This window comes from Poecile atricapillus, chromosome 21 (genome assembly GCF_030490865.1).
Source record: "Poecile atricapillus isolate bPoeAtr1 chromosome 21, bPoeAtr1.hap1, whole genome shotgun sequence".
Lineage (NCBI taxonomy): Eukaryota > Metazoa > Chordata > Aves > Passeriformes > Paridae > Poecile > Poecile atricapillus.
In genome coordinates, this window is record NC_081269.1 from 10,132,809 (window position 1) to 10,274,059 (window position 141,251).

General features: G+C 54.3%; 2 protein-coding genes and 1 long non-coding RNA gene across 6 annotated transcripts in view; all 3 read right to left on the minus strand.

Annotated features, from left to right (window-relative positions):
* Positions 1–2,642: 2,642 nt before the first annotated feature.
* CALN1 (calneuron 1) lies at positions 2,643–91,459 on the minus strand. The gene is made up of 7 exons (XM_058854682.1): positions 91,304–91,459; positions 80,678–80,872; positions 61,672–61,796; positions 40,774–40,917; positions 31,029–31,141; positions 7,744–7,897; positions 2,643–4,641 (listed from the first exon to the last, which is right to left on the minus strand). The coding sequence occupies exons 2-7, from the start codon at positions 80,797–80,799 to the stop codon at positions 4,514–4,516; spliced, it is 786 nt and encodes a 261-aa protein (XP_058710665.1). The 5' UTR covers positions 80,800–80,872; positions 91,304–91,459; the 3' UTR covers positions 2,643–4,513.
* Positions 44,341–44,673, minus strand: LOC131587139 (uncharacterized). The gene is made up of 3 exons (XR_009279307.1): positions 44,650–44,673; positions 44,507–44,531; positions 44,341–44,432 (listed from the first exon to the last, which is right to left on the minus strand). It is a non-coding gene; the product is annotated as an uncharacterized LOC131587139 (long non-coding RNA).
* Positions 91,460–102,908: 11,449 nt separating the features above from the next.
* Positions 102,909–141,251, minus strand: part of LOC131587134 (S-adenosyl-L-methionine-dependent tRNA 4-demethylwyosine synthase TYW1-like) — a 52,294-nt gene continuing 13,951 nt past the window's right edge. For all 4 annotated transcript variants that reach the window (XM_058854678.1, XM_058854677.1, XM_058854676.1 and 1 more), the window contains 9 exons: positions 138,003–138,055; positions 135,036–135,154; positions 132,966–133,075; positions 129,845–130,022; positions 126,444–126,579; positions 112,428–112,538; positions 108,384–108,551; positions 104,281–105,159; positions 102,909–103,099 (listed from right to left, as the gene is read on the minus strand). In XM_058854678.1, the coding sequence (XP_058710661.1) occupies positions 104,938–105,159; positions 108,384–108,551; positions 112,428–112,538; positions 126,444–126,579; positions 129,845–130,022; positions 132,966–133,075; positions 135,036–135,154; positions 138,003–138,055 (1,097 nt within the window). In that variant the 3' untranslated portion in view covers positions 102,909–103,099; positions 104,281–104,937. The remainder of the gene's footprint in view (positions 103,100–104,280; positions 105,160–108,383; positions 108,552–112,427; positions 112,539–126,443; positions 126,580–129,844; positions 130,023–132,965; positions 133,076–135,035; positions 135,155–138,002; positions 138,056–141,251) is intronic.

A 141,251-nucleotide genomic window follows, 5' to 3' on the forward strand; every position in this document is an offset into this window, starting at 1 on the left:
TTTAAGCCACCCAGAGTGGCAGCCTTGGGAATGTTTTCTACCTCAGCTTGCTTTGCTTGCTTCCTACCCTAGTTCTGGATTTAAAACCCCTCTTTACTTGGCCCAGCTTAAAGAGTATCCAAGATGCTGGAATTAAAGCAGCCAACATCCAGCCCTCCCAGTGCACATGTCCAGCAGGTGAAACCTCTGGATAACCAGGATGGAATCTCTCAAATGAACTGGATTACACCCAGATATTCAGCTTAGGCTCACGGGGGAGCAGGGACAGGAGCTGGGGATCCTCCTCCCTCCCACCCTCCTGCTCACCCTGGACCTGGGCTCTGTGATCACTGTCCCAGGTGCTGACAGTGACTGGGGGAGAGGGGGGTGCCCATCGAGCAGGAAGAATTATTCTGTGAACTCTCTTTAATTCTCTATCATCTCCCACAGCGTGAGGATCACAGTCCTAACAAAGCCAAGCTTTCCTAATTCTCAGTTATGTTGCCACTGCTTCTGATCAGAAACTCCTCCTCAGTGGTGCACCCATGGGTGGCCCTGGAGGTGCCAGCCCTGGAGGAGCCCAACCCCTGGCTGTGAGCAGGGTCTGGCTCTCCAGGGCAAGCAGCAGCACCATCACGGGATATCCTGAGCTGGAAAGGAGCCACAAGGAGCTGTGTCCATCTCCTGGCTGTGAACAGGACAAAGGCAGTGCCCCTGTCCTGCCTGGACACTCCTCAGCTGCGGTTTCCTCACGGCTGCCCCGAGGGAACGGCCCTGGCTCTGCCACACTGCAATGACAGAAGTGATTCCTGTCACCCTGACAGGTGAGCAGTGTTCCTTCCTTAGCAGCTTTTGTTGGAATTCACCTCCCCACGGCCTCCACGCTCTCTCAGCATTGCTGAGTGTTGTGGTTTTAACTAACCCATGACACTGAGGCTGCTGTTGCTTCTGCTGCCTCCTCCAGGAGCAGGAATCCCAGCGCTGCTAAAGCCAGGCTTGAAGCCAAGGTGATCAGGGGTGCAGCCTTGCAGGAGCAGGAACCCAAATCCTTCCCAGCAGAGCTCGAGCCCCACCTGGAGAACCTTCCCAAAGTGACCTCAGCAAGCCCAGGACAGAAAGTGCCCAGGCTGAGTGGATCTCAGTCCCTCCTGAACGGAACCAAAGCCTCTCTCGGGCTGAAATCATCACGTCCCTCTCGAAGCCTTCCCTGCACCTCAATCCCTTCATTGCACACGGTTTTCTGTGGCCAAGCCAACAGAGCTGCTCACGAATTCCTAATAATTTCCTAATGCATGAAAAGCCCCTGTCCCACTGCTGGGAGCTGTTTGCCCATCCCTGGAAGTCTGGGATGGCGTGTGCTCTGTCACGGTGGCACCCATGTCACGAACAGCCGGGGTTGCCATGGCAATCTCCTGTTCCTCCAGAACTGCAGGGCTGAAAAGACACTTCAATCCTCCTGGAACTGGCAAGAGCAGAAGTTTAGAGCTTTTTCTGACAGCTCTGCTGCAGTCTGGGTATTTTTTAAAGTATGTTAATTAGCACTTAAATAGGGTTTTTTTTTCCTTAAAGTATGGGATGTGGGGTTTTTATTTTTATGTCTTTGATTCTTCTGCTTTCTCCCCCCTCAGCTTTTGCCATCAGGTTCCAATCAGAATTTTACTGCTCTATTTTTACCTCCTGTCTGTAAAAGCAGCAAAAAGCCCTATTTTTCCCCTCTTGTGTCGAAGAGAAAAAAAAAAGGAGATAAATGGTTATTACATAAATGGAGCCAGGGAGGGAGGTAGGAGACATCCAATGCTGCTGGATGGGAAGGTTGTGGGGAAGGAAAGGATGGAATAACTTGGCCTCATCCATCCTGCATTGCCAGAAGTCACTGACTAAAGATGCCTGGAGATGGAGGAAGGGAAAGGAGACCTCTGGCAAGACATGACCCTGATTCGTGATGGAAAAGTGAGGTTCCCTACAGAAAAATCACACCCCAAAGCCCCCAAAATCCTGTACCCAGTAAAATCAGTGGGGAGTTGTGCAATGAACTCTACTGACACCAGGCTATGGCTTTTACCAATATATTCATTATAGGTTTGGTCTTACAAATGGAGCTGCAAAGGGAAGGGTTGGGCTGGAGAACGGCTGTATTTACAAGGGTTGATGGAGCATGCAGAAAGGAACTCTGGAACCTTCCAGAAAGCTCCAGGGAATGCAGACAATCATTGTCCATGAGGTGCTTCTGGGCCTGCAGTCTGCTGGGGGTTTTTGGGTGAGGAGATGTGGGGAAATGCCTGGTTTGGGGTTGTGGGTTTGGCTCAGTGCAGGCACAACTCTTCCCTCTTCTCCCCCCATCCCTCCCCTCCACCTGCCCATGCTCACTCCAGCATCATCCCAGGGACAAAATGAGTATTCCTCTGTGGCAAGGAACATTCCCACAGCTGCCACCTTTCCACAGACCCCTGAGACCTAAAAATGGGGATGAGTTTCCTTAAAATGATCTCCAAGCTCATTATCTGTAATGCCCAGCACAGAAAACGTGTCTGGGCTCTCCAGCACCGAGAATCCCACACCAGAATATCCCACAGATATTCTGCTGCTGCCCTGGAGCAAATGGAAATCTCTCCATCTTCTGGGAGACAAAATCTTTTTTTTTTTTTTATGAAAAAAAAGCAGTTCACCTCTATTGGTCACAGTAGAACAGAAATGCAGGAGTTGTGTGTTTGGGAAAGGCAGAACAAACCAACTCAGCTGTTGAGGAAAAGGTGTTGTCTTTGGGATGGAGGGGACACCAGGAAAACGGCAGGACAAGGGAGACTGAGACACCTAAAAGTGACTTGAGTTTAAAGGCGTGGTGGGAGACAGGACAAAGAGCAGCAGACTTTTAAATAAGGCTGCCAAAAACGCAGGTAAATGTCGATACTCAGGTGGAAAAGCAAGAGCTGGGATGGTGCTGGGGATGGATCCAGTGGAAGCCAATGGCTGCAGTGTGGGACTGTGCAGCCCCCAGGGGAGCCACCCTGTGCTCTGTGGCACAGGGGACAGTCACCTCCACTGCCAGGAGCGACACCTCAGGGCTCCTGGGTGTGCCTGGAGCTCTCCCAGCACAGCCACCCCACTCCAACACCCGAGTGCCTCCGTGGAACTCCCTTGGAGCACTCCATGATCACCAGCTGGGAGAGCCCTCCCAGGAGGGCAGGAGATCACCTCTGTCCTGGTGTGGCACCCAGGGGCACAGTTCATCCAAAGGGAAATGCATGGATTTGTATCAAGTTTTAAAGGAAAATCACATTCCCAAGCAATCCCGGCTCCTCGCACTTCCCGTGTGGTGTCCCTGCTCTGCATCATTCCATCTTCTCCTTGCTGCTCCTTGAGAGGTATTCCAGGAAAAGCACCCAGCGCTCCCGGATCTGGAAGTCTGACACACTTCAAACACACGGGAGTGGGCTCAGCTCTGGTTCCTTCTCCTGCTGCACTCGGCTTTTCCCCCTTTGGAGCCTGCCCATGGGATGGGGGTGGTGGGATGGATCCTGGGAGGGAACGGAGAACTTGTCTGGTCAAATCCACGCTTTACCACGCGGGTGAAAATAAAACCTCCCCCACAGGATGATGTCTGCCATGGAGGTTTCACTGCAGATCATGAGCAGGCCACACGAAATGGAATCAATTAAATTTGTGCAAGCAAGGAGAGGGGAGGAAAGCTCGAGAAGAGCCTCCCTCAGGATTTTCACCTGGGAAAAAATTCTTGAAGACCAATGAAGAAGAAGGGTAAAAGTGCTGGAGAGGAAATGTTGAATATGCAGAAAAGCCCGAGGAGAGGGAAGTTTAGCTGGCGCTGGTGGTGGCAGAGTCCCTTGGAAGACTTTGCACAAGTTCAGCAATGCCCAGGTGGTGCTCCTCAAGCCCTGATTCACAGTCAGAAAAAAATGGCCAACAGACTCCTGCTACCCCACAGTCTCATGTCAAAGGTGGACTTGATGAAGCAAAAAATAGACATTTTGTATGGTGCTGGCAAATTCTCCCCTTTTTCATCAGAAAATACTGTACAAGGATGCTCTAGCTCCCCTCTAATGCCGTAAATTCCATGGCATGGTCATAAGGGAAAAGGAAAGTGAAGCTGGAACACGTGGAACAAAAGGAACTCGCTTGTGGCAATGCTACGATCACTTCCTGCGAGCGTGGGAGCTCCGGGGGACAGTCAGGGGGCCCTGGGGAAAGGACGAGCCCCGAGGCTGGGCCTCCTTCAACCCGCAGAGCGCCGGAGCCCGGCCTCCTCCGCGCTGCCATTGCTGCTTCGAAGCAATAATACGGGACTCCTGGATATGGGATTATTGCATTAGGAAACAAAACCTTTAAAGCATTAGAACAGCCCTTTGATGTCCCTGCCAAAAGGATGTGGTTGGTTCACAGGACACGCTGCTGGCTCAGGCTCCTGCCGCAGGCGCCGGCGGTGCCCGCGTGTCGGTGCCGTGGGATCGGGGCGGGAGCTCTCCCGGGTGCGCATGCATGGCTGCCATCCCGTGCCAGGACCACTCCAGCCGTGCCAGCACTACTCCATGCCGCTGCGCAGGATCTGGTTGGCCGCGATCAGCATCACGCTGATGATGAAGGCCATGGCGAAGGCGCAGATGAGGCTCTTGCGCACGCACGTCTGGCGGTTCTGCTTCTGGGCGTGCACTGCGGGACAAGAGGGGCGGTCAGACGGGGCACGGGCTCTGTTCCCTCTGTTCCCTCCTGCAGCAGCTCAGGAATGCTCCTGGGCTCTCTTCAGAACCCTCCTGTGCTCGCTGTCACCGCTCCCTGCTGGGACATTCCCAAGCACCACACCCACCCAACCTTCCAGGACTCCCAGCCCAGCCCATCCCATCCCAGTCCCTCCGAACCCTTCAGGAGCTCCCCTCCCTCATCATGGCTTTTAATCCCTTTACATGTTCACAGGGATATTCGGGATTAGCTTTGTATTTCTTTTAAGCTCTTTGTGAAGATGGAATCATAGGAAGGTTGGGTTGGGTTGGAAGTGACCTGGGACACTGCCAGGGATCCAGGGGCAGCCCCAGCTGCTCTGGGCACCTGGGACAGGGCCTCCCCCTCCTCACAGGGAACATTTTCTTATCCTCTCTGACCTAAACTCCCCCTCTTTCAGTTTGAACCAAGTCATCTCTAAAGTTCTTTAAGAACAATTATTGACCTTGTGTGAATTCCTCCAACTGGGAAGGAGTGGAAAATCAAGAAGTGCTCCCTGATGACACTCAGGCCCCACTGTGACAATTCCCAGGAATATCCACGGTACATGAGTCACTTTTCCAAACTTTTTTAAGTTTTCTGTGCTTGACCAAAATCAGATTTATTAAGAACCTTTCCAAGTGAATGCTTGCAGAATAATTGACAAAAGAGGTGAGAGCAGCAATTAAAAAGCAGATAGAGTTGGGATTTTTAGCACTTCTTTTCTTTAATTTTACTTTTTACTAAGCTTGCCAGTGGGAATTTGTGCTGTGACTTCATAAAGCCAGTTCATGGCTCTTCCCTCTCCTCCTGTCCCTGTTCCCTGGCAGCAGAGCCCGATCCCCCAGCTGTCCCCTCCTGGCAGGGAGTTGTGCAGAGCCAGAATTTCCCCCTGATGCCCCTTTTCTCCAGGCTGCCTCAGTGGCACAGAGCACTGTCCCCAGAGCTCCTCCAGCAGGAGCTGGGGTTAATGGGGCCGGGCTGTTTCCAGGTCACCATGCCCAGGGTGGCTTTGGGATGTGCTCCCAGCACTGGGAGCTTTCTCCCCTGCAGGAAGGCAGTTCCTCACAAGGACAGCAGCAGTGTATTTATTTATAGTGGCCGTGTCCCAGCCCTGCCACAGGTGAGTGATGGTGGCTGGCTCTGGCTGGCTCAGTTATTTTGGGTTCTACAGCTCTGTTTGTCATTCCCAGCCGGGCTGGGGGGACAGGGAGGAGCTGCTGGCTGCATCCCATGGGTTTGAGGCTCAGGGCTGGGGATTGAAGCCCCTGGCAGGCAGCAGCAGCCCTGTAGCCACCGGCACTGCTGTGCCACAGCTCCGTGTCCTGAGTGCTGGACCAAGGGAACTGCCAGGAGAAGGATCCTGGACTGTAAATCTTTGGGAGCACAGTGCTGCTGCAAACTGTCCTTTCCCTGTGTCCCATGAAATCACACAGCATTCACTGTCCTACCCTGAGCCCTGATAAAAACAGAGATAAAGCTGAGGACAGAACTGTGCCTCTGCCCTGGGCGTGTCCTTCCCCTGGATGTGACATCCTGCAAATGACTTCAATGTTCAGAGGGAGCTGAGGAGAGCCTGGGCTTGGCCCTGACTGCAATACAGACATTTGAATTGGGATAAACTGTGAGGTGAGAGGTACAAGGTCTGTCATCCACATTGATACTGAAGATTTCATCGTCATAAAGAGTTCATTATCACATAATGGCATAATTGTATGACAGAAATCTCTTCAGGACCTGAGCCAGCTCACCTGTAGAGAAGGGGGATGTCTCTGCCCACGGGAGGAGAAAAGGTTTGGGGCTGGGATCCAAGAACACACCCAGAGGTGACACTGAGTGGAGATCCCCCTTTCCCCAAGGTGCTCCTGTCTCCCCCAGGAGATCCCCAGATCTCAGTGAGAACCACCGGGGCTCATCCTGGCTTCATTCCTGCCCAGAATTAAAGGCCTTTCAGTGGGATGGATGATACATTAAATATAGATGGGAGCTGAAAGAAATATTTGAATTGTATTTGAGGAGTTGAACTAAGAAAGGAAGCTCTTCTAGGGTGCAATTCACCTCATCCCAAGGTAACACCTAAATTAAACTCAAGGAATTCTCCCCAAAAGGCATTTCCTTCAGTGCACTAATTGGAAGTGAGTGACCCCCAGGGAGATCCTCCAGGACAGCTTAGAGCTGTCCCTTAGTGCCACATCCCATGCCATGTAATTCCTGCTGCTGAGTCCTGGAGGGATCCTGGTGGTTGAGGACTGGGAACTCTGGAGGCACTGGTGGGTCATTCCTGGCAGCCTGGAGAGCTGCAGGGACACAGCCCGTTCTTTCCTGGCAGAAATTCTCCTGTCAGACACCAGAACTGTCCCCTGCCACTGGCACCTGGAGCAAAACTTTGTCCCATTGCTGACAGTTCGGCTGATCTTTATTCCCTGCTGGATTTGTGTGTGTTCCCAACATTTAAAAAAGATGTTTTGCTTCTAGGTTCTGCCTGGCACCAGCAATGCCAAAACATCCCACGAGAAAAGCTGTTCCTGCTGCACTTTTGGAAACTGGAGCTTCCAAAAGGAGATGCTGAGGATTTGGGACTGGGTTTTTTTCTGGGATGGTTCAGCCAAGCTCCCAGAACCCTGCAGCAGTGACAGCTGGTTCCTGTCCCCAGGGATCAGCAGGTCAGCGGGCACCAACAGCTCCAGGCAAGGAAGAAGCAGCTCTTCCTCCCTGCTGCTCTCCAGGAGGAACACAAAATTTGTTGCTTGGTGTGATTCAGAGAGTGTTGCTGCTGCCTCCTCCTGCAGGTTTTTTTAAATTCAGCTGTGCTCCTCTAGCTCCTCTGCAGTGTTTAACAGAGGTGAGGGTGAGGATGGAGCTGCTGCATCCCATTCATTAGCCAGGCCAAGGACTGGGCTATCTTCATCCTCTGCCTTGTGCCTCTGCCTGCTGCCCTTTCAGAGGTGTCAGGGAAATTCAGCCTGGCTTAGACACTCACCCTTGTCCCGGATCACAGAGTTTTACAGACACAGGAAGAGGAGAACTGAACAGAAACCCAGGGACTTTCCCTCTCACCTTCAAACTCCGTTTGGCAGTTCCCAGAGTTCTCATTCAAGCTCTCCTCCTCGTTGATGATGATGTTCTCGATGTCCTTCATGGTGAGGTGGTCGCGGAAGGCGTGGTACAGGATGTGCTTCAGCTCCTCCAGCGTTATCCTCTGCATGTCAAACTGTGGGAGAGAGCCCAGTTACACCCAGGGCAATGCCACAATCCCCACCTTGTGTTTCATCAGCCTCATTTCAACAGCTCAGTGTGGGTTTTTGCCCTTTGGGGCTGGTTTCACTCTAACAGTGGGTGCTGTAAATGGCTCTTGGCCCTGTCAGCTCCTGTTTCGTGCTGGTCACGGGCTGGAGACCACGCAGGACAGGACAAGGGGGGATGGCTCCCCACTGCCAGAGTTTAGATGGGATATTGGGCAGGAATTGCTCTCTGGGAGGGTGGTGAGCCCTGGCACAGGTGCCCAGAGCAGCTGGGGCTGCCCCTGGATCCCTGGCAGTGCCCAAGGCCAGGCTGGATGGGCTGGGAGCTCCTGGGACAGTGAAAGGTGTCCCTGCCATGGCTGGGGTGGCACTGGGTGGGCTTTGAGGTTGCTCCTACCCCAAGCCTTTCTGTGACTCTGATTCCCTGGAGGCAGAAAAACCAAACCCACAAACTACAGCAGACCCCAGATTGGTATTGGCCTTGGGAAATTGTCCTTGAGCCAGGAACTGGAAGAGAATTCCAGCAGAGGTGGAACATCAGCCCCATGGGGTGCAGTGGGGTCACCACACGCTGAGGGGCTGCTCCTGCAGGCAGGAGGTGACCACGGGGATGGGATTATGGATTTGCTGGATGGGTGGAGCCAGGAAGGGGCTGAATTTCAGGCTGGAGTTTCCTGGGATGATGACTCCAAAGGAATGCAGGATGGGGTGTTGGGTGAGAAATCCTTGGATTTACCCCCATGCAGTCAGCGCTGCAGGAAGCTGCCCAGGAGGGCTGGGAACCCCTCACTGCCCCTTGCAAACCTCCAACCACAGCCCCAGCACTGCTGCAAGGCAAGCAGAGGAATTATCCCAAATTTCCACACCTTCAGTTGCCAGGAGAAACGCTTTTTGTCATGGAACAGGATGTGAAGAGCACAGCTGCTCCCTTTTCAACAATAAAGACAGCAGAGCAGGGCTGGTGAGATTTGTTCATGCACAACAAAGCAGGATGGAAATTGGTGATTAAATCCCAGGGGGATTTGCAGCCCAGCTTTGAACTGGGCACCAAGGAGCCACTGGTGACAATGAGCGCTCACTATTTTTAGCTGAATCCCTGAGGAACAAGGACAGCAGAAACACCAAACCCATCATCCCTGCTGCTCACAGAAATGGTTTTCATCTGGACTGAGCTGGGAACTTGGTCTCTGGTCCCTGCTGCCCACCTCCCTGCACATTTCCTGCAGCAGGGCTGGGATCTGTGCAGGAAATAAGTGAATTGGAGGAATTGGTGTTTCTGTGTGTGCTGGATAAAACCAGATGGATGTGTGCAAAGCTGCCTGCACACACAGGGATATATGGGAACACTGAAACAAAGTGTGCTTAGGCTCCTTCATTAACCCCTTGGAAGAGGATTTATTCTGTACCTCTGCAATGAGCAGTGATCAGGGGAGAAAAGCTCAGGCTGAGCAGCTCAGGAGTGATGAGAATCCCAGGATGGGTTGGGTTGGAAGGACCTTAAAGCCCATCCAGAGCCACCCCTGCCATGGCAGGGACACCTCCCAATGTCCAGCCTGGCCTTGGGCACTGCCAGGGATCCAGGGGCTGCTCTGGGCACCTGTGCCAGGGCCTGCCCACCCTGCCAGGAACAATTCCTGCCCAAAATCCCATCCAGCCCTGCCCTCTGGCACTGGGAGCCATTCCCTGGCTCCTGTCACTCCAGTTCCTGGTGCAGGGTCCCTCTCTGCCTTCCCCGTGTCCCCTGCAGACCCTGGGAGGTGCTGGAAGGTCTCTGCACAGCCTCCTCTTCCTCAGGCTGAGCAGCCCCAGCTCTCTCAGCCTCTCAGTCTTTGCTGCTCTCCCTCTCTCCCAGCTCTGCAACCAAAAAGCTCTTGCAGAGTCTTCTGTCCTGCTTCTGCTCCAGGCTGGAGCACAAACACAACTCTGGGGATCAGCTCATCCTCAAATTGTGCCAGCAGTAATGACTTGAGGGGTTTGGGGTCTTCCTGTACCAGATAAAATCTGTCTGGAGGGAAGGAATTGTTCTCTTGACAAATGCTCAGCTGCTTCTGCATCTCAAATGTTATGCTAATAGAGAGAGAAATTATCTTTTTTATTGTTTTGTTGTCATTTGTATCTTTTAGGAAGTGGAACAATCTCAGATGGGATTCAAAATCACCCTCATTGGCTCAGAGGAGTTGGACTCGATGATCTTTGGGGGTCCCTTCCAACTCAAAGCATTCTGTCACTCTGTGAATTTATGCTGTGAGTTTTGTTCTCTCGGCAGGAGCGTGGTCCTTGCTCCTGTTTCACTCCATGCAGGACATCCATGGTCCCTGAGCTCTGTGTCAGCCTGGCAGAGTGTCCAGGGTGGCTCCAGCTCGGGGCAGGCAGGGACAAGCTCTGCTTGGGCTCCCAAGTAATTCCAATTATCCCTGCTCTCCAAGCCAGCAATCTCCCTGATTCACTTTTCAATTACTCTGGGTTTTATTGTGGTAATGACAGGAACCCGGGAGCAACTCTTAACTTTTATTGACTCCAAGGGGAGGAAAATGGGGACTGTGGCAAGCTGGAAACTTTCTATAGGATTTATAATTAGGGGAAATCAATGGAGCAGCTTGTGAGCCTTGGGATAATTTGCTGTGAGCAGTGGAACACAAACTGTGCTGAGGTGCTGCTGGGAGTGGGAGCTACAGACACCACCAGGAACTGGGCAGTGCAGCTCCTGAGGGACTCCTGAAGCTGGACCATGGATATTTGGAAAGGAAAGAGGATCTGATCCAGTGCAGCCTGTAGTTCCCTTCTTGACTTAAGATTCCTGCAGGGAATGAATCCCTACCTCAGTTCCTTGAGTCTCCCTCACTGAAATTTCCCAGATTTGTGTCTGCCTTGCCTGCAGAGCCCCATTCCCTCAGTGTCCAACCTGGCCCAGGCTCTTCTGCTCTGAGCAGGAACAGCCCAACGGGAAGAGCTTGTTCCTTGAGAGAATTAAATGCTGGAATAACACTTCTGATAATTTCCTATCAGCTCAGCTTTAAAACAACACAGTGGGAGGCTCCTGTCTGGGACCCCAGCGTGGCCTGCAGGGGGATGAGGCCAGGGACACACCTGGGACAGGGGCTGGAACCCCCAGGAGCCAGAGCCAGGGACACACCTGGGACAGGGGCTGGGACCCCCAGAGCCAGGGACACACCTGGGACACACCTGGGACAGGGACTGGAACCCCCAGGAGCCAGAGACACACCTGGGACAGGGGCTGGAACCCCCAGGAGCCAGGGACACACCTGGGACAGGGGCTGGAACCCCCAGGAGCCAGAGCCACACCTGGGACAGGAGCTGGAACCCCCAGGAGCCAGAGCCACACCTGGGACACACCTGGGACAGGGGCTGGAACCCCCAGGAGCCAGAGCCAGGGACACACCTGGGACAGGGGCTGGAACCCCCAGGGACACACCTGGGACAGGGGCTGGAACCCCCAGAGCCAGGGACACACCTGGGACACACCTGGGACAGGGGCTGGAACCCCCAGGAGCCAGGGACACACCTGGGACAGGGGCTGGAACCCCCAGGAGCCAGAGCCAGAGCCAGGGACACACCTGGGACAGGGGCTGGGACCCCCAGGAGCCAGAACCAGGAATCCCCAGGGACACACCTGGGACACACCTGGGACAGGGGCTGGAACCCCCAGAGCCAGAGCCAGGGACACACCTGGGACACACCTGGGACAGGGGCTGGAACCCCCAGGAGCCAGAGCCAGGAATCCCAGGGACACACTCGGCTCTGGGGATGGGAAGTGCTGGGGCTGGGCTGCAAAGGAACCATTTCCATCCCAGAACAAAGCTGGAGATGAAATTCCCTCTGCTGGGCTCAGCCCCTGGTGAGGCTGGCCCCAGCCTTTACTAGACCCAGACGAATTTTGGGGCAATGATTTAAGCAGGGGAGCTGGTTTTTGCCTGTTCCTCTCCATTCCCAGCTGGGTTCTAATGGTTCTTAAACCGGGCTAAGAGGAATAGGCCCCCTGACAGGCACCACCTCCACAGCAAACACAGCAGGAATGTTAATCCAGGCCCCATTCAATTCACTTGAAATAGTTTAGTAAAGCACAGAGAAGTGGTGGTTTGGTGTTTTCCTTTAATTAGAGAATGCTCTGTGGCTGCAGCACAAAGTGCCAGGCCCCAGCAGTTCCTGTGCTGTGGCTTCAGGCCTCTCCCCAGGCTGCTGCTAATTAAGGGAATCCCTAATGAGGGCAGCACCTTCCTGCCCTTCCATGGCAGCCCTGGGGGAGCCTCTGGCAAACCAAAAACATCTTATGGGGGCTAAAAGTGGGAATTCCCATTTGGCACCGACCATGCTCCCCCCAGATCCCCTGGCTCAGGGAGGGCACAGCAAAGGGATCTGGGGCAGAGCACTGCCAGGGCTGGGCCAAAACTCCAAATATTCCAAGGGGAAAGAATCCTGCGGTCTGTGCCCCAGCAAACGCTCCTCCATCGGGGAGAGCAGGGGGCTGCACCCCAGGGACCCTCAGGGACACCTCTGCTGGGACTGGGAATGCTGGAATGAATCCTGCTGGGACTGGGAGTGCTGGAATGAATCCTGCTGGGACTGGGAATGCTGGAATCCTGCTGGGACTGGGAATGCTGGAATGAATCCTGCTGGGACTGGGAATACTGGAATGAATCCTGCTGGGACTGGGAATGCTGGAATGAATCCTGCTGGGACTGGGAATGCTGGAATGAATCCTGCTGGGACTGGGAATGCTGGAATGAATCCTGCTGGGACTGGGAATGCTGGAATGAATCCTGCTGGGACTGGGAATGCTGGAATGAATCCTGCTGGGACTGGGAATATTGGAATTCTGCTGGTTCTGGGAATGCTGGAATGAATCCTGCTGGGACTGGGAATGCTGGAATTCTGTTATGTCTGGGAATGCTGGAATTCTGCTGGGTCTGGGAATGCTGGAATGAATCCTGCTGGGACTGGGAATGCTGGAATGAATTCTGCTGGGACTGGGAATGCTGGAATGAATCCTGCTGGGACTGGGAATGCTGGAATGAATCCTGCTGGGACTGGGAATGCTGGAATTCAGTTTTGTCTGGGAATGCTGGAATCCTGCTGGGACTGGGAATGCTGGAATTCTGCTGGGTCTGGGAATGCTGGAATGAATCCTGCTGGGACTGGGAATGCTGGAATCCTGCTGGGACTGGGAATGCTGGAATTCCCAATACAGGCAGCAGCAAGGCCTGACCTCTGCTGGGTGCCAGGTGACACCTGCACAAGGTGCCAGGTGACATCTACTGCAAGGACAGCAGCCTGTGGCAGCAATGACAAACCTGATAAACCTGATAAACCTGATAAACCTGATAAACCTGATAAACACAGGGGGATTGTGGAGTGAGGGGAAGCCAAGGCAATAATAACCTCCCCTCTCTGTTTCACCAAGCAGATTGAGGCCGACCCTCGGCCTTTTCCCCATTTTTCTCAGGCTGCTGCAGATCCCTGCCTGGAGAAATGATCTTTAATCTGCTCCTGAATGGGATGAGGCAGCAGAAAGCTGAGTGAGGTGAATTAATGGGCCCTGCTGCTGCTGTCTCCTGAAAACCCTCAGCCAAAGGAAACCAATTTTTTTACTTAACAGTACAAATGTTTTGAGAATGCTGGGAGAAGTGGATTAGAAGGTGAGACTTGTTCCTGGACTGCATAAAGGACATAATAATTAATAAAGGCTTTGTAAGGCAGACCCAGAACTGCTGTGGGGGACTTGAGGCATCCTTGGCACTGCTGACAGTGGTTAACAAAAAATAATAACAATGAGGCAGAAAAGAGAGCTTCTAATCCTGCTGTGCAGCACCAGCCAGAGCCAGGATAGAATCCAGAATTGGTTGGGTTGGGAGGGAACTCAAAGTTCACCCCTGCCATGGGACACCTCCCACGATTCCAGGTCGCTCCAAACCCCATCCAGCCTGGCCTTGGGCACTGCCAGGGACCCAGGGGCTGCTCTGGGCACCTGTGCCAGGGCCTCCCCACCCTCTAAAGCAAAAGGGCAAAGAGAAAAAACCCAAAGTCTTTCTTCTCTACTTCCATCAGCAAGTGATGTTCAGCCACTTCCCAGGAAGGACTCCAGCCCCTGGACTGGTTCCCCAAAGGCAAACATTGTAAATAATGAATTCCCCCCTTCCTCCCCCTTTTCTTAGCATTTATACCTGAGCTGACATCACATGCTCTGGCATATCCCAGGACCTCAGGACTGGCACCTTCTCATTTGCAAGACATGAAATATTGAAAAGACTTTTTTTTTTCCACAGTGAGAAATTCACCTAAAGCAGGAGAAATTCATCTGTGCAGGGAAAAGTCATGATTTGTCAAAGTGGCACTTCCTGAGGAGAAGGAAGAAATAACAAATTCGAAATGCCAGGCATTCCTGATGGTCGCTGACAGAGAGGAGATGGAAGTGCCACCACCAGAGTGTCCCCGTGGCTCCTGCCCAGTGCCCAGCCCCAGCAGCTGCTCAGCCAAGGCACACCAACACCGCAGTTTGGGGATGTTTTTCCAACTTCCCCCCAAGCTTTGGAACCTGGGGTTTCTCCAAAGCCCACCCCATCAGCCTCCCAGAGCCCCTGGCTCCCACGATCACACATTGGTGACACTGAGCTCCCGTGGTGCCTGTCATGGATCTCTCCTGACACATCAAGAGCCCCGAGGGCAGTGAGTGAATCTCAAATTCAGCTGGAGACAGAAACACAGTGCAAAAATCCCCCCCAGCTGCAGCTCAGTTCAGCAATTCCAGAGCAGAGGATGTGAAAAATTGATGCTGGTGCACCAAGGCTCAGAGGATGGGAAGGAAGGACAGAAATGATTTGAATATTTTGAATTTGTTTCTCTCTGTCACCTTGTGCTGGGATGTGGATTTGCCTTTCCTTACATTTGCATGTTGTAATTATTTTTATGTCACCTTTTGCTCTCCATTTAGCAACTATTGTTTGAAACTGAGATTAATTCAGCTGAAAACCATGACATCAAAACTAAAGCCTGGAGTATCTGCTCAGTTACTCCAGTGCTGAGAGCCCATAATTTTTTTCCTTGCCATGCTACAAACAAGGTGATCACTTCTGAAGTCCCCTCCAGCAATTCACTTGGCATTTGTGAGCTCCTGGCAGCCACCAATAACAGAGAGAGAGCAGAAAATACAGATCGGCTGTCAGTGCTGAAAAATAAACTTCAGCAAAGTGATTTTAATGGCTGAGTCAGTCTGCACCAAGGAGGGAGCACTGGCACCTCCACACGGGGATAAATGAGCAGCTTTTCCTGCAGGGAAGCTCAGGAGGCACAGGGAAAGCAGGAGCAGAGCTGGGCCCAGCACAGAGCAGGTGAAATGTGGGAAGAGCTGGGAAACGCCTCTTGGGACGAGCAGAGGTGGAGCAGATTGGGAACTCATTTAGGAGCTGCACATGTTTGTGTGGATCCCACTGGGAATGCAGTGGGATCCTCCCAGCACCAGCCTTCCCTTCCCATCATCTACACCATGAATTCAAGAGGTTCCTCAGAACACAGCAGATGGAGCAGGTCCAGTGAATTTTCCTTCCCTGTCCTGTCTGAACTGCCCAGTTATCAGATTTTGCTGTGCTATATCGCAATAAATAAATGCCTTTGGATTATCTTTTATTGTTTATTACAGGGTTTGGATTATCTTTTATCTTGGGGTATCCTTTATGGCAGATCTGACCATGAGTCTCTGGGGAGCTGAATGTAGAATCCCAGAATATCCTGACTGGAAGGGACCCCCAGGGATCATCAACCAAGCCCCTGGCCCTGCAGACACCCCAACAATCCCACCCTGAGCATCCTGAGAGCTCCTGGAGCTCCTGCAGCCTCTGGGACCATTCCCTGGGCAGTGCCAGCACCTCTGGGGGAAGAACCTTCCCTGATCTCCAGCCTGAGCCTCCCTGGCAGCTGGGGACTGTCCCCAAGGCAGAAGAGTTCAGCCCCTTGCAGCCCTGAGCTCCCACCTCGGAACAGCCACATCACAGGAGACAGCTCTGACCTGGGCTGTGACATCAGGCTGCTAATTGCTCTTCAGTTCTGCATGAATTAGAGAAATATTCAGCTCAGTGACACTTAAGGGCTCTTGTCCCACTAAAATAAACTGAGTAAATTGTCACATGGCAGCTCATTTCCCCCACTCTGCATTGTTGAAGGGGGGCTAGAGGAGCCCAGAGACAGCACCTGGGGGCAAATCAAAGCTGGGCTTCCAAGCAGGACCCAAAAAATCAAAGCTGGGCTTCCAAGCAGGACCCAAAAAATCAAAGCTGGGCTTCCAAGCAGGACCCAATAAATCAAAGCTGGGCTTCCAAGCAGGACCCAACAAATCAAAGCTGGGCTTCCAAGCAGGACCCAACAAATCAAAGCTGGGCTTCCAAGCAGGACCCAACACGCTGGGGATGGAGCAGCTCTGCTGGGAGGAGAGGCTGGGACAGCTGGGATTGTTCACCTGGGGAGGAGAAGCTCCAGGGTGAGCTCAGGGTGGCCTTGCTGTGCCTGAAGGATCTGACAGAAAAGATGGGGAGAGACTTTGGACAAGGGATGGAGGGACAGGAGCCAGGGAATGGCTCCCAGTGCCAGAGGGCAGGGCTGGATGGGATTTTGGGCAGGAATTGTTCCCTGGCAGGGTGGGCAGGAGCTGGGATGGAATTCCCAGAGCAGCTGGGGCTGTCCCTGGATCCCTGGAATGCCCAAGGCCAGGCTGGATTTGTCCCAGCCTGGGAAGGACAGTGTTCCCTGACCTGGGAACATCTCCAGAGCTTTTGCAGAGGACAGAGCGCCTGCTGAAGCCCAAATGGGATTGTGATCCCTGGGTGTTTGGGATCACATCCATCGTGCTGTGTGAGGGGAGGGGTTGAGCTTGATTTATCTTGAACTTTGCTCATTTGTCTGAACAAATGCAAATCCTGCTGCCTTCCTGCCCTGCACAGTGACCCTGTGGGTTGGGGTCAGGCCTGATGGGTCCCCCCAGCTCTCAGGGGTGACACCCCTCAATGTCTGGCTGCAGAAGAGCCCTTTGGAAAGGTCCTGCTCCTTTCCTTGCCTGGGGTCAGGCTCCAGCACCAGATCCAGAAAGCCCTTTTCCCTTTTCCTTGGTGGCACATGTCAATTTTCCTGTTTTCCCCTCACAAGAAGCTGCCTCTCCCTGCAGGAAATCTGTGCTCCCTGGGCAGCTGTTCCAGCTCATCAGCTCCTGTCACTTCTGACACTTCTCCTGGAGCGCTTCATCCCACTTTGAAATCCCTCAGGAGAGAGAAATCCACATCTGCTCAGGGCTTTGAGCTGCTCTTTTCCTGCCCCTTTTCTGTCCTGTTTGGCACAGCCACACTGAGGGGAAGCTGCGCCCTCGGAGTGTCCCCCCCACCTGCTTTGGCATTTCTTGGGCTCCCCCAGCCTTTGCTGCCCTGAGAATCATTTCACAACAGCAAAGCAAGAGGAAAGGCACGAGCTGAAATGGCCCGAGAGCTGCTGCTCTTTGGTAACTCAGAATCTCTGAATCCCAGAAGGGTTTGGCTTGGAAGGAGCGTGGAATGGGCAGAGCCACCTTCACTAGAGCAGCTGCTCCAAGGCTGATGTTTCACCATCTCTGTAACATTCCTGTTTGCTGTGGATTCATTCTGCTGTCAGTGCTGCAGCCAGCCTGAAATATCTGCTCTCTACCTGAGTGTGTCAGGTGCACCTGGATTTTATCAGAAATAAGGTGAGCAGACTCTGTCAGGTCTGCCTGGAGCTCAGGCATCAAAACAGGTCCATTTTTCACTGATTTTTTTTCCCAGTAAAGGGAAATGTGGATTTTTCAGGATTTTGTTTTGGTTTTGATGGGTTTTCTTTAAAAATTCCATTGTGTTTTTTTCTTTTTTGGCATCAAATAAAATGGAATAAAATTTACATTTAGGCAACAGAAGTTCACAACAGACTCTGCCACCTTTCCTCCCCTCTGCACGCTCTGGTTGGAGAAGTTTGGTGGTTTTGATTCTCCAAGGGAAAAGCTGGAAAGAGCTGCAGGGAATGGAGTCCCTGAGCCCCCAGAACTGCTCTGGCTGTGTGTGCACATCCATCTCCATCAGAACTGATGTAATTAAAAGGAAAGCATTGCAAATACCATTTGGAGAAGTTTGCAGCATTCATGCATCATTTTCAAATTACTTGGGAAGAGAGAAGTTGTCAGAGTTGACAAGGCATTATTATATGCAGTGAGAAGGAATAAACCTTAGTTTTATTATATTTTATAATATAATAAATATATTGTTTATAACATTTATATTATATATATTTATGTATATTTTTATATAGACATTTATATATGTTTATGTTTATATTTAAACATATTTTATGTATGTTTATAATGTTTATATATGCTGTCAATTAATAAAGGAATCGATATAAATGAGGTGCTCAGGATCTGGGAGAACAAAGGGGAATCTGCTTCTCTCAGAGTTCAAAGAGCCAAAGCAACACATGCAAGATAAGATGGGAAAAACATCCTGGGAACAGGTGTTACTGTTAGCTGCTCTTCAGAGGTGCTAATGAAAACTCCCAAAAATGAACAGGATCACAGGGAATCCTGAGGATCTGATAAATTCCCGGGATTTGGCTGTGTGAATTTGACATGCCTCCATCAAGGAAATGTTCTCACTCTTCCTCAGCCCTGCAAACAGCTCCGGTGCATTTCCCTCAGCTAATTGCTCTTTAATAGTTTGTTGTGCGAGCACTCGCTAATTACAAGTCAGGCAGCTTTGTGAAAACACATCTGAAATATTCCTACAGGTGAGAAATGGGTTTGGGGAAGAAAGGAACTTTTGACAGAGTGTGGTTTGTGAGACTTGGGTGATCTGAAGTTCTGCTTCAAACACCAGCACTGAGTCAGAGCATTGTTGTCATCAGACATAAATAATTCATCAGGTGAGGACATGCAGGTAGCTCTGGCCTTTCTCTGGGTGCTGCATTTTAAATCAAAAATAACTCTTTATGCTGTTGTTTGTTTCTTAATTCTTGCAGTTTTCCCTCAGACTCCACCATTTGTGCCCAGCACAGGACAGAGGTTGTGATCCCAGACTGGAGCATTCCCACGGAGATGGGGAACGAGAGGAGCTGCAGGATGGGGCTGGGAGGGTGCAGGGATGTGTGACACTGCTGAGACCCCCTCAAACCATGGGGACAGTCCAGGGACCCCCAGGGATGTGTGACACTGCTGAGAGCCCTCAAACCATGGGGACAGTCCAGGGACCCCCAGGGATGTGTGACACTGCTGAGACCCCTCAAACCATGGGGACAGTCCAGGGACCCCCAGGGCAAGGCAGACCCCGAGGGGCTGGAGCGTGTCCAGGGCAGGAACAGAGCTGGGAAGGGGCTGGAGAATCCCTGAGGGAGCTGGGAAGGGGCTGGAGAATTCCTGAGGGAGCTGGGAAGGGGCTGGAGAATTCCTGAGGAGCTGGGAAGGGGCTCAGGCTGGAGAAAAGGAGCTCAGGGGGAATTTCTGGCTCTGCACAAGTCCCTGGCAGGAGGGGACAGCCGGGGGAGAATTTGGGATTTTATCCCAGGGAACAGGGACAGGAGGAGAGGGAACGGCCTCAGGCTGGGCCAGGGGAGCTCAGGGGGGACAGAGCAGGAATTTCCCCATGGAAAGGGAGCTCAGGAACTGGAAGTGCCCAGGGAAGGTTGGGATCCCATCCCTGGAGGTGGCACTGAGTGCTCTGGGCTGGGGACACGGTGGGGATGGGGACACGGTGGGGATGGGGACACGGTGGGGATCAGGGACAGGGTGGGGATCAGGGACAGGGTGGGGATGGGGACACGGTGGGGATGGGGACACGGTGGGGATCAGGGACAGGGTGGGGATGGGGACACGGTGGGGATGGGGACAGGGTGGTGATCAGGGACAGGGTGGGGATGGGGACAGGGTGGGGATGGGGACAGGGTGGGGATGGGGACACGGTGGGGATGGGGACACGGTGGGGATGGGGACACGGTGGGGATCAGGGACACGGTGGGGATGGGGACAGGGTGGGTTCCATGATCCTGGAGGGATTTTCCAGCCCCAGTGATCCTGGGATTCTGTGTGGTCCAAGTGCAGCAGTGCCAGGGCTGGTGCTGAGGTTCCTTAGGAGACACAAGAGCAATCCCAGCAAAGCCAAAGGGCAGGAAATCCCTCCCACCCTTATATCACATTCCTGCTGCTAACTTCAGCACTTCCAGATCAATGGAATGGGAAAAGTTCCTGGGAAGATGCAGACCTTGCTAACTACAGAACAAAAGGCAAGGCAGAAGGAAGCCCCAGACATCATTAGTCCTGACTGTAACTTATGCAAGAAAAATAAAAAGTGATGGCTTAAATTGGAATTTTCTGTTGCCTCTGCGAGGATCAATTGGAGTTTTTATCCCACATTTAGATACTAATGATGCAATCCATCACTCCAGGGCATTCTGGGGCAGTGGTGAGGTTTAGAGTGCCATGAGAAGCAAATTCCTGCTGAAGTATTGAATGCTGGAAGAGGAAATATTGAATGCTGGAAGATGAAGGAGGGAGAGTGCTGGCTTTCAGAGCACATCAGAGCTCATTTCCTCCACTGCTGGTGCTGGAACTGTGGGGTCTGCACTGCTCAGGTTCAAGATCAGGGCCTATCACAGCTGCTACTTGCTTATCTCATGGAAAGGAAAAAGAGCATAAAGGTCACTTTTAGTACCCCCTAAACTCCATCTCTTTCTTTGGGAAGAAGTTTTCCTCCTGCTGGATGTGATAACCCATGCAAGGACACGTGCTTGGGCAGGTTCAGAGTGGGTATCAGTAGAAGAATCCCACCTTCACTGCAGAAGGGAAGCAGGACACCTCGAGTGAATAATTTGCCAAGTTATTTTGGGAAGTTCTGTGCACTTCCAGCACATCCAACTTGTACTGTCAGGAAATTTCACACCTTGCAGGAGAAATCCTCTCTTTGGGCTTGCTCTGAAACTGTCTCCTGTTTCACTTCTACCCTCCCCAGCTCCAGTCATCACCTTCCCAAATTCTGACATAGCAAAGATAACCCAGTTATCTTTTTCTCCACCTAAGTTTCTTCTTTTTAGCCACCAAAATTTCCTCTTGAGAAGCACCACCTGGAATTCACAAAGTTTTCCTCCTCAGTAACTTCTCCCATCCCACCACGTCCCTTCCAAGACACGGTGGAGCAGATCTCAGTGACATCCAACAAGTGAACACACACCACAAACTGGTTTTTTCCCTATTCCTTTCTCAACCATTCCCAGTTTTCTGTTTGACTGCTGAGGGCTGAGCTGACATTCCCATGGGCCTGATAAAAATAACTTCAGGATCTCATTCCCAAGGAGAAATTCCCAAAACTCCGTGCTGGCCCTGGGGGAGGCAAGGCTGCTTCTCAAGGAGCCCATCTCAGTTTGCAGCTGTTTCACATGGGCTGGAACAAGGGCAGTTTTGAGGTCTCTTCCAGCCCAAACCATTCCAGGATTCCATGATTTCATGATTCTGGGATTCCATGGTTCTATGATGTAATGATGCCCTGGTTCTATGATTTCATTATTCCATAATTCTATGACTTCATTATTCCATGATTCTGTGATTCCAATGTTCTATGATTCTATAATTCCAGAGTTCTGTGATTCCATGATTTCATGACTCTGATTTTATGATTCCATGATTTAATGAGCTACATTTTATATTTCTCTTGGATCCAGGAACTGCTGGGCCAAGTGGCTTTTTACATTTTGGAGAATTGTGCCATTTTCCTATATTTTAAGGGTTGGTGGGAATTACACTGGCAACAACGAGGAAAACCTGACACTACCTGAGTTTTTTGTCTCTACCTGAGTTTTTTTATCCTTATCCATGGAATTTTGGCTCATTCTGATGGATAACACAGCTCATTGATGTGAACTCCTCCCCTTGTCACACTGTGTTATTTTATACAAACCCCTGAACCACCCCTTTGCTCCCAAAGCCTCAAAGGGATTCCAGGCCAATCCCCCTTTCCAAATGTGCAGTTCAATACTTTGGACTGGGTATCCAATTTCCCATTGGAAATAACAGGGAAAAGCAGTTTGTTTATCAAAGTTTCACTGTGGTGGAGCGTTATCTTCAACTGCTCCACACCAGCTCCAGTTTCTGCCTCAAATTCAGCGTGGGAGGGCTGAGATCCCCCAGGTCCCCCAGCAGGATGGGCACAGCTGCAGCTGAGCTCCAGATGTGCTCCTGCTGACTCAGACTGCCTGCAAACAGAGGAGAACAAAGAGGGCGGGATTGGGAAGGGATTTTTTTTGTTGGGTGTTATGAAAGTGGAAAATGGATATTATGGGTATAAAAGGCAAACATAAAATCATGGAATCAGGAGTGAATGCTGAGTTAATAAGTCGAGTTTGCATTTGCAGTGTGTGAGCAAGGAAGTAATGGATTGGGTTTAGGAGGGGGGGTGTTTTTATGCCTTTTATTACTGAGGCTGCTTCCCTGCCTGGAAATCCTTCTGAGAGCTCCTGACTCCATCCCCAGCTCCACAGGCACATGAAAACAAAGGAAAGATGGAGGAAATGTCAGCCAAGCAGTAGGAAAAGGCACCCAAATAGCAAAACAAAGCTGAGAGCTTTCCAGGGAGGATGGAGCAGGTCCTCCCATGTGGGAGGCCATGGCCAAGGCTCAGGGAGGAATTAAACACAAATCCAGGTGTCTGCATTGTCTGGGTTATCTGGAATTGTTGGACTCACGTCCCAGCAATGCACTGGACTCCAAAGCCTGGCTTTAAGCAGAATCCAAGGCACAATGGACACCCCCAAGGGCAAAAGGAGAAGGGCACTTCATCAAATCTGAGAACAAAACTTTTCCCACAACAACCAATGTTTCCTGGTGAAGTGACAGACTGGAAAAAGGAATAAATGCTCCACTGGGAGCCAGGCAAGGTGGCAAATCCATGCTCTGGTTTCCTGGGGTGGATCTCAGAGAAAGGTTCTTCCCCAGAGGTGCTGGCACTGCCCAGGCTCCCCAAGGAACCAGCACAGCCCCGAGGCTGCCGGAGCTGCAGGAGAGTTGGGACAGGGAGGGATTGTTGGGGTGTCTGTGCAGGGCCAGGAGCTCTCCAGGACTCCCCTGGGAGATGGAAGGTGCTGGATTGGTGCCTCAGGTCAGGCAGAGCTCTGGCCCAGGATCCAGCAGAGCAGGGAGGCAGCAGAAGCTGCTGCCTTTGGTGCCAGCACTGCCCAGCAGCTGCTCCTTTGCACTCCTGATGGCTTCCAGCATCTCCTGCTGCTCCCAGCCCTGCTGGAAAGCACAGCCAGGAGCTTTCTAGACAGAGACAAACTCACTTTTCAACAAGATCCAACCTCTATTCCCAGCGTAAGGAAGCTTTGAAGCTCTGCTGGATGAAGTTATTAATAAAAGAAATGTAAACACACACAATATTTGCAATAATTCTCCATTACCCACTCCACAGGCAGCTTGGAACAATGCACGTGGAGCAGGTGCCCCGTTGCTCTCTGTTCCTACCAGGACTGATTTTATGAGGATGAGATTTTGCTCTGAAATGTTGCAGAAGCAACGGAGAAACAGATGGGGAAGGAAGATGGGGTTGGCAGCAATAACCCCACATCCCTCAGCATCACAAAGCTCAGCTCTTGTGGGGTTTGTTTCCAAGGAACACTGAAAACTGCAGCATCCATTAAACCTGGGAATCGTTGTCATTTAATTAAAATTTTATCTCGTTGATCCCATCATACCTTAGAAGCAACCAAAGCTCTGCCTGTGTGATCAGATCAGTTCCTGGGATTTCAGGAGTCCTGCTCCCCTGACAGCTCATCACACACCGAGACAGGGATGTGAAATTCCTGCTTCCTGCATAAAAATGGAACATGCAGCACTTGGATTTATTCCCCAGGGAGCCAGAGGAGAAACAGGAGGAAGCAGAGCAGTTGCAGTGGATGTGCCCAGGTACAGGCTCTGCCACAGACAGGAGAGGCTGCTTCAAACAGAGCCCCAGGTGTGTTTTGCTTGGAAAAAAGAGGGATTTGTGTGTGGCACATCCAAGGGACAGCTTGAATCCCGCTGCCATGGGGGCTGCAAACCCCAGCGTGGGCAAATCTGTGCCTGTGCTTAGGGGAAGACATGCAAATATTGCTAATTAAAGCCATTAACTGATTGACTTCTCCCCTGAGCTGAGTGGAAATGAGTTCCCAAAGGCTCCTGCAGTTGCAGCAGGGAGGGAGATGAGGGTCAGCAGATCCCTCTCCTGCCAGCTGAGTTCATTCCTCAGGCAGCAGCTGCCCCTGGGACTCTGTTCCGTGCTGGGTGTCTGGAGATGCTGCTGGAGGGATTCACCCCCTGAGCAGCCTTTGGGCACCTGCCAGGTGTCCCTGGGGGGCTCTGCCTGCACAGCTGGGACCCTTCACCTCTTCAGCCCTCAAACAGGGGCTGCTCTCCATCCCCACAGACTGAAATCTGAGTTTCTGGGAAATATTTCCATCTTAGGTACCTTCCCCTGCTCTAAAGAGAACAGAGACTTATGAATCACTGGGTTCATCACGTTGAAAGAATGTGACTTTTTATTGTCAGTGATATTTGAAGTATTTAAAGTTTGAACATGTCTTGTTCATGCTAAAAGGGAACGGGGCTTCATCATCCCCCACCCACGGTGACCTGCACTCTGAGAGGGAATATTGCTGCCTCCTCAAAGTCACTGCTCCTGTCACTGTGCCCCAGAGATTCTCCAGTTTGGTAAAACTGGCTAAAAACAATTGGCTAAAAGCACCCTGACACTGCCCACCCTCGTACTGTGCGACTGGGGAGGGTTTTCAATCAATGTCTAAATCAAAGCTGCATTTACTGTTCTGATGCAGCAATTCAGGAGCTCCTGAGATCCCATTCCACATCTCCAGAGCCCAGGCTCTCCTCTTCAGATTGTCATTTCAGTGCTAGGTTCAAATGGATGCATCTATTTATTTATTTTTCTGTTCTTCCCTATTTCCTCTATCTCCTTCCTGCCCTTTATTTTGGCTTTAGGTTGGACTTGATGATCTCAAAGGTCTTTCCCAACCTTAATGATTTTCTAATTATGAACAAGAAATGTTTCCATCCCTGCAGTGAGCTGAGACTTTGACCTCTGCCGCATTTCAATGCAACACCAGCGATCAAAACCCTCGTAATCAGGGATTTTATTCATTCCCAGCTACAGAAAAGCCTTCTCAATGGAATTCCAGATCTCATTTTCTGTGCAATTCATTATTTGGGACGTGGTGGCTGCACCTGCTTGGGGTTTGTGTTTAAAGAGAGGGGCAGGCTGTCTGAAATCAGCTCTCTGCATTTCCAGTGTGCTCACAGTGGGAGCTGCTGGTTCTCCAGAGCTGTGTCCTGCTTCCTGGAGGCAGGGAATCATGGAAAACAGTCACAGAATCATGGAATTTGGACATCCCAGTGAAGCTGGGCTGCCCCTGGATCCCTGGCAGTGCCCAAGGCCAGGCTGGACAGGGCTGGGAGCAGCTGGGACAGAGGAAGAGGATGGAACAAGGTGGGATTTAAGGTGCCTTCCACCCCAAAGCATTCCCTGATCTGGGATCTCCTCCTGCCCCCTCTTTCAGGAATGAAGATGAGGAAACCTCCAGGACTGAGCTGATGGAGCTGCAGCAGTGCCTGGTCCATCATCAGCACCGCTGTGCCACCAGGAGTGATGAGCACGAGGTGCAGGGCCATGATGGGGACAGGGGACAGCCAGGACAGGACTGTCCCCACCCCCTGTGTGACCAGAGGAGCCCTGGCCATGGCAGGGAGGGGACAGAGGGACAGGGGACAGAGGGTGAGGGGACAGAGGGACAGGGGACACACACAGGGGACAGGGGACACTCACACAAGGACAGGGGACACTCACAGGGACACACACAGGGACACACACAGGGACACACACAGGGACAGGGGACACTCACACAAGGACAGGGGACACTCACAGGGACAGGGGACACACACAGGGGACAGGGGACACTCATACAAGGACAGGGGACACTCACACAAGGACAGGGGACACACACACACAGGGACAGGGGACACTCACACAAGGACAGGGGACACTCACAGGGGACAGGGGACACACAGGGACACACACAGGAACAGGGGACACTCACACAAGGACAGGGGACACTCACAGGGGACAGGGGACACTCACAGGCTGAGGGGACACTGCAGTCCCCCCCAGGTGTGACCCAGAGCCACAGAAAGGCTCCGAGGCCAGGATTGAATTGTGCAGGTGTTAAATGAACTGATGGCTTTAATTGCAGAGCAATTTCCACTCCATCCACTGGCCCAGCCCCGCAGGCTCTGAACACAGCCACAAGCAGGGGGATAATGTGAATTATCCTGGGCAGGGCTCTAAACAAGGTCTGTGCTGACCTTGCTAAGGACTGGGATGTTTCTGATGTTGTGGAAAAGACACTTCCAGGGGAAGGAAGTTCAGAGCTTTTCCAGTTTCACATTCAGAAAGCAAGAATAAATATGATAAAGCTATCATAAATATAATAAAGTTACCACATTCCCCACAAATTTCTGAGCCTTAACGAACTCCCCACCACAAAAGTTATCAACTCCTGTTGCAATTGAATTTTTAGCATCATTCATATTTCTCCTGTGTGCCTGGATACAGGAGAGCCACAGAACACTTCCAGGGTGTTGCTCCCTGAAGATTCCAGGCCTTATCTTCTATAAATCCAATTATTCTTGTGTTGTTTTCCCCTCTGCAGTGGGGCAGGGGCAGCAGCCCCGTGCCCCTGTGGCAGGGTGAGAGCTGAAGGCAGCTCTGATTATCCACACCCGGAAAAGAGCCGGGCTGCGAGAGGAGAGAGGATGAGAATCGTTCCTGGTGAATTTTAATGGCCTTTAATCAGCCACTCCACGCTGATTGCCACGAGCTCAGGAGCCTGTTTCCTCCGAGTGTGCATGGCTGGGGTGGATTCGGTCTTTAACTGCCCTAATTTAATTCCTGCTCAGCAATCAGCGCTCAGCTGGCTCCAGAGCCATCCAGGTGGGAGAGGAGAGGATTCCTCAGGGCTGGGGGCTCTTCCATTCCTCTGTCTGCTCCTTCTCCCATTGCTCCTGCCCTGCCCTGTCCTGGCAGAGCCCTGCTGGAGCAAAATCCTTCCCTGGCAGGGTGGGCAGTGCCTGGCACAGCTGGGGCTGTCCCTGGATCCCTGGCAGTGCCCAAGGCCAGGCTGGATGAGGTTTGGAGCTCCTGGGACAGTGGGAGATGGCCCTGGGGACAGTGGGAGGTGTCCCTGCCATGGCAGGGGTGGCACTGGAGGGGTTCTGAGGTCCCTCCAACCCAACCCATCCTGGGATTCTGTGAATAATGAACACTCTCAGAGAGGCAGGGGTGGTTGGCAAAGCAGATCCAGGCTGCCAGAGGAGTGATCACCCTTCAGGACGTGGATCATGATCATCTTTAACCCAGGGAGATCTGGGGGAAGTTTGGAGAGAGAATAAGTCACCATTGCCAGAGAAGAAAAGCACTCAGAAAGTGCTAGAATGAGCCCCAGGATCGTGGAATGGGTTGGGTGGGAAGGACCTGAAAGCCCTTCCAGTGCCACCCCAGCCATGGCAGGGACACCTCCCACTGTCCCCAATGTCCAGCCTGGCCTTGGGCACTGCCAGGGGTCCAGGGACAGCCCCAGCTGCTCTGGGCACCTGGGACAGGGCCTCAGCATCCTCTGAATAAAGAATTCCTTCCCAATCTCCCAGCTCTTTTCCCCCCAGCAGTCAATTTGAGAAGGTTCTTGGAAAAGCTGACACAGCAGCTCCTGAAATCCAGGAATTGAGACTTTTGCAGCAGAGCAGCTCAGCACCAGCGAAAAAATTCTGCTGCAAGATGTAAAATGCCCCATCCTGTGGTTTTACAACATCCTGCACCTGCCCAGAGGGGCTGCACTCAGCAGGAGGAGGAGGAGGAGGAGGAGGAAGGGCTGACTCCAGAGGGGCTCCTGGATCTGCTCCCACATCAAATTGGACACAGACAATTCCTCTGCAGCAAGGCTCATTTGCCATCATCAGATTAACTCCTCTGCAGGGACAGGAGGAGAAACACACAGGAACCAACTGCAGCAGGTTTATCTCTCAAGCCCATCAAGAAAAATCCCTCTCCAGGCAAAATTGTCTTTGGGAACAGCCCCAGCACAGCCGCTCATTCCCTGCTCCCTCACTCCCTCCACGCCCTGCCCTGTGCAGCCTCCACTCCCACACATTTTCCCCTTCATTTCCCTCTATTAAGGCACTAATTAATTGACCAGATCAGGAGAGCCCAGATCTGTCCCCTGGGACTCTCCTGCACTCCCAGCAATGACTGCACATGGGCTCAGGGATGGGCAGAGCTGAACCTCAGGGGATGGGATGGGATCCATGGGATGGGATGGGATGGGATGGGATCCATGGGATGATGGGATGGGATGGGATGGGATGGGATGGGATCCATGGGATGATGGGATGGGATGGGATGGGATCCATGGGATGGGATGGGATCCATGGGATGGGATGGGATGGGATGGGATGGGATGGGATGGGATGGGATCCATGGGATGGGATGGGATGGGATGGGATGGGATGGGATGATGGGATGGGATGGGATGGGATGGGATCCATGGGATGGGATGGGATGGGATCCATGGGATGGGATGGGATGGGATGGGATGGGATGGGATGGGATCCATGGGATGGGATGGGATGGGATGGGATGGGAGGGATGGGATCCATGGGATGGGATGGGATGGGATGGGATGGGATGGGATGGGATGGGATGGGATGGGATGGGATGGGATGGGATGGGATGGGATGGGATCCATGGGATCCATGGGATCCATGGGATCCATGGGATCCATGGGATCCATGGGATGGGATGGGATGGGATGGGATGGGATGGGATGGGATGGGATGGGATGGGATGGGATGGGATCCATGGGATGGGATCCATGGGATGGGATGGGATGGGATGGGATGGGATCCATGGGATGGGATGGGATGGGATCCATGGGATGGGATGGGATGGGATCCATGGGATGGGATCCATGGGATGGGATGGGATGGGATGGGATGGGATGGGATGGGATGGGATGGGATGGGATGGGATGGGATGGGATGGGATGGGATGGGATCCATGGGATGGGATGGGATGGGAAATCTCCTCTGTCCCATCCCTGTCCCCTCCCTCTGCTCTCCCGTGTTCCCAGCCAGCTCTGAGCCCCCTCCTCTCACTCAGTTCCCCCCAGGCAGCCCCAAATGCAGCCCCAGAGCCGGACCAGTCCCTGCTCCACCTTCCAGGGAGCAAAGTGTCCCTGGGTGCCTGAGGGTGCAGCTCAGAGCTCAGGGGTCCCTGCTGTCCCGCCCCACACAGGGAAAAAGCTGCCAGTTGTGCTCTGACCGCAGAGGAAAAGCTGCCAGAGCTCTTCAAGGGCAGAAATCCAGGCAAGTGCAGAGTGAGGAGGGGGTGAAGCCCACGGCTGCTGTTTTCCAAGGCCATGGAGCGCCTGTGGAATTCAGTCAGAGCTGCCTGAAGGGGCCCCCAGGGCTGTCCCTGCCCATCCAGGGCTCCCACCCGGAGCCTCTGCCCCCTTTTCCCTGTCCCACCACGGCCCAGGAGGCAGCAGGGCCATGTTCCTGTGGAAGCTGATCCCAGGAACTCAGCTGCTCTAAATCCAGGCACAATCCCATCTCCCAGCCTCATTCCAGCCATTTGGGGTGGGGGCACTAAAAGCAGTGGGTTAAACTGTGAGTGGAATTTTCAGGAAGGCTCCAGACTTCTCTGCTCCCCATCCAAGAGCTCAGCTCACAAACTTGATTTTCTCACCAGGATTTTTACACTTCTTGAGCAGCTCCTGAGGGGCTGGAATTCTGGAAGGCACCAATGGCTCAGTGGGATGGGATGGGGCTCCCAAGGATTAGTGGAGGCAATAAAACATCCCTGGCTCCCAGTCCTGCCCCTCCTGGTGCCATTTACTCCCCCCAGCTACATCACAAACCATGGGGCCTTCACCAGCACCAAACTCCTGCTTTGACAACCAAATCCTGGAATCCACAGCAGAATCTTCAGGGTTACTCCTGTCCCTTGCCAGGAGGCCAGGAACAAGTTTTTAAAAGCCTTTTAAAATACTCTTCCAAAGCTCCACCCAATTCAGTCTGGACGGGGCTGGAGGGTTGTAAAAGAAGGCAGAAATTCTCATTTCCAGGTTTGGCTCTTTTGCTTCATTAAACCTGGGAACAGCCAAAGTTTCTTAGCAGGCAGAGGTTGTGGGATGGTCAGTGAAAGGAGCTGCAGTCCCACAGGAAGCCACACATTTGATCCATTGGCAGCAAACGTGCAGCTCTCTGTTTCTGGGGATTTTTGATCCTGCCATAACAGCCTGGACTGCTTTTTCTGGAAGCTCCAGTGCTGTTTAACGTCTCAAAAAGCAGCTCCCAGTGCTGGATGTGTCTCTTCCCAGTGCCTGGGACCAGCAGGACCAAACCCCCCCAGGGCAGCACCTGGGGCAAAACTTCCTCTGGCACAACACAGGTTTATCCTGATTCCATCCCTGGAGTCAGCAGAAATGCCCCTGAGTTCATCCCTGGATTCAGCAGAAATGCCCCTGAATTCATCCCTGGATTCAGCAGAAATGCCAGTGGGAGCTGCCCTGCCCAGCACTTTCCCTGTGTGCAGAACAGCCCTGATTCCATCCCTGGATTCAGCAGAAATGCCAGTGGGAGCTGCCCTGCCCAGCACTTTCCCTGTGTGCAGAGCAGCCCTGCCACAGCCACGGGACCCTGACACACTTCTGGGAGCAGCTTCAAGGTTCCCAACTCCAAAGATTCCTGGAGAAAAGTGCTTTTCTCTGCCAAAAGTGAATTCCAGACTCCCAAAGGTGTTGCAGGAGTCTCGGGGTGCTTTGCTGTGTCCAGCTGCATCCATCCACAGGAGCACAGGACACAATTCCCTCCAGCAGCGTGGGGTGTTCTTACACAGCCCCCAGCATGATGGACCTCAGCACCCTTCCCAGAATCATTCCCACTCGGGAAAACATCCTGTGCTCCTCAACAAACCCACTCTGGACACTGCTGAGGCTGAAGTTGCAATTAAAGCAATGCTCACTTACCTGCCAGAATATGCTGTCTATTGTGTTCCCCAGGAAGCCGTCCCTGCCCTCTGATGACACCAGCTTAGGTCCCAGAATCGTCATAAATTCATCAAAATCCACCTGGCCATCCCCTGGAATGAGAGGAAAAGATCAGAGTCAGAAATCAGAGAGAAGGTTGGGTTGGAAGGAGCTTTTAGAGGTTCTATAGAACAACACCCTGATGTGAACAGGGGCACCTTCCCGAGCAGCCCCCAGGGGGAATCTCCATCTCCGGGCAGCAGATCTGGGATTGCTGGAGGGAATAGCCTGGGGTGGGGCTCTGAAAGGCAGGGATCCATCTGCAGGGATCCATCTGCAGGGATCCACAGGGATCCGCAGGGATCGGCAGGGATCGGCAGGGATCCGCAGGGATTGGCAGGGATCGGCAGGGATCCACAGGGATCTGCAGGGATCTCAGGGATCTGCAGGGATCTGCAGGGATCCACAGGGATCCACAGGGATCCACAGGGATCCACAGGGATCGGCAGGGATCTGCAGGGATCCACAGGGATCTCAGGGATCCACAGGGATCTCAGGGATCCGCAGGGATCCTGTAAAAGCCGCTGCTCCGGGGCTCTGTTCATCACTGGGGCAGCTCGCTGGGGTAAGGGCTGGGCCCCGCATCCCTTGGAGAGCCATTCATTAAATTCCTGAACATTTATGGGCTCTGGAAAGCTCCTGCTGCCGTCGGGGTCGGGAGGATCGGGAGGATCGGGAAGGTCGGGAGGATCGGGAGGATCGGGAAGGTCGGGAGGATCGGGAAGGTCGGGAGGGTCGGGAGGATCGGGAGGGTCGAGAGGATCGGGAGGATCGGGAGGATAGGGAAGGTCGGGAGGATCGGGAGGATCGGGAGGATCGGGAGGATCGGGAGGATCGGGAGGATCGGGAGGATCGGGAGGGTCGGGAGGATCGGGAAGGTCGGGAGGATCGGGAGGATCGGGAGGGTCGGGAGGATCGGGAGGATCGGGAGGATCGGGAGGATCGGGAGGGTCGGGAGGATCGGGAGGATCGGGAGGATCGGGAGGATCGGGAGGATGGGGAGGATCGGGAGGATCGGGAATATCGGGAGGATCGGGAAGGTCGGGAGGATCGGGAGGATCGGGAGGGTCGGGAGGATCGGGAGGATCGGGAGGATCGGGAGGGTCGGGAGGGTCGGGAGGATCGGGAGGATCGGGAGGATCGGGAAGGTCGGGAAGGTCGGGAGGATCGGGAGGGTCGGGAGGATCGGGAGGGTCGGGAGGATCGGGAAGGTCGGGAAGGTCGGGAGGATCGGGAGGGTCGGGAGGATCGGGAGGATCGGGAGGATCGGGAGGGTCGGGAGGATCGGGAGGATCGGGAGGATCGGGAGGATCGGGAAGGTCGGGAGGATCGGGAAGATCGGGAGGATCGGGAAGATCGGGAGGATCGGGAGGGTCGGGAGGATCGGGAAGGTCGGGAGGATCGGGAGGATCGGGAGGGTCGGGAGGATCGGGAGGATCGGGAAGGTCGGGAGGATCGGGAGGATCGGGAGGGTCGGGAGGATCGGGAGGATCGGGAGGGTCGGGAGGATCGGGAAGGTCGGGAGGATCGGGAAGGTCGGGAGGGTCGGGAGGATCGGGAGGATCGGGAAGGTCGGGAGGATCGGGAAGATCGGGAGGATCGGGAAGATCGGGAGGATCGGGAGGGTCGGGAGGATCGGGAGGGTCGGGAGGATCGGGAGGATCGGGAGGGTCGGGAGGATCGGGAAGGTCGGGAGGATCGGGAAGGTCGGGAGGGTCGGGAGGATCGGGAGGATCGGGAAGGTCGGGAGGATCGGGAAGGTCGGGAGGGTCGGGAGGATCGGGAGGATGGGGAGGATGGGGAGGATCGGGAGGATCGGGAGGATCGGGAGGATCGGGAAGGTCGGGTGGATCGGGAGGATCGGGAAGGTCGGGAGGATCGGGAGGATCGGGAGGATCGGGAAGGTCGGGAGGGTCGGGAGGATCGGGAGGATGGGGAGGATGGGGAGGATCGGGAGGATCGGGAGGATCGGGAGGATCGGGAGGATCGGGAGGATCGGGAGGGTCGCGAGGGTCGGGAGGATCGGGAAGGTCGGGAGGATCGGGAGGATCGGGAGGATCGGGAAGGTCGGGAGGATCGGGAGGATCGGGAAGATCGGGAGGGTCGGGAGGATCGGGAAGGTGATGCCAGGTGCCAGCGGCTCCGGGGGATGCACACCGGGATGCTTCAGGATGCTGATTTATTCAAATCAGCCAGATTAGCAAGAAAACAATTTGCATGTTAAAGAGATGCTGGTGCCTGCCCCCTTTGGCCTGTGTGACCCCGAGTTCTTCACTTCGGGTCCTTCCCGATGTCGCTCTGCCCTCGGGGCCGGGCAGGGCTCGGTCCCCAGGTGAGGAAAGGGTGCCAGGAGTGCTGGGATCTGATTTTGTACCGCACTCGGGCAGCCCCGCTGCTCGTGACTTCCTGCAGGGATCATCACTAACTTCACACGCTTTAATTAGCAGCTTAATGAGAGCATTTTCCACAACCTCCGAAGAAAGATGCCATTGAAAAATGCATTATCCCCTTATTGACTGCTTTTTCAATTAAAACTCTTAGCTAGCAAGGCAGCTAGACCCCTCTTTTGCCTGGTAGAAATATCCCTTTAACATTCCCGTGAAGCTGCAGAAAACAAAGCTTCCCTGCCATCAGCACCTCAGGAGACTGCAGCATCATTCCATCAACACACAGAAATCACGGCTTTGGCTGAACATTCCTTTTGACAGCCACCAGAGAAATGTTATAAAAACCAGCACCAAAACCTGCACAGCACATCAGCAAAGGCCAGGTCTCACATCCCATCCCATCCCGGAGCAGAGTGTGGAGTTTGGGTTTGGCACAGACCCTGCTCTCCCTCCTGCTCCTCCCCACGGGCTCGGAGCGCTGGGGGATCCGCTCGGGATCCAGCCCTGCAGCCAAATCCAACCCCCCATCCCCAGGTACGGATGTGCTGCTCTCCACAAGGTCCTCAGGATTCCACATCATGTGTGGATTATCCACAAATCATCTCCGAGCTGGTTTAAGGATTTCACAGCTCTTTCCCAGCTTAATGGTTCCATGATTCCAAGGCACTCACACATTCCCAGAGCTTATTTACAAACTGGGAGGGCAGGGAAACCTGGGGGAACGGTGGGGTGGGATGTGCTGGGACTGGGAAACCTTGGGAATGGTGCTGAGGGGTCTGTTGGGATATGGAAACCTTGGGAATGGTGCTGAGGGGTCTGTTGGGACAGGGAAACCTTGGGAATGGTGCTGAGGGCTCTGTTGGGACAGGGAAACCTTGGGAATGGTGCTGAGGGCTCTGCTGGGACTGGGAAACCTTGGGAATGGTGCTGAGGGCTCTGTTGGGACAGGGAATGGTGCTGAGGGCTCTGTTGGGACAGGGAATGGTGCTGAGGGCTCTGTTGGGACAGGGAAACCTTGGGAATGGTGCTGAGGGCTCTGTTGGGACAGGGAATGGTGCTGAGGGCTCTGTTGGGACAGGGAATGGTGCTGAGGGCTCTGTTGGGACAGGGAATGGTGCTGAGGGCTCTGTTGGGACAGGACAGCCTGGCAGTGGCACAGGGGGTGAGGACAGAGGGGCTCCAGGCAGGATCCCACCCCTGAGCTGCTCTCACCAGCCAAGGGATGGGTCAGTGCCTGTGTGGGAGATCTCAGCAGAGCAGCAGAGCTGAGCTCAAGCGCTGGTTTAAACCCACCTAAAGCACTCCTTGATCTCCTCGCAGCCGTGCCCTCCCCCGTGAAGCTCGGTGTTAATCCTGGCATTAATGTCACCGAGTCACCCGGGGGCACCAACGCTGTGCCTGAGCCTCATGACTCAAACAATGACTCAGAACCTTTCTGGCCACCCCAGCAGAGCCCAAACACATCAGCTCATCATCCCCAGGCTGGCTGAGAGGAGCCTCCAGCACCCACAGGGGTTTGCTCCCTGCAGGACTCTGAGTCCTGGCAGAAAGCTGGGGACTGTGGCAATCAGAAGGAATGGCAGCCATGGGAGCCTGATCAGCATTCGCCCTCCTCCTGCCTGACCTCCAGCGAGCCCGAGGTGAGATATTTAAAGTTAATGAGCTGGGTTTGCAGCTCGGGGCACACAGCTCCTGTTTATTTTTATTCTCCAGCAGCTCCCTGCAGTGCCCAGGCTGGCACAGGTATGCCCTGGGATGGGGCACGGGACATTTCCCAGACGAGGCTTTCGGTTCCACACATTTGGAGGTCAGAGCCTCCTCAGTCTGACCCCTTGCCCAGCACGAGGCAGAGAATTTTCCCTAATTACAGCCTCAGTCCAGAACAGGGACTCAATGTCCCCTCAATGGGAACAGGGCAGGTCTGGCACCAAACTTTGGCCTTGGAAAACAGTTTTAATTATAGATGGCTCCAGTGACTTCTGGGAGAGGAAGAACCACCCCAGCACGGGAAGGACGTGGATCTGTGGGAAAGAGTCCAGAGGAGACCACGGAGCTGCTCCCAGGGCTGGAGCCAGGCTGGGAGAGCTGGGGGGCCTCACCTGGAGAAGCTCCAGGGACACCTCAGAGACCCTGGCAGAGCCTAAAGGGGCTCCAGGGACACCTCAGAGACCCTGGCAGAGCCTAAAGGGGCTCCAGGGACACCTCAGAGACCCTGGCAGAGCCTAAAGGGGCTCCAGGAGAGCTGGAGAGGGACAGGGGACAAGGGATGGAGGGACAGGAGCCAGGGAATGGCTCCCAGTGCCAGAGGGCAGGGCTGGATGGGATTTGGGGCAGGAATTGTTCCCTGGCAGGGTGGGCAGGGGCTGGGATGGAATTCCCAGAGCAGCCCCTGGATCCCTGGCAGTGCCCAAGGCCAGGCTGGACACTGGGGCTGGAGCTCCTGGGACAGTGGGAGGTGTCCCTGCCATGGAATGAGAAGAGCTCTAAGATCCCTTCCCACCCAAACCACTCTGGGGTTCCATGGAAAGCTTCACTGGATCTGAGTGAAAAGAAAGGATCAAACATCTCCACTGGAGCCCCTCTGTCTCTCAAGTGCCTCCACTCCCGCAGATTTCAGAGCAGTTGTGTGGATCTGGCTGCTCTGGCTCCATGACAACCACACAGAACAGATCCATGGATTGTAGGACACATCCCTGGAGGAGGGGATTTCTGTGGGGCTGGCAGAGCCCAGAAGGGAGGAGCAGGGGGGGTTTGTCCATCCAGGAGCTGCAGAGTTCCTCCCTCTGGTACACCTTGGCTTGTCCTGCAGGGAGCAGCTCCTCGGGAACAGCTTGCTTCCCATTAAAAATAAATCTGTGAACTGCCAGAGTCTGAGCAGGAGACAGACTGGGGAGGACAGGGAATCTGCTGGGACCTGTCCCTGCTCCAGCACGAGCACTCAAACAAGGAGGAGCAGTGCAAGGCAAACAGGGAGTGCAATAAATGCCCATCAGACACCTGCCAGCTGCAGCCGGGCCCCAGGGAGCTGCAGGGTGCCAAGGAGCCAGCCCTGGCACCACATGTCCCCAGGGATGTGCCAGCAGCCCCCCGTGGGTGAGCTCCCTGTGCCCCCAGCCCTCTCTGAAATCCCCTCCCTCCCTGGGGATCTCTGCAGCTCCGTGAGCTGCTGAACCCTCTGTCCCACGGATCAGGAGCAGCGGGATCACCCCCAGACCCCCAGGACCCCCATCCTCTGCCCCCTGCCCTGGGGAGGGTCTGACACCCTGGGGAGCAGCAGCAGCTGATGGAACAGGGCTCTGGGGGCACACACACAGCCTGGGGAGCAGCAGCAGCTGATGGAACAGGGCTCTGGGTGTTTCTGGGGGCACACACACACCCTGGGGAGCAGCAGCAGCTGATGGAACAGGGCTCTGGGGGCACACACACACAGCCTGGGGAGCAGCAGCAGCTCATGGAACAGAGCTCTGGGGGCACACACACCCTGGGGAGCAGCAGCAGCTCATGGAACAGAGCTCTGGGTGTTTCTGGGGGCACACACACACAGCCTGGGGAGCAGCAGCAGCTCATGGAACAGAGCTCTGGGGGCACACACAGCCTGGGGAGCAGCAGCAGCTCATGGAACAGAGCTCTGGGGGCACACACAGCCTGGGGAGCAGCAGCAGCTCATGGAACAGAGCTCTGGGTGTTTCTGGGGGCACACACAGCCTGGGGAGCAGCAGCAGCAGCTCATGGAACAGAGCTCTGGGTGTTTCTGGGGGCACACACACACCCTGGGGAGCAGCAGCAGCAGCTCATGGAACAGAGCTCTGGGTGCTCCTGGGGGCACACACACCCTGGGGAGCAGCAGCAGCTCATGGAACAGAGCTCTGGGTGCTCCTGGGGGTATTTCTCAGGAGGAAATAAAACACAGCAAGGATCCAACCAGAGCACAGGGCACGAGGTGCAGCTCAGCCCAGGGGCTCCAGAGCAGGGACTGCACTTCAGAGCTTCCTTTTGTGCTGTCCCTTCAGCAGGGCTGCACTTCAGCAGAGGCAGGGTTGGGTAGCATTTGGTATCATTTGATATAATTTGGCATAATTTGATGAACTCCCGAGCTGCAGATCTGACAGGCTGCAGGAGCAGCTGTAATTACTCCTCACTTCTGCAGTGAGAACACAGAATGGGATAAAATGTGATAATCCTCATTGTCCAAATGAGAGCAGACATGGAGACAGTGGCCCCTGTAAATCCAGACAGGTCTCATCAAGTCCAGCCCGCTGCCCGAAATTCCCAGCTCAGCAACACATTTTAAAGGACAGCCAGGCTGGAATGTGGCTGGAGCATTTCTCACACTGAAAAAATCACTTTGAGATCAAAGGACAAACCCAAACTCCATCCTAACCCATCTGTCCCATCCCTGGAAGTGCCTGAGGCCAGGTTGGACGGGGCTTGGAGCAGCCTGGGACAGTGGAAGGTCCCTGTGCCACTCCTGGCTCGGTGGCAGGAGGTGACAGCCAGGTGTGAAATGCTCCTGTCAGGTCACTTCAGATGCTCCTCTGAGATCCCCGTGTCCAGCCTGGCAATCCTGCTCCCTTCATCCCCATCCCTGCAGAAAACAGGGAACACCAGCCCAGCTCAGCCCAGCTCAGCCCAGCCCAGCTCAGCTCAGCCCAGCTCAGCTCAGCCCAGCCCAGCCCAGCTCATCTCAGCTCAGCTCAGCTCAGCTCAGCCCAGCTCAGCCCAGCTCAGCCCAGCCCAGCCCAGCTCAGCCCAGCCGGGTTTAACCCAGCCCAGCTCAGCCCAGCCCAGCCCAGCCCGGTTCTTTCCTCAGTGAAATCGGCCGTGGCAGACACGGGCTCTCTGCCACGCTGGAATTTGCTGATGAAAACTGGATCTTGGGGCTGCTCAGGCTGGCTCAGGTTAAACCCCAGGCCCTGCCAATTTTCTTACCTCATTTTCAGGCCCTGGCAGCAGTTTGGATGGGAAGGAAGGAATGGATGTCTGGCTGCTCCACCTGCCAGCACATCATAACTCACGGCACGGGCCAGAGATGTGCAGAGGATTTCACCTCCCCCCTGGCTCTCCTGACCACTGGGGACTCCTCCCTGAGCCTGACCTTTCATCCATCCAGGCTTCCAACCCATCTAATGCCAAGCAAAGACCTGGAAAAACCCAGCAATTCTCCCCAGGAATACATGGGAAGGTGCTCAGGCTGCTCCTGGGAGCCCTGGGCACAAGCAGCATTCCTGCCCTGCTCCTGAAGGATGCCCTTTCCCACTGGGAGAGGAAGGAGGAGGCTTTTGCTGGTTCTCACTCCACAGTTCAAGTTAAATCCCAGGAAAAGTGAAGAATCCATTGGAGGAAAAGTAGCCATAGTAATATAAATTCAAGCTGTACAGCACTAATTCAATTTGCAGGCAAGGGAAATCTTTCACAGAACATTCCCCTCTTTGCTCAGTGCCTCAGGAATTTCCCATTCCCTGACTTTTTTAAATCCACGTCCCCCTTGGCCCTTCCCCTGGCACAGCCTCCCCCAGACGCCTGCTCCAACCCTGCACCAGTACAACCAGTTTGGAGCTGGGGGACCAGCTGCCATCCCTGCAGGAAGCACAGAGAGCTCCCTGGAATCAGGAATTTAGCACCTCCACGGTTCCAGGTTTAACCCCCCAGCTCAGCTCCCTCCACAGCAGCAGTCTGCACAGAACGGAGCCAAAGGCTGCCAGAGTCAGGGAAGGACTGGAGACAAATCTGGACTGGGAGCCAAGTCCCAGCACTCTTTTTCCAACAAAGCTCAGAATTTCGGGAAAAGACCCCAGGAGCTGGCAGCACACTAAGCCTGGCTTTGCCAGCCCTGAGCCCCTCTCTGCCAGGAAAGGCCAGCACAGCAGGGCAAGGGGCAAACAACAATTTTTGGACAAAACCCTCTTTAAAGCAATGGTTTCCTTTTTCCCCCTTTTCTTTCCGGAATGAGACCATTCCCAAGGGGATCTCCTCTCCCTGCCAGCTTCTCTCTGCTGGCACCCTCGGGGGCTGTCACCCTCCCTGCCCTGGTGACAATTGTCCCGTGCAGTCCCCCTGGGGCAGGAGGCTCTCGCTGCCCCCTCTCCCCCAGCTCTGCTCTCCCGAGGGTTCCAGCATCTCCCTGCATCCCTGCATCCTCCTGCTGGGGCAGGATTTCCGTGTTCCCACCCTGCCACAGCCCCAGGACCAGGCTGCACCTCCTCCCCAGCCTCTCCACGAGCTGCTGGCAGCAGGGACATCTCCTCTCCTGCCCGGCCAAGGACATCTTAAAGGAATTGCTGGTTGTGCTCAGCTCTCGGTGAGCTCTGCAGCAGCTGAAATTCCTCCCTGGCTCCAGCATCCTGATCCCGCCTTTCCCTCTCCCCTCTAATGGCAGTTCTGTTGCTTTTATTCCCTCGGTAATTGTTTGACGAGCTCTCCCAGCAGGAATTGGCTCGGAATGATTCCACCCCTCAGAACTTCTCTTTGCAGAGCAATCAACACCTCCCTTATTGGAGCAGCGAGGGACTGGGCAGCTCGGCTGGGTGGGAATCCTGCTCCTCTCCTGGGAAGTGTCAGGGGCCAGGGATGCCCAGCAGGGCAGGGGGAAGAGCCTGGCAAGGTTTATCTGTGCAGGGTGGGATTGTTGAGGTGTCTGGCTGGTCCAGGAGCTGGACTGGATGATCCCGGGGTTCCCTTCCAATTCAGGATATTCCATGATGGTGATGGCACCAAAGGAATTGCTTCCATCACCTGCAGCCTGGCGCAGCTTCTGCCATCTGGCTTTGGTTTGTTTTTCTCCTGGGGAATGTCCCCTCTAGGCTGGGACAGCCCCTCTCCACTCGTGTGGGGACACCCAGCTCCTGTCTCTGCCCTGTGGGACAGGGACAGACCCAGGGGAAGGCTGGAGCTGTGTCAGGGAGGTTTGGGTTGGATTTTGTAAAGGTTCTTCCCCCAGAGGTGCTGGCACTGCCCAGGCTCCCCAGGGAATGGTCCCAGAGGCTGCCAGAGCTGCAGGAGCTGCCAGGGATGCCCAGGGTGGGATTGTTGGGGTTTGTGAACTTGTGAGAGCTGCTCTGTCTCCACCCAGGTGAATCCCACGAGGGATGGCCTGTCCCCCTTCCATGGACTGCCTGATCCCCAGGATTACCCACAGCAGCTTCACCTCTCACCCTGCCCTTTCCTTTTGGGTGGGGAAAGCAGAGCTCCCCAGCTCCCTCTCCCACCAGGAATTGTTGGATCCGGATCCAAGGGCTGCCGAGAGCCGGGAAAGCCGCTGGGAACGCCCCAGGAGGGAGCAGACCCCGCTGAGGACTCACCATCCATGTCCAGGCGCTGCATGATGATGGCCAGCTCCACCTCGCTGGGCATGTAGCCCAGGGAGCGCATGGCCATGCCCAGCTCCTGCTTGGAGATGAAGCCATTCCCGTCCCGGTCCAGCACTCGGAAAGCCTCTCGGATCTCTGTGGAGGCAAGGGGGAAAGGAGGAGCTGTTATGGTGGATGCTGAGCACAGAGGCAGCAGCTGTTGCTTTTTCCAGCGTTAATTGTGAATATTTGATGGTCCTGGGGCAGGAGGATCAGGATATGTTCGTGCACACCCATAAACCTCCCCCAGCCCCACGGCTCCTGTGCACACGGGATTTCCTGGGGACACAGAGGGAATTCATTCCAGGGAATATTGGGCCACATCTCCCATCTCCACGCTCTGGGCTCGGCTTTGCACCAGCTGTGACTTCCCAAAGCTGAATTCCCTCTGTCTCCCTGCCAGCCCTGGGAGGGAAAGGTGGGGAGGCTGCTCAAAGCTTCAGCTCGTAATTCCAGGAGACTTTGGAGTGGGAATGAATCCCTGAATCCCATCAGACTCCACCAGCTGCAGGGAAATCTCCTTTCATCTGTGGTCCTGAGAGCTCAGTGCAGTAAATATTACACCCAAATCAATTAATGGGAAAACAAACTCGTGACAGCTGAAGGCAGAAGAATGAGGTTCATTGCAGGGAGCCAGGGGAGGATTTTAGGAAGTAAAATGTGAATCTGGAAAAGTTTCCAGGCGAGTGAGACTGATCCAAATGCCAGGGGTAAATGCCAGGGATAAAGGAGACTTGTGGAATATCCACAGAGCAGCCCCAGCTGAGAGCCCTCTCCAGGCACTCCCATCCCAAAAGTGCATTAACAGCACTCAGCCTTTGAGCCTTGGGCAGAGCAGAACCCTCCTCACATTTGGGGCTTTCTGCTCCTCTCAAAGACCTGAACTTTTGACCAAGCCTGGCACATCCTTCCCAAATCCACTCCCACCACCAAACAGAGCCTTTTCCCCTCCCCAGTCTATAAATACCACTGGTGCCGAGGTAGATGTGAGCTATTTATAGGCTGAACACACTGTACAGGAGCAGTGTGACCTCAGGCAGTGCCTCTTCTTTATCTCACCATGGAACAGCTCCTCCTCATCCCCTTCTCTTCCCAGGAGTCATTCCCAAGCTCCTGCAGGTGCTGCCCATCCTGAGCACCCTCCCTGCACCCAGCCCTGCTCCCAAACCCTGCTCCAGGCTCCCGTGGGCCCCGGCTGCCCCTCACCTTCCTCTCCAGCTGTTACATTTCATTACCCAAAGCTAAAAATACAGCAGCACTTTCCCCAGATGACTTTCCCCACCAAGTCACCATGGCAACAGATGCTCCCGGCTCAGAGCTGCGAGGGGATGTGGTCCATGGAGCCAGGCTCTCCACAGACAGTGCTGGGGCTTGGGAGAACCTTTGGGATCTTTCCCACTGCAGCATCTCCACAGGAATGCTTTACCCTGAGCTCTGTCCTTCAAGGATCACAGGGGGAACGTGTGGAGGTGCTGCTGCCCTCTCCCCCTGCCCAGCCTGGAAAATCAGGCAGGTGGATTTCCCCTCCCTGGGGGGTCAGAAATCCCAATATTCCTCTTTCCCTAAGCAGTGTCTCCATTTACTCCCAAATGTGGGCAGCTGACACAGATCCGTATTAGAGGATAAAAGGGGGGAAAGATCCCAGGAACAATCAGAGAACTGGAAGTTCATCCTGCCCCACGGAATCACAGAGTCCTGCAGTGATTTGGGCTGGAAGGGACCAAGGCTCACCTTGTTCCACTATTCCAGGTTTCTCCAAGCCCCATCCAGCCCTGGCCACCCATTCATGCTGATGAACACCTTTGTTAATGGCCTCAAAGGGGCAGCAGCTACAACGTGAATGAAATTCCCAAATGATCTAAGGCTGGGAAGAACTGGAAGGGTGAAAGTCCAGCGGGGAGGAGGGAACAAATCAGGCTTTGGGAGCAGAGGGGGCTGAGGCAGCAGGAGCAGAGGAAAAGGTTTCCCAGGAAAGTTTAGCCTGAGGTTTGTCCCTGGGTGTGAAGATTCCTGTTCCACAGGAGCCCAGGGCACAGCACTCCCTTCCCAGAGTGATTTGAGCATTCCAGAGCTGTGCAGGGAAAGGAGGGGGGAGATGTGTTTGCTTTTAATTCATTCCCTCTCTCTCCTCCCATTGAACAGCTGCACTTTGCAGCTTCCCGATTACAGAGCACATGTCCAATCAATCCCCCTCCTCCGGGAGCGGGAGGGGAGAGCCAGGGAAAAGGAGGAATCTTCATCACCTTTCTGAAGGGCACAAACAGCTCTGCCAGAGCCCGGCCCCGACACCTCACCCAGCAAGTGCTCAACTCCCCCAGATCCATCCTCATCCTCATCCTCCTCCTGCTGCAGCCCTTCCCTCCCCGAGCCTCCCCCTGCTCCTGCCCGACCTTCCCGCTCATCCCAGCTCCCTGCTCGGGTTTATTCCCAGGGATTTCCCTGGGCAAGCATCGCGATTCTGCTGTGTCTCCTGGAGGAGGAGGAGGAATAAGGATTCCCTGGAGAATTAATTCCATCGCATCCCCTGGCCGCCCTCGGCTGCCCTGGGGTGTAAATCCCAGCGGAAAAGCGCGATCAGCGCTCAGCCAGTGCCACAGGATCCCGGCATTGGTGAGACAAGAGTGGGGATAACAGCACCCCAAAGCTCCCCACCCATGGATCCCAGCCCTGAGCTGCACCTTTGGGCCCCGAGCACGCAGGGAACGATCTGAAACTGCAACCAGCTCGTCCTCGAGTGAACCGGGGAGGGAGGCTTGGAACTACTACAGCTAAAAAAATGGAAATTTCCAGCCCTCCATCTGCTATTCTCACTCTCCGTTTTTTGGGTGGGTTTTTTGGGTTTTTTTTTCTCCCTGCCACAAATTGCAACGAAGTGTCAAAATAACCCCGTTTTTATCTAATGGCAGCGTCCCCCCGGCGTATTCCAGCGGGAAGTGTCAAAACATTTCCCTCGGTTATTGGGATGGCAGCGGAGCCCTTCAGCATCCCCAGCTGGAGCTCTCACCCTGCCCTGGGCTGTCCCAGAGCTGCTGCAGCCTCTGCTCCTCTTCAGCACCCCAGAGCAGGCAGGAGCAGGGCTGCAGGGATGGGGAATATCCAGGAGCATTCCAGGTGCTCCAGCAGCTCCAGGAGAGCAGGGATGGCACAGGGACAAAACCCAGTGAACCTCCAAACCCTCCCAAACCCCCCCAAACCCTCCCAAACCCCCCCAAACTCTCCCAACCCGGGGCTGGCTCTGCTTTGTTCCCAGAGGGGCTGTTCCATGGAACAATTCCAATCACATTGGTGAACTCTAAAGCAATTTGGAAAAGCTTTTCCCAAAGCATCACTGGAGTGTTTCCTTAAGGGAGCCCCAAAAAGCCCCACAGCAACACTTGAGCCCCTCAGGAAAACTGACACAGCTCCAGCAGCTTCACCAGCAATTCCCAAGTATTTCCCTGTACAGAGAGCAGCAAACTCATTGCAAATGGGTTTCTTCTTCCTCTGTTTACCTTTTGCAGAAAACAGGAAAAACTGTTGTACTAAACCTTGAATCCTCCAAATGTTCCAGGAGAGTGATTGAAATATTTGCATTTCTCTGCTGTTTGGTTGTTTGAATGAAGCTGCAGTTTCTGCACATCAAAGGCCCATAAGAATAAAGCCTTCCTGAGAATAAATCCCTGTTCTGTCTCTGTGTGCTGTGTACCTGAAAGCAGTCCTTGAGAATTCCACTGGAAAAACGTGTTGGAGGCAAGCACAGACAATCCAGCTTGAAAGGGATTGCTTTCCTTGCAAGCCTTAATGGCATTTTAAATAACACTGAAGAACTCATTTCTTTTCATTTCCTACCTTTTGGAAACATCTTTTTCTTTTTTTCCCCCTTTTTTTTTTGTTTTGTTTTGTCCTGTCCTCCTTCCAGCACCTGGAAACCAGACTGGCTCAGCCCAGTAAAGCCAGAGGTGGATCCCAGTTCATCTCCCATTTCCCATCTCCCATTTCCCATCTCCCATTTCCCATCTCCCATTTCCCATTTCCCATTTCCCATCTCCCATCTCCCATTTCCCATCTCCCATCTCCCATTTCCCATTTCCCATCTCCCATTTCCCATCTCTCAGTTCCCATTTCCCATTTCCCATCTCCCATTTCCCATCTCCAGTTCCCATCTCCCATTTCCCATTTCCCATCTCCCATCTCCCATTTCCCATCTCCCATCTCCCATTTCCCATCTCCCATCTCCCATCTCCCATCTCCCATTTCCCATTTCCCATTTCCCATTTCCCATCTCCCAGTTCCCATCTCCCATCTCCCATTTCCCATTTCCCATTTCCCATTTCCCATCTCCCATCTCCCATTTCCCATTTCCCATCTCCCATTTCCCATTTCCCATTTCCCATCTCCCAGTTCCCATTTCCCATTTCCCATCTCCCATTTCCCATCTCCCATTTCCCATTTCCCATCTCCCATCTCCCATTTCCCATCTCCCATCTCCCATCTCCCATTTCCCATCTCCCATCTCCCATTTCCCATTTCCCATCTCCCATTTCCCATTTCCCATTTCCCCACAGATGGATGCACTGAACAGCAGCGCTGCCTTCAGAGCCTGTTTGGTGCTTGGGAAGGAGGCAGCAGAGCTGCCAGCACAGACAGGCTCTTCAGAGGGCTGCTTTAATTAACTGCTGTGATATCAAAGCTGAAGGACTCCTGACACACAATTACAGGGCATTGTCTGAGCTGGAAAAAGCCGTGTAACCCTTGCCTTTATCATCATCTCACTCCTGCTCACTCCATACCTCCAAAACACATCCCATGTCACATTTCAGTGGCCACTTCTGTATCTGCTGAACAAATGAACATTTCTAAAAGTACCAGGAAATCTCAGAACCTGAGCACACAGCCAAGCACAGAGGCTGCAATTGCATCTCAGAGCTGGCATTAGAACTGCAGTGAGCTGCTCTGAACTCTGCAGAAGTCCACCTTAAGCTCTGCTTTGGAGGAGATAATTTATGCTGGGCCATCCATCTCTGTCTGGGAGGCAGAGCCACACCTGAGCTGGGGACAGCCTCTCCCGGGGTGCTGAGGGGACAGAGGAGCCACCACTTATCTGTGTGACCTCAGGTGCTGGCCCATGGAAAACCCCTGGGAAAGGATACAGGTGATGGCTGGGAAATCCCAGCAGGTGTTTGAGCCTCTTCCAGCTCATCCTCCCAACAGATGCACTCCTTTTCTCTGTGGGGTCCATCATTCCCTCCCCTCCTGCCCCAGCCCGCAGTGAGAGCCTCATCCCCAGGGACCTGGGGCCATCTCCTCCCACGCCCCAGCTTTGAGTCATTCCTGATTTATTCCCTTTCTCTGATTTATTCCCTTTCTCTCACACCAGCCTCGTGCTGCCGGTTCCATCCCCTGCTCCAGTTCCTGCATTCCCTCTCTGCTGCATCTCATGCACAGCCCCAGACCCTGCCTGATTCCAAACACAAGGATCTTGGCATGATTCCCAAATCCCTGCCTGATTCCCAAATCCCTGCCTGATTCCCAAATCCCTGCCTGATTCCTGAATCCCTGCCTGATTCCTGAATCCCTGCCTGATTCCCAAACCCTGCCTGATTCCCAAATCCCTGCCTGATTCCTGGCCCTGTCCCTGATTCCCAAATCCCTGCCTGATTCCCAGCCCAATCCCTGCTTGATTCCCAAATCCCTGCCTGATTCCCAAATCCCTGCCTGATTCCCAAATCCCTGCCTGATTCCAGAATCCCTGCCTGATTCCCAAATCCCTGCCTGATTCCCAGCCCTATCCCTGCCTGATTCCCAAATCCCTGCCTGATTCCTGGCCTTGTCCCTGATTCCCAAATCCCTGCCTGATTCCCGAATCCCTGATTCCCAAATCCCTGCCTGATTCCCAGCCCAATCCCTGCTTGATTCCCAAATCCCTGCCTGATTCCCAAATCCCTGCCTGATTCCCAAATCCCTGCTTGATTCCCAAATCCCTGCCTGATTCCCAAATCCCTGCCTGATTCCCAAATCCCTGCCTGATTCCCAGCCCTATCCCTGCCTGATTCCCAAATCCCTGCCTGATTCCCAAATCCCTGATTCCCGAATCCCTGCCTGATTCCCAAATCCCTGATTCCCAAATCCCTGCCTGATTCCCAGCCCCATCCCTGCCTGATTCCCAAATCCCTGCCTGATTCCAGAATCCCTGCCTGATTCCCAAATCCCTGCCTGATTCCCAGCTGCATCCAGAGCCTTCTGTGCCATTCCAGAGGCTCCTCCAGAGCTGAAGGCAGCAGGGGTGGTGAGGGCTGGTAAAGCCCAGGCACTCCTGCCCCTCTCCCCACAGTTCCAGGTGGGAATCCAGCCGAGGATCCAGCCTGATTCCAGGAGGGGATGAATCCCTGAGGGGATGAGGAGCTGATTTTCGGGAGGGTGAAGCAGGGACTGTCCCCTGGGTCTCTGGGCACAGGAGCTGCTCCTGGGGCACAGGTCCTGGTGCTGGAAGCACAGAGCTCCTGGCTCTGCCACAAACCCATGAATATCCCAGAGAGAAAGGGGCTGTGGATGAAGCAGCCCCGAGCAGCACAGCCCCGTGCTGGGTGCAGAGAGATTTCTACACAAAGCAAAGCAGATCAGGCTCACGTTGCTGGAAAAGGACACCAGATGCCTTTGACGTCACCTAAATTATCTCTATTTTTAAAAGTTACTCTTTCCCATTTGCTGCCAACTCAGAAAGTCCAATTTGCCAAGATAATCTATGGAGTGGGGATGAAGATTTCCAAAGTTGAGGTGTCGGTCTCTTAGCAACCGTAGTACTCTTTGTATTAAACCCAGCCCAGGCGTCTCCTGGAGCCTTTTCTGCACCTAATCAGCAAATTCCCATTAAAGACACAATATTGGAGAAACGTCACCCAGGATCCAGGATACATCTAAACACATGGAGTCTGTGTTCTCTCTGCTCACAGGGATATTTATAGCAGGGAGGCAGAGCAGGGAGGGATGTGGCATCTCTTATTCATGCGAGGGACTGGATAAGAAATGAGAATGTAGGGGAAAAAAAGATGCAGCGAGAGCTGATAAGAAAAACAACATAAAATCATGGCAAGAACTTCTTCCAGCTGGGTCTGGTTCAAGTGGTGGCCTTTGGCTGGTGGGAAGGGGTGAGAGAAAAGCAAAGCTCCCTCTCCTTGGCTGCTCTGCTTCCAGCCCAGCGTTTGGAGCCGTTTGACACCTCCCTTTCCCCAAGCCTACCAGAGTTCTGGAAAAAGGGCTTTTGCCTCCCACATCCACATCTGCTTCTCCCAGCCCAGCAGCAAGCTCTGACTGCTGGGAAGCTTCCCCTGGGTGACACCTCCGGGTGCAGAAAGCTGCTGGGGAAGGGGTGACACGGAGCCACCTCCCTGTGCTGTCCCTGTGGAGCTCCTGTGCTCCCTGCACAGCAATTCTGGCCTTTTCTTTCTCTTACAAACATAACAAAAACCTCAGGAAAACAAGGCAGCGTGGCTCTGAGCCACAGTTTCAGTACAGCCAGCCCAAAGAGGGTTCCTGATCCCCCTGCATCCCTGCAGGCTGGGTGAGGAATTCCCTGTCCCCTGTGCCCAGGATCAGCCTGGGCTGTCCCCACCTCCCAGGGCCACGCTCTGCAGCTGAGGATGAGGAGGATCCCAGCAGCATTTTGGGATTTCAGGCACCATCCCCTGCCCAGGATCCCCGTGGATCCTCCCACATGGATCCTGCTGGCTGCTGCTGGCCAAGAGCAAGCTCTGCTGATTCCTGGGGCACATCCAGCACCAGGGCAGCAGCACAAAGTGCCACACTCCCCACACTTCATTGGGACGCTTTATGAATTAATTGGAGTACAAAGTCAGGTCTAATTGATGTTTGTATTGATTGAACTGCTCCAAGTCTTAATTTTGGTTGTAAAACTTCCTTTAAAACAGAGCCATTTATAATTAAGACAGGATCTGTAATTAATGGAGTTTTATACTCATAAAACTGCCTCTCTCATCAGTCTAAATTAAACTCCACATGAAAGTTGGAGCAAATTAAATACAGTAGATGCCAAAACTACTTTCTCTGAACTCTTTGCTATTCTTATTAATGTGGAAACAGAAGAGATGTGGAAGTGTGGAAGATGTTGGAAATGCTTTTTAGAGAGGAGACAGCATGGTCTGAGTCCATCCCCTGCAGGGTGAGCACAGAGACATCCCCATCCCCTTCCACACGAGGCACTTCCCACATTCCAGCTGCAAAATTGACATTTTCATATTAAAAAATTCACATCTTGCCCCTCTTGCACCGTTCTGACAAACACAAAACTGCTTGGAAAAGTGTTTCATTCCATCAGAGTCCCACAAGAGACCCAAGGGGGGATTGGCAGAGGTTCCCTTCACGTGCCAGGGGTAATTTAAAACAAAGATTAATTAAAACAAAGGTTAATTAAAACAAGGGTGAGGATGGGCCTGGCCATGCCCCCAAATCTCCATTAATGAAACTCCCCAGCTCTGGTAGCTGTGGGTGACCAAATGGCTCTTTCCAGCCTGATCCACTGGAAATCTTCACAGCCACAATATTTACACAGCCCAGACAATTCTGAGCCCGTGGCAAGAAAATAAATCACCGTGGACATATGTACAGAGCTAAAAGTTCCCCAATAAATCTGTTTGCCATGTCTGCCCCATCCACATCTAGGTAATTAGCAATCCCCTGCTTTAAATGCTCCCATTTAATTGGGGTTGCTGTTTTGAGTGGAATATCATTTCCTCTTCCCAAAAGGGCCATTGCTATTTTCGTATCATGGGGTTTTTTTCTGGCTGCCACATTCTGCTCTCCCCACTCAAAAGAGTCACTGCAGCCCTCACCAAGTATTTCTGGCTGGAAGATTCCTACACACATCCCTGAGCTGACGTGCAGGGAGGCTCTCCCAGCTGCCCAGAGTTATCCAGGGCTATCCCCCAGGAGCCCAGGAGCTGCTGCCAGGAGCTGCTCAGGCGCTGCCTGCTGCCATCCTTGGCTGTCCCCATGGGCAGGGGACACCCCAGAGCCTGGGTGAGGAGCTCTGGCCATTGCCACCAGAGGGTCTGTCCCCTCCCTGGGGGTGAGGATTATTCCAGCTGCTCCCGAGCAGCCAAAGCAGAGCTGGGGCTGGGGGAGGTGCAGGAGGTGCCTCCCCAAATGTGGGAGGGAAATGCCCGAGCAGCACCAAACCCCTTTGTTTGATCTGTTGTAGGGCAAAAGCAGAGGGGTCTGTGGCTCTGCTGCCTCCCTGCCCAGGCCACTCTCTGAATCTGTGCTGCTCTCATTCCACCAAAGCCCCAGGAGCAGGAACAGGAACAGGAGCAGGGACAGGAGCAGGGACAGGAGCAGGGACAGGAGCAGGAGCAGGAGCAGGGACAGGAGCAGGAGCAGGGACAGGAGTAGGGACAGGAGCAGGAGCAGGAGCAGGGACAGGAGCAGGAGCAGGGACAGGAGCAGGGACAGGAGCAGGAGCAGGAGCAGGAGCAGGGACAGGAGCAGGAGCAGGGACAGGAGCAGGAGCAGGAGCAGGAACAGGAACAGGAGCAGGAGCAGGAACAGGAGCAGGGACAGGAGCAGGAGCAGGAGCAGCAGCAGGGACAGGAGCAGGAACAGGAGCAGGGACAGGAGCAGGGACAGGAACAGGGACAGGAGCAGGAGCAGGGACAGGAACAGGAGCAGGGACAGGAGCAGGAGCAGGGACAGGAGCAGGAGCAGGGACAGGAGCAGGAGCAGGGACAGGAGCAGGAGCAGGAGCAGGGACAGGAGCAGGGACAGGAGCAGGAGCAGGAGCAGGAGCAGGAACAGGAGCAGGAGCAGGAGCAGGGACAGGAACAGGAGCAGGGACAGGAACAGGAGCAGGGACAGGAGCAGGAGCAGGGACAGGAACAGGAGCAGGAGCAGGGCTGGAGCAGGAGCAGGAGCAGGAGCAGGGACAGGAACAGGAGCAGGGACAGGAGCAGGAGCAGGAGCAGGGACAGGAGCAGGAACAGGGACAGGAGCAGGAGCAGGAGCAGGAGCAGGAGCAGGAGCAGGAGCAGGAGCAGGAGCAGGAGCAGGAGTAAGGGAATGCAGAGCGTTGATTATTAATGAAGCACATCAATTACCACGCTGGTAATTACCCAAAGGAGCGAGGTTCAAAAGAGCCTCTCTCTGTTCCCCCAGCAATTCCCAGCCCAGACACCCAGCCCAGACTGGAGCACTCCATGCATGACAAACTGGGATGGGACTGGGATGGGACTGGGATGGGACTGGGACTGGGATTGGGTGTCACCCAGCCAAGAGCCCTGGCCTGCTGATCTCCTACAGGGGAAATAAACTGAACCCTTCAATCTCCTCCAAACCCCTCTGCAAAGCCCCACGAGCTGCTGAGCTGAGCTCCTGAGCTGCTGTCTGACCCCATCTCCTCCTGCCACGCCTGAAGGGAGCCTCAGCCCTTCTCTCATTGATGGGAGCTGCAGAAATCAAAGCAGAAATCAAATCTCCTTCTCCAAGGAGGAAAAAAAGCAGATTGGAATTGCCAGAGCCAGTGCAGGACAGCAGAGAAGCTGAGGAGGAGCCAGACTCCCCCTCCAGAGCCCTGGATTTAACCAGACTCGGGATTTGCTTTGCTGCCATTTCCTCAGCTCATACATTCCAGCCTTCCTGATGAAAAGTGAGAGCCAGACAAAAGGGAGGATGGGGAATCCAGCAAAGGAAAGCTGTGCATGAAGGAGCCTGGAAGGCAGCTGGAGTGAGCCCTGAAGAAGCCATCAGCTCCCTAAACCCATTCCCAGAGCGGGTGGGAAGTGTCCCTCGTGCATCCCAGCCAAGGCAAAGCCTGGATGTTGTCAGGGCTGGGCTGGAGTGGCCTGGGCCCTGCCAGGACCTGCCCTTGGCTCCCTGGGCTCTGCCAGGACCTGCCCTTGGCTCCCTGGGCTCTGCCAGGACCTGCCCTTGGCTCCCTGGAGCTGCTCAGGGGAGCACTGGAAGCCCTTGGGAGCCCCAGGGGTGTCTCAGGTGTCACCCCACACCTGGGGCTCCTCTGCCAGCCTGGGGGGGTCCCTGCACGTCCCTGCCCCAGTCCTGCTCCCTTGGATGGAAAGGAACCATCCCCAGGCACTGTGTGTCCTTCCCCCAGGGCAGAGCCAGCCTCCCCCTGCCCCCTCCCCAGCTCCAGCCTGCAAGGAAATGCTTGGATTTCATCTTCCTGTGGAAGCTGGGACCTGGCCAGCCAAAATCTGCACGTTTGCCACACCTTCAGGGCAGAGCTGAGTGAAAAAGCTCAGACCCAAAATGAAACACTTCGCTATGGAACAGATGAGAATTCTTTTTCCCTCCATAGCTTCCGATTCATGGGAGAAAAATGCAAAAATTCAAACGTGCAGTTTTGCCTCAGATTCAAAGAAAAAGTAGAAAAAAGTAGGGGCATCCATTTATGTTTTAAACTGCAGTAAACTGAACAATCCTGTATTGGCAGTGCCTGTCCTGGGGCTGGTAACTCTCCCTGAGGAGCAGATCTGCACAGTCAGGGATGTTTTACTCCTCAGCCCATCTCACTTCCACTGCCCCCAGAGCAAAGCAGGACAGAGCACCCAAATTCCTCTGTGTTCTCATTTTGCCTCCTGCAGCACTGAGATCACATTTCCAGGGCAGTGAGGAGCTGCACTGTGCTGGGCACCCCAGACACGCTGGCACACACAGCTCCTATTCCAGAGCAGGAATTGCTGGGTCCCCACAGCACAAATCCCCTCAATCCTGAGCCACTGCTGAGCACAGAACTGCTCCAGGCCTTTTGGACCCCTGGGAAGCAGCAGAAATTCCAGTGGGTTCCAGATCCCCGTCCCTGCCCCTCCCAGCGCTGTTCACACAGTCCCAGGCCCTGGATTAGATTTTGTTGAAAGGAAAGTAATGAGATTTGTGTTTCCTTGCAAATTAAAAATAAAATGCTCAAAAGAATAATCCTAAAATACAAAATATTGCCTCATCTCAGATGTTTCTAATAGGCTTGTGTTCTAATGGCTTATTTAGAGAGACTTTTCCTAAATGACATCTTAATGATGCGGATTCAGGACCATGAGACACAAATATAATTCACTACCAAAGCTTGGGGGTTTTCTTTCTTTGGTTGTTGTTGGTTTTGGTTTCTCTCCCCAGAATTGTTATCAAAATAAAGGAGACATTTTCAGAATGCCTTTGTGCTGTTCTGCACTGCTAGAGACTGAAAATTCCAAATGTCAACATTTCTGGGAGTTCTGTTCCCTGCTCTTCCTTGGCTCGTGCTGCCTGTGGCCCCTCAGCTCCGGGCAGGGCTGGGACTGAGCAGCTCCCTGATCTTCCATCCCCTCCCAGTCCCATCCCAATCCCATCCCAGTCCCAATCCCAATCCCAATCCCAATCCCAATCCCAATCCCAATCCCATCCCAATCCCATCCCAATCCCATCCCAATCCCACCCCAATCCCAATCCCATCCCAATCCCATCCCAATCCCAATCCCAATCCCAATCCCAATCCCAATCCCAATCCCATCCCAATCCCATCCCAGTCCCAATCCCAATCCCAATCCCATCCCAATCCCATCCCAATCCCATCCCAATCCCATCCCAGTCCCAATCCCATCCCAATCCCATCCCAATCCCAATCCCATCCCAATCCCATCCCAATCCCAATCCCAATCCCAATCCCAATCCCAATCCCAATCCCATCCCAATCCCAATCCCATCCCATCCCAATTCCATGCCAATCCCATCCCAATCCCATCCCCAATCCCATCCCAGTCCCAATCCCATCCCCAATCCCAATCCCAATCCCATCCCCAATCCCCTCCCAGTCCCATCCCAATCCCATCCCAATCCCAATCCCATCCCAATCCCATCCCAATCCCATCCCAATCCCAATCCCATCCCATCCCAATCCCATCCCAATCCCAACCCCAATCCCATCCCAATCCCATCCCAACCCCAATCCCATCCCAATCCCATCCCAATCCCATCCCAATCCCAACCCCAATCCCATCCCAATCCCATCCCAATCCCAATCCCAGCTGCTGGAGGGTGCCAGGACCCTGCAGCTCTGGGCACTGAGCTCCACAGTCTCCTGTCCTGTCACTCTGGGTGGTTCCTGTGATGCTCCCGTGGCTGCTGCTGCTGTCCCAGCACTGTCCCTGTCCCTCCCTGGTGTCCCTCTGGGCTGGTCCAGGCCACAGGAGCCCTTTGGAGCGGGGATGGACAGGAACAGCCAGGGAATGTCCAGGGAATGTCCAGGGAATGTCCAGGGAATGTCCAGGGAATGTCCAGGGAATGTCCAGGGAACACCCCGGGAATGTCCAGGGAATGTCCAGGGAATGTCCAGGGAATGTCCAGGGAATGTCCAGGGAATGTCCAGGGAACCTCCAGGGAGTGTCCAGGGAACACCCAGGGAATGTCCAGGGAATGTCCAGGGAGTGTCCAGGGAATGTCCAGGGAATGTCCAGGGAGTGTCCAGGGAATGTCCAGGGAATGTCCAGGGAATGTCAGGGAATGTCCAGGGAATGTCCAGGGAATGTCCAGGGAATGTCCAGGGAATGTCCAGGGAATGTCAGGGAACATCCAGGGAATGTCCAGGGAATGTCCAGGGAACCTCCAGGGAATGTCCAGAGAACACCCAGGGAACACCCAGGGAACACCCAGGGAATGTCCAGGGAACCTCCAGGGAATGTCCAGGGAATATCCAGGGAATGTCCAGGGAACACCCAGGGAATGTCCAGGGAACCTCCAGGGAATGTCCAGGGAACACCCAGGGAATGTCAGGGAACCTCCAGGGAATGTCCCAGCTCTGGGCTGCAGGAACCCTGTCCCAGGCAGTACCACAGTGCCTCAGCAGAGCAAAAAGGCAGCAGGTGAGGATGAGACCCCTGGATGCTTCCAGGAACATTTCCTGGGATAGCAGGGACTTGTTAAACCCAGGTTTAACACCAGGGATTGAAGAACTTCTAAAATTAATGATCCAGCCCGGGAGCTCACATCAAAAATTAAAAATCCCTATTAAAAATGGGGTAAACGTGTCACAGGCAGATTGAAATGCCTTTCATGGCAGGTTTAGTGTGGATTTGCTCCATTCCCGTGGCCAGAGGGGACACAGGCAGTGAATTCCCAGCCAGGGAGCCTGGCAGGATCCACAGCAGACCCGAGGGGAGCTGCACCAAGGCACAGTTTGGATCCCTCTCCCCAAATCCATCTTTGTCCAGCTCAAACAGCTCCACCTCCACTACAACAATCCAGGAATCCTGCAGCCCTGCCCAGGCAAATCTGAACATCCCCCCCAGTGACTCCCTGTCTCTCCAGCCCGTTCCCAAACTGTGTCAGCAGAGCTGGAGCTCAAACCCTCCCTTTAATTGTTGTCCAGATGGTGTCCCTGTCATTTTCATTTGTTGGCAGCCAATCCCATTTTATTTGTACTCTCTTGCTGCAAGGACTCTCTCCTTGGAGCTGCTGCTGGTGCCTGCTCCTGGATTTTGGGGCAGGGGTCCAGGTGACACATTCCCCTTGGGAAGGGCTGTGGGGCAGGGGGAGCAGAGCCCCTGGAGCCTTTCCCAAGGCTGCCTTTGTTCCCCTGGAAAATCAACCTGCTGGAGCCCAGGCTCCCTGTGCAGGGCTGGGGGTGTGAGGGAGGATGGAAATGCTGGGCAGGGGTCTCCCCTCAGCCAGTGCTCCCAGGAATGGTCCTGCACTCCTGCCACAGCTCAGGGAACGACACCCACACACAAACCTCTGCCCTGGGGAGCCCTGCAGCCTCCTCAGGGCTGAGCTGCCCCAGCCCCAGGGACAGGGAACCATCCCTGCCCCATCCTGGAGCTGGCTGGAGCAAATGGGAGCCTGCAACCCAAGGATTCCTGCAGAATTCCCTGTGCCAGAATTCCCTGGCACAGCTGGGGCTGCCCCTGGATCCCTGGCAGTGCCCAAGGTCAGGCTGGACAGGGGAAGGTGTCCCTGGATCAGCTTTAAGGTCCCTTCCACCCCAAACCTTTCTGGTTTGATCCTCAGAACATTTACACTGCACCAGATTTTATCATTTCTTTAGGGAGGCTGTTCCATACCCGGAACTCCCAAGTCCCAAGGAAATCCACACTGGAATTCCAAGCTGTAGTTGGAAAATTGGCAGAAGGAGCTTGGCAGAAGGGAGGGACAGAGCTGCTCCTGTCCCCAGCAGCCTGGACATGGTGCTGGCACACTTTGATACTCAGGGACATGAAACCCCATCCCAGCTCAATAGCAGACAGAAATAATTCCATTTCCAGCCATGGCCACTCACAACAGCGACCCTGGGGATGAACCTCCCTTGGAAAAGAGCTCTGGGAAACAGCAAATGTGCTTTATACAGTCCCAGCCACTTCATTAATGCTTGCAGGGCTTGCACTGAGCGTGGGGAGCTGTGCAGGGATCCATCTTCCTTCCCTCATTCCCCTTTTCCAGGTGTTTTTCCCTGTCCCTGGAGCCCAGCAGGCTCAGCCTGTTGCTGCTCCATGACTCAGCCCACTGACGAATGCCTGTGTCCCCTGGCTCTCCCTCCTGGAGCACCCTGCTGCTCCTGATGCCACCTGCAGCACCGAAGATGAGCAGTGCCCAGCTGGGGAGGCTGCAGGGACTGTCCCTGTCCTCTCCCCTCTGTGCCCACCTGCAGGATTCCGGTGCCAGGGAGAGCTCAGCCCCTGGAGAGGGACAGGAGCCAGGGAATCTTCCCAAAAGCAGCAGAGAGAAGCAGCTCTGCAGCAGCCACAGTCCCAGGGATTTGTTAAACAACACCCCCAGAGGAGCCTGGCTGGTGTCACAGCCCTGCAGGACCCGGTCCCCTCCCTTCCAGCAGCCAGGGATTGTCACCAGGCGTGCAGAGCAGCGTGAGCAGCCCCAGCTGCATGGGCAGAGGCAGGGTCAGGATGGCAGGGCTGTGTTTATCATGTTGGGACATGTAACCCGTGCTGGGTGACCCCAGAGTGTCCCCAGAGTGTCACAGAGTGTCCCCAGAGTGTCACAGAGTGTCCCCAGTGTCCCAAGAGCGTTCTCAGAGTGTCCCCAGTGTCCCCAGAGCGTCCCCAGAGTGTCCCCAGAGCATCCCCAGTGTCCCCAGAGTGTCCCTGCCCCAGGACTGCCACCCTGCCCAGCTCCAGGTGCTGCAGCCCCCAGCCCCTTGCTCAGGGTGCCGTGCTGGCCAGCGGGGGACAGAGGCTGATCCCAAACCCAGGGGACAGAGGCTGATCCCAAAGCCAGGGGAGCAGCAGGGGACAGAGGCTGATCCCAGCTCCAGGGGACAGAGGCTGATCCCAGCTCCAGGAGAGCAGCAGGGGACAGAGGCTGATCCCAAAGCCAGGGGAGCAGCAGGGGACAGAGGCTGATCCCAAACCCAGGAGAGCAGCAGGGGACAGAGGCTGATCCCAAACCCAGGAGAGCAGCAGGGGACAGAGGCTGATCCCAAACCCAGGAGAGCAGCAGGGGACAGAGGCTGATCCCAAACCCAGGGGACAGAGGCTGATCTCAGCTCCAGGAGAGCAGCAGGGGACAGAGGCTGATCCCAAAGCCAGGGGACAGAGGCTGATCCCAAAGCCAGGGGAGCAGCAGGGGACAGAGGCTGATCCCAAAGCCAGGGGACAGAGGCTGATCCCAAAGCCAGGGGAGCAGCAGGGGACAGAGGCTGATCCCAAACCCAGGAGAGCAGCAGGGGACAGAGGCTGATCCCAAACCCAGGGGACAGAGGCTGATCCCAGCTCCAGGGGACAGAGGCTGATCCCAAACCCAGGGGACAGAGGCTGATCCCAAACCCAGGGGACAGAGGCTGATCCCAGCTCCAGGGGACAGAGGCTGATCCCAAACCCAGGAGAGCAGCAGGAGCCTCAAACCCCCTCAGTGCTCTCTGCAGCTGCCCAGGGATCTCTTCCACACCCAGGGAAGAGGGATCCAGGTGGGAGCTGGTGCCAGGGGAGGTGCTGGGAAGAAGCAGCAGAAATCAGGCACCTGCTGTGGTTAATATTCCCTAATGATGGGAAAAGCTCCTGGAGAGGGATGTCCCCACACTCCTGCTCCTGTTCCCCTGCAGCCCCTTTGCTGGGCTGCTCTGCTCACACCTCCAGCTCAACCAGGCAAAACCCTGCCATTGCCACCCTGAAGCTCCACATTAGGGACTGCAACAATCCCAAAAATCTCTCCCAGTCCAGAAAATTCCCTGCAGACCCCTCAGCCCCCTGCTCGGTGAGGCACCAGATGCCAACACTGCCCTGCAGCAACATTTCCTCCTGCTGGTTCCCAGGGAAGCTGCCTCAGGGAAGGATTTCCTGGGATGTTTACCTGGATAAATGTTGCTGCCATGGTTCACCTTTGGGTTCCTCTGCAAGGCCCTGCTTGCCTCTCCCCCCAGCCTGCTTCTCCTGCACCTCCCTTCAGGTGAGATTTGTCATATTCCCACTCTGGCAATGTTTTTCCCTCCTGACAATACCCTTTAGATAGTGCCTGTGGAGGTGGATGACTCAAGCTTGACATGATTATTTCCATCCAGCATTTTTTATTAAAAATACTCCTGATGGTTCAGAACGTGAGGACAGGAGCTGCCTTGGAAGGGATGTGGAAAGCTCAGAGTCTGCACAAACTCTGCCATGGTTTTATGTCAAACAACAGAAAATCTGTGTGGAACAGCCCCTCCCAGCCTGAATTCACCACTCCATGCACAGAAAGCTCCAAGCACATGGCACTTCCATCCCCCTGAGACCCCTCCATGCTTCCAGTCCCTCAGAGCCAGGTCATGGACGAGCTGCCACTTCCAGCTCTGATATTTACCTGGAGTTACAGAGCTCAGCATCTCCTGATTCAGCTCTGGGCAAGCAAATTCCCTTTGTGACAGCTCCCAAACACCCTCACACCGCTGCAGACCCACAAATAGCAAACACCCCTGAGCAGAGTGACCTCTCCTCTGCAGCCTCCCCCTGCTGCCAGCAGCGTGCTCAGAGGCAGCAGCACGGAAAAACCAGAGTGGAGCTGGGGATGGCAGATGGGTGCTGCAAATCAGGAAAGTTTTGCAGGGAAAATCTCCCTGTGCTCTCCTGAGGCCTCACCTGGGAAACCAAACACAGTTCTGGTGTCCCCAGCGTGGGGAGGATGTGGAATTATTGGAATTATTGGAATTACTGGAATTAATTATTGGAATTATTTGAATTATTTGAATTATTGGAATTATTGGAATTATTGGAATTATTGGAATTATTGGAATTACTGGAATTATTGGAATTACTGGAATTATTGGAATTATTGGAATTATTGGAATTATTGGAATTATTGGAGCAAGGCCACAGGTGGCCCTGAAGTTGATAAAGGGACTGGAGCACCTCCCCTATGGAGACAGACTGAGGAATTTGGGATTGTTCACATGGAGAAGGCTCCAGGGAGAGCTCAGGGCCTAAAGGGGCTCCAGGAGAGCTGGAGAGGGACAGGGGACAAGGGATGGAGGGACAGGACACAGGGAATGGCTCCCAGTGGCAGAGGGCAGGGCTGGATGGGATTTTGGGCAGGAATTGTTCCTGGCAGGGTGGGCAGGGGCTGGGATGGAATTCCCAGAGCAGCCCCTGGATCCCTGGCAGTGCCCAAGGCCAGGCTGGATGGGTTGGGAGCAGCCTGGGACAGTGGGAGGTGTCCCTGCCATGGCTGGGGTGGCACTGGATGGGCTTTGAGGTCCCTCCCAACCCAAACCCTCCTGGGATTCTGTGATTCTGAATATTCTACTGGAAAATCTTTCAGAGCAGAGGCAGAGCAGCACTCGGAGCGTTCACCCCAAGCCCTGGGCTCCTTCCCCATTACATCACTCAGAATCAGAGCCCTTTCCCATTTCCTGCTCTCCCTGTTCTCCTCCAGCCCCCACCTGCAGCTGGAACAGGGAGAATTCCCAGTTATTCCCTGTGGGATGGGCTGGGAGCGGGCTCAGGCTGCAGCTCCGTCCCCTGCAGCATCCCAGGAACCCTTCCCAAGTGAACAGTGCTGACACACACAGCGCCAGACACAGGGAAAAAAGAAATCTGCTGGCAAGAACCCAACGGATCAGGCACTTGTTGGAGCCTTGAGCGCAGAGGAACGTTATAGAAAATTCCTAGTAACTCCTCCAGCTCCAAACCTATCATAATTTAATCTGTGTGACTGGAATTTCTCAATAGGCTGGAACTCCCTCAGGACCAAAATCTCATTGAAAAAGAAACCAAGGAGAATTTTGGCATCTCTTCCCCAGCCTGGAAGATGAAATGCAAATCTGTTATTGGCATCGAGCTCTCACAGCTTGATCCATCCAAAGAGCTCCAATAGCCTGACATTAACTTCTCAAGGAAGAACATTTTGTTACTCATCCTCAGACAGTTTATGCTTGAAGGCAGAAAGACTAATTCTGTTTGGGGTTTGGGCAGTGAACCTTCCCCAATTACCAGCACAGTCAGGCACTGATCTGGTATTAGAGACACAACACGGGGAGATGGAGGCTGCTGACTTCATTTCAAATATGAATCCCAGAGGCTGAACAGCTCCAGCCTCTCCTCTGCCCTGCCCGGGTGCGATGGGTGAGCTCGGGGCCAGCAGGGAGGAAGAGGAGCTGAGCTGGAGCTCCCCGAGCTGGGGACGGGCACAGAGCTCAGGAAAGGAGCGGATCTCGATCCGAGCAGGAGCTGTGAACACAACGGGTCACAGCCGAGAAGAGAGCCGGGCACCCCCGGGGAACGGGGAGGGGAGAGGGGACAGAGGGGACAGAGGGGACAGAGGGGACAGAGGGGCAGAGGGGACAGAGGGGACAGAGGGGACAGAGGTCCCCCCGCAATGTGGGGACACACGGCCACTGCCCTGCGGCTCCAGTGAGCAGCTCTCGGTTCTCCTGCTCCAATTTCCCTCATTAGCCGCTAATTAGCGGCTCCGGAGCGCCGGGTCCCCCGGGCCAGGCGGGGCTGGGCTCTCCCGGCTGGGGATGGGGACACCGGGACAGGAGGAACCGAGCCTGGATTCCCTTCCCCAGCCCGCACAGCCCGGGGCCAGGAGAACCTCAGGGAAGGTGGAAGTGAGGATGGATTTCCAGTTCCATCAGGGAAGTGAGGATGGATTTCCAGTTCCATCAGGGAAGTGAGGATGGATTTCCAGTTCCATCAGGGAAGTGAGGATGGATTTCCAGTTCCATCAGGGAAGGGAAGTGAGGATGGATTTCCAGTTCCATCAGGGAAGTGAGGATGGATTTCCAGTTCTATCAGGGAAGTGAGGATGGATTTCCAGTTCCATCAGGGAAGTGAGGATGGATTTCCAGTTCCATCAGGGAAGTGAGGATGGATTTCCAGTTCCATCAGGGAAGGGAAGTGAGGATGGATTTCCATTCCTCACCTCCTGGGCCAGGGCAGAGGGGATCACCAACAGCTCCAGGGGGAAAGGATGGACCTTGCAGGCAGCACACGTGGACAGCCTTCCTGAGGGACCGTGCCAGACCAGGGCTGCTCTCTGCTCCCTACCACTGATCGGGAAAATGGGATTTTAGAGCTCTTCCCATCTTCTTTAGCCACAAGCTGCCTCCGTGCATCCTCTGACACTGACACATGGAGAGGAGCCGCCCTTTGAGAAGGCCTCAAAGCAAGTGAGACTTGGTGGGAAGAGCAGACTCAGCTCTGCAGGGTCCCAGGGAAGGCTAAAGACATCTTTGGGACAGTTTGAGCCTAAATGTTCTCATTTCACCCATAAAACACAGGCTTAACATTTCCAAAAGCTGCAGAAGGACAAAAGCCGAGACTAAAGCCACAGCACAGCTCCCAAGACAGCTTTGGTCAGGGATGTGTCCCTGACCCACTGAGCCATCCCCCAGGCATGGACAGCACGGGGAAGGTGCAGAGGAGCCTCCCCCAGCCCAGGCAGGGCAGCACTCACCATCGAGCTCCTCCACGGAGATGTTGGCCAGCTGCTCGCTGTCGCTGCCGGCCGAGAGCGAGCGGTTCAGGTAATTGCCCTTGTACAACAAGCCAGCTGTCACATGGTGGAATGGCATCTTCTCCCTGCCAGGGAAACGGGAAAAGAGAGGGGGATTGGTGTTATCTGCCCCTGTCCCGTGGGAATGGAGCCTGGAGGAGGGGCTGGAGCACAGAGGGGTGAGCCAGGCAGGAGCTGAGTGAACAAACAGCAAAGCAGCTGCTGCCCCTGGGTGCTGCAGAGGACTGAGGGGAGCACTGGAGCCTTATGGAAACAGGATTTCCCAGCAGCCAGACTGCAGATTTCAGCCTTGGTAATAATTACAGAGAGCAGTGGGGTCTGCACTGCCCTGCAGGTAGAAGGTTACAGTGGAATGCTTTGGGTTGAAAGGACCTCAAAGCCCATCTGAACCACCCCAGCCATGGCAGGGACACCTTTCCCTGTCCCAGGAGCTCCAAACCCCATCCAGCCTGGCCCTGGGCACTGCCAGGGATCCAGGGGCAGCCCCAGAGCACAACTCCCAAAGGCATGGAAGGGTCTGGACACCCTGAGAGCCCTCAGAGGGCTCAGCCAAGCTCCCTGAGCGAGGTGTTTGTCACTGCAGGGCCCCAGCTCCAGCCCCAATGACAGGAGAACATCCACACTTGAGCCCCACAGAGAACGTTCCCATCTCCCAGAGGTGGGAGCTGAGGAAAAACCCCTCTCCAGGGGAGGCTGGAGCAGGGAGTGTTTGCAAAGCCCACAGGTCCCCAGGGAAGGGCAGGCTCTGCCCAGCCAGGAGTGGGAATTGCTGTCAGCAGCTCTCACCCTGTGATTTAGGAGACACGAGGAGGGGGCGAGTTTGCCAAAGTCAATTGAAATATTAAGAGGAAGATTTGTCATGCCCAGGGCTGGATTCAATCAGCACAAACCCATCCCGGGCCTATTGTACTGCTCATTTCCAGCAGAAATAAATCAGCAGAGTCCCCAGAGCCACCCAAGGGGCTGGAGGTGGCCAGGCCAGGCTGGGAGTGGCTCTGGGAGCCAGGGCAGGCTGTCCCACCCCAGGGACACCCAGGGACACCCAGGGACACCCAGGGACACCCAGGTGCTGTGCCCCAGGAGGGAGGTGCCACCTCTGGAGTGCTGCCCCAGCCAGCACCACCATCACCAGCAGCATCTGCCCAGCCTCAGCCAGTAACCCAGATGGATGGACAATACACACAAATCCATCTGGGAACAAACCCTTCCTGCCTCCCCGGGCTGGGAACAGCCCTGACAGACCCCCAGGAGCAGAGCAACCTGGAGCCACGGGCAAGCACAGAGGGAGAGCCACGAGGCTCCTCTTGCACTGCTCAGCACGTTCCAGGAATTTCCCTGGCAGTAATTATGTAAATAAATCCTAATCGTAACTTTAAGTATTTTTATTTGGGAGCCAGTTCGCTCCAGCAGCACATTAGAAACGTAAACAAGGGGTTCTGTTTCATTAAGCACATCTGGAATTTCCCAACCCCTGCCAGTTCATGGCTTTCACTCTGAGACGTTGCTCCCTCTGACACCTGCTGGGCACTGAAGCAGGAGCTGATCCTGGCCAAGGGACACTCCAGCACAATTCCAGCTCTGGGATCCCTGGAGAGACACTGCAGCCCTTGGCACCACCTTCATTTGTATCCAGCCCACCACAAACCATCCAGGCAGCAGCAATTCCTGTTTTCTCTGGATCATCACCCCCCAGGGTAATCCCAGGGCTGGAAGGGACCCACAGGGGTCATCGAGTCCAGCTCCTGGACAAGGTTCCCCAGGATCCTTCTCCAAGATGGAACTGGGATCAGTTTCCATGTGCAGCCTGGGAATCCATCCTGGGGAGTCCATCCTGGTTTTCCAGGCTCAGGCATGGAACACACAACACCCACGGATGGATCCTGTGTCTGCCCTCCCCACGGAGCTGGAATTGTGTGGATCCCAGGGGTGGGAGCACCCTGGCAGGATCCCCAGCTGGATATCAACCCCTGTGGTGTCAAACAGAGCAGGCAGGACGGGGGTGAGGAGAAAATGGAGATTTCCAGCTCTGCCACAGGCTGGGATGAGCCAGTCTGAGCTGCAGGAATGGAGAGCAAACCTCCATGGATGCCACACAGGAGTGGAGCCCCAGCACAAGCTTTGTTCTCCCAGCCCTTTCCCAGGGCTGCATTGGAAATCCAGGAAGCAGCCAGATGGTTGGGAAACTGGAAGTGGGGCTGGGGAGTCCCTGAGGTCACTTTAAAAACCTTTAAAAATCCATCAGATGAAGTGACGGTGTTAAAGATGCTCCTCCCTGGGCACAGCAGTATTTGAACACCTAAAGCAGAGCAGGGCAGGAGGAGATGATCCCACTTTCCCCAGTGAGGCACTGCCATTGTCCTCAGAGGGAGGCTGAGTGATCTCCAAAGGGACAGCAGAGCAAACAGAGCCCTGGGAAACTCCTGGACTGTCTGATCCCCCATGAGGCACCAGCCAGGGGACACCACCAGCCTCCCCAAGAGGCTCCACTGCCATTCCTGGTCCCTTTCCACACCTCTGTCCCTGCTGGGGGGCCATGGTTAGGCCTGGCTTAACCTCTGGCATGGGAAAGGCTGAGCTGGACTAAATCCCCAGAGCTGCTTTGAAGCCAGCACAGTTCAGGGAAGACAAAATCCTTGTGCTGGGAAGAGTCACTTTGTCCCTTGTCACCTGCACTCCCCTGCTGCTAACAATAGCCTTAAAGATTTTTTCTTTTTTAATTTACTTTGTGCACAAACTTGGCACGTGGAGCGCAGTCTGAGCTGAGCTGCCGCCTGCAGGGCTCCCAGGGCTGCTGGGGGGAGCTGGGAGGATGCAGAGCTCGCCAAGGTGTGAAGGTTGAAGCTGCAGATATGAAGTGCCCGGCTCTGGTTTAATCAAGCTCAGCTTAAGGGTGTGAAGAGAGCCAGGGCTGAGCAGGCTCGGGCTCGTTCTGCAGTGCAAACCAAGAGAAGAGGCCTTGGGATGGCTTCAAATGATTCCTTTAAAAGAAGGTCCCAAAACAGAGCAGGGAGGGCAGTCCTGCAGGAAATCCGTGTTTCCTCACTGCTGATCCCAACCTTTATTGATCCCAGAGCCCCAAACCCCCAGGAAGGCACATTTGGGACATTTATAAACAGGAGAGAGAGCAGAGGCTCCTGCTGAGCTGCCCTGGACACTCTGGGCAGGTTGGGAGAGCCAGATCTGCAGTGAGCCCTGAAATTCCCTCTGAGCTTCACACAGGAGGGCTCCCACCTCCCTGGCTGGTTCTCAGAAGTTAGACCCGGCTTTTCCACACACATCTTCAGCAAATTAATCCATCCAGACAGATCCCAGAAACCTTTCACAAGGATTTATGGGCTGCAAACACGAGATCTGAACCCACACACGTCAGCTTCACTGGACATCTGCTGGTAAAATCCAGGTAAAATCCAAATTGACCTCCAGGGACCATTCCCAGTCCTGACCCACCACGTCCCCACGTGCCCTCTGCACACCTGCCTGGCCCTGGAGCTCCAGCTGAACATTTACTGCCACCAGCCTAAGGAAATTCCTCTGAATGGGGCAGGAAATGCAGGTCTGGCACACACTGGGGAGGGACAGCAGCAATAAAACTCCTCACGGTGATCACTGGGCAGAAAACCTCCACAAACAGATCATTCTCAGCATTCAAGGATGTAACTGGGAAGAAAGAAAACTCCTCTGCAAGGCAGAAAACAAGATCTGAGTGACAGCCTCATGTAATGTGCGGCACCTCAGGAGCCACAAACCTCCACGCTGGAGAGCTACAAAGCGCCCAGAGCTTCAGAAGCTTTGTGCTGGGGCTGTTTCCCACCTTCCACAGCAAATTCAAAATGAAAAAGGAGAAGGGCACTTGAAAAGACATCTCCAAACAACTGCTGCTGCTTTGAATTGCACAGAAAGGGAGCGCTGGGGGTGCCGGGTCAGGTATAAAATCCAACATTTCTGTCTGGGAGCTGCACATGTGAGCACACAGGGGAACAGGGAAATCGCTGTTTGTTATTTTTGAAGCGTGGCTGGGGCTGATCCTCAGCTCAAAGAGCCGGGAGGAGAGGGCTGCGAGGAGCCGATAACTCCGAATCTGTCCCCAGGGCAAGAGCAGCGCTCCCAAGGGGATAAAGACCCTTTCCACCCCAAACAGGCTTAAAGTGCCCGAGTAATGAACCGGCACCGCTGACTCACCGCAATTCCCTCTCAGCCAAGCCCCTCTCAGCTCCCAAACTCATCCTCACCTTCTGCAGACAGAAATCCCCAGATTTCTGCTGCCCCTGGCCGTGTTTAACCAAGATTAGTAAAAAATTTCCATCCTCCAGGTTTGGGAAGCCTCCGAGTTGATGTTAGAAAGTGAAAAAAGAAAACCAGCAACTCAACAGAAATCTTTAATCTCTTCTCTCCTCTAATAATTCTCCTGAAAACATGAAAAAAAATCAGTTTGGGAATGAAAGTTTGAGGGTTTTATGGCAAAGGAGATCAAACAAACCTCCCTGAGGGACAGGTCCAGCCTGGCCCCAGGGATGTGCTGCTGGAGCTCAAGGGTGGAAGCTCAGGGTGCTGATGGATTGTTTCCCACGCTGGAGGCTTTGAGCTCCTCCTGGGCTGAGGATGCTGAAGCTTCCAGCACTTGCAGCCCACCTGCTGCCCATTTTCCCTGCCCAGCCCGTCCTGTCTGTGCTGAAGGGGAGCCAGGAGCACCCCGAGCCCAGCAGGGACCCCCCCAGCAGGGATGGGGGCTCCTCCTGGCCCCTGCCCAGGAATCATCAGCTCCTCCAGGACGGACAAAGCAGGGAGCAGGTTCAGCTGAGCAGCCAGAGCAGCTCAGGGCTGCCAGAGAGGCTTTGGGGCATCAGCCAGCCCTGCCCAGCCCCTCACAGCAGCTCCACCCTGCAGCCCTGGCTGCCCACACACAAAACCATCCCAATTCTCTCTCTCTGGAATGCTCAGCTCGGTTTTTTCCCTGGGTACAACATGAGATCGCTCAGGACTAAATGATGGGAACGAGGAGGTCCTCGTTGACAGCAAGAAAAACAAAATATCCCAGAGCTTTGAGCTGAGGAGCTCAGCAAAGCAGGGGGGAAATGTCACTCGTGCACCCCCACCCCCCAAAGCCATCCCGAACACCTTTCCCTGCTCTCCTGAGCCCTTTTCTCCCCCACTCACAGCTGCTGAGTGTTTGCCTGGCTGCAGGGCACTGTTCTGAGCTTCTGTTCATTCCCTCCTGTCCGGTTCCCTCCCCTGGGCAGGAATAAATCAGCCCTGGAGACACGAACAGCAGCGACTGCTGGCACCCCCAGCACCCTGCTCCACAAAACAATACACAATGGATTATTCACAGCACACCCTGCGTCACACACCAGTAATTATAAACATGAAATCTATCAAATAATGACAATTAACAGCGGATTTGACAGAATAACACACTCCAAATAGCCTGGTGGTTGATTACGTCTTATTAATGAAATGCCAAAACATTGAGGGCTCTTAGCAGGACAGTTAATTGCTCCCAATAAATCTGACTTGTGCCAGACCTCGTCTTTAAAGGAGGCTTTGGGACATCTGGGGAGGGTTATTTCTTAAAGCCATGGCTGATGGTTCCTACAGAGAATTCCCTGGGAGCTGGGAGGGCTGGAGCCACCAACACACAGGAATGAGCAGAGGGGAGTGAGAGACAAGGGCAGCCCGAGACTGGAATCACTTTCTATAAACTGGGGTGCACTGGGGTGCAAGATCCCAACCCAGATCCACCCCCAGCACTCCCCTGCAAACACCAGAGCCAGCAGATCCCTTGGAAAAGCATCCCCAGACACAGCAGCCCAGATCCCAGGGATCCAGAGAGGATCCAGAGAGGATTCCAGGGGATCCAGAGAGGATTCCAGGGGATCCAGAGAGGATCCAGAGAGGATTCCAGGGATCCAGAGAGGATCCAGAGATGATTCCAGGGGATCCAGAGAGGATTCCAGGGGATCCAGAGAGGATTCCAGGGGATCCTGAGAGGATCCAGAGAGGATTCCAGGGATCCAGAGAGGATTCCAGGGGATCCAGAGAGGATCCAAGGAGGATTCCAGGGATCCAGAGAGGATTCCAGGGATCCAGAGAGGATTCCAGGGGATCCAAGGAGGGTTCCAAGGGATCCAGAGAGGATCCCAGGGGATCCAGAGGGGATTCCAGGGGATCCAAGGAGGATGCCAGGCTGCTGGGAGAGGGTGACCTGTCCCAGCCAGGGGTGCCCAGGCTGGCTGGCACTAACCCGGGGTGGGCTGTGCTCACAGAGGGTGCAGGGATTGTTGTGCCAGAGGTTCCATTCCTGCAGGAACCAGGAGTGCCCTGGACACGTGGGATGTGCAGCCCTGCTGCCCACGGTGCTCTGTGTGTCTGTCTGTCTGTCCAGACATCCCCTGGGACCAAACCCCGGCGCTGGGAGGCTGCAAAGCTCTGGAGCACCTCATCATCCTTAATTCCCAGATCCTACCAGGGACACCAGCCTGTGCTGCTTTCCCTGCAAGCTCCTGCTCCTTGGAAGATCCCAGTGAAGCTGTTCCAGGAGCCCCAGTGATCATTTCCTGCTGGAGCAGTGTGGAGCTCTTGGGGTGGCACAATTTACAGCATCCTTATTTTTATTTCAGCGTTTATTTGAAGGGAACATGAAGAGAAATCTGATGCTGGCTGGGCCCAGAACCCACAAGCACTCTGTAAACAAGCTCGACCCTGAGAGATTTCCATGTTTCTTCCTGAAACACCAGGAGAACCAGCGGCTCTGGATAATTGGAAACAGTTACAGAGACTTCATTTTCTTGTTTTTTCTGGGATTTGCTCTCGGGCTGGCTCTTCCCAACCTTGATACCCGGCAGGGTTGATCAACTCTTTGGAATCTCATTGGCATGAGGGATGATTTGCCAAGAGCTCTCGTGCAGAAATCACTGCCCTGGAGAGGTCAGGGGTGTTCAGGGGGAAAAGGAGAGAGGCCATTTCTCCTCCAGTGCTGCTTTTGAAAGGGCTCAGAGCAGAGTCCCTGAATGAACAAACAGCACCCGAGGAACAGCTCACTGTGACATCCTGGGAGCCTCTGGACACAGCCCCAAGCCCTTGGGGACATTTGTTCATTTGTTAATTAGCAGCACAAACAGTGCCCAAGGGACACTTCCCGGGGTGACAGCAGCACCTGCAGCTCCCAGCCCCAGCAGGGCTCACCTGGGCCAGGTTCTCCTCCTGTTTGCCCCAGGAGGTGCCTGCACCCCGTGAACCCCGGAGCCTCTGCCCTCCTCAGGGCTCCGGGCAGGAGCAGAGCACAGACCCCAGGAACTGAGGCTGGGCAGGGATGAAACCAAACTGGATTTGTGCAGGACCTGTGAGCAAACAAATGCCAGCTCCTCGCTCTGGTTTGACATTCCAGCAGCGGGAGAAGGAGATCCCAAGGAAATGAGATGCACACGGGCGCTGTCCCTGCTGTCCCCTGTGCCAGCCACCCCCTGAGCACAGGCACAGGCCCTGGGCCTGTTCAAAAGCAAAGCAGCCCCATTTTAACCCTCCTGAGTGTCCAAGCCCCTGCTGCAGGGAAAGGCTTCAGGAAAAAGCACGGGAACACAGGAGGGTGAGGAAAAGGGACGGAGCAGAGAGCCCCGATCTCCACCGAGCTCCCCAGGCATCCCTCAGCGCTGGAGTCCAGACATGAACCCCATCATCAAACCTGTCACCCCCCTGGGCAGTGTCCCCACCCTGGGGACAGCCACCAAACCTGCAGAGATGTCAGCACAAGAGGGAACAGCTCCAGGCATGGAGCAGCACGGACCCAACCCCTCCAGCCGGGTGGAATGGCTGGAAATGGAAAGGGAGATCCAGGAAAAGTCCAGGGGAAAAAAGGGAGCCCCAGCCAGGGCAGAGCCCAGGGCAGCAGAGCAGGTGTGTGAGGGACAGAGATGGGGACAGAACCCAGAGATGTGTGAGGGACAGAGATGGGGACAGAACCCAGAGATGTGTGAGGGACAGAGATGGGGACAGAACCCAGAGGAGATGTGTGAGGGACAGAGATGGGGACAGAACCCAGAGATGTGTGAGGGACAGAGCTGGGGACAGAACCCAGAGGAGATGTGTGAGGGACAGAACTCAGGACAGAATTCAGAGATGTGTGAGGGACAGAGCTGAGGACAGAACCCAGAGGAGATGTGTGAGGGACAGAGCTGGGGACAGAACCCAGAGGAGATGTGTGAGGGACAGAGATGGGGACAGAACCCAGAGGAGATGTGTGAGGGACAGAGCTGAGGACAGAATCCAGAGGAGATGTGTGAGGGACAGAGATGGGGACAGAACCCAGAGATGTGTGAGGGACAGAGCTCAGGACAGAATCCAGTGCAGATGTGTGAGGGACAGAGATGGGGACAGAATTCAGAGATGGGTGAGGGACAGAGCTCAGGACAGAACCCAGAGATGTGTGAGGGACAGAGCTGAGGACAGAATTCAGAGCAGATGTGTGAGGGACAGAGCTCAGGACAGAACCCAGAGGAGATGTGTGAGGGACAGAACTCAGGACAGAACCCAGAGGAGATGTGTGAGGGACAGAGATGGGGACAGAACCCAGAGATGTGTGAGGGACAGAGCTGGGGACAGAATCCAGAGATGTGTGAGGGACAGAGCTCAGGACAGAACCCAGAGGAGATGTGTGAGGGACAGAGATGGGGACAGAATTCAGAGATGGGTGAGGGACAGAGCTCAGGACAGAATTCAGAGGAGATGTGTGAGGGACAGAGCTCAGGACAGAACCCAGAGATGTGTGAGGGACAGAGCTGGGGACAGAACCCAGAGGAGATGTGTGAGGGACAGAGATGGGGACAGAACCCAGAGGAGATGTGTGAGGGACAGAGATGGGGACAGAACCCAGAGGAGATGTGTGAGGGACAGAGATGGGGACAGAATTCAGAGCAGATATTTCAGGTTTGCTTTCCTCCTGCTGTAAAAATGCAAATGTGCAAGGATGCCCAGCAAGCCTCCACAAGCTGATGTTAAGTTCAAGGAATGAGAGGGCACTTTTAGAACCACCCACTGAATTTCTTTACATTTTCCAGGTCCTGCCAGGTTCAACAGACCAAATTCAGACTGTGCCTTTTATTACCACTGCTTAATGTCTTTATTCTGAGAACCATTTTCACATGTTAGTGCTTCTATCGAAGGAGGCTGCAGTTAATTAAAAGCAGATCTATAAACCAGTTTGTTTCTATTGCCCTCTTTTCATGATAGCCCAAGAACTATTGCATAATACCCAGGATTTACTGGAGTTTCTGCCTCACACTTTTAACACTAACCACACTCACAGGTTAAAAACACAATGAAAGCCTCCCCAGCCCTGCAAAGCTCCTCCATACCATCAGTTCCCAGAACATCATTAGCTGGGGACTGTGTGAACTGAATAAAACTGACTTGGTCTTTTTACACAACGTTAAAAAACCGTCTCAGTTCACCTCAAGAAGGCACCTGGCTGCAATGAATGATTTCAGACCCTTCTGGCATTCCCAGCATTTTCTGAAAAGGCTCTGCCTGTTTGAATTTGCATCTCTTCATGGACTGCCTGCCATATTTCATCCCAAATCAATAAAAGCTCTATGAGCACAAATCTAAAACGATGGTGGAGGGTATTTCTAGTCCAAGGAGTTCCTCAATGCGCATTTTGCTCAGTTTCCCACAACTCTGGAAGACAAAGCATGCACAGCACCGCCATTGCACGGGTCAAGCCATGATTTTGGTAGGCAATGAGGACATTTCAAAAGAAATAGGAAGGAGAAAGTTGCATTGCTGTGAACTTACAGGGGCAGCGTTCCTGGAGGAGGGGGAGCAGCCATGGCAATGGGCTGGGGCAGGAAAGCCCCGGTGCTGGTGCCAAGCAGCCCCAAAATGCTGCTCCTAAAGCCATCCATAGGCACAGAGCTGGCAGGGAAGGGATCGGCTGCACCAGGAGAAGCCTCCAGCACGGATTGGACAGAACCTGGCTGGAAATGGAACCGGGGAGGGGAGTGGGGAACAGGGAGGCTCAGCCCCGCTCCCCACACGGCTGAGGCAGGCAAGGAAAGAGATTTGGCTTAAATCAACCTCTGTGCCTTTTGCTGCGGTTTTGGTTTGGGTTTTTTTTTTTTCTCTCTTTGCAAGCCGGGTCCTGCCCTGGGGCTGGATGGCAGAGAGCTGCTCGAGAAGTGCTTTTGTTCCCTGCCGAAACCCTGCTGTTCGCAGGACCGAGCCCCACCGGGAACTCGGGGCGCTGTGAGCCGAGCTCTGCACACCCCAGAACCGAGAACCAGCACACGGCTCCCGCAGGAGCCTCCCCACGGGAGCCCCGACACCCCCGGCAGCTTTACCCGGACAGGAGCCGCCTGTGCCCCTCTCATGGCCAGCCCCGATGTGCCCCGAGCCCAGCAGACCCCTCTGGGCACAGCCCTCAGCCACAGGTGCAGTGCAGAGAGGATTTGGCTCCGGCTCCAGCGCATCCTCCGAGCAAACAGCCGAGCATCCCCCGACACTCCCCAAACTGAGAGGGGGAAGCCTCCCCGTGCGAGCCTCCCCGGGAATGGGGTCCCACACATGCACTGGGGGGAAAGGGAACGTGCAGAGACCCGCGGGGAGGCAGCTGGAAAATTCCCTGCTCAGGAAATGGCATCGGGAGCTCTTACCTGCTCGGATTTGTATTCCCAGCTAGCAGCACACCTACAGCCCCAGGCTCTCAGGGGGCATCGCGGGGGTGCAGATTTCTGCAGGTCATGGGTGTGTACAGCCAGAAGCAAAAAAAGCCCGACCCAAAACAACCCCCCCAAAATCCCCCAAAAGCCACAACATGACCCAAATGAGATCCCTGCAACGGCTGTCTCGTTACAAGCAAGATGAGATGAAGGAGGGGTTTTTACTTGCTCTGAGGCATCATATGGAGCTTAATCACAGCAGTTACGTATTGGGTTCTTTTGGCCTTCAATCAAGTGTGTCATTTCGGTGGCAGCTGCCTACGTGATGCCAGCACCCCGGGCGCTCCAGTCCTGTGCCAGTGCCGGCCTTGTGCGGCTACCCTACGGCTCCACAGCGGGCAAATTCCACTGCCCAGGCTGCGGGGAGCTCCTCCTGTAGTCCAGCGAGCCCTCGGAGCCGGGCAGGATCACACAGCTCTCCTCGGGAGCCCGGGGAGCCGCTCCCGGCTCCGCGCCCGTCCCGCTCCCATCTCAGCCCATCCCGAGCGCTCCGGGAGCCGCCGGGAGGGGACGCGGGACGGAGCGGGGGGGAGGCAGCTGCTCCACGGAAAACAGCCAAACTTGGTGGGTGGGAAAGGGCTGGGGAGCTGCCGGCCAGGAGCCGGCCCGGCCCGGCCCACTGCAGCCCCGGGGTGGGAGCAGGAGGCGAGCGCTGTGAATCAGGTGCTGATGGAGGCGGCTGCTGTGGAATCGGCAGAAATCAGGGTTCAGCCTCATCGGGGCTCCGGGCGGGCAGCGGGGCACGGCAGCGGCTCTGCTCGGGAGCCTTTGGGCTGCCCACAGCGGCACCGGGAGGTGTCTGGGGCCCAATTCCTCCGCCAAGCGCATTTGTTGGGTTTGACAGATTCATTGGGACCCATCCATTCAAACAGATGGCGGCTGCTCCCGGTGCTCCGGGATCTCCATCCGAGCGCGGCTCCCCGGGAGCAGGACACCGCATAGAGCCGGGCTCTCATTACATCACCGCCAGGGCGGCCGGGGGTGCCACGGGGGGCACGAAACCCACGGAAAAGGTTCTCAGGGCAGCCCGGGTGCTCCTGTGCCGCTCCATGGCAACTCCACAAACACGCGTGTGAGCGCCCACGGCCGCACGGCGAGGGGCACGGCCGCGGATCCGGCACCGGGGGAGGGATCAGCATCCCCAGCATCCCCAGCATCACCCCCGGGTCCCCCCGCGGGGATCGCTCGCCTGCCGGCCCGCCTGGAGCCCCAACAGGTTCCCTGTGGAGCCGGGGAGGGGAGGGCGCTGCCGGCTCCCTCCGAGCCCTCCCCTCCGTCCCCGCCCGGCCGGGGGGCAGCCCGAGCTCCCCATCCTCCGGCAGCTCCTGACTCACCTCTCCACCAGCCGGCTCCTCCGCCACAGGTTCGCTCGGCTCCACAGCCCCCCGCCCCCCGCCCCCCGCCCCTCCAGATCGCTCCAGACGAGTTATTCCAAGCAGGATGGAGGGAGGAGGAGATCTGGGCGGTGGGGATGGCGGAGAGAGAGGAAAAAAATAATGTAAAAAAAACCCACAAGCGAAGGGATGAAATCAAATCAAACAAGCGAAGAGCTGGACTGCAAGAGGCGATGCTGGAGGAGGAGGAGGAAGAGGAGGAGGAGGAGGAAGAGGAGGGCGGCGCGGCAGCCCCGGCTCAGCTCCCCATGGCCCCCGAGCGCAGCCCGAGCCCCGCCGCGCTCCCCCGGCCCGGCCAGGGACCACCCTCCTCCGCCAGCCCCGCTAACCCCTTCCTCGCCGGGCCGCCCCCTCCTCCCCATCCTGCAGCCCCCCGGGACGGGCACGGCCCCCAGAATCCAGCGGCGGGAGGGAGCCGCTGCCCTGGGGCCGAGCCCCGCACGGAGTTGTGTCTCCGGGTCTCCCTTGGCACGGACGGAGGTTAGAAAAGCCGGTTCCTTTTCCACAAGCACAGAATCCTTGGTTGGAAAAGACCTCCAGGATCAAGTCCAGCCACTGCCCAGCCCACCACTGCCAGTGTCCCCAGGTGCCACGGCCATCCCTCCAGGGACTCCCCCACCACCTCCCTGGGCAGCTCCTTCCAGCTCCTGACCACCCTTTCCATGGAGAAATTTCCCCAATATCCACCAAACCTCCCCTGCCCAGCCTGAGGCCGCTCCCTCTCCTCCTGTCCCTGTTCCCTGGCAGCAGAGCCCGACCCCCCCGGCTGTCCCCTCCTGCCAGGGACTTGTGCAGAGCCAGAAATTCCCCCTGAGCCTCCTTTGCTCCAGGCTGAGCCCCTTCCCAGCTCCCTCAGCCCCTCCTGGGGCTCCAGCCCCTTCCCAGCTCTGTTCCCTGCCCTGGACACGCTCCAGCCCCTCGGGGTCTGCCTTGTGAGAGCCCCAGAATTGCCCCAGGGCTGGAGGTGTCCCAGCAGTGCCAGCACAGGGGACGGGCACTGTCCCCACTGCCCTGCTCCTGCTGGCCACACCACAGCTGATACTGGCCACAGTGGTCTCGGACCCCTTGGCCAGCAGCAGCAGAGGAGAACAATCCCCACCTGCAGGTGTGTCCTGTGTGCACAAACTGCTTCTCCCTGCACCCAGGGCCCCAGTGTGCCTGAGCCACCGGGAGCTGGGGGCAGGAGAGCAGGAGGATCCAGAGCACTGAGCCAGGGGGCCCGGATTTCTGTGCTGGGAAGGAGGAAGAGGCTGCAGGAGTGCCTTCTCCTGCCCAAACCTCCCCCCTTTCCCTGCTGCAGTCACCTTCAGCTGTAGCAGCACTCGCTGGAGCTCGCTTGGCTCCCCAGCTCCTTGTTGGAATGCTCCTGAGGCACACAGCCCTTGGATCAGTGCCTGGCACCAGCACAGCCCCTGACCCCTCAGGGACAGCTGGGCCAGGACGCTTCCAGCAGGGGAGGTTTGGCTGAAACCAATTTGGGCTGAAAGCAGCAGGGATGTTGTGCTGGTGACAGCAGCTGACTGCAGGAGAGGCTCTGGTGGGAGCCCAGCACAGCTCCAAGTGCCTCCACTGGATGGAGAGACACCTGTCACCTCCAGCAGCACTCCCTCCCACAGCCGGGTGTGCATCAAACAAAGCCTGCAGAGCCCCGAGTTTAGGGCTCAAAGGTGTTTCATTCACATCTTGTCTCCCTTGTACTTCCCTGATGTAAAATCCTTCCTGTCTCCTTCCCTTCAGCCTTGTGGGTCACCGTGCTCCCCACGCTGGGATTTTCCTGGGATCAGAAGGAACATGATCAGGACCTGGGGGCAGAGGGATTTTGGCTCTCTCTGCTCCCTGTGCAGATAAACCCCATAGAAACCCCATCTACACTGACATTTAATTCTCCTTGTTCCACCAGCTCAGCCATCCTGCCCCAGGGGGGATTTCTGCATCCCTCTCCCACTGCCTGCACAGGGATTTAGGAATTTAGCCATGCTCTAAGTCCCTTATGAACCATCAGGGCTGGGCTGCATCCCACACTTTCAGCATTTTATGAAGTTTTTGGTAATTGAGGAGATAATCCCTGCTCCAGGAGCAAGGCCCTCAGCACCAGTGGTGGAAGGTGAGTGATGGCACCAAACGTTGTTCCATCAGAATGAGAAGCAGAATCTCCTCACCCTTTTACTTTTCATTTCCATTTTTTTCCCCTTGATCCATGAGAAAACTTTCACCTGCAGCTCCCTCGTCTCCATCTGGACTGCCTATGTGAGTAAATGGGGGCAAACCTGGAATTTGGGAAAGTTATTCCCTGCCTTTAGCTAATTTCCTTTCCTTCAGCTTGGAAAACATTAACCAAAAAGGTTCCAGCCTTCATGGCTGAAAACAGTAGCTGGAAAATTCATTAGGCCTATATATTTATTATTAAAAATCGTGAAAGGACTGAGTCCTCATTAATCCCTAAATAGCTCCAGAATATCTCCAGACTGTGGAGAATCTCATCAAGAAGAGCAGACCGTGGCTCTTTTCCCTTTTTCCTTTGTTGAAGTTCAGACTGATCACTCCAGAGCCTGAAGAGCCTCTGCAATGAAAACCCCAGGAAATGGGGAAGGCCCTTGGAGGGGGAGGTTTGCAATCCTTCACTCCCCACTCCAGTTTGGGATGTCCTGGGCAGCACCCACTGTCCCTCTCGGGGAGGTTCAGGAGCCTTTCCCAGCCTCATGGCTCCCAAGAGTGGGAGAGCTTTTCCAACTCACATCCCACATTTTCGCTGTTGCTTCATTCCACCCCATTATTTCTGATGAAACATTTGGTGCAACGAGCACAATTGCTCTCTAGCCTGGATTTCCATCTTTTAATGGTGTTTAATTATTCCAGGAGAAACTTTTATTTTTCCTTTTCCTCCACCTCGCTTCTGCACTGGATGCTTTCTCCTGGAGTTCAATTAGCACATTTCAGAAGGGAATATTGAGATTAAATCACTGCTGGGCGAGCTCTGCTCCAGGATTGATGATCCTTGGGCACAGCTTTTATTGGAGCTGCCAGCTCAGGCTATGGATTTATGGATCCAAGGGTTCTTTGGGCCGGGAGCGAGGCAGCGGTGCCGCAGCGGGCAGGGGACACGGGCCAGGCTGCCCTTGTCCCCTCCTGCAGCCACAGAGAGGAGGATGAGGGTGCTGGGGGTGATGTGAGGGTGGGCAGTGCCTGGCACAGCTGGGGCTGCCCCTGGATCCCTGGAATGCCCAAGGCCAGGCTGGACACTGGGAGCAGCTGGGACAGTGGGAGGAGTCCCCAGGGCAGGGGTGGCACTGGATGGGCTTTAATGTCCCTTTAACCCAACCCATCCTGGGATTCCTCCTGGGCAGAAAGGAACACCCCACACCCCCAGCAGCAGGGCTGGCACCTCCAGCCCCTCCTGGATCTCTGGATCCAAGGGCTCATCCCAGCCTCTCCCAGAGCCTGGGCTGGCTGCACACATCAGCTGTGGGCACAGCTCTGGCACCAGCCCAGCCCCCTTCAACACCTGCACTTTGATCCAAGCTCTTCTGCAAATGTTAAAAACCCTGCAGCTTTTCAACAGAGTCCACCCAGTCCATCCTTCAGCTGGCTGGAGGAGACCTGGAGGGAGGGGAAAATCCCCCGTTAATTGTGATATCTCACCCAGCTAAAGGCAGGGACAGGGTGACACCCACCGAGACTTTTCCCAGCTGAGATTCCCAGCACCTGGGGCACCCCTGGGGCCTCTGTGCACAGGAGTTTTTGCTCACACCCCGTGCAGGAAGGTATCTCATCCTGAGAGCTGGTGAGAGGGGCTATCCCAAAGAGCTCCCAGATTTTGGGAGAGGCGCTCTGGGCACTGTGCTCTGCTCTGGCTTTGCTCTCCTCACTGCCAGCAGCTCTGGCACACAGGGCAGGAGAGCTGGACAAGGTCTCACCCTCCAGGAGCAAAGGGCAGAGAGCCCCAGGCCAGCCCCAAAGCCCCAGAGAATTCCAGAGCCCGGGCCTGGGGGGGCTCTGTGCGTTTTGTTTTGCTCTTCGAAAGATAGCCCTGTAATTTAGTGACTCATCCATTCTCCAGCCTTTGTTGCTTTTCATTTTCAACATCTTTAAGCTGTTTGTGGAGAATGTGCTTTATTTTTAGACTTCCCATCGGGGAGAGGCATCTGAGCTGGTTCTGAGGGAAGAGCTCCATTGAGACTTTGGTGTCTGGGGTGTTAATGGGAAATTTCCTGCTGGGATCAAACCCCCTTCCCTTTCCTCACTGACCTGGGAGCGGGCAGGGATATTCAGGCTGTGCCTCAGGGGAGCTCTGAGCTCCTGGGGCGAGGAGGAGGAGGAGGATGGATGGATGAAGGGAAAATCAACACATTGAGGAACAAATGGGAGCCCCAGGATCTCATCAAACCTGCAAATCCCCATCCATGGCCCAGAAATTCTCTGTCCCGTGGCACAGGCTGGCAGCAGGAAAGGCAAAGGGGGAGAGCAGCCAAGAGCCAACCCCCATTTCTCTCCACTGCAGCAAACCACGAGGAGTATTCCTGCTTAATTCTGTTATTTAAGAAAACAAAAACAAAAAAACAATGATTTTATGTGAAAAAAAAAAAAAAAGTTAATTTTTTCCCCAGAAAATTGACAAAACAGAAGATGATTTTGAGTCAATGAATAGGTTTGGGGCTGGGTTGGTTTGTGGAGTCTGACACCTCCTCATTTCGGTTTGCAGCTCCAAATTCTTGTGGGGAGCTTTAAAATGAAAGGATATTTCAAAATGAAAATTGGCTCCGTAGCACTCCGAGCCAGGCATCTGATCAGAAAAAAAAGGGGGGGAAAGCACCCAATCCTGCCTGCTTCTTTTCTCTTGGTTTTTCTTTTTTTTAAATTTAATTAAGTCAATGGAGAACGGAAAGGCCTCAAATGAAAACCACACTGGCCCCAAACGTCTCCAAGGCTCCAGATGTGAATTACTGCACCTTCCTCAGGCACAGCCCCTGCTCAGGAACAGAGCCAGGGATGTCCTGGAAAAGGGCAGGATCCAGAGCACCCCTGGGATGTGGCATCATCCAAAGCTGAGCTGAGCCCTCGGGGCACATCCTGGGGACCCTGCTTTGCCCCACAGAGGAATTTGGGGTTTGCCACCCCCAGGGCTCCTTGGGCAGCTCCAGGGAGCCTTTCCAAGCCAGTCTGGAGCTCACTAAGGGAGGCTGGAAGAGCTCCAGGAGTCACCAGCAGGGCAAGGCTCTCCTGCTCTGCCCTCCCCTGGGGGCTCCTGGCCGTGTTTCTCCTCCTGACACCGACCCAAAGCTGCCCAGCCACGAGCCTGGAGCTCTCTGCTCTGCCATCTCCACCCCACGCTGTGGCACAAAGGCCTTGGCATCCCCTGGAGGAGCTGCCACCCCCTCCCCACCCCTGCACCCTCCCTTTCCATTTCCTTAAACCATGGAATCGGAGAATCCCAGGATGGGTTGGGCTGGGAGGACCTCAGAGCCCACCCAGAGCCACCCCAGCATGGCAGGGACACCTTCCCTGTCCCAGTGTCCAGCCTGGCCTTGGGCACTGCCAGGGATCCAGGGGCTGCTCTGGGCACCTGTGCCAGGCACTGCCCACCCTGCCAGGAACAATTCCTGCCCAAAATCCCATCCAGCCCTGCCCTCTGGCACTGAAAACCACTGCCCCTTGTCTTGGCTCTCCATGCTAAACTCAGATATGGTTTTTCTGTTGCATTTAAACTCTCCATGAACCACGGGGAGAACTCCAGGGGGGTTTGGGGTGAAGCCCAGAGGGGCAGCCCAGGCCCTGGGGGTGTTGGGCAGGCGGGGACAGAGCTGGGCTGAGGCTCCTGGGTGCCCTGGAGGGGCCCTGCCCTGTGCAGGAGCTGCTCAGGAGCACAGGAGGGTGGCTGTGCCCAGCCTGGGGGGTACAGGGACAGCAGGATGGGTTTGTTCTGCCATTTAGCACATCCCCAGCTCTCCAGCAGCACCTCAGGAGAACATCAGCCTGTCCCAGGAGGGAGGAATCTGTGAATTTAGCACATCCCCAGCTCTCCAGCAGCACCTCAGGAGAACATCAGCCTGTCCCAGGAGGGAGGAACCTGAGCAGGAGGGCTGCAGAAAACCCGGCTGGGTTCATCACAGAGTGCTTGGGCCCAGAAACGGCTGGAGAGAAAATCTCACCGTGTTTTTTTAAATGAAAACATTTCTGCAACAGATTCAACCCAGACAAAGCCTCAGTCCGTGCATTGCAGTGCAGGTATGAGCCAAATACATGGTGAAAAGGAGATAAACACCGTGTCCTCCTGCACGGCCACAGGAGACAAATTCCCCGTTTAGAAAGCAAATGAAAACGTATTTCTTTGAGAACAACTGCATTCACAGCACATTGTTTCTCTGAGAAAAATATGTTAGTGACTTTGAACTCCTCCAATGCCATCCAGAACATATTTTTTTTCCCCAAAGTGTCTCAAAAGTAGCAAAAAATACGAAAGAATTAATGACTGTTAACAGCTGAAACAGATGGTCTGCTGCGAGTCCCCACAGCCCCATGCAACTCTGAGTCAAGCCATTTTTCAAAATGGTGAAGAAAGAAAAGTAATGAAAAAAAAAATAATAAAAATCAATTTCCAAGGCTACCAGGGCTTCCAAAATTCCTCTCGGAGTTCCCAGGCAGGAGGCAGAGGGAAAGGAGGGGCTGGCTCGCTTTGGAGCCACCTTTGGCTCCCGCCCAGGGTCCCTTTGCCCTCCCGGGGGATGCTCGGGGTTTGTCCGCGTTCAGCAGCGCTCCCGGGGCTGGGAGCGGGGATCCTCCATCCCCCCGAGCCCTGCCCAGCCCTCCCTCCCTCGGGAAGGGATCGGGGAGGAGAAAATCACTTGCCAGGAGGGGATCTCGGCTTGCCGGCTCCGCTGCGGCGGCTCCTCCTCCTCTCCGGGAGCTTCATCCCCGCGGCCGCTCTCATGCTCGGGCTGTCCCTGTGCCGGCTCCTGGATCAGCCCCATCGGGCACTCGAGTCCGGGGGCTCCGGGCGCTGGGCGAGCTCATCATGGGGCCGGGCGAGCCCGGAGCGCGACCCTGCGGGCGAGGAACACGGAGCTGAGAGCGCGCACGGCCCTGGAACCCCGGATCCCGAAATCCCTGCCCGGCAGCGGGACAGCAACGCGGCACCGAGCGGCCACAGCTGGAACACATCTGCAGCTGCCGGGAAAAGCGGGGCTGGCAGGGAACACACGGGAATGACACGGGAGTGACACGGGAGTGACACGGGAATGACACGGGAATGACACGGGAGTGACACGGGAGTGACACGGGAGTGACACGGGAATGCCATGGGAATGACACGAGAATGACACGGGAGTGACACGAGAATGACACGGGAATGACACGGGAGTGACACGGGAATGCCATAGGAATGCCACGGGAATGCCATGGGAATGCCGTGCTCTGGGACACCGGCCATGAGCTCCCGTGCTGGCACCGAGCACAGGGAAGGGAAGGGCTGGGGCTGGGAGAGCTCGGACCAGCAGCTTCCAGAGCATTCCTTGGGAAGGAGGCTGGAAAGGCTCCCCCCCACATCCACACAGGATGAGCCCCCGGCAGCAGAGCCAGCCCGGAGCGCCTCGCTCGGGGTCCCTGCCCCGTCCCCTTCCTTTTGGGGCATCACCCGCGGGCAGGGAGCGTTTGACGATGCTCACAGACACGTGGGGTGCTTTGGGTGATGCTCACAGACACGTGGGGTGCTTTGGACGATGCTCACAGACACTTGGGGTGCTTTGGGTGATGCTCACAGACACGTGGGGTGCTTTGGATGATGCTCACAGACACGTGGGGTGCTTTGGGTGATGCTCACAGACACGTGGGGTGCTTTGGATGATGCTCACAGACACGTGGGGTGTTTTAGGGACTGCCCTGAACACGGCCACGAGCTCAGCTTCCACGATCCCTGCGGATTCTCACCGCTCAGCAGATTCCGTGGATCTCTGGCCCTTCAGGCCCTCGCTCTCCCCTCACAGACCCTTCACTCCTCGTCCTTTGCTGCCCCCGGTGCCCCACACATGCCCCTGGTTATCCTTCCTGACCCGGCTTTGTGCCAGCCTCGCTCCGCCCGGGCCCCGGGCCGGCTGTCCCCTGCCTGCTGTCCCCTCTGTCCCCTCCCCGCTGTCCCCTCCCCGCTGTCCCCTCCCCGCTGTCCCCTCTGTCCCCTCCCTGCTGTCCCCTCTGTCCCCTGCCTGCTGTCCCCTCTGTCCCCTGCCTGCTGTCCCCTCTGTCCCCTCCCTGCTGTCCCCACTGTCCCCTGCCTGCTGTCCCCTCTGTCCCCTGCCTGCTGTCCCCTCCCTGCTGTCCCATCCCTGCTGTCCCCTCTGTCCCCTCCCCGCTGTCCCCTCCCTGCTGTCCCCTCCCCGCTGTCCCCTCCCCGCTGTCCCCTCTGTCCCATCCCCGCTGTCCCCTGTCCCTGCTGTCCCCTCCCCGCTGTCCCCACTGTCCCCTCCCTGCTGTCCCCTCCCCTCTATCCCCTCCCCGCTGTCCCCTCTGTCCCCTCCCCGCTGTCCCCTGTCCATCTGTCACTTGCCAGCTGGCCCCGCTCTCTCTTTTCGTGCCAGGCGAGTTGGAAGCAGCGATTTCTTTACCTGCAATTGCACAATACCTCAAGCACCTGAGCTCTGACCCAGACCGCCAAGGTGTATTATTATTAATTATTATTATTATTATTATTACTACCAGCACTGTTATCCCAGCCCTCTGAGGGCTTGATGCACCTTTTTTATCTGTGTGATTTGATCTCTGTGATATCCTGCACCTCCTCTGACATCTGAGCTCCACTTTTGGAGAGGAGATAACACAAACTCGGAAATACAGACTGGGAGATAACACACAATCGGAAATACTGGGAGATACACACAATCGGAAATACACACAGACTGGGAGATATACACAATCGGAAATACACACAAACTCCGAGATAACACAATCGGAAATACACACAATCGGAGATACACACAATCGGAAATACACACAATCGGAGATACACACAATCGGAAATACACACAATCGGAGATACACACAATCGGAAATACAGACTGGGAGATACACAAAATCGGAGATACACACAATCGGAAATACACACAGACTGGGAGATACACACAGTCGGAGATACACACAATCGGAAATACACACAGACTCCGAGATAACACACAAACTTGGATATACACACAAACTTGGATACACACACAAACTTTCAGTGCAAATCTTCTTCCTGCAAAGACCTTTTCCTCTTGCTCCTCTTCCTAAATGTGAACTTTGCACTTTTCCCCACCAGCCGAGCGCTTCATGCCAGTAAGAAATGGACTTTCCTTTTCCCTGGATAATGACTGCTCTTGCAGATTGGATAATGAAATAAGTAAAGCCATTAGCAGCCCATTAATCAGCGGCGAGCAGTGAATGGCTGTCAACTGCTCCTGAAGGACAAGGGAAGGGGAACTCCCAGAAATGGGGGAGCCACCCAAAATCCAGTCCCCTGCTCCCCACATGTTTCTTTTTAACTTCGGGATGGCCAACAATGAGTTCTTTGCCTGGGGATCCAGCCTTGTGACAGCCCGTTTAGATCAGGTATCTGTGCTCGGGAGATTCATCCTAAATCCTGCTGAATTCCCTTAGCAAGAAATAATTTCCTTCATTTCTGTCCCTGCCTCGTGCAGGATGTGAAAAAAGAGGGAGGAATCCAGGAGGGTCCTTCCCTGCAGCGTCATTAACGGTGGAGGAGCACGGGAGCAGGACCTGTCCCTGTGCCCAGGACCTGCCACCACTTACAGGACCTGTCCCCATCCCCAGGACCTGTCCCCATCCACAGGACCTGTCCCTGTGCCCAGGACCTGCCACCACTTACAGGACCTGTCCCCATCCCCAGGACCTGTCCCCAGGACCTGTCCCCATCCCCAGGACCTGTCCCCAGGACCTGTCCCCATCCCCAGGACCTGTCAAACACAGGCACAGGGCAAAGGCGGGGCTGGCCCCAAACCAAAGCTTTCTCTTCTCTGCACTGGCAGATCACCAGCTCTGCTCATAAGAGGAGAAAGCAGCTCCGAGGAAAAAGAAAGGTCCTCACATCACTTCTTCCATCAGGCTGACACCTCCTCATCCCGGGGAATTTAACATCTGCCGTATAATTCAGGGAACATGTGGTTATTTTCCAGGTTTATTATTAGCCCAAAGGCCACAGCTGAAATGAAAGGGAGCAGCTGCTCCAGACTTCACCTCTGGAGAAGGGGCTGGAGCAGCACGGGGCTGCCTGAATATCCCTGGGACAGAGCACAGAGCTCACACAGCTCATCCCACACGGAAAAACAGGCAGCAAAGGGAGGTTTCCTCCACGTCCAGGGAATAATTCACCCAGGGCAAGGCAGCAGCAGGAGAACACGAGGGAAAGCCCCAAAGACAAGCGGGAGCTGGGAGGTGACTGCACTGCCAGGGAGAACCTTGGCTCAATCCTTCCTTCCCAGGGGAGCAGGCAGCACATCCCAGCTCCTGCCGGATCCTCACCCTGAGGGGTTTAACCCAGGGGCAGGGCTGGGGATCAACACAACCTCTGGATGTGAAAACATCGAGCAGAAAACAAACTCTGGCTCTGGGACAGCCAGGAGCAATCCAGGGTGTGAGAATCGCTCCTCTGACTGCAGATACAGATACACCACCCAGAGATATGGACACACCTGACTGTGTCTGTATGTGTACTGTGCTAAATACATACATTCAATATTAATAAAAGGTATAAATGTACAAACACCCAATATACCGATTGTTATATAACTTAAAAAAATTATATAACGCATTAAAAATTGAGAAGCTGCTTGAATAGAAATAAAAAAGAAGTTACAAGATTAAAATAACTGCTTTAAACTCTCTGTTGCAAACCTGGAATAATCACAGACTGCCAAACCAACCAGAGGGAAAAGGAAGAAAGGTTGTGCCACAACCCAGCGGAGCAGGGGAGTTAAGAGGCACCACCAGGAGTATCCAGGGAGGAAAGAGATCCCTGGATGTGACAAACTGCTCAACAGGAGCAGTGGGGTGGGCAAAAAGGGGCTGAAAAACATCTCACTGGAAAGGTGACACCAAAACCTCGTCAGAAGCACGAGGGGAAGGAATGGGGATGGGAAGGAATCGGGATGGGAGGGGAAGGAATCGGGATGGGAGGGGAAGGACTCGGGATGGGAGGGGAAGGAATCGGGATGGGAGGGGAAGGAATCGGGATGGGAGGGGAAGGAATCGGGATGGGAGGGGAAGGAATCGGGATGGGAGGGGAAGGAATCGGGATGGGAGGGGAAGGAATCGGGCAGGGAGGGGAAGGAATCGGGATGGGAGGGGAAGGAACTGTGACAGGGAGGGGAAGGAATCGGGCAGGGGCTGTGGATGATGGGTGAGACCCAGCACAGCTCAGGAGAGACAGCCGGGCTGAAAGGGTGAGGGAATTGTTTGAGTTCCTGCTCATTCTGGAGGGGATGGCAAAAGGAGGCAGAAACAAAGATAAGCAGTCGGTTTCCATAATGGAAACAACTTCCCACTGCAGCCCCAGAGAGCCCTGTAAAATAGACCCAACTCAGTTATTGGGAAATCATCTGGGGACTGGAGGTGTGTGAGTGCAGTGCCAAGTTTTGTTAATGCCAGAGTCAGGCAGGATGAGCAAACCCTGAACTGCTGCAACAGCTGCACAAAAATCCTACAGAACCCAGTGCCTGAACTTCAGTGCCAAACCCTGCTCAGGAGAAAAGACCCCAGGAAGGAATCAGGGGGGTGTGGAGGCTGCTTTGGAAAGAGCCAGAGGAAAATCCAGTGTGGGAGATTTCTGCCAGAGAAACAGAACAAACTGGAGCTGTGCTGCTGTCTGGCTCTGTTGTGCACCTGCAGGATGAATAAATCCCTGCTCCAGCACTCGGGAAGGGAGAGAGGAGGGAAAGGAGCTTGGACAGAGACAGAGGGTGAATTCTGCACAGAAATAGATCCAGGGCCCTTCAGGCTGGCAAAGAGATGCTTGAAAGGGATGTAGGAGACATTAAACCAGAGTTTCATCACATCTTCAACATCACAGAGCAAAGGCAATAGAGAACAAACATTTGCTGTTTTTCACAGCACCAGACCCAAGAGATATCCGAGGAAATTACCAAGAAATCGTTTCAAAAAAAGCAAAAGGCAGAGGAAGTGTTTTTGCAAATAGTGCCCAATTATGTTGTTGATTTTTTCCTGGAAGACATCAAGTGCTCAAAAGAGGAGGGAAATAATGCCTTGAGAGTGACAGACAGCCTTCAGCTCAGGAAGTTTCCAGCAGGGGTTGGGAGGAGCTGGGAAGTTGGAGGAGGATTGGGCTGCACTTGCCCTTGGCCAGGATGTGAGGAGAGAGGGGAATTTGTCCTCACTAAAGAGTCCCAAGGATGGAGCTCTGAGTCTCCGTGGCTTTTTTCCTCCTGCCAGAGAAGAAAATATTTCCTCCTGGAGCTGCTGGACACTGAGAGCAGCAGTTTTATGTGGATCACAGTTTGGACATAAAGTGTTTAACTAATGGTCAAGAAAAGCCCGTTGAATCATCAAGGGTGACCCTGTGCTTTGCACAGAGCAGGTTCTCTTCATAATTCACACTCTGAAACTCAGCTAACTGTTCTTTCAAACCCTTTAGGGTCAATCTCAGGCGTGGCATCACCAAAAATAAATTATCAGCAAAAATAAATAGCTCTAAGGGACTTTTCATGGGCTTGCCTTGGGTGGTGGCAGTGAGGGAGGAGGGAAGGCAGCCTGGGGTTTCTCCAGGCCCAGAGGAGCCCCTGTGCCCAGCCCTGGACCCTGCCCCTGTGCCCAGCCCTGGACCCTGTCCCTGTGCCCAGCCCTGGACCCTGCCCCTGTGCCCAGCCCTGGAGGCTGCTCTGGAGTGCTGTGTCCAGCCCTGGAGGCTGCTCTGGAGTGCTGTGTCCAGCTCTGGAGGCAGATCTGGAGTGCTGTGTCCAGCTCTGGATCCTCAGCACAGCAGGGACAGGAGCCCCTGGAGCGTGGCCAGCACAGGCTGTGAGGATGAGGAGGGCCTGGAGCATCTCCCTGTGGAGGAGAGGCTGAGGGAGCTGGGGCTGCTCAGCCTGGAGAGGAGCCCCAGCTGAGAGGGGCCTCAGCCCTGGCTGTCCCTGTGTGCAGGGAGGGCTCCCAGCAGAGCCCGGGCTCTGCTCAGGGGCCCAGCAGTGGCACCAGAGCCACGGGCAGGGACCGAGCCCAGCAATTCCCCCTGCACAGGAGGCACAACTCGTGCCCTGGGCACTGCCCAGCCCTGCCCAGGCTGCCCAGGGAGGGGCTGGAGTCTCCCTGAGCGGGGATATTCCCGAGCCCTCTGGACACCATGCGGTGCCCTGTGCTCTGGGCTGGAGCAGGGAGGTGGCCCCGGTGACGCTCTGGGCTCTGTCCATCCTGGCATCCCGGGGTTCTGGGACACTCTCCTGCTGTCTCCTCCTGTCTCCCGGGCCTGGAGCCAGCTGAGGTGTCAGATCATTACAAGGCACAAACATCCCCAGGGCAGACAGGGGGTGACTCCTCCACAGCTCCACAGCAGCTCCTTGTTCTGAAGAACCAGCGGCTTTCCTGTGCTTAACCCCCGGGAGACCTTTCCTCTTCCCGAGTTAATCCCTTCCCAGCTCCATAGGCTGCTTTGCCACAGTGGATTTACGAGGCAGCAGAAATAAAAGCACACTCTGAATGTGTTCCTGTTTGATTCGCAGCTCTGGGGGTGCCAGCCCCTTCTCCTGCAGCGGAGCCTCCAGGAGAAACCTTTCCAAAATCAGCAGGGGCCTCCCGCCAGCTCCAGTGAACCATCAGCAGCTCCTGAGGGTTTATTAATCCCACTCAAAACAGAGCTGAGAGCACTTGGGCAGGTCTCAAACTGGAGTCCAGGCTTTGGCTGGAGCCAGCAGCAGCCCAGAGTCAGTCAGCTCTGAGCACAGGAGGATTTAAAGGGTGAAACTGAGCAACATCTGTACAGGACTTTCTTGAAAATCTGCTCTCAAGGATCCCCAGGGCACCCAACACGGTTTGGGTGAACTCTATTTAAAGAGCAGCCTCCAGCAGACATCGATTCCTGGCAGTCTCTGGGTGACCCTGGAACACGAGGGAACATTGTCTGGGCAGCCTCTCATCTCCCTGCACTCCAGTGGGGTTAAAACAATGCACCGAGAGTGGCTCCTGTTCAAAAGGCTAAAACACCTCCCAAAGGAGGGGGAGAGAAGGGGTGAAAACATCAGAGACAAGAGCACAGTGTGAGCTGGAAAAAGCTGCCCTGAGGCCACCCAGACAAGCAGGGCAGGTGAGGAGCTGGGCAGGGTGATCCATCCCTGCAGGTCCGTGTCTGGCTCCTGTCACACCGTGCTGGTGTCTGTCCCTCCAGCCCTTCCCTCAATAACTGAGATTTCATTCGTGTGCTGCGATTCCACCATTCCCGAGTTCTGAACGACTGATCCAACTGCAGTACCCTGCCAGAGATGGAGAACGGGCCTGACAAACATCCCTTGCTCTAAATAGAAGAATCTATTAGATTCTAGCAGCTCCAAGTAGTAAATTTAGGTTTTATCTCCGTCAGATCCATACTGGTCCCTTCCTGCTCCAGACACCCTGCCGGGTTCCTTTTGTTTAAAGGTGCCTGGCAGAGGGGAAGCAGAAACCAGAGCTCTGCCTCGTGTGCCTGGGCTCTTTCCACTCCACAGAGTCAAGGAAGTAGGAAAGGTTATTGCCTACAATAAAAATAGAATTAGTTTTCCGCGTCTTCCTCAGAAATTCAGCTCTAGTTTGGAGCAGGAAAATCCCAGCTGGTTGGAAATGGACAGGCAGGGAGAGATGGAGCAAATGGCCTGGAGGGACCTTTGAAGTCAGCCCAGGACGGTCCCTGGTGGTGCTGTCAAGGAGCCTGGGGAAGGAAAGGGCTCTGGGGCTGCTCAGAACCCGACCCACAGAGCATTTCTGGGGACTCTGCCTCACTTGCTCAGGGCCTGCTGCTCAGTCAGGGCTCAGTTCACCCTCCCCACCTCAGCCCCCACCTCCAGCATCTCCCGGATGGGGAGGGACGAGCTGGGCACTACTCACCATCCCTGGGTGAAGAGAAAGGGGGGAAACGCCAAAGGGGCCTTTTAACCCCCACAAAGAGGAGTTCAAACTCAATTATCTCCCTTTAGAAAAGAGCTCCCGGTGCAGGTCATGGTTACTGCGAGTGACGGATTCCGGGTGAGCAATTCCCTGTCCCTGCCTGCCAATCCTTCCAGTCCCTGGGCTCCAGAGTGACTGAAACCCAGCGCTGTGAGCTGAATTACAGAGCACAAAACACGGGATGGCAGCGCCTGCTGATCTCACAAACATCCCCTCGGCCCCTTCTCAACCCCAGAGCCCCCCGAATGGAACGGAAAAGTCAAACCTGGGCACGCAGCCCCTGCCCTCGCATCCAGCAGGACACACGGCCGGGCTGGCAGCTCAGCAGGGACCGGGCAGCTCCATCCTCCCGCTGGGAGCAGCTCCCAGCAGCTCTCCCTGGATCTCTGCTGTGTGTCCAGGCTGCTCCTGGGAGAGCTGGAGATGTGAAGGGCTGGGCCCGGGAATGATCCGTCTGTGCCAGGACGCATTCCCTGAGAGTCAGCAAAACTTTTCAGCCCTTCATTTCATTCTATTATTTCTGCTGATGGCACTATAAATAATTACTCCACACCCTCCGTGTGCTTGAGCTGCTTTGCTGAAAAAAGATGCACATTTTGTTCATCTTTCAACACGCCGCTTGTATTTTTTGGTTTGCAAGCCCCGCTCGGTGCTCTCCAGCTCTGCAGGATGGAGGGAGCGGGTTCCACGGGCCTCCCCCGGGAAGAGCCCGCCTGCAGCCCTGGCAGAGCACGGGAGCAGCGCTTTTTAACTTCCAGCTTTCCTTGCCGTGTCATTTTGTTCCCTTGGAGCTGGGAACAATGGAGCCATTATCCCAGCTCTCGGTCACGGGGGACAAGCTCCTGCCTAATGTCACCGAAGTCACGGATGGCTGAAGCGCTGGCAGGGGTGGGAGCTGCTGGGGAAAGCAGGGAAAGGCGATAACCCCAAAACTCAGCATCCCTGAGCCCGCACAGCCCCGCGCTCCGCGAGTTCAGCATTCACATTTCCCTCTGTCCTTGCAGGCTCTGTGCCTCCTCCTCCTCCTCCTCCTCTCCAGTTTCACTCCTGCACCGCTCCAGGCGGTGTTTTGCTGCCCACAGGTCCCTGCAGGTGCTCTCCGATGTTCATTCTCTGTCCCACGGCTCTGCTGTCCCCGCTGCCCGTCCCGTCTCTCTCTCGCTCATGGCAAACACCATCGGTGAGGAGAAAAAACCCCATTTTCCCCACCCAGCCCACGGTGCTGCGGGCTCTGGGCAGTGCTGAGTTCACAGGATTCCCTCCCCAAGCCCCCCGCCCTGGCAGGTGAAGGCAAGGCAGAGTTTTTCCCGGTGGATTAAGAAAAGCGGGATTTTTTCTGCTGTGCAAACGCCTCAACACGCAGAACATAAACAGCTCCTGATTTCCTGAGAGGTGGCCACCATCGAGCACTTCTCAAGGAGATTAGTGGCTGCTTTTCCAATCCTATTTCAAGCCTCGAGGAGGCTGCTATTTGTCAAAAGAGTTATTAACCTGCGATAGGCACCAGGATAAATGTTTGCTGGCACAGCCTCTTTCCCCCCGGGCTCCGGGCAGGAGAGGGGCTCCAGGGACCCATCCTCACCTGGGACCCGGCTGCAAAGACCCAAATGGGCTCTCAGGAAGGTCAGGGCACCCCAAGGATGCACCCACCTGAGACGGGGATGAAGGAAAGACAAGCCATAATTTAAGGAAAAATCCACGTTGCGTGGAAATATAAACAGAGAGCTGCTGGGTTAAGGAGGAGAGGAAAATCTCTGGCTGAGTGGGGCAGTTCACAGTTAAATGTTCTCTGGGCGCAGGGCTCCTGCCGAAGGAGGATTTATCAGCCCAGCGAGGGGAGAGGAGACTCCGGAGCGCAAACAACGCTGCCGATCCCGATAAGCCGGGATTCGCTCGGCTCTCCAGAAGCGCTCTGCATTGCGAGTGCAATGCGCATGGAAGGATGTGCCCAAACTCCCCTAACCTGGGAGACACGGGGGACCGAGAGGAGCCGGGCGGGGAACAACTTGTGCCGGGATTTACGGGCCAGGCATCCCAAGTTATCTCCTGCTGAGCGGCGGAGAGGGGATTTGAGCAGCGAGGGGGGGAAAAGCCACAACTGCGGGTGTGCGCTGGGTCACTGGAAAGGGAAGGGGAGAGGGAAGGGAGCGCAGTGCAGGACAGGCGGCCCCGGCCGCAGGTGAGCGGTGGGAGGGCTCCTCCAGCCAGCGGCCCCCGCCAGCCACAGCGACGCGTTCCGCTCCCTCCCCGGCAAAGGAAAACACACGGGAAAAGCAGGGGGATGCTCCCAGCCGGCAGCAGGAGCGGGGAGAAGCCGTGCCCGCAGCCCCGTCCCTCCGGCCGTACCTGCAGCCGCCGGTGCCCGCCGAGCCGCGGTCCCCGTCCATGCCGAGCCCGAGCTGTCCTGGGGAAGCGCGGGCGGCTGCCGCCACTTGGGAATACGGAATATGCTACGAGCTTTAATTAAAAGACTCCGAAGGCTCTCTCCTGCTCGCTCGTCCTTTTTTTGCAGTACCGGATCGGATTTAAAGGGCTAGAACCCCAATTTGGCACCGCTGCTCCCCCCGGAGCGCCGCGCTGCCGGCCGGGCCTGCCAGCGCCAGCATCCTCCTGCCGCCCGTCGGGGGCATCGCCACAGCCCCCGGGGCCCGGGCCGGCAGCGCCGGGAGCTGCTCTGGCAGCAGCACAGGGCTGGAAACCTCGGCTCCCTCCAGCAGGCTCGGTGGGCGGCGAGAGGGGATCCCACAGGGTGGGCGAGGGCAGCCCGAGCACTCCTCAGGGCGCGCCGAGCAAAGTTTGTGCTCCAGCAGTGCTCCAGAGAAGTGGGAGGAGGAGGAGGATCGTGTCCCTCTGTCCTACTGATGCCACCACCCTGTGGCAGTGCCCAAAGGCGTTGCCCTCCCAGTGCCAGCCCTGGGTGGAGCGGGGTTGTTGGGAAGGGCTGTGTCACCCTGGGGTGCTGGGGAAGAGCTGTGTCACCCTGGGGTTGTTGGGAAGAGCTGTGTCACCCTGGGGTTGTTGGGAAGGGCTGCGTCACCCTGGGGTGCTGGGGAAGGGCTGTGTCACCCTGGGGTTGTTGGGAAGGGCTGTGTCACCCTGGGGTTGTTGGGAAGGGCTGTGTCACCCTGGGGTTGTTGGGAAGGGCTGTGTCACCCTGGGGTGCTGGGGAAGGGCTGTGTCACCCTGGGGTTGTTGGGAAGAGCTGTGTCACCATGGGGTGCTGGGGAAGAGCTGTGTCACCCTGGGGTGCTGGGGAAGAGCTGTGTCACCCTGGGGTGCTGGGGAAGAGCTGTGTCACCCTGGGGTGCTGGGGAAGGGCTGTGTCACCCTGGGGTGCTGGGGAAGGGCTGTGTCACCCCGGGGTAGTTGGGAAGGGCTGTGTCACCATGGGGTGCTGGGGAAGGGCTGTGTCACCCCGGGGTGCTGGGGAAGAGCTGTGTCACCCCAGCCCAGCTCTGCAAGACGGGGTCCTCAGCCTCCTGCCCGCGTCCCGTGAGCAGGGAAGCAATTCCATTTGGATTTGGAGGCCATTGCTGGTGCCAAGGCGGCGGGGACACGAGCTGGCGGCGGCGGTGTGTGAGTGACGCTGATCCCTCCTTCAGCTCCAGGTCCCTCTCCAGATCCACTGATGATGATGATGTCCATGAGAACATCATCTGCAGCTCTGGGCTCTCAGGGCTCCTTGGGCTGCTCAGCAGGGCGGGGATGGCCAAGCCGCCCCTCCAGCCTTCCCTGGGAAGAGGGGATGAAGAGCGAGGTTTCCATGGAGCCCTCCTTGGTCCCGATTTTGAGCTCGAATGGGGAAAAGCAAAGGAAACAAGGAGCACATCTTCCTTCCTCTTTATCTCCTTTTGCAGAGTTTGAGCCCAAAATGCCGCCCTCCCTCCGCGAGGCCAGCCCGGAACATCCCGCTCTGGGTGTCCGATCAGTGCCTGCTGCGCTCTCGGGGCTGACCCCACCGCTCCGGCTTCCTCTCGCCTCATTAATTCCACCCAGGGGTGGGTGCCAAAAGGAAAAGCTGGTGCTGATTCCATGCTGCAGCCCAGCTCCAGGCTGCTGGGATAATTAGCGGGTTATTAACGAGTGAGAAGATTCCCACCATGGAGGGAGGATGGGGAGGGAGGGAGGGAGGGAGGGGAGCACCGTTTGGGACTGGTTGGGAAAAGCGCATTGGAATCGGAGACTCCGTCCCTCGGTCCGGGGCTTGGAGCCTCCCTCAGCTCCCAGGAGGACGCTCCCAGCCCTGGGGCTGCCGGATGGATCCGCAAAAATCCAAGGATTCTGCTTGGCCGGGGGCCACAGTGGGAGCGGAACGGCTCCGAATCCCAGCCACAGCCTGCGGATATCCTTCTGTCCCTGCGGACATCCTTCTGTCCCTGGGGACATCCATCTGCCCCTGGGGACATCCATCTGCCCCTGGGGACATCCACCTGCCCCTGGGGACATCCTTCTGCCCCTGGGGACATCCTTCTGCCCCTGGGGACATCCACCTGTCCCTGGGGACATCCTTCTGCCCTTGGGGACATCCTTCTGTCCCTGCGGACATCCACCTGCCCCTGGGGACACCCTTCTGTCCCTGCAGACATCCTTCTGTCCTTGGGGACATCCACCTGCCCCTGGGGACATCCATCTGTCCCTGGGGACACGGGGGTGGCTCTGGAGCCTCCTCCTCCATCAGTCCCGGCCGCTGCTGACCCAGGGCTGGGGTTTGAGGTGTCACCATCTGCCAGGGTTCCTCTGGGGCTGGAGGGGTCACCCCAAACGTTTCTCTGTGAACCCCTGCTGAACTGTGGGAGCAGCAAGTGCTCCCTCAAAATCAATCAAAACCAATCAGATACCGAGGCTTGGGACCGTTTCCCTGGCTCAGGCACCAGGTTCCTGGGAAGGGCAGAGCCTGGTGGGAAAGAGCTTCTCTAAATACTGAGGGGCAGCAGGCAGGGCTGAGGTTCCAGCAGAACCAGGGCATCCTCAGAGGCTCCTGCTGCCTCTTGTGTTGTCTCTCCAAGGCATGTGGTTGTTGTTCCTTTAATTATTAATCCTTGCATTGACGTAATCAAATGTGCCCAGGCTTTTAACGGATGCCTCAATGTAAAAAATTAAGGATAAATTTCTTTCCCTCCCTGAAAACTTGTCTCAATCCCATGACCAATTTTATTGCCGTTCTGCTCTAATTTTAAATATAACGAGAAACATTAAGGTTTTCAATTAAAAGATCCCTTCCTTCAGATATTGGAACATAGCCTGAAGTGCAGACCACGTGTGATATTTTTCATTGGGATGGTGTGGGCTAAATCTGATTCCCAGATCAAACACAGTCAGGCTCAGGCTTGCAGTTGGCCAGGCTGGAGAGGCTGAGCTGTTCCACTTTGGGAAGAGCCTCAGCCTTGTTTGTGCTTTCAGCTGACTCCTGGTGTTTCTGGAATGAACCTTTGCATTTATTCCTTCCCTTCTGTCAGCCTGGGAGTCTGTGGCAAATCAACCTCACGATGCCACCCTGGACTTGTGGAATTTTTGGCTTTTGACTGTGATATATTGGTTCTTCCCTTTTCCTTAGAATGAGCTGATCCATGGCCACAACAGAGGAGATGTTCCTTGTGCAGTGATCTCAAACCCTGGAATCATGGAATTCTTGGCTTTTGACTGCAAATATTCACTTTTCCCTTTCCTTTAGGATGAGCAGCTCCTTGGCCACAACAGATCAGATCCTCCTTGTGCAGTGAGCCCAAACCCTCACTTGCCACAGTGCCAGTGGTGGCTCCATTGCACCCCATCAGGGTCAGGTTTGGGTCATGGAAGATTTTCTCGTGTGTCCTTTTCCACAGACCCTAAATCTTGCACTTCTCCTGCACCCCAAACCCCCCAGATTTGTGAATTAAACTGCATTCCTGCCTCTTTTCCCCATCAAAGGCTTCTGCCTTCCTTGATCCTGCCCAGCCCAGGACAGGCTTCAGCCTGATCTTGACCCTGATCAATGCCAGGTTGTCCTCCAAGGAGAGACCCCTTCAAAAGCTGCAAATCTGGCAAAAAGAAACCCAGCTCCACCTGTGTTTGGAAGGCAGAAATCAGCATCAAACTAATCTTTACCAGGTCTGCTGTAAGGGGATATGATAACAACAAATCAAAAGCAGTATCTGGGTTCCAGAGATGGGTAAAAAGGGATTTTTTGTTTCCACAGTTGGTGGGTGATATTTTGTGCAAGCAGGGCTGAGCAGGACCCAGAGGGAGCTCCTTGGACAAATGATGGGAATCCCCACTTCCACTGGCAAAAAAGCTTGGAAGAAAAATGTGAAGGAGACCTAAATCATGGAGTTTCAGGACATAAATCAGCCTCTAACTGACAGTGGGGACAGGAGAGCCCTTATGGATGGGCTGGGTCAGGTTTTCCAAATGTAAAGGAAGAATTAAGGAGCTGACAGCTTTAACAACTCCTGCTCCTCTCTCTGCTCCCAGCTGCAGCCTCAGGAAAAGCCAAGGTCAGAGCCCCAATCCCTGCAGTGCCCACCCTGCTCCCTTCTGCACATCCTGCTCAAACTCCAGCTCCTCCTGGAGCACAGATCCCAAAGATCTGCTCTTCCAGCAGCTGCCAGGACAAGTGGCTGAATAAGCCCAGAGTTTTTTTGCACCATTTCAATCCATTTAAGGCAGGATCTTTTCCAGAATGATGGAAGCCATTTATCATTAAAAAAGTATCTATGTGATATTATTGCTCCTGTGAGTGATGGCATTACAGACACTGATGGAGCATCAGATTTCCCTTATTTAAAGGGACAAAGTCAAGTTAAATTTACCAGTCAGGAGGATGAGACAGGGAACAAATCCGCTTCATTAAAACTGCTCCTGACTCCTGTCAGAGTGCTGTGATTTGTTCAAACACACATAATTTCCTTTCCCATTCTGTTAGGACTGGAGAGAGAGACACGATGTCAAAATCCAGATCAAAATGATGGAGCGCTGCCAGAGACAGCCGGGGTTTGTCAGGCAGGGCTGTTGATCCCTCCAGGAGCAGAGGAATCGTGAGGAATTGTGAGGAATTGTGGGGAATTGTGAGGAATTGTGAGGAATTGGGAGGAATTGTGAGGAATTGTGAGGAATTGTGAGGAATTGTGAGGAATTGTGAGGAATCGTGAGGAATCGTGAGGAATTGTGAGGAATTGTGAGGAATTGTGGGGAATTGTGAGGAATTGTGAGGAATTGTGGGGAATTGTGAGGAATTGTGAGGAATTGTGAGGAACTGTGAGGAATTGTGGGGAATTGTGAGGAATTGTGAGGAATTGTGGGGAATTGTGAGGAACTGTGAGGAACTGTGAGGAACTGTGAGGAATTGTGGGGAATTGTGAGGAATTGTGAGGAATTGTGAGGAATTGTGAGGAATTGTGAGGAATTGTGGGGAATTGTGAGGAATTGTGAGGAATTGTGAGGAATTGTGAGGAATTGTGAGGAACTGTGAGGAATTGTGAGGAATTGTGAGGAACTGTGAGGAATTGTGAGGAATTGTGAGGAACTGTGAGGAATTGTGAGGAATTGTGAGGAACTGTGAGGAACTGTGAGGAATTGTGAGGAATTGTGAGGAATTGTGAGGAATTGTGAGGAATTGTGAGGAACTGTGAGGAACTGTGAGGAACTGTGAGGAATTGTGAGGAATTGTGAGGAATCGTGAGGAATTGTGAGGAATTGTGGGGGATTGTGAGGAATTGTGAGGAATTGTGAGGAATTGTGAGGAATTGTGTCCTGCTGCTCCCCAGGCTCTGCCCCAGCACCCCCAAAGCTCCTCAGCACCCACACCCTGCAGAGCCTCTCCTGGGAAGCCTCAGGGGAGCAGGGAGAAACCCAGAGCGCTTTCTGCCTCCTCTCCAGAGACATTCCCTGATCTCTGCAGTCCAGCACAGAGCTCTGGGATGCTGGGGCTGGCTCAGGCTGCTGCTGGAGTCTGGATAAACGTGCAGGGAGCTGAAGGGGGCAGGAATATTTGATGGGCTGGAGGTAGGAAGGAGGACCAGGGACACCAGGCTGCTCAGAGGATGCAGCACTCAATGCTGTGAGGAAGATAACGAGCAGCTCAGAGCAGAGGCTCCAGAGCCAGCCCAGCAGCACCTGAGGCTCTGCAGGGACCTGCCAGGGTCACCCCCGGCTCCTTCCCCTCCTCTCCCTCATTCCCCGAGGCACCAAATCCCTGCTCTGCCTCCCAGAGTCCATCCCCATCCTCCTGGGCTCAGGGGAGGAGAGGAGGCTTTGGGAGCCCTTCCCTGACCCTGCTCCTGCACACAAATGTATTCCATGCCCTCAGGAATTCCCTCATTAACAGTGATGAGATGAAACATTTTCAATTTCACAATTTCCAGGCGCCTGAGGGCTCTGGGTTCCCTTTGTTTTCCCTCTCCCTTCTCCTCCTGGAGCCCGTTTGGAGGAGATCACCCCTGGCTGGAGGGACCTGGCCCTGCAGGGCTCCTGGAGCTGTTTCTCCCTCTGGAACACAGAAAACAGCTCCAGGTGACACCATCCATGTCACCAATCCCTCCCACCTGCCACCCTCAGCCTGAGCCTCACTGCAATTCTTGCCACAAGGTTTTTGCTTTGGTTTTGTGGGCTTATTTCTTTCCCTCCCCCTTGCAAACACAGAACTGCTGCTGCTGCTGAATGCTGTCCCTGCTCTCCTGGCTCTTCCACTCGTCCCTCTCATCCATCTCCCCATTCCCACCACCCTTCCTTCCCCCTCCCTGCTGTGCCCAGCCTTTCATCTCATGCATCATTCATCCCAGCTTAGTGCCTCCTCTCAGGGCATCCTTCTGGGAGCTGCACATCTCCTTCAATTCCTCTTCTCCTCCTGCCTTGCCCTGCTTTGCACTCACACACACTTTCCCTGCCGTTTTTCTGGGAATGTTGCATCCACAGACCTTGCAGCAGAGTTTGGGACATTTGGGACATTCCCCCCTCCTTCCCTCAGGAACGCTCTGGGTGGAATTCCCTGGGGTGTGGGACAAGCTTCCCCACTGGGCCAGAAACACACAGGAATTTTAGAGGCAGAACAAATTCTTGCTGAGGAACAGAGCTGCTTTTGGGGTGTTTTGGCCTGAACTGGATGGGTTTATCCCAGCAGCAGCTCCTCTGCTGGCTGGGAACTCTGAGAGCTTTTCCCAAGCACCTCTGGAGCTCTCACACCTTGGGAGGGTGGATAAATAAAAATGAAAATAACTATAAATATAAATCTAGCAGGTAGCCACGTGGTTTTCCAGCTCCCTTTGGGTTGTTGGAAGGGCTGGAACAGGGAGAGCCGTCAGTGGGGTGGGAGCTCCATCCAAAGCAGCCCTGGAGAGCTCCTGGAGTGGTGGAACTTCTGCAGGGTGGGGAGAGAGGCCTTGAGAGGCAATGGCAAATGCCAGGATCAGGATCCTGGATCAGGGATGTTGGGCTCAGCTCAGAATCCCAGCAGGGCCCATCTGGCTGTGCCAAGGAACATTCCAGGAGAATTCCAGGGGAGCAGCCTCAAAGGAGGACACCAGGAGTGCTCCAAGGGCTGATCCCACCTGGAGAGGGATCAGCCCCAATCCTTACTCAGCATTTGCAAAGCCCCACTCACTTTGGAGGGGATTTCAGATTAAGCTCTTTAAGCAACAAAGCAAGATCTCTCTTTTCAACCTCTGCTAAATCCCATAATCCTGAGGGAAGGCCTCTCCTCCCCCTGGGGAAAGAGAAGGAGATTTTTTGCTGAGGGAGACATAATGACTTCATCCCCACATAATCAGGTGGAATTTGCTGATTAGACACAGAAAGCCTTGGGGAAAGTTGGATTTTGGATAACAACTTAAAGATCTTCAAGAAAAAAAGAGAAACCCCCCCAAAAACCACCCTAAAATCACAAGAAGAGCCAAAGGCAGAGGGGTAAAGGGTCCTGTTCTGGGGGCCTTGAGGTGCAGAGAGCAGAGTGGGTTTGTCTTCTCTGCAGGAGGAACTCAGGGATTCCTGTTATGGGACAGGGAACAAAATTCCCCCAGTCCATGGCTGGCCATGCTGGGGAGCAGGAGTTGGACACTTGGGATGGCCCAGGGCAAAGCTCAGCTCTTCCATGGAACAATCCCCAGATATTTTGGGATGGAAGGCGCCTCTGGAGGCCTCCAGCCCAACCTCCTCCCACGGTCAGCAGTGGGGTCACACTCAAACAGCTCCATCTCCACTGCTCTGGCACCTGAAACCCAAATCCCTGAATCCCAAATCCCTGAATCCCAAATCCCTGAATCCCAAATCCCTGAAACCCAAATCCCTGAACCCCAAATCCCTGAATCCCAAATCCCTGAACCCCAAATCCCTGAATCCCAAATCCCTGAAACCCAAATCCCTGAATCCCAAATCCCTGAAACCCAAATCCCTGAAACCCAAATCCCTGAATCCCTGAATCCCAAATCCCTGAAACCCAAATCCCTGAATCCCTGAATCCCAAATCCCTGAAACCCAAATCCCTGAAACCCAAATCCCTGAAACCCAAATCCCTGAACCCCAAATCCCTGAAACCCAAATCCCTGAACCCCAAATCCCTGAATCCCAAATCCCTGAAACCCAAATCCCTGAATCCCAAATCCCTGAAACCCAAATCCCTGAACCCCAAATCCCTGAATCCCAAATCCCTGAATCCCAAATCCCTGAACCCCAAATCCCTGAATCCCAAATCCCTGAATCCCAAATCCCTGAACCCCAAATTCCTGAACCCCAAATTCCTGAATCCCAAATTCCTGAATCCCAAATCCCTGAAACCCAAATTCCTGAATCCCAAATCCCTGAACCCCAAATCCCTGAATCCCAAATCCCTGAATCCCAAATTCCTGAATCCCAAATCCCTGAACCCCAAATCCCTGAATCCCAAATCCCTGAATCCCACCAGGCACCTGGATGTGCCCTGGAGGGGAAGGGGAAGAGGATCTGAAGCTGTTTGAGCCCGACCCCCCCGGCTGTCCCCTCCTGCCAGGGACTTGTGCAGAGCCAGAAATTCCCCCTGAGCTCCTTTTCTCCAGCCTGAGCCCCTTCCCCAGCTCCCTCAGGAATTCTCCAGCCCCTTCCCAGCTCCCTCAGGAATTCTCCAGCCCCTTCCCAGCTCCCTCAGGAATTCTCCAGCCCCTTCCCAGCTCCCTCAGGAATTCTCCAGCCCCTTCCCAGCTCCCTCAGGGATTCTCCAGCCCCTTCCCAGCTCCCTCAGGAATTCTCCAGCCCCTTCCCAGCTCCCTCAGGAATTCTCCAGCCCCTTCCCAGCTCCCTCAGGAATTCTCCAGACCCTTCCCAGCTCCCTCAGCAATTCTCCAGCCCCTTCCCAGCTCCCTCAGGAATTCTCCAGCCCATCCCAGCTCCCTCAGGAATTCTCCAGCCCCTTCCCAGCTCTGTTCCTGCCCTGGACACGCTCCAGCCCCTCGGGGACATTCTGGAGTTGAGGATCCCCATGGCCAGGATGCACCAAACCCATTTCACTGCAGAAGCTCCCAGCCCTGTCCCATTTCCACAGCTCCAGGGGGGTTCAGTGTCTCCCCCCCAGTCCCAGCCCGGGCAGGAATCTCCAGGTTCAGGAGATGAGGAGAATTGGACAGGAGGCTCCAGCTTTCCTGGGCTGCTCACTGAAGAGCTGATCCTTGCTGCCTTTGATGCTCTCCTGTCCCAACTGCAGAGCTCAGCACTGAGATGATTGAACAGCTGAGCCCAGCCCCTGGCACAGAGAGGGAGTTTAGCAGAGTTTGATCTCCCAGATGGTGCCCCAGAGGTGAGGATTATCTTGTTATCAGCATCTGTGAAAGTCCCAGTGATGGGAACAGCAGAGACAGGGAAAGGATGGAGGATTTCACCACCTTTTTTACAAGTAATTGCTGTTTCTGAATTTTTTCAAGAGTTTATTTGGGGTATGGGGGGTTTTTGTCTGGCTGCTTGGTTTGTTTTTGTAGATTTTTTTGTTGCTGTTGTTTTTTTTCTGGAGTAATTCCTTGCAAACCTTATCATCGACTTGGGTCTGTCCTGAAGAGATGGGGATTTTTATGGTTTAGAAATTTGTATTTGGAGGATGCTCCCAGTCACTGTGCCCAGGTGAGGCATCCACCCACCCCAGCAGCTCCAGAGGACCTTGAGCCTGCCCTGAAATGGGAGGGGAGAAGGTGGAAATTCATCCTTGAGGCAGAACCCAGCCCCAAGGAACCCCAGAATGGGTTGGGTGGGAGAGACCTCAGAGCCCATCCAGTGCCACCCCAGCCATGGCAGGGACACCTCCCACTGTCCCAGGAGCTCCAAACCTCATCCAGCCTGGCCTTGGGCACTGCCAGGGATCCAGGGGCAGCCCCAGCTGCTCTGGGAATTCCATCCCAGCCCCTCATCATCCTCCCAGGGAACAATTCCTGCCCAAAATCCCATCCATCCCTGCCCTCTGGCACTGGGAGCCATTCCCTGGCTCCTGTCCCTCCATCCCTTGTCCCCAGTCCCTCTCCAGCTCTCCTGGAGCCCCTCCAGGCTCTGCCAGGGTCTCTGAGGTGTCCCTGGAGTTTCTCCTCTCCAGGTGAGCCCTCCCAGCTCTCCCAGCCTGGCTCCAGCCCTGGGAGCAGCTCCGGGGCCCCAGAACAGAAATGTCCTGGCTGTGTTGGGTCCCTCCCTCTGGCAGCTCCTGCCTCAGGTGACAAAATGAGGATGATGCCCTTCCTTCAACTCATTCCCATCTCTTCTTCCTTTCCCCTCAGGGCACAGCAGCAGCTCCAACATCATAAATGATTTAGGAGCGGAGCCAGATGAAGCCAAAGCTGATGGATGACAATGCTCTGCTTGGGGGAATGTTTTCCTGCTGGAGTTTTTTTGGAAACAAATATATTTATCCTCACTCAAAACTGAACCACAGCTCCCATCCTGGGTGACTCAGCCCCTGAGTCAGGATCCAGCGGGAGCACAGCTGGGAAGGGCCCACGGAGCAGCCAGAAGGGATCCAGGGAAGGGGGAACTGGACCAGGCACTGCAGTCCTCAGGGCTCCTCCAATTCTCTCTGGCTTTAAGGGGTTAAAATGATTTTTGTCCATTCTCCCCTCAGGGTGGAACCTGCTGGGTCTGCAGGTTGGCTTTGGAAGCAGCAGGTCCCCGTTTATGCTGTGTGCCTTGGCTCTGGGCAAAGCCCCCTGCAGCAGAGGGGGCAGGAGGGAGGGGGGAACCCCCTGCACCCCCTGAGCCACATCAGCACCTCCAGAAACGGGCTGGGGACCCCCTGAGCCACATCAACACCTCCAGAAACGGGCTGGGAACCCCCTGCACCCCCTGAGCCACATCAACAGCTCCAGAAACAGGCTGGGAACCCCCTGAGCCACATCAGCACCTCCAGAAATGGGCTGGGAACCCCCTGCACCCCCTGAGCCACATCAACAGCTCCAGAAATGGGCTGGGAACCCCCTGCACCCCCTGAGCCACATCAACACCTCCAGAAATGGGCTGGGAACCCCCTGAGCCACACCAACAGCTCCAGAAACGGGCTGGGAACCCCCTGCACCCCCTGAGCCACACCAACAGCTCCAGAAACGGGCTGGGAACCCCCTGCACCCCCTGAGCCACACCAACACCTCCAGAAATGGGCTGGGAACCCCCTGCACCCCCTGAGCCACATCAACAGCTCCAGAAAATGGGCTGGGAACCCCCTGCACCCCCTGAGCCACACCAACAGCTCCAGAAATGGGCTGGAGTTCAGTGCCTTGTGCTGGTCCTGAGCGGTGACAGCGGATTCACGTGGCAGGGGTGGAACAGGAGGGGCTCAAAGGTTCCTCCAGCCCACCCCAGGATTCTGGGATTTTTCAAAAATACACTGGGGAGAAGCAGCCACCACCCACCACCCAGGAACCCACCCAACGCTGCCCCTTCCACCCCTCATCTGTCAGGAAAGAGCTCTTGGGCAGCACTGCTGCTTCTCATCTCCCTCAGTCAACCTCCCACCTTCCCTGACAGACCCTGCTCAGCAGCCACACCAGAGGCAAAACTCCTTTATTTCCCTCCTGCTTTAGAAACTCTTGGTGCAGCTGAAGAAAAGAGGCTGCTCATAAAAAGAAATGGAACCCCTGTCCCAGGGATGCTCCATCTACAGCACTGGGCACTCCCAGCTGGACACTGGGCACTGGGCACTCCCAGTTTGGACACTGGACACTCCCAGTTCGGACACTGGGCACTGGGCACTCCCAGTTCGGACACTGGGCACTCCCAGCTGGACACTGGACACTCCCAGCTGGACACTGGACACTCCCAGCTGGACACTGGACACTGGGCACTCCCAGCTGGACACTGGGCACTCCCAGCTGGACACTGGGCACTGGGCACTCCCAGCTGGACACTGGGCACTCCCAGCTGGACACTGGACACTCCCAGCTGGGCACTGGGCACTCCCAGTTTGGACACTGGGCACTCCCAGCTGGACACTGGACACTGGACACTCCCAGCTGGGCACTGGGCACTCCCAGTTTGGACACTGGGCACTCCCAGCTGGACACTGGACACTGGACACTCCCAGCTGGACACTGGACACTGGGCACTCCCAGCTGGGCACTGGACACTCCCAGTTTGGACACTGGACACTGGGCATTCCCAGCTCGACACTGGGCACTCCCAGTTTGGACACTGGACACTCCCAGCTGGGCACTGGGCACTCCCAGTTTGGACACTGGACACTCCCAGCTGGACACTGGACACTGGGCACTCCCAGCTGGACACTGGGCACTCCCAGCTGGACACTGGACACTGGGCACTCCCAGCTGGACACTGGGCACTCCCAGCTGGACACTGGGCACTGGGCACTCCCAGCTGGACACTGGGCACTCCCAGCTGGACACTGGGCACTGGACACTCCCAGTTCGGACACTGGGCACTCCCAGCTGGACACTGGGCACTCCCAGCTGGACACTGGGCACTCCCAGCTGGACACTGGGCACTGGGCACTCCCAGTTCGGACACTGGGCACTCCCAGCTGGACACTGGGCACTCCCAGCTGGACACTGGGCACTGGGCACTCCCAGCTGGACACTGGGCACTCCCAGTTTGGACACTGGGCACTGGGCACTCCCAGCTGGACACTGGGCACTGGGCACTCCCAGCTGGACACTGGGCACTCCCAGTTTGGACACTGGACACTCCCAGCTGGACACTGGGCACTCCCAGCTGGACACTGGGCACTGGACACTCCCAGCTGGACACTGGGCACTCCCAGTTCGGACACTGGGCACTCCCAGCTGGACACTGGGCACTCCCAGCTGGGCACTGGGCACTCCCAGCTGGACACTGGACACTCCCAGCTGGGCACTGGGCACTCCCAGCTGGGCACTGGGCACTCCCAGCTGGGCACTGGACACTGGGCACTCCCAGCTGGAGCCTGACAGGGCTCTGGAGGACTGGAGCTGTTGTTCAGGGCTGCTGGGAGTGGGGTAACGCTGCTCTTGAAGCTCATTCCCAAAGCCATGAGGTTGGAAGGCACTTGGAGAGGTGTCACAAGGGGTATCCATAGGGGTGCTCTTACAACATTCCCAAGTTTTGGCTTCTTGGGAGTGGGGTTTTTACAGGAAATGGTACCAGGGTTTAAGTGAACAAAGTCCCTAAAATGATGCTCCCAGCAGGGATCAGGTTCTGGGTCCAGCTCTGGCTGTAGCCCCACCTGCCCCAATCCAGGGCTGAAATCTCCTGGCATTTTTCCTCAGGGCTGTGGAATGTTTTGCTGCCAGGCTCTCCTTGCACAGGAGCCCAAGGAACCCTCGGGCCCCACATCCCACTCCAAACATTCCCCCCTGAGGAACCCCAGCACTGCCCCCTCCCCACTGCTGCTGAACCAGCTCTGATTTGTCCCCAGATAACAACGTTATCAATATTTTCATCCAGGAAGACCTGAAAAGAGGAAGGAAGGCTTAAATCCAGGCTTGACCCTCTTCTCAAACACCAGGATAATCCAGGTGGATGGATCTGAACTTGGTGTCAGCCCAAAGCAGGATGCTGGGAGGCTCAGGGTGCGGCGAGCCTCAGCACCCCGAGGTGTCCCCTGCCTTGTTCTTCCTCTGGAATCTCACGTGTGAGGGGTCGAATCCCCGTTCCCTGGCCCCAAAGAGGGCCCAGGGAGGAGTCCTGGCCGTGTACTCGGCCGCTGTGAAGCTCCTGGAGCCGCCGCTCCGCTCGTGCTCCCTCACCAGCTCCTGGAAACGGCCGTAGTCGATCCAGGTCCTCCACTCTCCATCCACCTGGAACTGCAGCAAAGGAACAGTGAGGGGGAAAAGCAAACCCAGGAGTGCTGGGAGCTGCTGGGTGGGGATGGACAGGGACCCCCAGCTGGAGCCCCTCTGCTCTGGAGCCAGCCTGGCAGAGCTGGGGGAGAGGAGAAGCTCCAGGGACACCTCAGAGACCCCTCCAGGGCCTGAGGGGCTCCAGGAGAGCTGGAGAGGGACTGGGGACAAGGGATGGAGGGACAGGACACAGGGAATGGCTCCCAGTGCCAGAGGACAGGGCTGGATGGGGTTTTGGGCAGGAATTGTTCCTGGCAGGGTGGGCAGGGGCTGGGATGGAATTCCCAGAGCAGCCCCTGGATCCCTGGCAGTGCCCAAGGCCAGGCTGGATGGGGTTTGGAGCTCCTGGGACAGTGGGAGGTGTCCCTGCCATGGCAGGGGTGGCACTGGAGGGGCTCTGAGGTGCCTCCAACCCTGGAGGAGGGGCCAAGGTCATCCCAACCCTGAGCTGTGACTGTGACTCCAGCCCAGCCTGGGACAATGGCCCAGGAGAAGCACCAGAGGCCAAGGGCTTGGGATGGATTTGGGTGACAGGGACAGGGACAGGAGGGCTGGGTTAGGGAATGGGGGAGATGAAGAGGTTTAATGACACAAATCCTCTTTCCATGTGAAGAATGGCTCACTCTGACAAGCTGGAGCTGCATTTGTCTCCCAGACCAGCTCTGCTCATTTAGCCCCAGCCTTGGCTGAAGCCTCAATTAGGATTTATCTCAGTTAAGAGCTTATTACGCATTTCATCCAAAAAAAGAGGGAAAACAGACCGGCTCCTTGATTTTTGTGGATTTTTTTCCCCCCAAACTTGATGGCTGTGCATTTCAAATGGCACTTGACTTTGTGCCCAAGAGCTAAAAGCTTTTTTGGTTGTGAAAACTGCTGACAGCCTGAAATTCTGCAATCAGCCATGGCTGATGCTCCTCCATCCCTGCCCGTGGAATCACAGCGCGTCCCTGGAGCCAGGAGGGGACACTGCAGAGTCACAGCACTGCCAGCCTGTCCTGCCATAAATCAAAGTGCACAAGGCTCATTCTTCTTGTGCTGAGGTGGGGATGTGTGTGAGGCCACCAGGACAGCGGTGGCACAGGAGACATGGTGTCACCTGTAAAGGAAAACTCCTGATCCCCAGGAGGATCCAGGCTCTGTGGGGTGGGGAGGTGACAATGTCACACCTCTCATCAAACTCTGTCCCCTCCACGTTTGATCTGTGAACACTCAGTAATTAAAGGGCAAACCCCAAAGCAGAGGATCCAGCAAAGTGCCCCAGTTCCCACCTCAGAGCCACCCCATGACCTCCAGAGAGAGGAAATAACACCAGGCATAAAACCTGCAGTTTGCTCTCCTTAAAATCCCTTTTCTCCCTAAATCCCTGTTCTTAAGAGACTGCAGAGCTCAAGTCCTGAACTGTCACTCATCACAAGCAGGTGCCAATCACTGAGTCCCATCCATCTCAGCAGGATGAATTATTCCTGACATTCCCAGACTCTTGGCATTCAATGGCAGCATTGAATTTATCAGGAGCATTGTTTGAACACCTCCAAACTCAGACCTAGGAAAACACACTGAAATAAATCACATTTCTTAATGATTTTTATTACACTCTTCCTGCCACTCCTTGATTTTTTAAGGACCCCTTTGATTTTGCAATTACTCACTCTGGTTTGATCAATCCCAGAGCACAGGTTTCCCTGCAAATAATAGGCACTGACAGATTTTATTCTTCACTAGAGCCTGAAACTCAAAAATTAAACCCTAATGGAAATAAATTTATTTTTTATTAGCTATTTTAGCACGGAGGACAGATTGTTTCACACAGACACCCTCTGCTAATGGCTCTGGAAGGAGAAGCAGCTGTTGAATTCCTCCTGGGCAGGTACCAATTTATTCTCCTCGCTAATGGTGTTGCTTAAATTCTGTCTCAAGAAGATTTCTGCAATCTGTTTGTTTGCTTTCCTGGACCTTACAATGCAAAAGGAGATTTTACTTTCTCAGGAACAGTTGCCAGTGGCAACAGCCAGGAGTGAGACTGTAAATAAAGCCAATTTAAGGTGAGATCAAACACAAGCAGTGCCAGGTGTCCCGGTTTTCTCTGCTCCTTCCCAGCTGCTCCCTCTGCAGATTCCAGGGTAGGTTTAGATTGGATATTCAGCAGAAATTCCTCCCTGGCAGGGTGGGCAGGGGCTGGCACAGGTGCCCAGAGCAGCTGGGGCTGCCCCTGGATCCCTGGCAGTGCCCAGGGCCAGGCTGGATGGGGTTTGGAGCTCCTGGGACAGGGGAAGTGTCCCTGCCATGGAATAGGATGGGCTTTAAGGCCCTTCCAACCCAAAGCTTTCCAGGAATCTACAATTTCATCAGGTGCCCAGAGGGCACATTATTATCTTTTTCTGCAGTCCTTTTATTAATCTTTTCTGAAGCTCAGAAAGCAAATATGTACTCATTAATTTTAATTTCCTGCATCCTTAAAAATGATTTTTTTTTTTATTGCATTTCACTTGTATTTCATTTCATTTCCCTTCCAGTACTTGAAGGGAAGATGGTGACAAACCTTTCCAGCAGGACCTGATGCAAGGGCTGATGGATTTAAACAGCAGCAGGGTTGGTTTACATTGGATATGAGTAATATTTTTTACTGTGAGGGAGGTGAGGCCCTGGCAGAGGTTGCCCAGTGATGCTGTCATGACAAGACAGACCCCGAGGGGCTGGAGCGTGTCCAGGGATGGGAACAGAGCTGGGAAGGGGCTGGAGCCCCAGGAGGGGCTGAGGGAGCTGGGAAGGGGCTCAGCCTGGAGAAAAGGAGGCTCAGGGGGAATTTCTGGCTCTGCACAAGTCCCTGGCAGGAGGGGACAGCCAGGGGAGGATTTGGGATTTTATCCCAGGGAACAGGGACAGGAGGAGAGGGAACGGCCTCAGGCTGGGCCAGGGGAGGCTCAGGATGCATTTTGGGGAAATTTCTCCATGGAAAGCGATGCCCAGCCCTGGCACAGCTGCCCAGGGCAGGGGTGGAGTCCCCAGCCACCCCCTGGAGAGGTTTAACACGGGTGTGCTTGTGGCACTTGGGGACATGGACAGGGGTGGCCTTGGCAGGGCTGGGCTGGATACAGAGAGCCCCGAGGGCTTTTCCAGCCTGCCCAGTTGCAGTTCCAGGCTGACTGGAGGAGAAGGCTGCTGCAGGCAGGGCAGGCAGCTGTGCTCACCTTGCAGTGTGCCAGCAGCAGGCAGTTGGAGTGCTCGTGCTCGCAGGCGATGCCGTAATCCGGGAGCAGCCGCGCCAGCTCCTGCACGAAGCTCAGCACCTCCCCGTGCCACGGCACGTTGGCCATGCTCAGGCTGCTGGCAGGGCTCTCCCCGCAGTAGGTGACACCCTGGGGACACAGGGAAACGGGACAGTCAGCTCAGGGCTCCCCACCCCACCACTGCAAACCCTGCTCCTCACACCGGACCCCGCGGCGAGGTCACAGCTCAGAGATGGCACCAAAAATGGGTCCCTCCTGCAGTGACACCTCCCCAGGGCTCTGTGCCAGGTGTCCCCAGCAGTGACACAGGCTGCACCTAACCCTGGAAAGCTGCTTTGACAGGGGACACAGGGGGGATGCTCCTGAGTGACCAGGGACCTTGGGGAAGGCCACTGGGGCTGGAAAGGTGACAAGTCTGGAAGAGTCTCATGGACAACCAGTGCCACATCAGTGGGATGCTCCCAGAGATCCTGCCCATGTGCCACAGGGAGAACGAGCTCTGGACCTCCTCCTCCTCCTCCTCCTCCCAAGCCCAGGCTGTTATTTGTGCCCTGTGCTCCAGAATCTGTTCCCAAATGCAGCAGGTCCCTGGGTGGAGCCACCATGGGGGTGAGCAGGAGCAGCCCTGGGCACAGAGCTCAGCCCCTCCCTGCTGGGACCTGGCAGGAGCACTGGGGCTTTGGGAAGCAGCTGCTGGGTCGTGTTCTGGAGGCACCCCAGAACTGCCAGCACTCAGGGACAGCTCCCCTGCACATCCCAGGGTGTTCAGGGAAATGGGGCTCCTGCTCCAGCTCCCATCCCACCCCCCAGAGCAGAACAGAGAGCCCGGAGCAGGACACGTGTCCCTCTGTCCCCACAGAGCCAAGGCTCCTCTGCCTGCCTCCAGCCCCTCTGCTCTTGGGCTGAGCTCTTTTATTCCAGTCACAAAATCCCATCAAGCAGCAGCCTTTACAACACAGTTTTATGGATGGCTGTGTCTGGCCTGCTCGTGGTTTATCCCCTGGGAAGAACATTGTGACCTCCTTTAAATGGGATTTGCATCCAGGTCCATGTGTGGCATGGCCATGGCAGCCGCTCCCAGCTGCCACCACGCTCCAAATCCTGATCCACCTGCATCTCCCTGCACATGGAAAGTGCAGCCACATCTCTGCCAACACCTTCCAGCAGAGCACAGAGCACACACAGCGCCTCAGGAGGAGCAGCCTGCTGCTAATGGGGAACTGCACAAGTTTTGGAAGCAATTACTCTCTCACCCATAAATTTATGAGGGACTCTCCCCATTAATCTGCCCAGGCCCCATAACTCAGAGGCAGCCTGGGGGAGGACTGGCAGGGCACAAGGCAGGGAGTGCTCACCAGAGATGAACATTCAGGCTTTTCTAGCCCAGCTCTGAAAGTCTGAAGCCAAAGTTTAAACATGTTCGTTCTCTATTAGTCAGTGTTATATCAGAGCAGGCAGCTACGCAAATCAGGGGTTTGGAGACACACAACAATATTCTCCCCACACTCATTATCCAGATTATGATTTGAGCAGCATGAAAAATGTATGAGTACAGAGGGGGAAAATTCTTCAGAAGCTCCAACATGATTCATGGTCTCAGTAAACTACAAAGATATCGTTTACAAGGAAAGAAAGCACAGAGGCAAATGGAATAAGTGAGTGCTTGGCTGGCTGATTAATTCCCAGCACAAATCAATGGGAATCAGCTTCCAGCACACCAAAGGAAAGCAGCTTTCAACTTCCCCAACTTCTTCAAACTGGAGTTAATTAACAGCTGATAGCACTTAAAACCCATGCGGAGCTGATGAGGGCGGTCACGTTCTGCTTTGCAGTAATACATGAAGACAGTTATTAAGACATCAAGAATTAAATAGGAAAGGATCCCATTGTTCACCCAGAGCTCTCTCCCCAACCTCCCTTCGGCAGGAACAGCAACGATGCTGCCTCTTAATTACCTGCTTAATAAGGGTGCTTTGAGCAGCCTAATCCACAGAGCTCTGGCCAAGTACCTTGAAATGCAGAAGCCTTTGAAAAGCATCCCAGCTCCTCCAGGGTCTGCCAGGATGAATCCAGAGCAACTGTGCTGGGCATGCTCTGGATTTCAGAGAATCATGGAATCATGGAACAGGCTGGAAAGGACCTTAAAGCCCATCCAGTGCCACCCCTGCCATGGCAGGGACACCTCCCACTGTCCCAGCTGCTCCAAACCCCATCCAGCCTGGCCTTGGGCACTGCCAGGGATCCAGGGGCTGCTCTGGGCACCTGGGACAGGGCCTGCCCACCCTGCCAGGGAACAATTCCTGCCCCAAATCCCATCCATTCCTGCCCTCTGGCACTGGGAAGCTGTTCCCTGGGTCCTGTCACTCCAGGCTCAGTCTCTCCCCATCTTTCCTGCAGGCTCCCTTCAGGTCCTGGAAGGTCACACTGAGCTCACCCCAAAGCTTCTTCTCCCCAGTGAGCATTGCCAGCTCTCCCAGCAGAGCTGCTCCATCCCTCTGATCCCCCTGGAGCCTCCTCTGGGCTCCTCCAGCAGCTCCAGGTGCTCCCTGTGCTGGGCCCAGGCTGATTTTCGGCTGGAATGGAGCTGAGTGAGCACAACTGGATTAAGCAGAGCCCTGTTCCAGGGTGGCTGCTGGTGCTGTGGGAAGCAAGGGAAGCACATTCCTGCCCCCAGGACCTGGCTCCTGCCCCAGGATGCAGACAGCCAGCAATCCTCTCAGTCCCCAGGGCTCTGAAGGAAACAACTACAGCTGACAGTGCTTTGTTTCTCCACTCACACTCCAGACTTCCCAATTTAATTACTGAACAAAACAATTCTCTTCACTCCAAGCACACAAATTATAAATTTAATTGAGGCTCGTGCGAATTAACGGAGAACAAAGTGTGGGCCAAGCTGCTGAGTGGCAGAGACACTGTTTAATATCTGGGGCAGCCATGACCCCAGACAAATATAAAAACCTCAATGCCACGTTGATTGCCGTCTCTGCAATGAAAATGCGCTGGAGCCGAGCAGCAGCACTCCCCAAACGACAGCCACAGGGCCTCACACACGTCTGCTCCTGCTGCACTGGATCCAGCCAGGATTCAGCTCCTTGGCTGCTCTCAATCATCACTTTGGAGCTGGTTTAACAAAGGCCATCAGTCCTGTGTGTCACTCTGGTCTGCAGGGAGGCTGGAGATGGTTGGTGGTGCAGCACAGCCTGGAAATCTGCAGGGATTCCCTGCACGTGGAAACAACTCCTCCTGGGAAAGCTGAACTCAAAACACAAGAGCCAGCCTTTGATCCCAGCTCCCTCAGCTGCTCCTGGGGCTCCAGCCCCTTCCCAGCTCCGTTCCCTGCCCTGGACACAGAAATACTGCACATCAAACAAACCTCTGCCTTTAGGAACACAAAGAGGGCACCATGGCAAGAAATGGAGTTCTGGCATGTTCCAGACCTTAAATACAACCATCAGCTCTTACAAGTGTGACAGTGACACGCTGGCATTAGAACAGATTAAGGCAATAAATCTATTTGATGCATTTTTAATGACTGAGTCTCCCTTTACTATTGGCTTAAGTGGGAGAATGGGGTCCCACAGAGTTACAGCACTGTGAGGCACTCATGGAAATAAGAACAAGGATTAAGCCCTGCAAAAATCTAAATCTCTCTCCATTCACCCTGTGAGCCTCTCTGAAGCAACGCTGGATTAGCTCCCTTCATCTGAAATGGACATTCTTTATCCCAAGTCTTCAACCAGAAAATCCCCAAGCTCAGCCCCATTGTCGGGCAGAGCTCTGCAGAATCTCCTCATCACTCTTTGTTGCTTGGCTTTGAGCACCACCTGCTCCTTGGCTTTTGACCAATTATTATTCAGTAATATTAAAAGCAAAGGAGAAGTTTCTTGTGCATCACTTTGGAAGAATTTTACTTACTCAGAAAGTTTAGACATCAGGCAGGGGAAAATGGGGACAAAACAATGGGAAATACTGCTGGAAAACCAGAAACAGCTCCGTGCAGCTCACCTTGACCTCAATGAAGTCTGGTTTCCCGAGGGATATCAGGTCAGCATAAGCTTTCAGCTCATCCACATTCCAAGCTTTCACCAGGGTCAGCCTATAAACAGTGCGCTGTTGCTGGAACAAAGGACAAATCCCATTAACATCCCATTCTGAGCCAGGAACAAAGGAAAAATCCCACTGACATCCCATTCTGAGCCAGGGAAGATGTTCCAGCCTTGCACACAGATTCTAACAGGAAAAAGAAATCAAATCATTCTTTTATTCCACGAACTCAGAGATGGAACCAAGCCAGACCCAAAGCAGCTCCTTCAGGAAATGTGCCCTGCAGCACCTGGGCTGAGGCAGCTCCTGCCACACAAATCCTCCCTGTGCCAGACCTCGTGCCCCAGGCACTTTGGGCAGTTTAACTTAATGGCAAAAAAAGCAGGAAATGTCTCTCTGTTGGATTTGCTTCCCCAAGCATGAAACCTCCCCATCAATTCCAGGTGTTTTAGTGCCTCCAGGTCCAGCCCAGGGGACTCTCATGGAAACATGGAATGATTTATGTTAGAAAAGCCCTCAAAATATCAAGCCCAGCTTTGACCCAGCACTGCCAAGGCCACCCCTGCCCCATGTCCCCAGTGCCACATCCACAGGGCTGTGAATCCCCTCCAGCACCTCCCTGCACAGCCTGTTCCAAGGTTTAACAACCTTTCCTTGAGGAATTTTCCCCAAAATCCCCCCTGAGCCTCCCCTGGCCCAGCCTGAGGCCGTTCCCTCTCCTCCTGTCCCTGTTCTGGCTGTCCCCTCCTGCCAGGGACTTGTGGAGAAGATTCCCAGATCCAACTTCCTCCAGGGAAGGTGGCAGCCAGCACTCCCAGAACTTCTCTGCTTGGAGTTATTCTTGTTTGCCCTCTAAGGGCTGCTCTCCAAAGGAGTCACCAGTGACAAAAGGCCTCTCAACACAAGCACTTGGCCATGGAACAAATCCACTCCTCACATCCGCTTGTTCCCATCCTTCCCCTCCCCTTCATCTTCTACTGATGTTTTATTTCACTTATTTTTGGAATTTATTTTTATTTATAGAGCAATTTTCCGGCAAATCTGCAGTTTGGATTAACTCCTTTGCTGTCCCTGCACACTGTGGACTGGAAAATGTAAACGCTGATCCCAGCGTGGGCAGCAGGAAAGGGATTGGGATTGTGCCCCTGTGCTCAGGTGAGACCCCACCTGCAGAGCTGCCCCAGAGGAGGCTCCAGGGGGATCAGAGGGATGGAGCAGCTCTGCTGGGAGAGCTGGCAATGCTCACCTTAGTCCTTCAGAGGCTCTGACTGCCACCCCACTGAATTCTGCCCTCCATATAAAAATCAGTGTATCACCCACCTACCACCCATTTCTGAGTGCTCCACAGGGGGAAAAGTTCTACACCAATTTGTTATGGAAAACTCCCAGGTTATTTACTGTAAAATAACAAGAGGAGAAACAAATGAACACCAGGAGCACCTTCTTCTAAACATGGCAAGAACTAAACCAGCAGACCTCTACCCATGGCATTTAAGCAGAGATTTGAAGAATGAGCAGTTCTTGTGATTTGAATGGATTGGCAAAAGAAAGGTCAAGAGACAAGTAGGAAATCAACTGTTAATTACTGAAGAGAGAAGAGCAGTAGAGGAGCTAATACAGAAAAATGAACACGTTGTTTGCACATAACAGGGGAAGAAGAAAGCAGAGGGGAAAGATCTAAGGAGGAAAGTCTGCAGTGCACACACCCCATCAGTCCTGTGGAATGATCAGACACCAATTAATGAGAACTGGCTCCCCACAGGGCAGCTCCCAGTGGGGAACAAGTGCAGCAGCTTCAGGGCACCAGTAAATACCAGTCTGTATTCAACATAACTGGTCCCATCTCACAGCAGCCCCAGCGAGGGCAGCACATCTGCCCAGGCAGGGAAGTGGGGCTTTCTCCCATTTAAATCTCATTTTACTACTCTCCACTTCACATCCCAGCTCATTTAGAAGTTTAAGGTCAAGGACTTCATAAAACTAAATGTGCTGTGAGTGAATTTAAAGGGCTTCTCCCCCCGGGGCAGAAGTGACAGGGAGTAACTGCAGGCTCTGTGTGTGCACACTGCAACACCTGAACCATCCCAAAACCCACGTGAACCCACCAGGGCTGGGCAGGGAAAGCAGGGAAGGAAACAAACTCTGCCACAGGCAGACAGCAAACAGGTAGAAAAATCAGAAATTAATGTGGAGAAGCCTCTTTCCAGAGGGCAACATCTCTGCAGTGTTGTTGAGCAGAGGAACGCTGGTAGAAGGCACAGATCAAAATGAGTAATATCCCAAACCCTTATCTGGGAGCAATCCTTGCAGACTGCCAGCAGTACAAACAGCCAGCCTGTTTTATTCATGGATTATTTGTATTTGTTGTACAATAGGGCCCCAGGAGATCCTCTCATAAGCACAGCAAAACAAGAAATAAAGAGCTTAAGCTGTGAGAATTTAACGATCTAAAGCATCAGGCTATAAAAGCAGCCTGGGATGCTCCACACTCTGTGTTTCCAGGAAAAGCAGCTGTTGCTCTGCTCCAGACATGAGGAGAACACAGAGGAAGAGGAGTTGGTGTGAGAACAGCCCATCAGATGGGTGTGGGGCTGCTTCATCCCTGTGTGCACAGAGCAGCCTGGCAGGAGGGGCAGAGATGTCCCAGGAATGTCCCAGGAATGCCCCAGGAATGTCCCAGGAATGTCCCAGGAATGTCCCAGGAATGTCCCAGGAATGCCCCAGGAATGTCCCAGGAATGTCCCAGCTCCCCATCCCAGCCTGGAGCACAGGCTCTGGAGCCTGCTGCACTGTCCCTGGAGCCATCCTCACATCCTCCTCAGCCTGACACAGGTACCAGTGGCTCCCTGCAGCCTGTGCACGCTCTGCTGCTGGCCCAGCCCAGCCCAGCCCAGCCCAGGACACCTCAACACAGGACTCGGTGTCACTCTGACAAAGTGCTCCCTTCCCACTCCAATGACCACGAGGGACTGGGGCTGCTCCTTTTTTATCATTTCTTTTTAATTCCCTCCTCCTCAACATGAATCTTTTCCTAGATCAAATGTAATTATTCTTCATGAAGCAGCCCGGGTGTGATCCCAGGAGGAAGAGGGAAGGGGAACACATCACCTGCAAAGGGCAGGATGCTGGAGGGACACGGGCTTGGCTGGGGCAGGGGAGCAGGAGAAGATCTCCCTTCCCTGGCCAGGACAGGGAACCATCTCCCTTCTCCAAGGGAGCAGGAGAAGCATCCCCCTTCCCTGGCCAGGACAGGGAACCATCTCCCTTCTCCAAGGGAGCAGGAGAAGATCTCCCTTCCCTGGCCAGGACAGGGAACCATCTCCCTTCTCCAAGGGAGCAGGAGAATCATCTCCCTTCCCTGGCCAGGACAGGGAACCATCTCCCTTCTCCAAGGGAGCAGGGAAGCATCTCCAAGGCCCTCACCTTGGATCCTGTCACTTGCACTCACTCCTTTGTTCAGGCAGAGTAATGTCCCCCTGTTTGGAAATAAATACAATTACACCCAGATTTTTGTTCCAGCTGCTGGTTTAGGCTCAGGTATCCTCAACACTTACATGCATTTCTTAGGTACAGATAGAATTATTTTATTGCCATTTCACCCAGAGACTCCTCCACAGAAATCCCTATTTTTGCAGCTAATGACTCTCAACAGAAACACAGCACATCTGGATGGAAAAAGCACTCTTTGGGGGAGGAAATGATGGTGCAAACTCCAAACAGAACCTGCCCTTTGTTTCACACAGCTTCACACCCCTTTGCCAGCACTGGATGAGGAGCAGTAACCACTTCAAAGGCAGCTCCTTTCATCAGGATTTTCTTCCTCTCTTCAAGGAAAGGCTCCACTTGGCAAACTCCCCCATGACACATTCCCAGAGCTCCTGAGCTGCCAGGACCTGCTCTGGTCATGCAGGACCCAGCCCAGGAAGGGGCAGCGAGTGCAGCCCCAGAGCTGCCCCATCCCAGCTCCTGCCCAGCTCCTGCCAGGCTCCTGAGAGAACCAGCCCTGAATAAAGACATCAAAGCAAATTTCACACTTGGAAATGACTTGTCACAGGGATTGGGATGGGGAAAAAAGCCCCTGCAGCCAAAATCTCTTCCCCACAGCCGATAAGGAGCTGCTTTATGCAGAAACCTCACCAGGGAGGAAAGATCCAAAACACAGCCCGAGGAAATCTCAGATGCCAACACCCCCCAGATTCCACAGCTCTCCAAAGCCTTCCAGTTCAGCCCAGAGACAGAGCCCCCCTAAAAGGACTGGAAACCACTCCTGCCTCTCCCAAATCCAGCTCTGCAGATCACAGAATCCTGGAATGATTTTAGCTGGGGGGATGTTAAAGTGCATCTCACTCCACTCCTGCCACGGGCACCATCCCAAGGTGCTCCAGCCTGGCCTTGGACACTTCAGGTGTGTTTAAGCACAAAAATATCTCTTTGAGGTCTCAATTTTTCTCAGCTGAGATTTAAAAACTTCCTTTAAAACAGATGGAGTGGGTGGCACCTCTGCCCATGGCTGGGAGGTGCAAAGGGATGCTCTTTAAAGTCCTTCCAGCCCAACCCATTCCATCACTCTGTGAGCTGAGTGCTAATGCCAAAGAAACTGGGACAGCTCTAAAAAATAACCCCAAACTTATTAAAAAAACAAACATAAACCCCAAAGCAAACCTAATACTACTTTTCCAAGCCAAAGCCATTCCTGCTCCTTGTGAGGGAACCAGGTGAAAAAACTAATTAGGGACTGAGGAAAAATACAATTACAAGGTGATGTCAACATGATGAGGACTGGTCCTGCATCTTGTCTTGAACCTGGAGCCCAAGGCAGTCCCTTTAAAGCAGTTTTTAATTCTTTCAGCTTTAATATAATGTGTAAGAACCAAAATTGTCTCTCTGAAGTACAATTATTGTGAGGAGCCAAGCCTGATCTCCATATGAAATTCCTTGTTCTTCCAAGGCCTTGAAGATAAGATGAAAACTGTCCTGAATAATAATTAGGAAAACAGCAAAGTTGGACTTTTGGTCTGCCTCAGGTTTTTTGTCATCCAACAGCACTGCCCTGTTGTCCCCCCAGCTCTGAAATCCTGCCTGGAAAGAACAAGAAAGTCCTGCAGGGAGATGAATTCATCAGCACTAATTCCCAAGCTGGAATTTTATACCAGAAAAGCCCCTCGGCCTCTGCTGATGTGTGAAGCACAGGAATGAGGGATCAGGACTGGAACCAAGGAGAAAAATCCACCAAATTTCACTCCCCTCCACACTCACTCTTCCTGTACTTGCTTGTGATCTATTTTATTGCTTCACACATCAGCAGAAATTAATCAGATTATTGAAAATTCTCTAGAAATAAAACAAAGCACAGCAACAGCTTTGTTCTGAGAGCTGGAAATGTTGTTCTTAAGTAAATCGAAACCATGACTGGTTTTTATCCATTTTCTATGGACTCAGTTTTAACACACCCTCGGAAATCAGCACCAACAACATCCCAGAGATTATTTCTTCCTTTTCCATATTTCCAGTGCAGTTTCAAGGAATCATGTAAAATTTATACCCAGGGAAAAAGAAGCCCAATGCAAAGGGACTTAAAATAGAACAGCACGAAAACAGATCCTCTCAAATCAGCAGCAAAACCCCGTTCAAGCTTGCTGTTAAACAGGCTGAGGTGGTTTTTTCTCCCAGGAAAGGGTGGATGTTTAACTCCAAATGGGCAGGGAAAGCAGGGGCAGGAGCCTGGGGTGCTGCTGCCTGCTCTGCAGCACAGGGACAGCTCTGCCAGGAGTGGGAGCAAAAACCCTTCAGCAGCAGCAGCAAAACCCCAGCAATTCCTGCCCGAGTCACGGGGATTTTCACAGGGCAGCAGCTGGCAGGGGATGATGTGAAGGATCAGGACCTGTTCCATGCCCAGGTTGGAGCAGCAGCTCTGGCAGCAGCAGGGCCCTGCCAGACCCGCCTGGGGACAGAGCCCTGTCCTGCCCCAGAGCTGCTCTGCCTCAGGGCAGGGGCTGTGCCATCCCTGAGCATGGCAGTGCCATCCCTGAGTGTGGCTGTGCCAGCCCTGAGTGTGGCTGTGCCATCCCTGAGCGTGGCTGTGCCATCCCTGAGCGTGGCTGTGCCATCCCTGAGTGTGGCTGTGCCATCCCTGAGCATGGCTGTGCCATCCCTGAGCATGGCAGTGCCATCCCTGAGCATGGCAGTGCCATCCCTGAGTGTGGCTGTGCCATCCCTGAGTGTGGCTGTGCCATCCCTGAGCATGGCAGTGCCATCCCTGAGCATGGCTGTACCCATCCCTGAGTGTGGCTGTGCCATCCCTGAGTGTGGCTGTGCCATCCCTGAGTCCTGAGTGTGGCAGTGCCATCCCTGAGTGTGGCTGTGCCATCCCTGAGTGTGGCAGTGCCATCCCTGAGTGTGGCAGTGCCAGCCCTGAGTGTGGCAGTGCCATCCCTGAGTGTGGCAGTGCCATCCCTGAGCCCTGAGCATGGCAGTGACATCCCTGATTGTGGCTGTGCCATCCCTGAGCATGGCTGTGCCATCCCTGAGTGTGGCAGTGCCATCCCTGAGTGTGGCAGTGCCAGCCCTGAGTGTGGCAGTGCCATCCCTGAGTGTGGCAGTGCCATCCCTGAGCATGGCTGTGCCATCCCTGAGTGTGGCTGTGCCATCCCTGAGTGTGGCAGTGCCAGCCCTGAGTGTGGCAGTGCCATCCCTGAGCCCTGAGCATGGCTGTACCCAGCCCTGAGTGTGGCAGTGCCATCCCTGAGTGTGGCAGTGCCATCCCTGAGCCCTGAGCAGCTCAAGAGAGCCTGAGAGTGGCATTTGCAGAGGCAGAGAGGAAATGGGGGAGAAAAGCAGCTCCAAACGAGCAGCTCAAGGCCAGCCCCACTTCAGGCTGGGGCTGGGGCTGGGGCAGGAGCTGAACACTCCCAGAGAGAGTCTGGATCCAGGGCTGGAGCCCAGCCTGCCCCACGGCACCGCCAGCTGCTCGGGACTTTAAAGCCAGCCCAGTTATTTATATACCAGCCAAAGACTTGGATGCTTCCTCACAGATCTCTGTAGCTGGAAATCTCAGCCAGGAAAACAACTTCCCACTGAGATTTCCCAGGGGCCTGAAAGAATATTCCTCAAAATCGCTGTGTTTTGCTCAGCAATAGGGGATACAGGAAAGGAGAATAAACTGTATTTTAAATAACCCTGTAATACCAAAGGATTGAGGGAGTAACTACAGGATCAGCCAGAGCTGGCTGTGGTGACCCATTGTGGCCTCCCATCACCTGAAGGATTCCACAGGAAGGATGGGGAGGGATTTTGGAGAAGGGTCTGGAGTGCCAGGACAGGGGGAATGGCTCCCCACTGCCAGAGGGCAGGCTGAGGTGGGATATTGGGAAGGAATTGTTGCTGTGAGGGTGGCACAGACAGGAGCTCAGCCACAGCCTGGGAAGGGGTGACTGTATTTATGGGAATAGTGACACTGGTTATCCTGGGAAATAACAAACCAGCAGTGCAACTTCCAGCGATGAAAGCAGAGATTAAGCTGCCATAAAAACATAATTACCTCGTTAAAAAACGCTCTTGCAGGCTGTGAAGCAAATGATTTATATTTTTCTTCTGGGTTTTGTCCAAATAATGTAAAAATAGATCTGAAAGCCCCACCAGGATTGCTGAAAATCCTGCCCAGTTCACTTCACAAGGAGCAGTGTAAACAAGGAGTCTGACATAAATTTCTCTTATTGATTAAGCAATCCTTGCTAACCCAGTGCTCTTGTAAAGCCTTAATTCAAGAGCTGGGCTCTAAAAGAACAATTATGAGCTTTGAACACTTTAAGTGCCCATTCTGGTAAATAGGTGAGCTTGAGCTGGGGCTGAGAGAATTCCCTGCAGGTGCTGGAGCAGAGCAGGGGAATGATAAAAATCCCAGCAAAGGATTTACTCAAATCCTGAGTGTCTGGATTCACAGTGCAAGGTGTGCTTCACCTGTGGACCCTGCCCAGGGGATACCTGAAATTCCAACTCCCCAAATGATATCATTCCTTCAGACACCCAGTGTCCATGGAATGCCTTCAGATCCTGCTGCTTCCACAGCAAGCTGGACTCAAGAGAGCCCAGAGGGAGATCAGAGTCCCCAGGACTGTTAAACAAATTCCAACCCTGAGCTAGAAGGACATAAAAGCAATGATGCAAACACACACACACACTTGTAAACAGTTGTTTTCTATTATTTGTACTTATTACGGATCATCAGCTCTCCAGCTCCAGGGCTCATCACTCCCTCACTCCCAGAGCCATTCCCTGAGCTCTGCTGCCACATTCCTGCTGCAGGATCCTGCCCCAAAGGTCCCAACAAACGAAACCAGGTCCAGTCCCCTTGGAGCCAAGCACAGGGGTCTCACCCTGGGGCAGGAGAACCTCCCCAGGGTTCTCCCTGCGGAGATCAGACTCATCAGACACGTGGCACTGAAGAGCCCTGGGCACCCTGTGTCCATGTGTCCACATGTCCGTGTGTCCCTGTGTCCCTCTGTCCCTGTGTCCCTATGTCTGTGTGTCCCTGTGTCTGTGTGTCCCTGTGTCTGTGTGTCCCTGTGTCCATGTGTCCCTGTGTGTCCCTGTGTGTCCCTGTGTCCATGTGTCTGTGTGTCCGTGTGTCCCTGTGTCTGTGTGTCCCTGTGTCTGTGTGTCCCTGTGTCTGTGTGTCCCTGTGTCTGTGCGTCCCCATGTCCCTGTGTCTGTGTGTCCCTGTGTCCATGTGTCCCTCTGTCCCTGTGTGTCCCTGTGTGTCCCTGTTGTGTCCCTGTGTCTGTGTGTCCCTGTGTCTGTGTGTCCCCGTGTCCCTGTGTCCCTGTGTCCCTGTGTCTGTGTGTCCCTGTGTCCCTGTGTGTCCCTGTGTGTCCCTGTTGTGTCCCTGTTGTGTCCCTGTGTCCCTGTGTGTCCCTGTTGTGTCCCTGTGTCTGTGTGTCCCCGTGTCCCTGCGTGTCCCTGTGTCCATGTGGTGTCCCTGTGTCCCTGTGTCTGTGTGTCCCTGTGTCCCTGTGTCTGTGTGTCCCTGTTGTGTCCCTGTTGTGTCCCTGTTGTGTCCCTGTGTCCCTGTTGTGTCCCTGTGTCCCTGTGTCCCTGTGTCTGTGTGTCCCCATGTCCCTGTGTCAGTGCAAGCCTGCACAGATGCAATGCTGGATCCAGCACTCCAGGCCTGCCATCCACGCACTCCTGCACACAGCCCATGACAAACACCTCTCAGGAAAGGGTTTCTCCCCCTCCAAAGCAATGTCCTCCTGATTTTGCATTTCCCAAACCTAGGAAATGTGACGGTGGTGGTGGAAATGTGATGGAACACCATCACCACATTCCCAGAAAATCCCTCTCCTCGCTTGCGCTGCTTCCAAGTTACGCACTCCCCACCCCAGATGAGCAAACACATCACTCCTGCAGATGCTTTCTCAACTTGTCTTTCCTGAAATGTCAAATGCAAAGGAATGGATTCCATGAACCCAGTAAATGCTCCTCACCTGACTCTCGTGTGAGAGCTGCTGGTGATGTGTCAGTGAGGAGAGAATTGCAGAGTTAATGAATTTACTCCAGTAAATACAGTACTCCAGTGTACTCCTGTGCACTGCCCTGCACAGCCCCAGTCTGTGCCCTCAGCCCCGTTAGCTCAGCTTTATGGGCTGAAATAAAACCTGGGCTGAAAGCAAAGTGCAGCCCCAAGCTCTCCTTGGTGCCACAAGCAGAATTTTAGGGTTGTTTTTTCCTTCTGGAGAATTCCCATAAAAACACACACAGGTTCAGGCTTCCATCCATGAAAGCTGCTCTCGTTCACAACCAGAGAACGAAAATGTGACCAAATGTTCCCGAGCCACAGAGGCTGCTGGGGGAGCTCCCAGAGCCAAGTCCAGGAAGGGAACAGCCCTTGGCTGGTGGCTGGGTAATAAATAACTTGGAAGGGGAACAAAGACTGGTTTGAATCAAGCTCCCTAAAAGCCAAGGCTGGCATCTCTCAGGCAGCTTCTAGAAGAGCTCAAGGCAAAGGAGAGATGCTCTTTAACAGGAGGTAAGAATTGCAAATGCTCCCTACATGTTCAGCAGCAGAAAAACTGGGCAGGCTGGAGAATGTCTGCTGGCTGAGGAGGCAAGGAATGAGCTCAGCTGGAAGGGGAGGAGGAGGAGGAGGAGGAGGAGGGCCATTCCCACGTCCCAGGGCCATGGCAGGGGACAGGGGTGGCACCGGGCACCCTCTGCAGCCATGGCCAGCAGCAAACAGCACCAGGCCCAGGCAGGAATGAGAGGAGAGGCTTCACTTGGGATCCTGGACTGAGAGCACACAGATTCCACCCCTACCTGTGCCTCTCTGGGTGGCCAGAGAGCTCTCCCCTTCCCCAGCCTCACTCTCTGCTCCCCAGCACTCCCAGGACAGCAGCAGCTGGAGCCACACATCCCTTTGGCTGTAGTGTGCCATGAACATTTCCCCCCTGCCTTGCCTGTAAGCAAACCAGGAGGGACTGGCACAGCCAGAGAAATGAGATTTCACTCCCTCTGCAGCCAAGCATCTTGCTGAAAGCTGGTTTGGATTGCTGTGAGGACACTGAAAGGACAGGATGCATTTCAGAGGCAATAAAACCATATTAACATCATACCTGTGTCACACTCCTCAGGCTGCATTGCCAAAGGCTTTCACCAAAAGTCTCATTAGCAATCCCATTAAAACAAGAACACAGCTGGTGAGAGCATTTACTGTGCAGAAGACTCAAATTCTTCTAAATTTATAGTGGCAAAATTGATTACTGATTCTAACATCTGTTGCAGATTTTACATTTAAATTCTGCTTAAAAAGCCCCTCAGCTCAGAAACATCATACATAGCTCCCCTCCCTCAGGAGCCACATAAATCATTTCCCTGCAAATCAAATATGTCTTTTCATAAAAACAATTGTTCCTGTCATTTGTTACATAATAATCAGCACTAAAACCTGCTGAGGATGTAACTCGATCTATTTATGCTGTTTGTAATCACACAAAGACAAGGGTAACTTGGAAGACAGGATAATGTTGGGAAAAACAAAAAGAGTTAAGTAAATAGCAGCAGATGCAAGGCTGGGAATGTTTAAATATCAAACCAGTCTCTTCATTACCCAGGAATATAACAGGAGCTACCTGTGAGCAGTGTGAAAATTCAGACCAGGAGACAGTAATGAGAAATGTTTTTGTATCTTCCCCTGGATAAACCATTCCTAGCACCTTCCAGCAAGGAATATCCAGCCAGCAAAGCCAGGCACTGCCAGTGTGTGATATCCTAGCACAGGCACAGGGAACCATTTCCTTTCTTGATCTTTTTTAATAAGGGAAAAAAAACCCGGGTGTCTGCTCCAGCTCTCCCAGGGAGCCCTGACCCTGGTTCTCCAGGAAATCCTAATCCCCTTGAAGCAGAAGAGTGAGGGCAAGGTTAGATCCCAGATCTGAAGCTGTGTTGTGTGTGATGTCCAAAGGCACAGTCTGAGCTCCTGGCAGTGCCACTGAGCTGCTTCCTCTGCTTTGTGACCCTCCTGGAAGGACAGGAAGGACAAGCTTCTGCTCCATCATCAGCCAGCAGTGCCACAGCACCCCAGTAACCTGCAGGGCTCACTCCTGCTCCGTGCATGGCTCCAGCCTGCTTGAGAGAACATTGGCACCTGGTCCCTGCAGGTCCAGCAGCTCAGCTCTGCCTGTCTGATCTGCCAGGATCCATCACGAGGGACTCAAGGAGCTGCAGACAGGGGAGGTGACACCACTCCAGGGCTGGAAGATGTTCCTCAGAGCACGAGTGACAGCAGGGACCTTCAGCCCAGAGCTCAGCAAGCCCATGGACGTCCATGGACCAGCAGACACTTGTTCAAGAGCTGTTCTGCTCACCCCAAGTCAGGAGGAGCATTCCCAGCAGGCCAGGGAGGGACCCTGCCCCTGTGCCCAGCACAGGCTGTGAGGATGAGGAGGGCCTGGAGCATCTCCCTGTGGAGGAGAGGCTGAGGGAGCTGGGGCTGCTCAGCCTGGAGAGGAGCCCCAGCTGAGAGGGGCCTCAGCCCTGGCTGTCCCTGTGTGCAGGGAGGGCTCCCAGCAGAGCCCGGGCTCTGCTCAGGGGCCCAGCAGTGGCACCAGAGCCACGGGCAGGGACCGAGCCCAGCAATTCCCCCTGCACAGGAGGCACAACTCGTGCCCTGGGCACTGCCCAGCCCTGCCCAGGCTGCCCAGGGAGGGGCTGGAGTCTCCCTGAGCGGGGATATTCCCGAGCCCTCTGGACACCATGCGGTGCCCTGTGCTCTGGGCTGGAGCAGGGAGGTGGCCCCGGTGACGCTCTGGGCTCTGTCCAGCCTGTCCAGGAAGGTGAAAAGGCCCCTCAGAGCTGCTGCCAAGGGATGTGAACCATGAATAGGACACGTGCAGCTCTGTCCATCACCATCCTCTATCCAGCTCTTTTCCCAGTGTAGAAATCCATGAGTACTTTGTCACACTGGGTCACTTCATCCCCATTCCACTTCTCAGCAGCTTCCCCACGAGCTCCTGCTGTCCCCATGTGTGATGCTGCCTCGTGCAGATGAGCAGGGCTGGCAGAGCAGGGTTTCACCAACTGGAACAACCATTAATTGGCTCTTGTGCTATCAGTGTTTCAAGGACCCTTCAAAGTGCAGTTGCTTGGAGGAGAAAATGCACCTGCTAGTGGAGCTGCTTTCTCCTCTCCTCTTCACCTTGACCAGGGTATTTTTAGCTGTATGGACAGACTTGCCAATACTTTCACCTTCAATTGTTTGCAAGGAAACTTCTCCCAGTAATGAACACTCAGGGTCAAGAGAGGCAGCAGGAAATAACTGGTGGGCAAAAGCAATTTCCCAAAATGCTTTTTCAGTATTTTGTGCCCTCAGTATTTTAGCTCCCCTTCTTCCCACAGATTTCTCTGATCACAGAGAATTTAGTTTGCACTTGATTTTAAAACCCTCAGAGTTTGGCCTGAGGTTTTGCACAAGAGTGCTGTACCTCCACACACAAAGCACCTGACCCTGCTGCCCACATGCCTCTGCAGCAGAAAGTGCCACTCAATTCCTCTGAGCCTCACAGATCCACTAATCTAAGTTCATTTGGCAGAGAATGGTCCAACACTGTCATCTGAGAAGGCAGGAAAACTCATTATTCCAACAAAGGTCATTATTCAAAGGCACCAGTCTCTCTTGGCTGTTCATCCCAGCAGGTAAGGTGACAACGTCTGCCAGATCAGTAAACACAGCCCTGGCTTCCACCAGAGCCAGGAGCAGGAACAAGAGAGGCAGACATGCCTGTGAGGCACTGTTCTCATCCATTCCTGTGCTGCTGGGCCCAGGAGCGCTTCATTAATTACTCCAGGAGTCAGCAGTCACACAGAGCCTGAGCTGACACCACCCCAGGGCACTGCTCAGCTGAGTCCAGCACACACAGGGCACAGCCCCCCTGCTGCTGTGCTCAGATCCCCTGGGCTGGGTCCATCTTCCAGAAAAAAGCAGATTTCTCTGCAACAGGACAGTGACAGGGCTACCAAACTCCAGCACACACATTTTAATGTCCTTTAGGTACTGCCATTTCAAGGGAGCCTCTGAGAACCAGAGCAAAGGAACACTGGATTTACAATTTCCCTGAATTTCCAGCTTTCCTTCATAGTGTAACTCCCTTGTTAGGAAATCTATTATTTGTTAATCTCTTCATCCCTCACATCACCTTTTATTCACAGCATTTACTGCCCTGTTTGACACACACATTCTGCTCTGGAAAACCACCCAAACCTGCTGCACTTCACACACCTGGCAGCCCCAACCATGGAAATGTATTCCCAACACACCAGGACCCACTCCATGGTCCATCTTAAAGCCTCTCAAGTCTTCCCCTTCTGCAGAAAGTAGAAGCAGGCAAGGTGAGACGGAAGAAAAAAGGTGTGGTGAGTCAGCCAAGTGTAGAAGGAAGGAAAAAAACATTTTAAAAACCATTTAAAAGTCCATTCTTAAGTGGGTACCTTTTCAGCCAAGGCCTTTAAGCTGTCTAGAAACCTCTGCCAGAAGTCCTTGAAGAGGGGTCTGTCAATCCTCCTCAGGCTCTCCTTGGTGCTGGCATCCACACTGACATAGAGCTGGGTCACAGGCTCCAGCTTCCTGCAAAGGGAAAAGGGAATTGCTGCTGTCACAAAGCTGCTGCTGGAGTTTGTGTTCTCCTACAAAAGCAGGAACAGGAACTGGACACTATTTCCAGGGCTGTCACTGGTGATCCTGCTGCAGGCCAGGGGAGTTCAGCATGTCCAGCAGTAGCAAGTGGCTGAATTTAATCACAGAATCCCTGAGGCTGGAAAAGCCCAACCTGTGTCTGATCCCCACCTTGTCACCAGCCCAGGGCACTGAGTGCCACCTCCAGGGACAGGGACACCCCTCCAGGATGGAGACAAACCCTTCCCACTGGCAGGAGTGACGAGGGCAGGGAGTGTGGCACAGCCACCCTCTGTGGCATCTCCCACCCCGGGGGCTGCAGCATCCACAAGCACATCCCAATGTACCACAGAGCTCTCAGCATTTGGGGGCAGCACTCTGGGGGTGCTTGGTGTGTTTGTAATGAGCAGGCACCAGTCTCAGCTTCATTTCAGAGAAGTCACAGCTTCATCTCCTCTAGAGAAGACGATGAGAAGTCAGAACCTACTGCTCAGCCGCCAAACAGTGCCACCTAAAAATACACTGTCACCCAAAGGTGACCTAGGGACAAGAACTGGCCAGAGTGAGACTGATCAGAGCTCTTTGTGTCCAGAAAATTCCACTTAATGTGGACACTCAGCCAACCATCAGAACACATTCTCTGTGTGTGCATTTAGACAGCAAAGTGAAATAATCCAGAACAAACTGAATATTTCAGGTTAAAATCTCAGTTTTGTAAACAAGTTTGTCTGGACTGGCAGCCCAAAGCCACAGACTCCAAAATGACCAAATGTTCTGAGCCTAAGTGGATTGAAGTGCTCAGTTTCCAGGCACACTCAGCCAAACTCTTTCTTTACTCAGTGCTGTCTTTGCTTAATTAAAAGGGGCTCTAGTGAAGATGGAGCAGGTGCTTCTCAAAAGAGCGGCTGAGAAAAATCATCTCAAAGCTAGAGACAGGCAGGAGCCAGCCTCTGTCAGCATGGGGAAATGAAGGAACCAGAAGTGATCCCAGGGAGGGGTTCCAGCCCCAGACAGGAATGGTCCCCAGGGCTGGGAATCCAGCCTGGATGAGCTGGGCACGTTCTGCCAAGGGGAACAAGGAGAGGGGGCAGCCATGGGAGCAGTGAGAACAAGGACACAGCTTGTTCCTGGGACACAGCTCCAGAGCAGGATAACAGCAAATCCAGCCCTGTGCTACCAGGATGGATTTTTGGTGTCAATTTCCAAGCTAGCTCAGACACCTGAGATGAAATCCAGGAGACCAAATCCATGGCATTTACACATGGATCTGGATAGAAATCCTGAGCTGAAACCTTCAGCTGAGCTGTGCCACTCAAATAAATTGACTTCAGGCCTCCAGCCCTGAGGTGGCTTCACCAGGCAGGCAGGACAGAGCCCACGAGAACCAGGAACAGCAACATCAAAAATGAGCATTTGCTGGTGAGCATTAATAATCATCTGCTCATTATTGGTATTATTATTGATCATAAACACAAACCCATACATGAGGGGGTTTGTTCACAGCCATGGATCAGAGTCAGGAGCCAGGTATGGGATCAGTAGGAGCTCACCTGGTGTAAAACCTCCCTCAGTTCATTGTGAGCCTGTGGCAGGTGAAGCTGCAGCCTAAAGAGAGGAGGAGGAGGAGAGGAAGGCACAGGGGGCACCCACTGGAGCCCCTGTCCTGAATCCAGAATCACTCCAGGCCATGCTGCCCTCTCCCAGAAGGGGCTGGGAGGGACCTTAAAGCTCATCCTGCCATGGCAGGGACACCTCCCACTGTCCCAGGAGCTCCAAACCCATCCAGCCTGGCCTTGGGCACTGCCAGGGATCCAGGGGCTGCTCTGGGAATTCCATCCCAGCCCCTGCCCACCCTGCCAGGAACAATTCCTGCCCAAAATCCCATCCAGCCCTGTCCTCTGGCACTGGGAGCCATTCCCTGGGTCCTGTCCCTCCATCCCTTGTCCCAGGTCCCTCTCAGCTCTCTTGCACCAGAGGTCACCCTGTCTATTGCAGGATGAACTTTTTGATGACAGTTCCTCTGCTGACAGCACAGAAGTGAGCTGGATGCCTACTTCAGTTCCCATATTAAGCAAATCATCAGCTTTGATGAGCCAAAGATCAGTTGCAATTTTTAAGACAGCAAGCCTAGCATTTTATCCCCTTCTTTTTTGTTTCTTTTTAAAAAGATTCAGCAGATCCGAAAAGTGCAGCTTCAAAATAGTGTGTGCTCTCTTTTTAAACTGCTATATTTAGGAAAGAGCAATTTCTATCTACCAGGCACATAATACATGACTTAAAGTAACTTGATTACACAATTATTCAATCATTTGGAATGCCTTTGTAGTGTATAATTACTCACTCCCAAACTGCCTGCGCTCCCCCCTCAGTGCCAGGTTCAGACCACGAGGAGAGCAAAGGAAACTGTCCCAGGAGCACTGAGAGGAGCTGGCATGAGCTGGGTGACACAGCAAGGCCACCCTGCCACAGCTCCCACAGCTCCCACAGCTCCAGGCCTGGATTTGCTGCTGGGATTGTGAGGAGCTGCATTTCCCCACCTGCTGCATTTCCCCACCTGCTGCATTTCCCCACGTGCTGCACTTCCTTGCCACACCGCCTCAGAGTTTGGAAACAGCAGCCTGAATGCTCCAAAACATCAGGAAAAGGGATTCTTTACCTTTGTAAAGACTCTGAAACAGCTCATTAAAGTGTTTGGAAGATTTCATTGAAGTCCCTCTGAGGGAGGTTAAGTGGATCCCACTTTGCTGATGAACACGTTCTTGTCCCCCCTCCTCATCCTCCTGGGGACACTGGGCTGGACAGAGCTTTGGGTCGAGTTTACAGCTGCTCTTCTGGGCTCAGAACAAAGATCAGCCCCAAAAGGCAACCTCTGAGCTCAGTGCCCTGCTCTGACAGAAGGACAGAAGTTCTCCCTGCCCCAGGCACAAACCTCTGCTCCCCTCCTGCCACACCTTCACAGGTGCCACATTCCAGCTCTTCACTCCACAGGCAATCAGCGTTTGTGCAGGAGGGACAGAAAAGAAAATCAAACTGAGGGGGAGAAAGGGATGAGAAGGAGCATGGGGATATTGAGGTTAAAATCAGTTGCTGAGGGAGATTTTTCATTGCCTGTGCTCATGCTGAGCTGACTCTGAGGGGGCTCTAAATGGGATTAGGACACAGGTCAGCACACTAATGTTCCAGCAGAAGTTTAGCAGGAATTTCCTGCAGCTCCCACCTGATCTCCTCGGGGAACTGAGCGTTGGTGACCAGGAAGGTGGAGATGCCGTGCTGGTGCAAGAGCCTGACGAGGCGGTTGATGTGTGGGTACATGATGGGCTCCCCCACCAGGGACAGGGCACAGTGCTTCACTGCCAGGGCCTCCTCCAGGCGAGCTGCCTCCACTCCTGACACGCCTGGAAAGGGAACAACAGCCTTAAACCATCAGTGGATGGAGCCCTGAGCAACCTGCTCTGGGGGAAGGTGCCCTGCCCATGGCAGGGGTTGGAACAAGATGATTTTTAAGGTCCTTTCCAACCCAAACCCTTCTGTGGTTCTGTAACAAGTCCCCCTCCCAAACACCTGTATCCAAAACACACCCTGGCACAAGGAGGGCTGAGAAGAGCAGCTGGAGCCCTCCCAGAGCAGAGGGGACACCAAGCCACAGCCAGGGCCTGGGAGCAGCCCTGCAGCACCCAGAGCCTGGGGCTGGCTGTGCCCTGGGCACTGCTGAGAGACATTTGCTGGTAACACCTGAGCCAAGGTTAAACATTTGAGCCAAGCTCTCCAGTGCTGAATGCTGAGACACACACACACACACAGGACAGCTCCATGCCAGCCCAAGCAGGTGTGCTCAGCCATGGCTGAGCTGCTGCTGGTCCCCAGCACAGCGAGGGGCTGAGCCCAGACTGGGAACACAGAACGTGCAGCTCCACAGAGAATGTGATCAAAAGAAAAGGCAGCACATGGCACGGTCCTGAACAGGCAGAGACCTTTCAGAAGAGGAAAACACACAGAGCTCAAACACAGCATCCGTGTGAAAACACCAGCTGAGCCCCACTCCTGATGCCCATGGGAGGAAGGGAGGGAGGGGGAGCTGGATGCTCCTCCAGCCCACCCACACCTGACCAGGTGCTCAGGAGCCCAGATGAAATCAGCTGCCTCCAAACAAGCTTTTGTTCCAAATCCGTCACTTCACATTTCCCTGACGTGCCTTGATGGACTCGAATCCTATCTGAGGCTTTAGATTGGGGGCTGGTTTGTTTTAAAGATAAAAAACAAAGCCTGGAGTGTGAATCCAGGTCCTCAGCTCCCCTCTCGCTGCCTTGACGCTGCAATACAGAAAATTACAGCTCAGCTGCAAAGCCCAGATAAAAGAGGTGTTTGTGGATATTGCTCCAGCCTCACGTAGCAAAGCTGGTTTGGAATCAGAGCAGGGCTCAGTGCAGCCAGGCTGTCCTGAGGAAGTGACAGGACTAATGGTTATTCCATAGAAACCTGACAGTACTAAATGAGAGCTTTTTTGGAGAAGAAAGCAGCATCTCCAGCACATGCTGAGATTAAAGGACTAAATTTCACATTCCTAAAACTACTGCAAGTCAGTTTTGGAATTAATTAATTTCTCTCTCTCAGCATTTTGCATCTGGACTATCATAATTACCTTGCCAGCTTTATAAGCAGAAGGACAAAATCCCAACATCCCCTAAAGTTTGAGTGGAACTTTCCCAAAACAGTTTACAGCAAACCTGGCAGATCCAGGCAGAGGAGGGAGTGGGTTTGTACACAACCATTTAAGCACACAAATCACCAGCCAGGCAGGGATAAACTGCCCAGGACTGCTGTATTCCAGGAGGGCAGGGACTCTCCTGAACCCCTAGGGCTCTGCTCCTGCCATCAGCTCCCAACAGAGCACATCTCCTTGGAAAAGCTGATTCCAGCTGCTCCACCAGCCTGGGAAAGGACAGCAGCAGCTGGCACAGCACCCTGGGGAGGCTGGGGGTGACTCTGGTACCCCTTGGAAGGACCTGAGCAGCACCACAGGAGCCTGGGGGACAGGGGGATGAGGGACCTGCTCTATCCCTGCTGATCCATGGTTACTCCAAGGATTTCCTAGGACAGGTCACACATTTCTCTTTGGTTTTTTTTTCCCTATATTATCAGACTCCCACTCTCCCAGTCCTGAGTTATGTTTCCATCCCTTGCAAGGGCACAGAGATTTACAAGTCGCTTCCCAGAAAAATGTATCCATCAAATAAACCTCCCAGCCTCGCTCCATATCAGTGAGGTGTCTCTCCATCATTTACCCACGAGAGAATTCTGGGGCTGTAATGGCTGTGCCCTCCAAACCCAGCACAAACTGTGGTAACACTAAAGCAGAAGATGATTTATCATCACCCACAGGCACCCAGAGTATAGAGGGTTATCCTGCAGGGTATCCTAAAGGATAAAAGGACACAAAAATTCTGTTCCTGCAAAGGAAATCTCATTTTTACTGCAATGGGTTGAATGAATAAAGCACCAGATGAGCTCACCAGTTTCTCTGGCCCATGGAATGGGTGTGTTTCCAAAATGACAGCCAAATCCAGGGCTCATCTTGCACGTTTTATGGCTGTTCCACTCCATTTGTGCTGCTCACAGGCAGCTGGGGAGAGCAGAACCCTGGAGCTGTCCTGCCAAGCTGGCCAGCCCTGCCAGCACACACAGCTGACCCTGGCACAGCAACCAGATCATCACATTTGGGAAATAAAACCCCAGCCTTCTCTATAGTTATAGACACAGAATATCCCCAGGGAATTGCTGTGGGAAGCAAGCTGCTTTCCAGAGGTGCTGTGGAAACTGCAGCTTCAGTCACAACCACAGGTACTGAATAATTCCTGAAAATCAAAATCCCCTGCTTGCTGCTGTTTCATTATTAATGAGACAAACACAGCCCAGAAGTTCCAGGGCCAACACAAAGCTGGGTATGAAGGCTAGCAGTGTATTTCCCATCAGGTAAGAGCTGATTGCTTTTGCTTCCTACTTGGCCTCACTCTTCCAGAAGAGCCAGGATCCCTCATCATCCAAGCTGGCTTTAACCACTGGGGAAGGCTCTGTGCACACCAAGGGAAAGGATTTGACAACTACCAGGATGCACCAGAGGCAACTCCACTCTACTCCCTGCAGGCAGCAGCACACACTCAGCAGCTGAGACTCATTTCAGAAAACATTGAATGTGTCACAGCAGTTTCTTCTCCCCCTCTTCCTGATATCCTGAACCTCAGCCCTCCTTCCCAAAGGACCAGGACATTCTCACCTGCTCTGAAGATGTCACTGCTGGTTATCCTCTAACAGCATCGAGGTGGGGACAGAGGAGAAGTTACCTTTGAACTGCCTGATCATGTTCTGGTGTTTGTCAATGGCCTCCTGCAGGATCACCTCGGGCTGGTCCATCTTCCAGCGCCACTCGGTGCCCACGGGGTTCGTGTGGTGTCTGAGGGAACAGGGCACAGTCACTCCCTGCCACTTGGAACCCACCTGGAGAACTCACCTGACATCTGGGCTAAACACCAGCCACGACCAGGAAAGGACACACCAAAGAGATCCCTGGAATTCCATTCCCTGGAATTACGGGAGGAGGAAGAGGGAGACCACAAAAAAAGCTTGGCCGATGCACAAGCCAACCTTGTTTAATGTTCCTGCAGGTACCATCTGAAACCTGACTGCACCTTTCCTTCTGCACATGCTGAGAGCAGCAGGAGGAGCAGGACTGAGATATGGAACCTGAATGAAATGTTTTCCCTAGCATGGGTAAAGCCACCCTGGAGCAGGCTGGATAAACTGGCTGCCAGGATCACAGGGCTGGATATTAAGGGAAATTTCTTCATGGAAAGGGTTGTCACAGGGCACTGGTGGAGAGGTTTAAAAGCCCCATGGATGTGGCACTTGAGGACAGGGTCTGGTGGCCTTGGCAGTACTGGGGGAACAACTGGACTCAGGGATATTAGAGGGCTTTTCCAACCAAAATAATTCTGTGACTCTCTTCCAACTGAAACCTTAAAGATGGAAGATGCCCCATGCTGAAAAGCTCCTGCCAACTCTGAGATGCTCCTTTTTTAAGAGCAGACTCTCCCGAAAGGCAGGCGATTCTCAGTGCCCTGTGCTTCTGTCCACCCACATATTTGTTTTCAGTTTCTTCTTAATTTTTAAAATACCTTAAGTACTTCTCCTATGAGAGATTATTAATTTTTAATCTCTGTATTTCGCAGGGCTTACTGTGATGCCTGGCTTTTGGCCACCCACTGATTTCGTGTCTGAACACAACTTGAGTTGCTGTCTACAAGCACAAGCTGAAAACTCCAAGCACAGGTATAAGCATTAAAGTTACAGCAGGAGAAATATGAGCCAATTTCTTCACAGGATATTTTACTCTGTCTGGTTTGCCTCCTCCTCAGATGCAAAAGTAATAAACCCTATTAATTTAAATCTTATTTAGCTGTTCCATCTCTCCACACTAATTGATTGGGCTTTGGACACTGAGCCAAAGACCCTCATCAGATCAGGTCTGCCAGGTGCCTGTGCTGCAGGGAGGTGTCACAGAGCTCCGAACCCACACTTGCTCTAATTGATTAAAAGATTTGCTCACTTGCACATTTCCATTTAGGCAATTTAGCCAAAGAGACACAGCCCCAGTGAGAGCAGCTGGGAGCGGGGATGGAGAGAGGCAGACTCCCTTGGAGGATGGGATTATGACTGGGGGTGTTGCAGTGATTCAGGTGTGGGGTGTCCCCCTCAATGTTTTAATGGAAAGGGGGATCAGGGGGGGCTCTTCTGGCTCTGCACAAATCCCTGGCAGGAGGGGACAGGGTGGGACTGGATGATCCTGAATCACTCCTCCTACCTCAGTGACTCTGGGATTTATCAGCTGCTGTTCTAGGAAGGCATCAGTTACTGAGTGATCACTTTTCACTCCTTTAGAGCAATGGTGGGAGTGCAGGTACCTCCAATAAGGGAAATGATCCCATTTCCAAAGACATTGCTCAGGGGTTCACCCCACACAGGCAGCCCAGGCTCCCCCCAGCACAGCTGGCTCAGAACAGCTGCCTGTGTCCCCCAGCACAGCTGGCTCAGAACAGCTGCCTGTGTCCCCCAGAGCTGGCTCAGAACAGCTGCCTGTGTCCCCCAGAGCTGGCTCAGAACAGCTGCCTGTGTCCCCCAGAGCTGGCTCAGAACAGCTGCCTGTGTCCCCCAGAGCTGGCTCAGAACAGCTGGCTGTGTCCCCCAGAGCTGGCTCAGAACAGCTGCCTGTGTCCCCCAGCACAGCTGGCTCAGAACAGCTGCCTGTGTCCCCCAGAGCTGGCTCAGAACAGCTGGCTCTGTCCCCCAGAGCACAGCTGGCTCAGAACAGCTGCCTGTGTCCCCCAGAGCCCCACCCTGCCCAGAAGGTGCCTTACCTCCAGCAGAACACACACTTGTTGGCACAGGCCAGGCTGGGGGTGGCCTCCATGCAGCGGTGGCTCTCAATGCCATAGAAGGTGTGCTTGTAACAGCCCCCACGGCCCCGCAGCATCGACTGAGGGCAGGGAACACAGCAGCAGGGTTAAAAACTCATCTGGGGCCAAACTGAGGGTACACACACACACCATGAGAGTTACAAACTCATCTGAGGCCAAACTGAGGGTACACACACACACCATGAGAGTTACAAACTCATCTGGGGCCAAACTGAGGGTACACACACACACCACAAGAGTTACAAACTCATATGAGGCCAAACTGAGGGTACACACACACACCATGAGAGTTAAAACTCATCTGGGGCCAAACTGAGGGTACACACACACACCATGAGAGTTACAAACTCATCTGGGGCCAAACTGAGGATACACACACACACCATGAGAGTTACAAACTCATCTGGGGCCAAACTGAGGGCACACACACACACCATGAGAGTTAAAACTCATCTGGGGCCAAACTGAGGGTGGGTACACACACACACCATGAGAGTTACAAACTCATCTGGGGCCAAACTGAGGGTACACACACACACCATGAGAGTTACAAACTCATCTGGGGCCAAACTGAGGATACACACACACACCATGAGAGTTACAAACTCATCTGGGGCCAAACTGAGGGTACACACACACACCACGAGAGTTAAAACTCATCTGGGGCCAAACTGAGGGCACACACACACACCATGAGAGTTAAAACTCATCTGGGGCCAAACTGAGGGTACACACACACACCACGAGAGTTAAAACTCATCTGGGGCCAAAGTGAGGGTGGGTACACACATGCCAGGAGAGTTACAGACCCAGCTGAGGGTACACACTGAGGGTACACACACACACACCACACCAGGAGAGTTGAAACTCCCCATCTGAAGCCAAACTGAGGGCACAGCCGTGGATCTGCTCCCTTCAGCCACCTGTGAGCTCAGTTCCAATGCCCCGAGCAGGGCTGAGGGACACCAGTGCCACCTGCCCTGAGAAACTCCCAGCTCCCTATAAAATGTGACTCTTTCCAGGCTCTCTCACAGCCTGACTGCATTCAGGAGGTCACACTCATCTGTGTAAGGGCAGAAAGAACTCAAAGCTGCTCAGTCCCTTCTCTGGCAGACCCCAACACAGCAATGTGCTCTCCTGCAGCTTTTCAGACTCAGCCCAGAGCAGGTGGAGCCTCTTGAGCTGCAGGAAGTGTTCCTGGAAAAGCTCACTCAGGAGCAACAGGATCCATTTCAAGGCTGTCCTACTGAACATTCCATTCTTTTCATTTATCTGGCAGAGTGTTTCTTGCAGCACTAAATTAAATAAATGCCCTGACCTTATAAACCCTCATTTACAGCCAGCAGTGGCTCCAGCAGGATGCTGCTCTTCCCTTCCCAGCACAGCCACAGCAGCTTTCCCAACAGGATTCAATTCCTATTTAACATGCAGGCTGCTTGCAGAAAAGGCTGTCTTTTATTAGCACAGTTAAATAAAAATAAATGAGAAAGAAACTTTACTACTCTCAAGAGAAAATCTGAAATATAACACAGCAGCTTTTAATCTGCCTTCCTCTTCCTGGAGAGTCCTGGTGATCCAGGAGAAAGAAGCAGCAGGGAAAAATCTACAGTTAATCCCTAGCTGGTTGTACAGGTGGAAGATTAAATGACATGGAAAATGCTGTTGATTCTACCCATTCTTCAAATTATAGAGACTTCAGGAGATTCACAAATTCAGAAGAACAAGTCATATTTGGCTTTTCCTAAGGCAAACAGACTCTTCCTAAAACATCCAGGGTTTCTGTTTTTTTCTGCAGTTTGACAGAACCCAATCTTTTCCATCTGAGACACCTCTATGAAACTCTACTTAATCCTGATCCTGCCAGCTCTGCTCCTGCTTTCCTCTGATACAAATCTCCACAAAGGCTCCTGAAGACTCTCCCACACTGGTGTGAACCTGAGGCAAAGCCACTGCCTGGAACCAATCTCAGCTCAATTTATTACAAGACTTTACATTCAATTCCTGCTTAAGCTAAAAATAGTGTGGGCCCATCTAAGCACACAGAGCTGCTATTTATTTTGTGAAATGGCTTTACAGTGCTGCATTAAAGTCTGGGTCTGTCATAAAAATAGGTTCTCTGGCTTTCTCTATCACAACATTGAGGTTTGGCAAGTTTTTCTTTAAACATTTCATGATCACGTCTGCCACTGAAATGATAGAAGAGAGAAATGGGTGTAAGAGTGACCAGCAGAGCAGCAGTGGAGTCAGTGCATCCCACAGCACTCCTGAGAGCCCAGGGTGGGCTCTGTGCTGCTCAGGAGAACGAGGCTCCTGATGAAACTCATCAACACCAGGAGCTGCAATAAAAACCCTCTGCAGCCCACTCTGGGACAGCATCCTAAGGGCTCTTTCAAAAATAAACAAAGTTAATCACGTGCCAAAGGAGAGCTCAGACAGCAAGGACTGATCACTGCCACAGCACAGGAATTACAGATGAGCTGGCATCTTAACGAGGTGCTGATTCCAGAGCTCCCATCCAGGGATGCTCAAGGGTGCAGGATGTGGCAACATGGTGGGTGAAGGGGCTGGAGCCCAGGAGGGGCTGAGGGAGCTGGGAAGGGGCTCAGCCTGGAGAAAAGGAGGCTCAGGGGGCTCTTCTGGCTCTGCACAAGTCCCTGGCAGGAGGGGACAGCCGGGGGGATTTGGGATCTGCTCCCAGGAACAGGGACAGGAGGAGAGGGAATGGCCTCAGGCTGGGCAGGGGAGGCTCAGGGGGGATTTTGGGGAAATTCCTTCACTGAAGGGGTGGCCAGTTCCTGGCACAGCTGCCCAGGGCAGGGTGGAGTCCCCAGCCCTGGAGGGTTCAGCAGCCTTGTAGCCTCTAGCTTTGTTTGTATTTATGAAATGAGAAAAGGAAACAGAGCGTACCTTTGTCCATCGGCAGAGCTTCACTCCAGAATGGCTCCCAATGAGTTTATAACCTCAAACAAAGCACAGATCATCAAACAATTGAGTTCAGCCTGCAAGAATTGACACACAAAGTACACCAAGTGGTACCCAGAGTGACTGACACCATGGACTCAACGCTGCTGTTCCCCACCAGCCCCAGGGTGACAGCAGCAGCAGTGGCAGTGCCACCGCAGGGACCTCGGCCAGCTGGAAATGGCTTCTTTCAGCAGGACATGTGCTGATACTGCTGAGCCTGCTCTGAGCCAGGGTGCCCAGGGGACTCCTGTCCAAGCCAGGCTGTGAGAGCAGGACAGGGAACCAGGAGCATCTCCCTGGCCCCAGGCCATGCCCCAGAAGCCAGGATCCTGGTCCCAGCCTGCAGGACAGGAGCTGATTCCCAGCAGAGCTGGGAGGGCACAGGAGGGGAACACCTGGAACCAGGGCTCAGCCTGAACCCCACCTGAGCCTCAGCAGTGCCACCCTGCTGGTTCTGGGGCAGCCATGGTGAGGGAGCTGCTCCTCCACAGCCAAAGGAAAGCTGGGCTCAGATCAGCTCCTCATTCCCCAGCCAAGATAACGCAATTCCATTCCAATGGGTCCAGCAGGATTAATTGCAAAACGTTTGTTAAGCACTAAGTGCTATTATCACCCAAACTGCTCAAGTGGGGTTATATTCCTCTTTGAGAAAACTGCTTAGAGGCCAATATGTCTGAAGGATTAAAAGTCCCTTCAGAATCAGCATAAAAATAAGAGGGATTTGAGACGCCTGGCTGTGTCCCTCACAGTGGCATTCACACGCCACTGGCCTGGCTGTCCCCAAACTCAGCACCTCTCAGCTTCCTACTGCACCCTGCTGCTCTCATTAACACTTTCAAGGGAAGGAAAAATATCAAATTTTAGCTATCAAGTCTTCTTCCTGCCAACCAGCACAAACTAAACAGGGAAAAAGCCTTCAGCACAGCAAACTGGCCTTCAGCTCCTCCACAGAGCAGCAGCACAAGTGCCCTGCCCTGCTCAGGTGTCCCTGAGCAGCTCTGGCACAGCAAGGACCCAGCAGGAGCAACTGCATCCCAAAGTGCCTGACACCTGCAAGGACACGGAGCCAGCCAGGAGCAGCAGATGCCACAGCAGCTGCAGCAGGCAGAAATTCAGCTGTGCATGCAGACAGGGCTGACAGGGAATCCAACAATGCTCTGCTCCTGCCAGTCAGACCCAGCAGGGACCTGCCCAGGCTCCTCTGCCTGCTCCACCTGATGGTGTTTGATCCATCTCCTCACACTGAATATTCAGGCACAGTGACCTCTGCAGTGAGAAGGGCTGGAGAGGGACAGGGGACAAGGGATGGAGGGACAGGAGCCAGGGAATGGCTCCCAGTGCCAGAGGGCAGGGCTGGATGGGATTTTGGGCAGGAATTGTTCCCTGGCAGGGTGGGCAGGCCCTGGCACAGGTGCCCAGAGCAGCCCCTGGATCCCTGGCAGTGCCCAAGGCCAGGCTGGACAGGGCTGGAGCAGCTGGGACAGGGGAAGGTGTCCCTGCCCTGTTCCTTTAAGGTCCCTTCCAGCCCAAACCATCCTGGGATCCTGTGACAGCCCTAAGACAGTCCCCAAAGCCACGTGCAGTCTTGGGGACACTTTCACCTCCGACTGGCTGAGACCCAGAAGAGGCTGGTGCAGGTTCCAGGGGCACAGCCACACACACACAGCTGAACGTGGCTGGAGCCCAACATCTCCCTGCCCTGGCTCTGTCCTGCCTCTTTCTGCAGCTCTGCTCTGCAAACAGCTTGTCCAGCAAGGTCTAATCTCAGCTGAGAGCTCCCTGCCCTGCTAAACCGTGTGTGCTGACAGGATTTGTGGATGAGAGCTGAAAAGGTGCTGCATTCATCCTCCCTCTAACACAGCTGTCCAAGGCACACTCTGCTGCTGTCACCCAGCACAGCCCAGGCCTTATTTTCCCATTTCTCCAAATCCAGCACCAGCAGTCATATAAGATTATTTTCTCACAGCTCACTCGTCAGTAACAGCAAAATGGCTGCTTTCAAATGGGTTTTGCAGAAAAATTACATTTGAAATAGGACATGCCCACCCAGATCTGCCACTGAGTTGTTCAAGGGAAGAGAGGCTGCAGCTGAACTGAGCAAGGTGCCAAGCTCCAGAGCTCCTGCACTTTCTCTTGAGCTCCTTACATCAACTTCCACCATGTGGAGCACCCCACAGGTTCCTTTAAAGGCCAAGAAAACTGTACATGTTCAACATCACAACAGTCTTACAAACAGCAGGCAGCTGTGAGGATGAGAGGGGGGTTACTCATCCCTGTCACTGCCAGCTGTGGTGACAGGAGGGAGCAGCAGAGATGGGCAGAACTCCTAAAGCCACAGAACTGGGAGATGTTGTGGTCACCCAGCGCTGGCTGCTGGCCATGCCAAGCTTCTGACGCTTGGGAATGAGAGGAAATACCAGAGACCGAGGCTGGACACTTGTTCCACCCCTGCTGCAGGGGAGCTGGGACTCTCCAGCACTGCAAAGCCTTGCTTCAGAGCAGTCTGGGCCAAAAGAAAGGACAAAAGGTTAAACAAGAAACTGGGAGTGTCCCAGAATCACAGAACTCTTCTGGGTGGGAAAGCCCTCTGAAATGATGGAGCCCAACCATTGCCCAGCACTGAGCCTTGTCCCCAGTGCCACATCCACAGGGGTGGGGACTCCATCCCTGCCCTGGGCAGCTGTGCCAGGGCTGGACAAACCTTTCAGTGAAGGAACGTTCCTCAATATCCAGCTCCCAGCTCCCTCAGCCCCTCCATGTCCTCTCTGCACTGAGGGTCCCAATCTGAGCCCAGGACTGGGCTGTGACCTCAGCAGTGCCAGCACAGGGGCACAGGCACATCCTTACTGCAATGTCACAAATGAGACATGGGCAAAACTGTCACCAAATCCAGCCTGAGGGGCTCCAGCCTCATGCCATGGCCATGGTGGAATAAGATGAGCTTTAACGTCTTTTCCATCCAAAGCCAGTCTGGGATTCTGAAATTCTTTATTCCCAGAAAAACTCAAGAAATCTGCAAGCACTTGGTGTTTTTAAGAGCTGTACCTCAGGGCCAGCTTTGGCTGGAGTCTGGAATGTTCTACCTGCACAAGTTTCCTCCTGACCCACCCAGAACAAGCCCAAAGGTAACAGCCAGAACTGCTGGCTGCTGTGAGCTTCATCTCTTTTCTGTTTTCCTGAGACACTTTTCAG

Bases quoted from the DNA above. Each gene is read 5' to 3' on its own strand.
- CALN1 (XM_058854682.1), bottom strand. From the start codon at position 80,799: ATGGGGCTGATCCAGGAGCCGGCACAGGGACAGCCCGAGCATGAGAGC. The intron at 61,797-80,677 runs GCAAGTGATTTT...TTTCCCTGGCAG, and splicing joins CAAGCCGAGATCCCCTCCTG to GGAGAAGATGCCATTCCACC. The intron at 7,898-31,028 runs GTAAGTGAGCAT...TCTCTCCCACAG, and splicing joins TAGACAGCATATTCTGGCAG to TTTGACATGCAGAGGATAAC.